This window comes from Ranitomeya variabilis, chromosome 3 (assembly GCF_051348905.1).
Source record: "Ranitomeya variabilis isolate aRanVar5 chromosome 3, aRanVar5.hap1, whole genome shotgun sequence".
Lineage (NCBI taxonomy): Eukaryota > Metazoa > Chordata > Amphibia > Anura > Dendrobatidae > Ranitomeya > Ranitomeya variabilis.
In genome coordinates this window covers 733986102-734130280 of record NC_135234.1, presented here as the reverse complement: position 1 = coordinate 734130280, position 144179 = coordinate 733986102, and the positions used below count along the sequence as shown (strand labels likewise).

General features: G+C 44.5%; 1 protein-coding gene across 2 annotated transcripts; it reads left to right on the top strand.

The window, feature by feature from the left end:
* The first annotated feature begins 67760 nt into the window (after nt 1-67760).
* Nucleotides 67761-134226, top strand: SESN3 (sestrin 3). Of its 2 annotated transcripts, XM_077298453.1 has the most exons (10): nt 67761-67988; nt 108356-108418; nt 112021-112218; nt 113848-114030; nt 114549-114785; nt 115915-116062; nt 123304-123422; nt 123903-124093; nt 128187-128331; nt 131651-134226. In XM_077298453.1, the coding sequence occupies exons 1-10, from the start codon at nt 67926-67928 to the stop codon at nt 131735-131737; spliced, it is 1434 nt and encodes a 477-aa protein (XP_077154568.1). In that variant the 5' UTR covers nt 67761-67925; the 3' UTR covers nt 131738-134226. The 2 variants fall into 2 exon arrangements, with proteins under 2 accessions (XP_077154568.1, XP_077154569.1); XM_077298454.1 differs by lacking the exon at nt 108356-108418 and having other exon boundaries at nt 67819-67988; nt 131651-132512.
* The last annotated feature ends 9953 nt before the right edge of the window (nt 134227-144179 follow it).

The window sequence follows — 144179 nt, the reverse complement described above, 5'->3', positions numbered from 1 at the left end:
AAACCAGCCAATAATTATATAAATCACACTGCAACTATACTGATGTAGATGTCAGAAGATAAAATCGGACAGGTGGGGTACTGTACAGGAGCAAAGGGGGCATAGTAGCATAGAGTGTATGGTAAACATGAAATTCCCTCTTTGTTAGAAATGGAGGCAGAGCAGAGCCATGCTGGCAAGAAGCTCTGTGCGTGATCGACCAGAAGCAGCAGAACCACAGCAGGATGAATTCAATGGCAACTGGAGCGTAAATACAGCCTAATGGGGCATCATTTTAGAGATGATGTGCAAAACGTGGATTTTAGGAATAACCATTTATGGCATGTGATAGAGTGGCAGGCGACCATAGACAGGCTCTGTATGTGCGCACTTTCGGGCTCTGCTCTCCGTTCTTCTCTTACAATGTGCACTGACAGTGCACTCTCTTGCCACCTTGTCACATCTAATTAGAGCCAGCGAGGGAGTGCACTGTCACTGTGCACTGAAGAATATTGCTCAGTGTCAAGTTCCTACTAAGCATATGCCTGAATTGACACCCAACACATGCTCAGTACAGCAGGGACAAGCCCGGCCCCTGAAAGAGACATCACTGATGACTCTTCCTTTCAGGATGTAAATACAGGCCGTGACAGTGACCGCAGCCTCTGCCCCCTGGTAATGTCCTGATTGAGTATCCCAGCATGCACTGGGGATTCTCAAACAAAGCGTCATTAAAATGGAAATAGGTTAAAAAACAAATAGCAAAAAGCAGATAGATTAGAGAAGGGACAGTAGGGAATTTTTAATTAAAGCATGTTAGAACAACTATTATATTATTCAAACAGACATTTAGGATGGAAATCAATATTGGTTTCGGACCACTTCTTTAAGATATGGTGGGAACCAGAACACAAATTGTTCCTTGCAATCCCTTTGATTATCAGATGTTTGAATAACAAAATGAAAGTATTGTGTTGAGCTCTTATAATTATGGCCCAGTGACCAAGAGATAATAAGCGACCATTGCAGCTCTCCGAGGCTGACCCTTTCTCCAGATATGAATATTGTTACCAGCCGTTTCTATGAGGCTCAGCGGCATATTTCCACATCTCTTCCGGTCTGCTGACCCTGGGGCCCAGTGTGATATGTAAATGGACCATTACATGGGGATAAAGGATTGCAGACCTCTGTGAAAACTGCTATCAATGTTTCAGCAACGTCGATGCTTCAGAGAAGTGCTCTATCAGCAGGATGTGTGCCGGGCTGCCATCCATGTTTTCCTTATTATTGAAAAAGTAATTGACCTTACAATCAATAGAAGCAAAATAGGATGAGCGAAAAACCCCGAGCGGACGATGCACAATTTTACTGAAACGTCTTTCTGTGTGCGGAGAAATGACGCGTTGCTAAACCCGGCTGGTCACTGTCTACCTTTCCATATTGCTTTAATACTAAAAAAATGGTTTCTAGGACCGAAAACTGTAGAGATGCCACTACCGAAATTGGTACAACCCCCAGAACCCGGATCTCCTTCTGTGGTTGGTGCAGGACAATGGACAATGGCGTACTCCCTCCTTACAGAAAATAACCCAAATGGTCATCTATGATGGCATCCAGTAGGAGATTGCCAAATCCCACGCGTTTCGGTTTATCCCCCTCCTTTGTACTGCTGACACTCCGGGGGGCTTCAAGTCATTTCACTACACGGCACCATGTTACATCCACTGAATTTTCACGACTTCTTAGAATCCTCTCCCCAGTGTTTAAAATAATGATGAGCAACCAAACGTTGTTTTTTATTTTTATTTTTATTTTTTTCATTGACCATAGATCCTATATGTTCCGCTACCAAAATATTGGGCAGCGGAATAGTGGAGTGTTTCTAGGAATGAGCCAATGGGACTCCAATATCACATTATTAATACCGCTCGAACGACAGGAAGGAGACGATGGCCTCATTCATTTCTTACACCAAAGGCAGTTTTACTGTGACAGTATGTGCACACGTTGCGTTTTTGTCACATTTCTTCTGCTCAGTTTTTTCGCAAAACCTGAAAGATTTCCTAGTCACGAGAGGTGGTAAGTTCTCCTTCAATGTAAGTCTTCAAACAGAGGCTGGGCAGACATCTGTCTGGGATGGTTTAGTGAGCAGGGGTTGGACACGATGACCCAGGAAGTCCCTTCCAACTCTAACATTCTATGATTCTAGTACCAGCAAAGGGAAAGAGACTCTTGAGGTCTCATGCACACGGTGCTTATTTTTCCCTTACAGATTTGCAGAACATTTGTGGGGGAAAATCTGCAAAAATAAACAAAATGTTAAAATCGCAACAAAAATGCAGCAAAAATGGGTGCATTTTACACAGTCAAAAGATGCAGAAATTTCTGCTGTAAATACCCTAAGACAGGTCCGATAACTGAAGTCTGATAAACATCTTGTAAAATCCGCAGATGACAAAAAGGGTCTGTGTTCGTGATCAGTCCTGTACACCATTCAGTGCCACTACTGAAGGGTCATTGATCCAGGCTGGCCATGCGAATAGCACAAGTTGGGTCAAGTAACGAACACCCTTGGAGCTAAGTGTACATCTCCTGGTGGGCTGGAGGAATAAAGCCCCTCCTTTCGCAGTTAACCATTATCATTCCATCTTTTCCTTCCTTTCCGGAATTGGGAAATAATTGATTCTAAAGTGAAAAATGGCGGAGTGAAAACGACGTGTATAAAGTAGGACTAGAGATAGGACGGGGTGAGCGCGAGGCATGGTGTCACTGATACTTTTCCCTTCTCTCGCTGTTATAAACAAGGGATTTTGCATTAATTGTTGCTTCCAGTCTTGCCGCCTGGTCTGTTTACACAAGATGCAGATGAACTGTCTCGTTCTGAGCTTGCAGACCCTACATGTTCAGTGTCACCCAGGATTCTTTTCCTACATTCCGACACATTAGTGTCATGTCGAAATATCGGTGCAGTCGATTCTATAGTGTTCATTTTCATTAAAATTGTTGTTGTAAGTATTAGGTGTGAAATCTACACATTTATCTGATGTTTTATATAATCCTACTGCCCTTTATCACAATGGTCAATGCCCTATCCTAGGATGAATGGTGATTTATTACATCCATAAGTACAGGAGAGCAAAAGACAATTTGCATACAAAGTGCCACAAAGCACCCAGATTATACAGCCAAAAAGGATCCCCTTGGTAGTAAAAGGTGCAGAGTGTACTATACTTTGGCCACATAGAGCCAAACAGCGCCCAGACAATGTCATATAGTAATAAAGAGGATCTCTCACCAGATCACAAGTGGCCAGTTTTTGTTCTTATTTTATTCCCGCTGCTCCCTTGAATATTCTTATTTTTTTTAAATCAAATTCACCCAATAGTTACAGAGATAAGGGCCTTTTTATTTACTCACGGGATCCTCTGGGGCGTGTCTTCAGGCTGCCCTGCATAATTACCCTGTTAGCCACGCCCCCTTGTGAAGATTCTAAAAACTAGCAGTAAATAAAAAGAACAATATCTTTTGAACTGTGAGGGGGATTTAAGAAAAAAATAGCAGAATACTCAGGGGATCAGAGAGAGCAAAATAAGAGTAAGGACTGGACACTTTTATACTCTTTAAGCAGCGACATGCTTAGTCTACCCAAAGTAATATCGCCCACACATAGTGCCTTACTGTGCCCACGTACAATCAAATAGTACAAAATGTGAGCCACGCTGATTAGAACAGGGGTGAAAAGATTAAAAAAGCGTGCTCTTTTGATAAATGCGGCACATGCTGCACAAGGGAGACGTGCTGCATCATTTGTACAGTGTGGCAGTAATAAACTATTTGTCCACTAGTTTTTTATTTTTTTTCTATTTTTTTTATATTCTCAAAATAATAAATAAATTAGATCACCTCCTACAGGGCCCTTTTGCTTTTCTCTGCTGCTTCCCACGTAACCTGTCGATCTCTGCGCTTCCTCTTCCGATGAGGGACGTAATATAAGCGCTGCAGCCAGTTAGTGGCCACTGATTGTATGCAGCGGTGCTATTCTATCTGAGCCGGGAAAGACAGTCTCCTAACTCTATTCATAATATAAGTCAGCATTATCATAAGGCCGGACCCACTGTTTTGACAAAATTCACAAACACGGGATGAATAGTCATTTGCTATGATTTTGTACCTTTCTATATACAGAAGGGCAGATTTCCCAAAACTAATTTTTAGACCGTTTTAAAAGTGGCAAATTTTCCGCCCTAGAGGCCATCATTAACTTATATTTATTGCAGGGGCTCGTGTTGATTAATACGTTTCGTACATTTTTTTTTTACACATTTTTAGCCAAAAAATGGCTTCTAGCGCACCGTGTCACATTTTAAGCCACACCCCTTCTTCATAAACTCGCCCCTTACCGCTAGGACCTGCCCCCTGCCTGGTGGAGATGGAAAAAAAGTGATCAAAACAAATAAGAAATACGGTGCTTGACATCACAAACATTTATTTTAGTGCGATTTCGATGCCGATACAAAATCTCCCCCCAGAGTTTACACACTTTTTCATGAGTTATAGGGAGAGTTATAGGGCGAGGGCTGCGGAGAGTGATCCACACCAGACGTTCAATGGTCCTCGTCAAAGTCATGTATTTGGGTTATGCAGACACAAGGTATACACGCAGAGACACATCTGTGTATACAGTCACACCGAGCGCTTCTTGCCTCTCTCGGTCACGTACACTCCATGGCACATTGTTGTGAGAGCCGTGATGGAAGTCTTATACACCAGCAGGTATGGAGGAGCTGCCGCCATTCCTCTTACTTACTTCTTACATACAGAGCTGTAGTGTTTGCTGAGGCTTCCACCGCTAACAAATACACAATACAACGAGCGAGAACACACTTGTCATCGCACTCGCAATATGGCTCCAGCATTAAAGGCACATCCCAGAATTGTGTCTTTTTACGTTTTTTTTTTAAACAAGATAGCAATATATCGCAGGTAAAAAAAAACTAAAAAAAAAAGAAAGTAATAAATACATGTTTTTAAAAAATAAAAAAATGTGAAAATTTGAATGTTTATTTCTTATTTTATATACTGTAGAACTAGAGTTGAAAAACTGTCATATTTTGAAAACCGCCTTAAAATTATTATTCTATATATAAAATCTGATAAATAAATATTCAAACTTTCAAATTTTTTATATTTTTTCACCATAGTTTTTGTTCCCTCAAGCAACATATATATACTGTATAAATATAATATTGTATTGCTATGTGCACATGTTGCGGAAAGTCTTGCAGATTTTTATGGACTGATTGATGTAAATCTGCAGGTAACCCGCACTGCGGATTACCTGCGGAATTACCGCGTTTTTTTTGCGGATTTTGTGCAGATTCCACCTGCGGATTCCTATTGAGGAGCAGGTGTAAATCGCTGCGGAATCCGCACAAAGAATTGACATGAATAAACAACGCTACGTTTCCGCACGTTTTTTTCCGCAGCGTGTGCACTGCCAATTTTGTTTTCCATATTTTTACATTGTACTGTAAACTCAGGGAAAACTGCTGCAGATCCACAGCATGTGCACATAGCCTTAATGATTTTGAAGACGGCTATCCTGCCCAAGTAATCAGCAGTCACGAGTACATAGGAATATGTAGTCTAGAAATAACTTATTTACTTTTATGAGAGAATGTTGTGGGTATGCTCTGTAATCTGTTAAGGGGACGTTGTGTAGGGAGGAGGAGGTGAGCTGTGACATCACTTATTGTGAATGGTGGATCCTGTGTTATCTACTGTATATAGAGGTGTTATCAGTCATTGTACAGGAGGAGGTGAGCTGTGACATCACCTATTGTGAATGGTGGATCCTGTGATATCTACTGTATATAGAGGTGTTATCGGTCATTGTACAGGAGGAGGAGGTGAGCTGTGACATCACCTATTGTGAATGGTGGATCCTGTGTTATCTACTGTATATAGAGGTGTTATCGGTCATTGTACAGGAGGAGGAGGTGAGCTGTGACATCACCTATTGTGAATGGTGAATCCTGTGTTATCTACTGTATATAGAGGTGCTATCGGTCATTCTACAGGAGGAGGAGGTGAGCTGTGATATCACCTATTGTGAATGGTGGATCCTGTGTTATCTACTGTATATAGAGGTGTTATCAGTTATTGTACAGGAGGAGGAGATGAGCTGTGACATCACCTATTGTGTATGGTGGATCCTGTGTTATCTACTGTATATAGAGGTGATATCAGTCATTGTACAGGGGGAGGAGGTGAGCTGTGACATCACCTATTGTGTATGGTGGATCCTGTATTATATACTGTATATAGAGGTGATATCAGTCATTGTACAGGAGGAGAAGGTGACCTGTGATATCACCTATTGTGAGTGGTGGATCCTGTGTTATCTACTGTATATAGAGGTGTTATCAGTCATTGTACAGGAGGAGGAGGTGAGCTGTGATATCACCTATTGTGTATGGTGGATCCTGTGTTATCTACTGTATATAGAGGTGATATCAGTCATTGTACAGGGGGAGGAGGTGAGCTGTGACATCACCTATTGTGTATGGTGGATCCTGTATTATATACTGTATATAGAGGTGATATCAGTCATTGTACAGGAGGAGAAGGTGACCTGTGATATCACCTATTGTGAGTGGTGGATCCTGTGTTATCTACTGTATATAGAGGTGTTATCAGTCATTGTACAGGAGGAGGAGGTGAGCTGTGATATCACCTATTGTGAGTGGTGGATCCTGTGTTATCTACTGTATATAGAGGTGTTATCAGTCATTGTACGGGAGGAGGAGGTGAGCTGTGACATCACCTATTGGGAATGGTGGATCCTGTGTTATCTACTGTATATAGAGGTGTTATCAGTCATTGCACAGGGGGAGGAGGTGAGCTGTGACATCACCTATTGTGTATGGTGGATCCTGTGTTATCTACTGTATATAGAGGTGATATCAGTCATTGTACAGGAGGAGGAGGTGAGCTGTGACATCACCTATTGTGTATGGTGGATCCTGTGTTATCTACTGTATATAGAGGTGATATCAGTCATTGTACAGGAGGAGGAGGTGAGCTGTGACATCACCTATTGGGAATGGTGGATCCTGTTATCTACTGTATATAGAGGTGTTATCGGTCATTGTACAGAAGGAGGAGGTGAGCTGTGACATCACCTATTGGGAATGGTGGATCCTGTGTTATCTACTGTATATAGAGGTGTTATCAGTCATTGTACAGGAGGAGGAGGTGAGCTGTGACATCACCTATTGTGAATGGTGGATCCTGTGTTATCTACTGTATATAGAGGTGATATCAGTCATTGTACAGGGGGAGGAGGTGAGCTGTGACATCACCTATTGTGTATGGTGGATCCTGTGTTATCTACTGTATATAGAGGTGATATCAGTCATTGTACAGGAGGAGGAGGTGAGCTGTGACATCACCTATTGGGAATGGTGGATCCTGTGTTATCTACTGTATATAGAGGTGATATCAGTCATTGTACAGGGGGAGGAGGTGAGCTGTGACATCACCTATTGTGTATGGTGGATCCTGTGTTATCTACTGTATATAGAGGTGATATCAGTCATTGTACAGGAGGAGGAGGTGAGCTGTGACATCACCTATTGTGTATGGTGGATCCTGTGTTATCTACTGTATATAGAGGTGATATCAGTCATTGTACAGGAGGAGGTGAGCTGTGACATCACCTATTGGGAATGGTGGATCCTGTTATCTACTGTATATAGAGGTGTTATCGGTCATTGTACAGAAGGAGGAGGTGAGCTGTGACATCACCTATTGGGAATGGTGGATCCTGTGTTATCTACTGTATATAGAGGTGTTATCAGTCATTGTACAGGAGGAGGAGGTGAGCTGTGACATCACCTATTGTGAATGGTGGATCCTGTGTTATCTACTGTATATAGAGGTGATATCAGTCATTGTACAGGGGGAGGAGGTGAGCTGTGACATCACCTATTGTGTATGGTGGATCCTGTGTTATCTACTGTATATAGAGGTGATATCAGTCATTGTACAGGAGGAGGAGGTGAGCTGTGACATCACCTATTGTGTATGGTGGATCCTGTGTTATCTACTGTATATAGAGGTGATATCAGTCATTGTACAGGAGGAGGAGGTGAGCTGTGACATCACCTATTGTGTATGGTGGATCCTGTGTTATCTACTGTATATAGAGGTGATATCAGTCATTGTACAGGAGGAGGAGGTGAGCTGTGACATCACCTATTGTGTATGGTGGATCCTGTGTTATCTACTGTATATAGAGGTGATATCAGTCATTGTACAGGAGGAGGAGGTTAGCTGTGACATCACCTATTGTGTATGGTGGATCCTGTGTTATCTACTGTATATAGAGGTGATATCAGTCATTGTACAGGAGGAGGAGGTGAGCTGTGACATCACCTATTGGGAATGGTGGATCCTGTTATCTACTGTATATAGAGGTGTTATCGGTCATTGTACAGAAGGAGGAGGTGAGCTGTGACATCACCTATTGTGTATGGTGGATCCTGTGTTATCTACTGTATATAGAGGTGATATCAGTCATTGTACAGGAGGAGGAGGTGAGCTGTGACATCACCTATTGGGAATGGTGGATCCTGTTATCTACTGTATATAGAGGTGATATCAGTCATTGTACAGGAGGAGGAGGTGAGCTGTGACATCACCTATTGGGAATGGTGGATCCTGTGTTATCTACTGTATATAGAGGTGATATCAGTCATTGTACAGGAGGAGGAGGTGAGCTGTGACATCACCTATTGTGTATGGTGGATCCTGTTATCTACTGTATATAGAGGTGTTATCGGTCATTGTACAGGAGGAGGAGGTGAGCTGTGACATCACCTATTGTGAATGGTGGATCCTGTGTTATCTATTGTATATAGAGGTGTTATCAGTCATTGTACAGGAGGTGGAGGTGAGCTGTGACATCACCTATTGTGAATGGTGGATCCTGTGTTATCTACTGTATATAGAGGTGTTATTAGTCATTGTACTGGAGGAGGTGAGCTGTGACATCACCTATTGTGAATGGTGGATCCTGTGTTATCTACTGTATATAGAGGTGTCATCAGTCATTGTACAGGAGGAGGAGGTGAGCTGTGACATCACCTATTGTGAATGGTGGATCCTGTGTTATCTACTGTATATAGAGGTGTTATCAGTCATTGTACAGGAGGAGGAGGTGAGCTGTGACATCACCTATTGTGAATGGTGGATCCTGTGTTATCTACTGTATATAGAGGAGTTATCAGTCATTGTACAGGAGGAGGAGGTGAGCTGTGACATCACCTATTGTGAATGGTGGATTCTGTGTTATCTACTGTATATAGAGGTGTTATCAGTCATTATACAGGAGGAGGAGGTGAGCTGTGACATCACCTATTGTGAATGGTGGATCCTGTGTTATCTACTGTATATAGAGGTGTTATCAGTCATTGTACATGAGGAGGAGGTGAGCTGTGACATCACCTATTGTGAATGGTGGATCCTGTGTTATCTACTGTATATAGAGGTGTTATCAGTCATTGTACAGGAGGAGGAGGAGGTGAGCTGTGACATCACCTATTGTGAATGGTGGATCCTGTGTTATCTATTGTATATAGAGGTGTTATCGGTCATTGTACAGAAGGAGGAGGTGAGCTGTGACATCACCTATTGTGAATGGTGGATCCTGCGTTATCTACTGTATATAGAGGTGTTATCAGTCATTGTACAGGAGGAGGAGGTGAGCTGTGACATCACCTATTGTGAATGGTGGATCCTGTGTTATCTACTGTATATAGAGGTGTTATCAGTCATTGTAAGGGAGGAGGAGGTGAGCTGTGACATCACCTATAAAAATATTAAACTTGATGTGAATGATACTTCATTTTCTTATGAACCATTTCCTTTAAGAAGCAAAAAAGTGACTTGTGCAGGTGGCGAGGGAGGAGTGTTTTTTAGCATCCACTAGATATGTTATTGCCACATAATAACTACACATGAGCACATCTCCCACAATTCCTTTCCAGCAAATTCGCTTGGTCCGGCCGACAGATTCAATTTGGTCTGAATAAAATTATAAAATTGTTCAAAATTGAAAATATACCCTAAAATACATTTGTTATGCTCTGTCATCTTTTCAGACCCTAAAATATACTATGCAGAGGGAAGAGAGAGGGTTAAAGGATAAAAAAGTAATAAATATTATATATTCACCTAGAGGTTTTCTGCCATTATGCTGAATTTGTGTAAATTGAATGCCAAATCTTCAAATTTTGGCAAATTAAAATTTTTACGGAAAGTTGTAATTAATTCAACTTGTTATTAATTAGTCTTTTCATCTCTAGTTTTGACTGAACCTGTCTACAAGGCCCCATTGTAGCATCTTATCATCAGGAGTCTGCACTTAAACGCACTTTAGCGAGCTTAGCCAATTATTTGAGTAATTGACATGTAATACTGCTTTTCTCCTCTAGTGGACCACAGAAATAAAATGTCATCTTTTTCACCATACTCACCTCGTATGCCAGATGTGATCTTGGAATCGATATCCTATCCGGTCCCCTACATTTACCAAGAAGGCCGTATTTTTGTCTTATTACTACACTACAATGTCTGGATTTGCTTTTATTCTAAGTCATGTGACAAGGATCGGTAGAGGGTGGATATTGACTTGTAGGATCGCTACCTCCACTAGGTGGCGCTAGAGTTCTAATCCTTTTCCTGTCTGAAGAGGCAATTTTCATAATTGAGATTTAGTTATGCCAAAAAAACTGGTGAAAATGCAACGATGAATCAAGCCCTATAGAAAAATAAAAATGTTATGAATTTTAGAGGGAAGAGGTGGTGGTGATGGAGAAATGCAAAAATTGAAAAAATGGCTGCCAATCCAAGAGGTTAAACCTGTTGATCAGGAAAGCTGTCTTTGTTGCCCATAGCAAAGAGCCAGAAGAAAGCTGCAGTCAGATTGGTTGTTGCGGTTTTGATATGTACCTTTGTATTATTATACCATTACTATGGCTAGGCCACATCATCCATTGCACATTCTGGGCGCAGAGAGGACACGCTCTTCGTGCTCCTCGGATTCTGCGAATACAATCACCAGTGGTGATAACGCTATCTCCCGGATTCAGAAGAGAAATTGATTGCTCATTTTCAAGCTGAGAGTAAATATCACTTAACAGAGATGTGTTCCCAGGTATTATCTCCACGGTGTCTGTTTTTCCATTGCACCCGCGTGTCAGGCACCAACATATCCATATTTTATCTAGAAGAATGGTCGATTTCCAGGTAAGAAAAAGAAGAGAAAAAAATCACCCTCGATTGTAAAAGTCATAAACCAGTCAAACGAAGAAAAAGTTCCTACCGCCTGTAGATAACAGTTGTGTCAGTACAGCAGATATAGCTTAACTCTGTTGATGCCAGACATGGAAATCTATTCAATATCTCAGACGACCCCAACATTTTGGTAAAATATAATATAGAGGGGGAAGCTTGTGGGGGACAGTATAGATAGGGGTAGGTTGTGAGGAAGCTATGGAGAGGGGGCACCATGTGGTGGATAGTATGGAGAGGGGGCACCATGTGGTGGAGAGTATGAGAGTATGGAGAGGGGGCACCATGTGGTGGACAGTATGGAGAGGGGGCACCATGTGGTGGAGAGTATGGAGAGGGGGCACCATGTGGTGGAGAGTATGGAGAGGGGGCACCATGTGGTGGAGAGTATGGAGAGGGGGCACCATGTGGTGGACAGTATGGAGAGGGGGCACCATGTGGTGGAGAGTATGGAGAGGGGGCACCATGTGGTGGACAGTATGGAGACGGGGCACCATGTGGTGGACAGTATGGTGAGGGGGCACCATGTGGTGGAGAGTATGGAGAGGGGGCACCATGTGGTGGAGAGTATGGAGAGGGGGCACCATGTGGTGGACAGTATTGAGAGGGGGCACCATGTGGTGGAGAGTATGGAGAGGGGGCACCATGTGGTGGACAGTATGGAGAGGGGGCACCATGTGGTGGACAGTATGGAGAGGGGGCACCATGTGGTGGACAGTATGGAGAGGGGGCACCATGTGGTGGAGAGTATGGAGAGGGGGCACCATGTGGTGGAGAGTATGGAGAGGGGGCACCATGTGGTGGAGAGTATGGAGAGGGGGCACCATGTGGTGGACAGTATGGAGAGGGGGCACCATGTGGTGGAGAGTATGGAGAGGGGGCACCATGTGGTGGACAGTATGGAGACGGGGCACCATGTGGTGGACAGTATGGTGAGGGGGCACCATGTGGTGGAGAGTATGGAGAGGGGGCACCATGTGGTGGAGAGTATGGAGAGGGGGCACCATGTGGTGGACAGTATTGAGAGGGGGCACCATGTGGTGGAGAGTATGGAGAGGGGGCACCATGTGGTGGACAGTATGGAGAGGGGGCACCATGTGGTGGAGAGTATGGAGAGGGGGCACCATGTGGTGGAGAGTATGGAGAGGGGGCACCATGTGGTGGAGAGTATGGAGAGGGGGCACCATGTGGTGGACAGTATGGAGAGGGGGCACCATGTGGTGGAGAGTATGGAGAGGGGGCACCATGTGGTGGACAGTATGGAGACGGGGCACCATGTGGTGGACAGTATGGTGAGGGGGCACCATGTGGTGGAGAGTATGGAGAGGGGGCACCATGTGGTGGAGAGTATGGAGAGGGGGCACCATGTGGTGGACAGTATTGAGAGGGGGCACCATGTGGTGGAGAGTATGGAGAGGGGGCACCATGTGGTGGACAGTATGGAGAGGGGGCACCATGTGGTGGAGAGTATGGAGAGGGGGCACCATGTGGTGGAGAGTATGGAGAGGGGGCACCATGTGGTGGAGAGTATGGAGAGGGGGCACCATGTGGTGGAGAGTATGGAGAGGTGGCACCATGTGGTGGACAGTATTGAGAGGGGGCACCATGTGGTGGAGAGTATGGAGAGGTGGCACCATGTGGTGGAGACTATGGAGAGGGGGCACCATGTGGTAGACAGTATGGAGAGGGGGCACCATGTGGTGGAGAGTATGGAGAGGGGGCACCATGTGGTGGACAGTATGGAGAGGGGCACCATGTGGTGGAGACTATGGAGAGGGGGCACCATGTGGTGGACAGTATGGAGATGGAGCAGATTGAAGTAGGGACAGTATGGAGAGGGAAAAGCGTATGAGGGACAGTATAGAGAGGGACAGCATCTGGGGCAGAGATTACCATAGTTAAAGACATAATGGGAGTTGAGGTTGATGCAATACCAATGTATATGGCTGGGGCTGATTTGACATTGCAAATGACACTGTACTAAAGGGGCTGTCTCCTTTCAGAAAATTCCAGTCCCCAAGCGCAGTTTGTTATAAAAACACAAACCACCCTTTACTCACTATCCACAGGTGTAGCACTGAGTCTCCAGCACAGGTGTTTGGGATTGGCTGCAGCACTGATGTCATGTTGACAGCATGGCAGCCATCCAGTAAGCTGAACAGCTATGAGTAGGGTGTTCCATCTGACAGAGCCACTTAGCTCAACATTGGTTATCGCGCTGCCGACATAAAAGGCAATGTATCCAGGTAGTGTTGCTAGTTTTGGTGATGTATCCATGTAGCGATGGTGGTTTTGATGATTTATCCATGTAGTGATGGTGGTTTTGATGATTTATCCATGTAGTGATGGTGGTTTTGATGATGTATCCATGTAGTGTTGCTAGTGTTGGTGATGTATCCATGTAGTGTTGCTAGTTTTGGTGATTTATCCATGTAGTGATGGTGGTTTTGATGATGAATCCTTGTAGTGATGGTGATTTTGATGATTTATCCATGTAGTGATGGTGGTTTTGATGATGTATCCATGTAGTGTTGCTAGTGTTGGTGATGTATCCATGTAGTGTTGCTAGTGTTGGTGATGTATCCATGTAGTGTTGCTCGTTTTGGTGATTTATCCATGTAGTGATGGTGGTTTTGATGATGAATCCTTGTAGTGATGGTGATTTTGATGATTTATCCATGTAGTGATGGTGGTGGTTTTGATGATGTATCCATGTAGTGATGGTGGTTTTGATGATGTATCCTTGTAGTGATGGTGGTTTTGATGATGTATCCATGTACTGATGGTGGTTTTGATGATGCATCCATGTAGTGATGGTGGTTTTGATGATATATCTATGTAGCGATGGTGGCTTTGATGATATATCTGGGTAGTGATGGTGGTTTTGGAAATTTATCCCCTCATTAAATACAAATAAATTAAAAATTATAAAATATTTGATACTGCCACATCCATTCCATCTATCAAAATATATAACTAATTAATAGTGATGAGCGAGTATGCTCATTACTCGGGTGGTCTCTGAGTATTTTGGCGTGCTCGGAGATTTTGTTTATGTTGAAGCAGCTGCATGATTTGCGGCAGCTAGATAGCTTGAATTCATGTGGGGATTGTCTGTTTGTTAAGTCTCCTCTCAGTCTTCTTTTTGCAAGATAAGCATTCCCAAATCCTGTAACCGTTCCTCATAGGACATGGTTTGCAGACCGGTCACCATTCTGGTTGCTCTTGTCTGAACTTGCTCCAGTTTGTTGATGACTTTTTTAAAATGTGGTGCCCAAAACTGGACACAGTATTCCAGATGAGGTCTGACCAAAGAGGAGTAAAGGGCAATAATGACTTCATGTGATCTAGACTGTATGCTTCTGTTAATACATCCCAGAATTGTATTTGCCCTTTTTGCTGCTGCATCACACTTTTGACTCATGTTCAGTCTGTGATCTATTACTATACTATATTATATCAGATCACCATGCAATAAAAAAACAAGCCACTTAAATTTTCATTTCAGGCAGCAAAAAAGCAAGAATTGACCATGTCTCCAGGGTATTTCACCACTGAAATTAGTGACTGGCTGCAGTGGTAATATGCCTGTGCAGCACATCATCATTGTTTAAATTAAAGCAAAGGACCAAGGAAAAATGCGTGCTGGAGCACTGAGGAATTTAAACAGTGGAATATAAGTTCTGATAGTCTGAATATTAGTGTAATTATTGGCCTTGGGGAGCATAAATCATATATGAAGCCTTCATAAATCTACACATTAATTTACAAATAATAGTGTCAATGAAGGATAAAACCATCAGCAAATTGAGTAATGATTAATCCTCATTTATGTGCCTACAGATACAGTATATCTTCTGTGGTAGATCGGCTCACTCGACTGCACACGGAGGTAGACAATGGAACACTGTCTCTTTAAGACTCTCACTGGTTTATTAGGAATGTTGCATAAGCCAGTGCAGAGTTATCAACATAAAACCAGGACTTCCTGGCTTAAGGAAAAAACAAAGCAAAACATACAGCACAGTCCATGAGGTTGCGGGGATCCGCCCGCTCAGGGAAAAAAAAACAACATTCATGTGTTCAGCTTCCTTGGCAGGACACCTAGCACTGGAGTTGCATTGTCCAGGCCTACCGAACACTGAATGCCTCTGAAGGCCAATTATTGAAACCCCAGACCACACCCTGGGGTGGAGATAAGGTGGACAACTTCCCACCCGCTCTAGGTTGTCCACAAAAACCCAGCCCTTAAAATGGCTGATTAACCCCTCTCAACACATAATGTGCTGTAGGAAACTTCTAGGTTTCAAATCCCTGAAGCTAATAGCCTCAGTGAAATGTATCTCCCCACCAGTACTTTGCCAGTGACTTTGTGACACTACATTATAAATGACACCAATTCCACAGTAGCATCATTCGAAAGTTAGACAGTTAAAGGAAATTTACAGTACTAGAAATCAATACATCACTTAATTCATCCCTAATTTATAGTCATTACTAATTTTGATTAGTTATAAAATGCACCCAAGGGCATGTTAGTGGATCGCCCCCACGTAAGGGCAATGGGGCACCGGATCCTTCGGTTCGGGGGATGTCACGGTGGCCTGACCCGGTCCGTGGCCCTTTGAGGGAAGTCCAATTAAAGGTGAAGTTTGTATAAGGTTCGTGACGCCACCGGTGGTATCCGGTCAGGGTGACCGACGCTGCTTAGGGGTCCGCTGGGGTGATGTAATGGCAGCTAGATGGTATACCTTCCCACAGGTGAAGTGTATCCCCAGGGCTTCCCAGAGTGTAGGTGGTGATAGTGGACGATGTAAAGCGCAGAGAATAACGAGGACACAAGGTTGCAGTCTCTTTACCTTTACTGGAAGCTTCAGCATCCACAGTCCAGGGTACAGACCACAGGGCAGGCAGAGTCCGTCCGGTCCGAAGGCAAATCCAGAGTTCCCTTATCCAGGTGGAAATCAGTAGCCTTCCTCTAGCGCCTGGGTGTTGTAGTACCTCCCTGCAGAGCAACTCGGTAAGGTCCTCACAACTTTCGTGGATGTTCTAGATGTTATGTCTTCCTCTCTGTCCCCCAGATGGTATGGATAGGACAAACCCGTATGACTGATGGCCTGAGGCTTGTTTATAGGGACCCTAGAGACGCCCCGACCCCCACAATTTGCCACCGTGTCTTCTTAGGTATTAAGGTCGGGCAGCCAACTTGGAATTGACTGTCCTGCCGGTCTCTGAAGTAATGCGTAGAGTCAATTACTCCCTCGGTGTTCCGGCCACCGGCTACGCACCTCAGAAGGAGGCAGCCTTTACAGGGCAGAACTCCTCCCGGTGTTTTCTCCTTGTGCTGTGACTTCGTTTCTCACTCTCTACAACACAGTTCTCTTAGTGTCCTTTCTTAGGATGCTGCCGCCCGTGGGGCAGGCGCAGCTCCGTAGCTTTCTGTCCCGCTAGGCCTCTGCCAGGATCCCACCCCTGACAGGGACCCTCTGTCTGCAGCTCGGATGTTCCTCCTTTCCCCCTGTCTGCCTGACAGGTGTTGTCTGGGCAAAGACCAGCCAGCGTCTCTCTCGCTTTCTATCCAAACCACCAGTTTTACCCTTCTGTGAGGAGTGCCCTACTAGATAGGAGCGTAGCTCCCCCTGGTGGATTGGAGTGTGAAGTGTGGTGTATGTTTGGTGATACCTGGAAGGATGAACTCCTTTATTACCTTCAGACGTAATATCACTCCCCCTGGTGGAAGAATTACATTACTGCAGCAACTAGGACTCTGGGGCGCTGCACTTAGCACTCCCGAAATCACTAGTATCAGATCAGACAAGGTGGACCGCAGTGTGAGTAGCTTCTTCTTATTTCAGCACCTGCGGTATCTCCCATTTTAGATCAGATAGACTTGGTGGGCAGCAGTGTGAGCAGCCTTTTCTCGGGTGGTCTCCGAGTATTTGTAAGTGCTCGGAGACTTAGTTTTCGTTGCCTCAGCAGCATGATTTACAGCTACTAGCCAGCTTGATTACATGTGGGGATCCCGTAGCAACCAGGCAACCCCCACATGTGCTCAGGCTGGCTAACAGCTGTAAATCATGCAGCTGCGTCAACAAAAACTAAATCTACGAGCAGTCACAAATGCTCGGGAAAACCCGACAACGAGTACACTCGCTCATCACTATTCAGTACCTATGGTATCTCCAGTATTGGATCAGATAGACAGGATGGACAGCAGTGTGAGCAGCTTTTACTTACTTCAACACCTCTGGTATCTCCAATATTAGATCAGACAGACAGGGTGGACAGAGGTGTGAGCAGTCTCTTCTTACTTCAGCACCTATGGTATCTCCAGTATTGGATCAGATAGACATGGTGGGCAGCAGTGTGAGCAGTCTCTTCTTACTTCAGCACCTATGGTATCTCCAGTATTAGATCAGATAGACATGGTGGGCAGCAGTGTGAGCAGTGTTGTGAATTAGACTTCTTGGCTCCCTCTGGTGGTTATTAGTGATATGACTCTGGGATTTTCTTTCCTCAGTTTGCACCCACCTGGGTCGTTAGTCCAGGGGTGTTGCTATATAAACCTCCTCTATCCTTAGTCCAGTGCCTGGCATCGTTGTAATCAGATCCTTTTTGTTTGCTCCTATCTGCTGGTCCTGGTTCGTGCAAAATTAAGCTAAGTCCTGCTTCTTTGTTTTTTGGGTTATTTGCTTGCTCTCATTTTTGTCCAGCTTGTACTAAATGTGATTCCTGACCTTGCTGGAAGCTCTAGGGGGCTGGTGTTCTCCCCCCGGGCCGTTAGACGGTTCGGGGGTTCTTGAATATCCAGCGTGGATATTTTTGATAGGGTTTTTGCTGACCATATAAGTTATCTTACTATATTCTCCTATTAGCTAGTGGGCCTCTCTTTGCTAAATACCTACTCATCCTTACGTTTGTCTTTTCCTCTTACCTCACCGTTATTATTTGTTGGGGGCTTGTATCCAACTTTTGGGTTTTTTTTTCTGGAGGCAAGAAAGGTCTTTCTTTTCCCTTCTAGGGTTAGTTAGTTCTCCGGCTGGCACGAGACGTCTGGAATCAACGTGGGCACGTTCCCCGGCTGCTGGTATTTGTGGTGCTAGGATTAGATATATGGTCAGATCAGTTACCACTGCCCTATGAGCTGGTTTTTGTGTTTGCAGACTTAGAAACTATTTCTGAGACCCTCTGCCATTGGGGTCATAACAGAGCAGCCTTTTCTTACTCAGCACCTCTGGTATATCCAGTATTGGATCAGATAGAGAGGGTGGACAGCAGTGTGAGCAGCCTCTTCTTGCTTCTTACTTCAGCACCTCTGGTATCTCCAATATTTGATCAGATACACAGGGTGGACAGCAGATTGAGTAGACTCTTCTTACCTCAGCACTCCTTGTATCTCCAGTATTATATGTGAATATCCACTGGGAGGACATTTTCCTAGACAACAAGGGAGGGTGTAGGGCTTCCTATTGCACATGCTCTCAGTCATTGGTTCTATTACCATTCTAGGATAAGTTTCATTCAGTGTAACAAGACTGCAACCATTTTAAACACACAAAACAAGAAAACGGAGTATAAAAATCCCAAGACTCATAATAGCTAAAAGTGATGTATATTTTATTATAACCAATAAGCAACAATAATTTGAAACATCAAATGCTATAATAACACATATTAGACAGGAGAAATGTGGAGGAAACCTGTAGGCATGCTAAGTGGTGTGGGAGAACCTAATCATCCCAAACTAGGTATATAGAGGTACCAGTACTGGGAATATAAGAGGGGAAACCCATAGTCAAAGCAGGGCTGTAAAGCCCTCCATATTAAATCCCAGTCACGTTGTAAAATACCAGAGCTTACCCATGTAATAGGCAAATGATTCTCCCTGTTCCACCAGCGGCCCCTAAAGTTCTGTAGTGATTACCTTCCTAGACAAAACAAGCATGATTTTAGGTTTAAAGGTATGAAGGAATTCATTTATAATGAACAATTTTCTTTCTTTCTTCCTTTTTTTTATTCTCTCAAAACTCCTTGAAGGAGTACCTATCAGTCAGGTCCAAACTTGTGGGTTGGGGAACCCAACACATTCAGCGGTTTTCAGCAATCACCCATATCCACACTTGCATTTGTGAACATGAGATCTCTCTGGTTATCATTAGATCTCAGTGATTTAGCAAAAAGCTAAAACATCAGTTACCAATTAGTATCAGTATTACCCCGCTAAGCAAGCTGGCATCCCGGGTTTACCGTGACAGAGAGGAGACAGAAGACCGCAGCGTCTGATTTCTCCTACTCCTGCACTGATTAGAAGCACTTGACCTTCATACTAAGTGGTGCAGGATTCTTTTAGCAGTGCAGAGGTTAATCTGATCAGTTGAGAGATCTTGGAAGCTTTCCTGCATTAAGGCGCTCAGCTGTGCACTGTTAGCCACTTCCCTCTCTCATATAATCTGGGCCCTAGCTAGCACTCATTGCCAGAGTAGCTTCATTCTGCATGGTTAGGAGATGGTGGTTTGTTGTTGTTTGAGAAGGCGTTTGATGGATTTATCTGAGACTGTTGCTAGGTTTTGGTTGTGTGCTAATTCCTTTCCTTCTTCTATTTTAGTTTTACCCCATCCTCCACTCCCCATTGAATACCTCTGTTGTTTATGTGAGTATATTTGTATTATTAGTATTTTCCTTTATCCCTGTTCGTATTACCTTGTTAGTCTGGTTGATGTATTACAGTACACTACTACTCCCCTCTTCCCTGGGTGGGGGAGGGGTACAGACTGAGGGCGGATTCAGGAGTAAAGGCAAGGTGCATGGTCTGGCATCTTCACCATCAGAAGTAGTCCAGGGAACAGGGCAAACTAGGGCGCCCCTAGCATTAGGTACAGGGAAGGAGCCCCTGGTCCCGGGACACCCGACAACAAAGTCATGACAGCTGGGTTCCCATACTTGAAGTTCAGCATCAAATTCTGCTGGAGAGTTGGATCCTTTACAGGGTAGTAACTCAGTAACTCAGACTTAGAAATACATTTATTTTTGGACTGTCTCTTATTTACTGGTTCTCAGTGATATTTTCTTAAGTCATTTGTAATTTTCTTATTGCTATTATATAGGTCACTTTTGTGGATTTTTCTGCCACGCTGTTTATAGGATGTGGTTAAGGACATTTAATGGTTTAGTCGCAAAGTGTAATCCAGCTCTGCAGGGAACAGTAAATAGTCCATGTGGGCTGGTGAGCGAGTGCAGCTGTCCTAAATCTAGTACATAGCACTGACCCTGATGTGCTTCCTCCAGAAGTCACAGGAAATGTTGTGGTGTGGAGATCAAGTGTACAGGATGCACCATGTACTACGCTTCCACCGCTACATGGTTAGCATATGGCCAAGGTGGCACCGATACGTCCTACCTCCTGCACTCATTGCTGTGAACATTCTTTCATACATACCATAGAGGCGGACTTTGAAACGAGTTTGGGGGTCAAGTCCTGGTTGACTGTGTCTCCTTTGTTATTGGGTGGCAAGAATCTGTGCCGAATTTTCCTCTTCAGAGAAATGCCATTATGAGAAAAAAGGAGGAAAGCAAACTGGCCTAAGAGTAATGGAAAAAGTATGGAGGGGCCAAAACTGACCCCATAATAGGTAGGAGGTACTGAATAAACTGGTAAGCAAGTATACTGGAAGGAAACTGGAACGGGTGGAACAGAAAGGGGTCAACTATTATTGTCCAATTCTTGTACTGTAAGGTCGATGAGAGTTTGGGTTAGACATATAAGTTAGGGTTGGGGTTAGGAAGGGACATGGTTCTAGGGTGAAGGTAGGGTAAATATAGCCTAAATCAAGATTATAGTAAATGTAGAGATGAGCTAGAAGATGCAGAGGTAGAAACCGTTCCCAGGACTCGAAAGGGAAAGGGTCTAAGATGACTCTCTACAATATAGCAAGACATATCAGAATCATAAGGGGCACCTGAAAGGTGGAGTCTCAGGAGCTTAAAAGGGAATTGGTCAGAAACTTAAACCCTCTCCTCCTTAAAAATTACCAGTATATATCTGTGTAGCACTTTAAAAGAGAAGAAGTCAATCCCTTTAGGACCACAACACACTGATTCAGTCATGAGAAATCAGGTTTTGAAGTTGTGTCTGTAAGTGCATTGAGGTGTGAGGATGCACTTACAGCTTCTCAGGCTCACGCTGTATTCCTTACCTATCAGCACCTCCCACTGACTGATTGACAGGCCAGTGTCCATGTACCACAGCAAACAGATGTCAATCAGCTAGGGAAGGATGCTACTAGGTAGGGAATACAGAGTGAGGCTGAGAAGCTGTAAGTGCATTGTCACGGCCCAATGCACTTCCAGACACAACTTCAGAATGTGATTTCTCGCTGTCGGAGCAGTGTTTTGGGTAATAAAGGCACTGACTAGCTTATCTTTTACAGGGCTACACAATCATATTAATCCTTGTGGGGAGATTTTGGGCAAGATTCGATTTAAGTTACACGTTTGAGGAAATATATCTGACTAATACAAAAACGAAAATTGGGAGACCAGATGGTAAAGTTCCATGCAGATCCTCAACACGAAGGACTAAAAGTGACAACTGCGCCAAGTGCCTTATTGTCGAGCCTAAAAAGTTGCCTTTTCCACTCTCCCACTAAAGTAGTAAAAATTACATGCAACTAGACCAAGCTAGGTTATAAATTGTCATTGTGGATTTTTTACTTGAATGCTGTGTAAATGTGGCATACTGCAACCATCTGTAAACCAGGGGGCACCACAATGGGCTCATGAGATTTTGACTCCCTTTTCTGATTCCAGTGCAAAAATACTTATACTTAGGTGCCACTTATAATTCAACTTTCTGCAGCTCCTCTAGCAAGACGGGCGCTCTGATATACATGACTCAGCTCCTCCTCTCTCCTCCGCCTCCCTGCGCACTGATCTCTGCACAGGTCACAGAGCATGCCCACTACATTCTCCAATCACTTGCTTTCTAACTTATCCTTGATCTTAGTTATCTCTGCAGGTACTAAGTTACGAGGACTGCACCCGAGTAAAGAAAGCAGAATATGACAATATACAATCAGGACATTTATTATAAAAAGAATATGTCTCAGTACAGATTGTTATTCAAAAAGATAAGACAACACATTCTCTACATTCCCTTTAAGAAATAAACCAGACGTTCACCACCGCTGTGTCTTCTATTTCTGAATTCTGACATCATACTGAGACTAATGAAGCTGAAGTAAAGAAAGGAGATGGCCGCCCCTGAGATGAGGCAGACATCTTCATTGAGGATCTGTATAACATATGGCCATGCCAGGCTGGCAGGAAGATTACATCGCAAGTCCTGTCCCTACTTATATTAATACTCATGGTACTATTGGTGACCAAGTATAGCGAAATGGATAATGTTACATTCAATTGTATTATTATTTAGTATATTTATAATAATAATAATAATTATTAGCTATTATACATTGTATTTTTAATAAAAAATATTATTATTACTAGTATGATTCATATAACCTTTTTGGTTATATTACATTATATTTTTAATAATAATTATATTATTTTAATAATAATTTATATTATTACTGTTAGCTATTATATATTATATTTTTTATTTAAAAAATATTATTACTCATATAATTATTTTGGTTACTGTGCATTATATTTTTTAATAATAATTATTATTATTACATTATTATTATATTAAATAGTATTGTATTTAATAATAGTTATTATTATTATTAATAATAATAACTATTGTTATACAATGCATTTTTATAATAATAATACAAATATTATTAGGGTTATTATTATTATTTATTCATGAATTTATTAATTTATTTATTAACTCACTCCCATCATAACCCAGAGATTTTATCTTACTATTACCCTTACTCCTGTATAAATGGATATTGTTTCATACAATTGTATAGTTATTATTTATTGATATATTTTATTATAATAATTAGTATATTTTATTATTATTATTATTATTATTATTATCATTATTATTATATTTTATAGTAAGAATTTTTATTATTACTGTTATTATTCACACAATTATTTTGGGTATTACGCATTGTATTTTATAGTAAGAATTTATACTATTATTCATATTATTACTATTTGTAACTATTATTTTACATTATATTATTATCATCATTATTAATATTATTTTTAATTATGCTATGTATTTTATAAAAAAAATACATTCATAATTTATTATTACTATTCACATTATTATTTTAAATTCGCTGCTGTCATGACCCAGAGATTTTCTCTTAGTTTAACCCTTTCCCTGTGCTCATTGTGTAATGTACTTGATATGAGCGGCTTACCACCACTCTGAGCACATTTCTGTATTAGTGTCTCAGTAATAGCAGACACACTCGGAGACTACATTGAATGTTATGTATTTTTTATGTTGTTGAATCACTATATACTGTATAGCTGCAGTATATAATGACCTATAGAAAAACCCGTATAAGTATAGCGAATACATGATGCCACAGTAGAGGTAAAATGCAAAACGTGGCTCCCCCTTCCATGGTCCATAATTATAACTTATAACTAACTCTCATTTGATAAATAATGGCATAAATAGACGATCTGCAAACCACCTTATTTATATATTATGTTATCTTACAAAAAAAAACAACTTTTAGAGTGTCGGTCACATAATGCCTTTCTTCAGCCTAAATTGCTGTCCACTGCCTGTTGTTAAGTGTCATCCATTTCCATCAGGAGAGACAGATTGGATTACAGGGGCTGATTTCTATCTCTTTATGCTGCATAACAGACAGGAAGGCTCTCATTTTGGGGCAGGAAAGCTATTGGATAAGCATGGTGGAAAGTGAGAAAAAAGAAGCTCCAGTACCTAACGTGCTGGTAGAACGCTGATGAAGAGGAACTGCCCCAAAAAGCGGTTACATAGCATTAGAATAGTGACAGCTCCTAGACATATTAGACTGGTATGTGCATGAGTTCAAGAACTAGAGGTTTTATTTTTTAGATATTTTTTATAGACAGATCTGGTAGGCTTTCAAGTCCTCATTATCACACAATAGGATTCTCAGAAAAGAAGTAATGTTTTATAATTCAGCCAAAGCCTGAAGAATTGCGAAAACTGATGGGACTTGAGTCATTTCCGCCACCCACTGCATTATTTGAAGTCCTGGCCTTTTGCTGGAGACTGCAGGGTTATATGCGAGACACTGCTGTATTAAAGGATAGTCAGCACAGAGGCATTCACATGGATGGACCATCATCATCTTCCAGCTGCCCTTCAGCTGTCATGGTCATATAAGAAACCCACGGAAATCAGTGCCCACCCTCGGGAGTCTGTTCATACCAGACAGTCCAGTGCTAGTAAACTGCTTCAATTACATGTGGCAGCGCTAATCATGGAGAGCCGCCTATGGAGAAGCTGTCTCCCCTGCCTTTAATGAGGACCTGTCACTTCCCACAAATGTGTAATTTCTCCACCTGATGTAAATGAGTCACCCGCCAGGGCCGTGGGGTACTCGGTACCGGGTCCGGTACTTAAAGGGGATGTCATGGTGGCTGCGACCCGGTCTGTGGCCCTGGGCGCCCAATTAAAGGGGAAGGTCTTTGAAGGGTTTAATAAAGTTTGTGTTCGTGATGCCACCTGTGGTATTCGACAGTGGGGACCAACGCTGCTTAAAGGGGTCCTCTGGGGTGATGGTATGGCAGCTAGATGGTATAACTTCCCACAGGTGAAGAAGGTCCCCAGGGCTCCCGCTGTATAGATAGAGGATGGTGAATGGCGCAGTAAAGAACGAGGATACAGGTTTGCAGTCTCTTTACCTGATTTACTGAAGCTTCAGGCAACCGCAGTCCAGGGCACCAGATCACAGGTACAAACAGGGTCTGGCCAGCTTGGAGGCAAGTTCAGATTCCTCTCTACCAGGTGGAGATGAAAGCCTTCTTCATAGCACGGTGTTGTAGTCCCTTACAGCCTATGGCTTCTGGCAAGGTCCTCACAGTTCTCTCTGTCCTTCATACAGGTTAGGACACAAACCCGTATGACAGGTGACTCGAGCCTTTTTATAGAGTCTCTATCACGACCTGGGCTCTATGTGCCACTGTGTCTCCTGGGTGTTAGGGCAGACAGGTGATGTGTAATCCAGCTGTCCTGCCGATTTCTGCTGTGCCTCCTAGAGTCCGACACAACCTCAGTCTTCCGGCTACCGGTAATCTGCGCTCTGCCAGAGAGGTAGCCCAGTCACTGCTATCCTCCCCAGATATCACTCTCCTGTGCTTTGCTCTCCTGCACACTTTCTACAAACTGTCCTTTCCTTCTCAGTTCTCTTTTTCCAGCAGCTGCAGCAACTCTAGCTACACGGCCCCTTCGGTCTTTCCGACACTCACTGTCTGACTGCTCCCTTCCTGTCCTCCTGACAGACTGCTCACTGACTTCCCCTCCAGCCAGAATATATATCAAGAGCAGCTCCCCGGAAAGTCCGGTTCATAGCTCCCCCTTCTGGCCTGGAGTGCGAACATGTTACATGTATGTGTTTACCTGGTAGAAGCGATCTTCCCCTGCTTCCAAGCGTGACATCGCTCTCCCCATGAGGAAAGCAAGGCCACCGTGACAACCAGGACCCTGGGTTGTCACATAAATGCCGTCATTCTCCTGAATCCGGCGTTGAGGACCACGCCCACTTGTCTAAAGAAAAGACCACATTTATATACACGGAAGAGGCAGCCATATCTCAGCAATGGAGAGGCCCAGAAAAAAAAAGAAAATCAACGCCGGATTCAGGAGAAAAGCGGCATTTACACCAGGATAAAGAAATAGATATTTGTGGCAAGTGACAGATCCCCTTTAAGGCAGCATCAGAAATCAAGATGAATAAAATAAAAGCAGGAATTGTATAATACTATATATTAGTATACTGGATAACTGTAGTTACCCCCTGCTGACTTGGTGGTGGCTCAAGCCTTATCTGTGGAATAGGGCATACTTTCACAATCATGGATGGTCCAACCACTGGTATCCTGACTGATCCCAAGAACTGGGGCCCTACACATCGCTGCCAGGATAAAAATACCTTTTAAATATGGTAGATAGCTGATGACCTTTAATGCTGGAATAAAAACCCTTTAACGGATTTAAAGAGCATTTGCAGCAATTTTTAAAGGGGTTCTCTAAAACTTTTACATTGATGGTCTATCCAGTGCTTAGACGCTGACTGATCTGCAAAATGTCACCTAGATGATCAATTTAAGTGTTGGGAATAAGCCTTCAGCTTTCTGCAAACCTCCAGCGTTGAGTCAGCGGACATATCATCCACAATTATGTTTTAGGACGCCATTGTAAAACCAGCAGCTGCGTAAACATCGTGCAGCAAAGATGGACAGACTCCGACAGAGAAGGCAGAGGTGGTTTATTATCAAGTCTGCCTCCCTGATCGCTGTAAACATGCGTTGTGTATATAAAATAAGCACTAACAGCGCTTCCTCCTCCCGTTCTAGTGATCATATGATCGCAGGGTGATGGGAGGGAGTATAAATTGCTGGGTCTTTACAGACTCAGGTCATCTGTGCAAGCAGGAGGCCGAACTTGCCCTGTACTGGAGTCTAATATGCCAGCCCAAGTTACAGGGGAAATCATGAATAATAAAAAAAAATTATTTTAATGATGAAATGCCCCCAAAAGGTCTTTTATCAGCTTATGGGGTCAAAATGTATAAACTAAGCAAAAATATACATAAATAAGGTATATAAAAAAAAAATGTGTGTGTGTGTGTGTGTGTGTGTGTGTGTGTGTGTGTGTGTGTGTGTGTGTGTGTGTGTGTGTGTGTGTGTGTGTGTGTGTGTATATATTTCACATGTAAAGCGCCATGGAATAAATGGCGTCATAATAATAAATAACGGGTGGCGCTATAGAGTTAAGTCCTCTTTTTCTCTGAAGAGGCAATTTGCGTATAATAATAAATAATAAATAATAATAATTTTATTTATATATATGCATATATAGATATATCTAATATATAAAGCTGAATGTGTGTGTGTGTGTATGTATGTATGTATGTATGTATGTCCGGGATTGGCATCTGAACCGTAGCAGCTACAGCCACAAAATTTTGCACAGTCACACGTCTGGACCCCGAGAGCGTCATAGGCTATGTTGTGAGGTGAAATTTTAACCCCGCGCTTTCCAATTCACCAAACAATTTTGCCCCTATCTACATAATGGGGAAAAAGTGAAAGGAAAAGTGTTGGAGGCGTCGCAGCTACAGGCACAAAATTTTGCACAGTCACACGTCTGGACCCTGAGAGCGTCAAAGCTATATTGTGAGGTGAAATTTTAACCCCGCGCTTTCCAAGTCACCAAACAATTTTGCCCCTATCTACATAATGGGGAAAAAATGAAAGGAAAAGTGTTGGAGGCAAATTAACAGCTGCCAGATGTGAACAAGGGGGACTTAAAGAATGACAGCGATGGCACCAAAGAGTATATACTGTACAGTTGCTAAGGTGGGGCCCCAACATGGGATAATCACACCACCACGGGGATATGAACACACACACAAAATGCGCCACACACTACCACGTGCTCGAACACATATACCACCCTCAGTGCACATTTCACCACACATACACCAACCTCGCCACATAAAAGTAGAAACACAAAAGTCGCCGCTCAAAACTCGCCACGCGCAAAACTCTCCACATGCAAAACTCGCCACACGTGCAAAACTCGCCACACGCAAAACTTGCACACGCAGAAAAATTGCCACACGCAGAAAAATTGCCACATGCACAAAAGTTGCAACACATGCAAAAGTTGCCTCACACAAAACTTGCACATACTCAAAAGGCACCACACATAAAACTCGCCACGCGCAAAACTCGCCATGCGCAAAACTTGCTGCACACAACTTGCTACACTAACCTGTCACATGCAACTCGACACACAAAAAGTTGCTACACGCATGTCGCCACACAAAACTCATCTCACAAAAGTCCCTACATGCATGTCGCCACACGCAACTCAACACACACAACTTGACACACGAAACTCGCCCTAAAACACACACAAGTCTGGTATCCTTCAAAAATAAAAATCTGATTAATAAGCAGACAAACTACAAGAGCAACAAATGTACCATATAGGAATCCGGCAGCTGTCAGTCACATGACCAGTCTATTATGTGTATGTGTGAGCTAATATATACTGCCAGGGGGTGGGCTTACTGTTGGCTGGGGATTTATCAGGCTGCCATTTTAGCTTACAAATACTGAGGTAAAAATACTGACCAAATAACGTGTGAACGAGGGCTAATACAGGAGGAGATGGCATACAGCTATATACTATATACAGGAGATGACACACAGGTATATACTATTTACAGGGGAGATGACACACAGGTATATACTATATACAGGAGGAGATGACACACAGATATATACTATATACAGGAGAGATGACACACAGGTATATACTATATAGAGGAGGAGATGACATACAGGTACATACTACATACAGGAGGAGATGACATACAGGTATATACTATATACAGGAGGAGATGACACACAGGTATATACTATATACAGGAGCAGATTACCTACAGGTATATAGTATATACAGGAGGAGATGACACAGGTATATGCTATGTATAGGAGGAGATGACATACAGGTATATACTATATACAGGAGATGACACACAGATATATACTATATATAGGTGAGATGACACACAGGTATATACTATATACAGGAGATTACATACAGGTATATCTAATATATAAAGCTGAATGTGTGTATGTATGTATGTGTGTATGTCCGGGATTGGCATCTGTACCGTCGCAGCTACAGCCACAAAATTTTGCACAGTCACACGTCTGGACCCCGAGAGCGTCATAGGCTATGTTGTGAGGTGAAATTTTAACCCCGCGCGTTCCAATTCACCAAACAATTTTGCTCCTATCTACATAATGGGGAAAAAGTGAAGGGAAAAGTGTTGGAGGAAAATTGACAGCTGCCAGATGTGAACAATGAGGACTTAAAGAATGAGAGCGATGGCGACAAAGAGTATATACCGTACAGTTGCTAAGGTGGGGCCCCGACATGGGATACTCACCACACACGGGGATATGAACACAAACACAAAATGCGCCACACACTACCACGTGCTTGAACACATATACCACCCTCAGCACACATTTCACCACACACACACACCAACCTCGCCACATAAAAGTCGAAACACAAAAGTCACCACTCAAAACTCGCTACATGCAAAACTCGCCATATGCAAAACTAGGCTCACGCAAAACTCGCCACACGTGCAAAACTCACCTCATGGAAAACTCACCTCATGCAAAACTTGCACACACAGAAAAATTGCCACATGTACAAAAGTTGCACCACATGCAAAAGTTGCCTCACACAAAACTTGCACATACTCAAAATGCACCACACATAAAACTCGCCACGCGCAAAACTCGCCATGCACAAATCTTGCTGCACACAACTTGCTACACTAACCTGTCACATGCAACTCAACACACAAAATGTTGCTACACGCATGTCGCCACACAAAACTCATCTCACAAAAGTCGCTACATGCATGTCGCCACACGCAACTCAACACACACAACTTGACACATAAAACTCGCCCTAAAACACACACAAGTCTGGTATTGTCCTTCAAAAATAAAAATCTGATTAATAAGCAAACTACAAGAGCAACAAATGTACCATATAGGAAATACGGCAGCTGTCAGTCACATGACCTGTCTATTATGTGTATGTGTGAGCTAATATATACTGCCAGGGGGGAGGGCTTCCTGTTGGCTGGGGATTTATCAGGCTGCCAATAGCAACCAATCACAGCTCAGCTTCTATTTTGCTACAGTTAATTAACCTGAGCTCTGATTGGTTAATATAGGCAACAAAGACATTCTCAGTATAACAAAGCTAATATATGTTGTGAAATGCTTCTATTTGCTTAGTTTTTGCCTTTTAATAATTACATTTCTATCTATTTGTTTTGTGGTTTTTGTGTGCAGAATAAATTTTTGTTAACACATTCTATTTTGCTAACAGCAGTCATTAACCCGGGCGAAGCCGGGTAGTACAGCTAGTACTGTATATAAAGAAGAAAGCCACTGTCCATCCAAATCACTGTTTCTAATTCCGTGTCTCATTAAAAAAAATATATATATGTATATGTCCTACTTCTAAATATAATTGTAATGGAAAAGGGAACACAATTTGAGATGTATTCTAATAGTCCTTAATGACCCATTATAAAAAAAGGAAGAAATTTTGAAAAGCGGACGCAATGTATTTCCTTTTTTTTCCTTTATATTTTCCCCTGATATCAGCAAAAGAGATAAAAAAAATGTAGAAATAACATAAAAATTAGACTCTTACACATTGCGTAAAAAAAGAGGTAATAATTATTAGACTATCCAAGAGAGTAAAAAAAGTAAAGTTCTTAAAACTACAAATATCTAAAAATATAAGTACAGTATATATGTATATATATTAGCTTGGTTTTGGATTAGTTATTTTCTATTAGTTTTCAGCCAATTTCTGAGCTTTTCTTTTGGAATCAGCGTCGGTGACAAGACGTTCGTGTGCGAATAGACATTTCACAACATATTGTTTAGCAGATTTCGCATCGGGTGAAACCCACGGGAAGCAAAGCGTCGCATCCTCTTCGGCTGAGATGTTTGAGGCTTTTTTGTTGTTGCTTTTTTGCTTTTTTTTGCAGCACAGACTCGATGTCCTTTTCTTTGAAATAGTGGAGACTTGCTGCCTGCTATAGGGCGAGTGCAGAGGAAATGCAAATAACTGTCAGGCTTCAGCGTAGTTGTTTTGCTAGGATACAAGCGCAGCTCGTACCACCGCCTGCCTGCAGTCATTGGCTGCGCTCCTCGGCCTGCTGACGACACCCTGTTGCTGGGAGGACTTCAGAGCCGAGCAGTTTATTGCTAAAACTTGCAGGGAAAAAAAAAAAAAAAAGAACAAGTGACACAAAGTTGTCACATCAAGCAGCAGTCTGCAGCATGTGGCTCTCTGCGGGTCTGTGGGACTAAAAGTCCCAGTTCTGTAACCAAGCCAAAAGTGCAAACACCCTAATTCTCTCAATGTTCAGTGAAAAAGAGAGAAGCAGGAAGAAAAGTTCATTGTCATGTGACCATAAGCGTGAAAATTGCATAGCTGAATCCTGACAGTGAGGATATTACACGTTGTTACACAGATTGTCAGGATTCTCTCATGTTGGCGATTTGCATACATGCGGTCACATGCCGACTAGACATGCATGGCATCACTCAATGAAAATGAATTGAGCGAAGTAGGACACGTCTAGTCGGAATGTGGCCAGAAGTATACAGATCGCATGCTTGTGAAAGGGAGAATCCTAAAAGTGTGTAGTGCATGCGCTGTGGGAATTCAGAAGCTGCAGTCATAGGATGACTGAAGACTTTCATCTCAAACCAAGATGAGCCCTTTAATTATAAAATGAAGTCCTGTAGCCAATCCTAACAGCGTGTAACATACTCACTGTCAGGATTCAGATCTGGACCATGATGACTTTTCACATCCAAAGCTCGACTTACATCTTCTCCGGTCTTCTGCCGCACATCCCCACACCATACCCATAGGTTTTTGGACACCAATGAATGCTATAGAAATAGCTAATAGATATAGCTAGACTGTATTGCTATGCTCCGCTCCTGCGTAGGTATGAACATGCGAGACTCAGCGGTATTTCTCGCATGTGTGATCCCGGCGATAGACAGACAGAGCGACACACATGTAGACATATAATTGCACAACCCCCTGACATATAAAATTGCACCCTGTGGCGCTTATTGAACAACGTTTTATGATCTCCCCCATTTTTTCTCTTTAACCAGCCAAGGTAAAGCAGACAGCTGTAAGCTGATATTATCAGGCTGGGAAGGTCCATGGTCATTGGGCCCTGCCCAGCCTACAAATACCAGCCCGCAGCCGCCCCAGAAGTGGCACATCACATTAGAGGCGTCCATTCTGGAGCTTCACCTTGGCTCTACCAGATTGCCCTGGTGCGTTGGCAATCGGGGTAATGGTGCTTATCGTTGGCGTCAGCTGTGAATTGTCCAAAATATGTCTATATGTTTGTCTATATGTCTGTGTCTGTCTGTCTATATCTTTCTATCTACAGTATACTTGCAGTAGATAAATGCAAGTCGAAACCAAGTAGTATAGATAATGGAGAATACTAAACAAGAAACACTAGAGTCTCAATCCCAAGACACAGTATTAGGGAGATGATGTCATTGATCCACATCAGGCAACCTGCAAAACCCAATGTGGAGCACAGCAGAGGGCAGCGGACCCAGGAGAAGGCAGCGGAACCCAGGATACCCGGGACATGTGTGTAACAGAGACCTCCTCTGGAATAAAGAAAAAGCTCTCTGATGAGTGATGTGCCCATCTGACATGATTGCTGAGCCCAGTCATTGACTGCAGCGGTCATGTGCTATAGTTATGATGTCACCGCTGCTGTCAAGACCGGTGAGGTAGCTCTGGACGGGCAGGGGATAAGTGACGTTGATTTTGTTACTTGTACATAAAATACTACTGTGTACTATAGTAACAGTCATCGGAAAATGAACTATTATTCTAATAGGGTTTTTAAGTGTAAACATTTTTTGGGCAAGTTTTTATATCATTATGTGTATAAAAGACAAACCAAAAATCTTGAAAGTTTCTCACAACCACCAGGTCTAATATTAGGCTCCAACTTCTTGTTCTGTACAGCAACCACATAGGAAGCAATAGACTGACTCTGACACAATTGGACTTTCTAGGCATGCTCTGATCAGGACAAAGAGCATTGTTTAGAAAGGAGGAGGAGGTGAGCTGTGACATCACCTATTGTGAATGGTGGATCCTGTGTTATCTACTGTATATAGAGGTGTTATCAATCATTGTACAGGAGGAGGAGGTGAGCTGTGACATCACCTTTAGTGAATGGTGGATCCTGTACTATCTACTGTATATAGAGGTGTTATCAATCATTGTACAGGAGGAGGAGGTGAGCTGTGACATCACCTAATGTGAATGGTGTATCCTGTGTTATCTACTGTATATAGAGGTGTTATCAGTCATTGTACAGGAGGAGGAGGTGAGCTGTGACATCACCTATTGTGAATGGTGGATCCTGTGTTATCTACTGTATATAAAGGTGTTATAAGTCATTGTACAGGAGGAGGAGGTGAGCTGTGACATCACCTAATGTGAATGGTGTATCCTGTGTTATCTACTGTATATAGAGGTGTTATCAGTCATTGTACAGGAGGAGGAGGTGAGCTGTGACATCACCTATTGTGAATGGTGGATCCTGTGTTATCTACTGTATATAGAGGTGTTATCAGTCATTGTACAGGAGGAGGAGGTGAGCTGTGATATCACCTAATGTGAATAGTGAGCTTTGTGTTATCTTATATACAGTATGTAAGTTTTATTGTCATTGTAATCTTATCCGTGATGAGTGTCAAAAATGTCTTCTGTACAAAACAGGAAGTATGAGTCTAGCACTGACTGTGTAGCCAATGTGAAAATTGCAAAATTTCAGATTTTCTTTATATAGATATGGATTATTTAAAAAAACATAAATATATATATATATATATATATATATATATATATATATATATATATATATACATTTAACATAAAAGTCTGATTTAAACAACAGATAATTTTCTGATGACACATCCCCAAACACAATTATCCTTTTTACTCATAAACTGTTGAGACCAGGAAATTGTAGCATAAGAAAGCTAGCTCCTTATATTAGTCATGGGCTTGAAATATCAATAGGAAAATTATAATGGGAAGAGTAAATTATCTCCTTGGCTTTGTCGGCTAATAATGATAATTACAGTGCTGTTTCCAAAACAAGTATTGTTCCAGAATAAAGTTTCTTCAACCAGTGGTGATGTTCAGGAAGAAGCGATTCGTGAGGACAATTTCACTTCTATTTGTTTTTCCTTTTGTTTTTCTTTGTTCTGGAGAATACTGAGAACATCCTGAGATCATTCATGTGTCGGGGGATTTTCATCCATGGAGGGGGCTCGCTCACAATTTTGCTCTTCTACTGCCATGAGTAAAGAATGGGATCTAATCATCCTACAAAAGCAAAATGGTTCTCCCGACCGTCCAAGAGCAAGGTGGTGACGATGCTTTTCCAGCATGAAGGAGATCAAGACGCAAGGCAAAAGTGATAACTAAGTGGCTCAGTGAATAAAACATTGACATTTTGGTCCTTGGCCAGGAAACTCCTCAGATTTCAATTCCAATGAGAACCTTTGGTCAATCCATAAAAAGAAGGTAGTCAAACAAAAATACAGAAATTGTGATAAGCATCAATCACTGATGAGACATGGATTGGTGGTCATCAGTCAGGATCTCTCTATCAAAATGGATGGTACGTATTTCACAATTGTTGGGCGTCTGGGTCTGGAGATCCCAAAGATTGGTCAGAACCTTGATCTGCACTAGCCTGATGACTTCCGATTGAGTCCGTACTCCGATCTGTGTGCCCACCTCGTGTATCAGCCACCCTCTGCTGTACGAGGTTTTATCTTATTGGTGGGAGTCTCAAGACCTGGGCCCTCGCCAATGGGCAGCACTGATCAGCGCCTTTTATACATACTTAAAAAATGAAAAGTAAATGGGACACATCTGTGCTCCCAGATATGGGGTACATATATTGTTACCCAGAAAAATCCGCTGCATTATTAGAACTGCATCAAGTCTGTTCTCGGTCTTGGGAAGAAGAGAGACGTAAATCGGGTAAAACTGGTGGCACCTTGGAGCTTTGTCCAACGACGAAGAGGGCACACATTGATGACATATCTCAAATATATAATATAATTGAAAAAAATGCAGTTATCTGTGGAGATATAGGCAACTGAGAGGGAAAAAACCCTCTGCTGCCTCTGTCCGATAACAGAGACACACATCGGTGCGGTACGGAACCATAAGTTACTCTGAAGTCTTCTCCGGAATATGGTTTATGCCCAATACCTAATTTTTACGAATTTCCAGATCTATTGCTCAGTGTTCAGCTCAATATGATCATGTTTTGCCCTCTTTTTCCCCACGTGCTATTCCACCTCGCAGTGTGCTGTCACATTTTTACTACCTCGTGGTTGTGTTATTCTGAGCCCAATGCTCACTCACATCTGGATGTTACTTTACTCAGGGAGGAGGTGACTGACGCACGAACTTAGACTAATGGAGGAGTCAGCAAATGTGTAACATCCTATATACAAGTCCTGTTGTTAGAGGTGATCAACACCACTTACCCTGAATTTTTTTAAGTGAAAGGTCCCTCTTTCTAGTGCTTTTACTATTATCGCCTATCCAGCAGATTGCGATTTCTAGAATTAAAGAGTTTTCCCCATCTCGTAAAAATCTCTATGGTATGATAAGCACTGAGTACTGTGGCTCAGTGGTTAGCACTGTAGCTTTGCAGCGCTGGGGTCTTGGGTTCAAATCTCACCAACGTCTGTAAGGAGTTGGTATGTTCTCCCCATGTTTGTGCGGGTTTCCTAAGAGTTCTCCGGTTATCTCCCACACTCCAAAGACATACTAATAGGGAATCTAGATTGTGATCCCCAATGGGACAGTGATGATAATGTCTGTACAGCGCTGTGGAATTAATGGTGCTATATAATTAAAATAAATACATTTGAGCCGTGTGCCCCCTTCACAGCCTTTCAACCAGGCAGCAGCCCCCAACCACTCTGCAGTTCCCTCCACAACTAACAGGTATGAGGCATTGGACCAGGAGAACATAGGGATGCAGCAATCCTCCTGGGCTGTGGACTCTTCGTTCTCGCGATCGGTGGACCCTCATCAATCATAAAGTGAGAAGAGAAAAGATCCTTCTACAGGAATTAAAGGGTTATTTCCTTTATGCCATATCCACATATCCTGTGACCATAAATGAAAAAAAAAAATGTTCAAACATGGCCACCTTACCCTTTATAGAGAGATTTCAATTAGTAAAAGGGAGTCACATAAATCTTGTTTTCCTGAAAGTCAAGGGTCTGAGAGGAGAGATCTGCATCTATCCATCACTAAAGGTTTATATAATGGCTATGCAATAAATGCAGGAGATATGAATTCCCCTTTAAGGATCTGTCACCAGGACTAAAGTGTCCAGTTTTTGTTCTGCCTCCGTTCTTTCTTTATTTTAAATCCACCATACTATTCCCCAGATATGGGCCTTTCTTTTTAGTGATAATATCTCTGGTATTTACAAGAAGGATCCTCTGGGGCGTGTCTTTAGCCTGCTCTGCATAATTATCCTGTGAGCAACGCCCCCTTAGAAAGAATATAAAATTAGCAGTAAATTAAAAAAGCCCATATCTTGGGAACCGTTTGGCGGATTTAAGAAAAACAAAAACCGTAATACTCAGGGAAGCAGCAGGAATGAAATAAAAGTAAAAGCTGGTCATTTTTGAGGTCATCTTTATCTTAGGAGAGGGGGTGTTTCATCTTTTGAACACTCTCCTACTCCAGTCCCAAGATCTGCAGTGCAAACGAAACCATGGCCTTACTTAACCTCAAAGGCGCTCTGATAGCAACGTGTTGGTATATTCGTACTAATACCCTACGTACTAATGTATTACTGACACAGCCTGATGTGACCCCCGACTATGTGAATAACCTTTTTACGTGAGGAAAACAAAAGTGTCTCCGCTTTCATCCAATTATCATTGTTCATTTTGTAAACGATATCGGTACATCTAATTCTTGTTTACTGAGCTTTATACATAATGACTCAAGGTTGACTCACAGAGCCATATAATAGTGCAAGAATGCTTCACAACAACTACGGGAAGAGCCTCTATGGGGTGAATGATGATTTCTGAAATATCTACTGCACACAGTTAAAGGGGTTACCGTAATCACCTTTTGGAACAATTTTTTTTTTTTTTTTTACTTAAGATGCTTGTATTTGGGGCCAAAAATCATTTTTGCAATTGGGTTTCTTTAAAAATTTTGCACCGTTTGTCTTTTATATCCTCTGTGATATTGCTGGCTGCAGAATAAGTTAACTAAGGATCCATCAGTGAGCTCATTCCTATTAAATGATGGGAGAGTTTGTGCAGAGTTTTACCTGTCTTGTCTTAGCTGATTTATCACCACAAACCACATCGAAGATGAATGTGGTGGGAAACAAAGAGCCCGTGAAAGGAAAACAGTGCAAAATTTTTAGTGAAATGGAAAAAAAATAATTTTTAGTCCCAAGTACAAGCATTTAAGGAAGAAGAAAATAATATGGGTAGAGTGAATATGGTATAAATGATGATTGTGTGGGCTCAATCACTGCCATCCTGGACTAGCACCATGGGGGTCTAGTGATGTCACCTGCCCATGTCTACAATGTCTTCTCCAATTCCTTAACAAGTGACTGCGTTCAACAAAAAGTAGATTTATTACCGTAAACCCTTAAGAGTGCAGCCATTTTTTTTTTGGTGTGTGGGGGGGGGGGTGTTACGCTTTCATTTTGACCTCCCATTTTACTAAATATCCATATTTTTTGCCATCGACACAACCATATGAGGATTTGTTTTTGGCGGGACAAGTTGCAGTTTTAAACGACACCATTAATTGTATCATTAAATTTACTGAAAAATTGGATTACATTTCCCAGTTTGGTGAAATGGTGAAAAAATTAAATTCCAATATTGTCTTTTTTTTTTTTTATGGTGTTCACAGTGTAATAATCAACCTGAATTTTTTTTTACATTTTTTGGAAACAGGCTCATTCTTATTTTGATGATGGTGTTCACAGTATGTGGTTCCTTCAGATGTGGGCAAAGTGTGGACTGCGGCCATATTCAGCCCTTTGGCTGTTCCTGTACGACCTGCAGACCAGGACAGCCAAAGGGCCGGACACAGCGTCAGCTGAGACTCAGGGCAGAAGGTGCAATGATGTCACTAAATCCTGCCTGCAGCACAGACCGGCGCAGCACCTCAGCTGAATGACGCAAGGTGAGTTGTAGTTATTTTTTTTATTTTTTTTAATAGTCGGTGAGTATCAAACTGGGTGTAGGAGGATGTGGTGTCCATCATGCTGTGAGTGGGAGACATCAAAATGTGTGTGGGAAGCTGTGGGAAGATCACACTTTGTGGGTGCAATGTGGGGCATCATATTTTGTGGGGGACATCATACTGTGTCTAGGGGAATGTAATGTGGGGGCAGCATACTGTGTGTAGGGGGATGTGGTGTCCATCATACTGTGAGTGGGAGACATCAAAATGTGTGTGGGAAGCTGTAAGAAGATCACACTTTGTGGGTGCAATGTGGGGCATCATATTTTGTGGGGGACATCATACTGTGTCTAGGGGAATGTAATGTGGGGGCAGCATACTGTGTGTAGGGGGATGTGGTGTCCATCATACTGTGAGTGGGAGACATCAAAATGTGTGTGGGAAGCTGTGGGAAGATCACACTTTGTGGGTGCAATGTGGGGCATCATATTTTGTGGGGGACATCATACTGTGTCTAGGGGAATGTAATGTGGGGGCAGCATACTGTGTGTAGGGGGATGTGGTGTCCATCATACTGTGAGTGGGAGACATCAAAATGTGTGTGGGAAGATGTGGAAACATCAAACTTTGTCAATCCCAAGTTCACAAGCCGAAGAGGTACACTATGTGGTTGCATCATATTTTGTGGGGGACATCATACTGTGTCTAGGGGAATGTATTGAATGTTTTGTGGGGGGCAACATGCTGTGTGTAGGGGGATGTGGTGTCCATCTTACTGTGAGTGGGAGACATCAAAATGTGTGTGGGGGACCTGTGGGAACATCAAACTTTGTCAATCCCAAGTTCACAAGCCGAAGAGGTAATGGGACGAATCAGAGCTGGGAAGGCGAGAAGATGAGAGTGCCCCGAGTGATAGTTCCAAGGCGTCGGCAACTAGAGAAGCTAAGTGACAGCCATAGTGGCATAAGTAGCTCCCTTAAGGGGAAAAGGAGGTGCAACCCCTGGTTGAGAAATAATTGAGGTAAAACCGAGTGAGTTTAGAAGGGAAAGAAAGAATGTGTATGAAGATGTACCTCACCCACGGCTATTGCCCCGGCCACGTTACACTTGTTCATCAGGTGATCTATCTCATGTTTACACAGGTGGATTAGGAAGGAACCTTCCCATGAACATTCGTCGCCCTTTTTTTGTGCTGTTCAGTGAGCGCCGCTCATTCTACGTCTGTTTCTGAAATCACTTGGCTAAACGGTCAAGGTCAGAGTCATCTCCTATCTGGGGCTGGATGTCAATCACAGCTTCCCTACTGTGGGTGATGACAGAGGCCCAAAAGCTGCCATCACTAGTCTGTACGATAATTCTGATCCTTAACTGCAGGTTGCCAGCGCTGTAAATTTACGACGTGGTGCCAAGGTCTCCCATTGCCGTAAATTTACTACATGGTGCCAAGGTCTCCCATTGCCATAAATTTACGATGTGGTGCCAAGGTCTCCAATTGCAGTAAATTTATGACGTGCCAAGGTCTCCCATTTGTTGTGATTTTGCTTTTTGCTCCCTCTAGTGGTCATTAGTGATTTGACTCTGGAGCTTCTGTCTTTTCCTATATCCTCACCTGGGCCGTTAGTTCAGGGGCGTTGCTATATAAGCTCCCTGGACCTTCAGTTCAATGCCTGGCATCGTTGAAATCAGAGCTAATCTGTTGTGCTCTTGTCCTATGATCCTGGTTCCTGTCTTTCAAGCTAAGTCTGCTTCCGTGCTTTTTGCTTTTGTTTTGTTTGGTATTTTTGTCCAGCTTGTTCCAATCTGTATCCTGACCTTTGCTGGAAGCTCTAGGGGGCTGGTGTTCTCCCCCCGGACCGTTAGACGGTTCGGGGGTTCTTGAATCTCCAGCGTGGATTTTTATAGGGTTTTTGTTGACCAGATAAGTTATCTTGCTATATTCTGCTATTAGTAAGCTGGCCTCTCTTTGCTGAACCTGGTTCATTTCTGTGTTTGTCATTTCCTCTTACCTCACCGTTATTATTTGTGGGGGGCTTGTATCTTGCTTTGGGGTCCCTTTCTCTGGAGGCAAGAGAGGTCTTTGTTTTCTTCTCCTAGGGGTAGTTAGATTCTCCGGCTGGCGCGAGTCATCTAGCGATCCGTAGGCATGATCCCCGGCTACTTCTAGTGTTGGCGTTAGGAGTAGCTATTTGGTCAACCCAGTTACCACAGCCCTATGAGCTGGATTTTTGAATCTCGCAGACTTACACGTTCCTCTGAGACCCTGTCCACTGGGGTCATAACAGTATGCCAGGCCTTGATTAAATGTTTAATGCATTGCAGAAGTGGGATTATAAGAAAGAAAATTTTGAGGTTTTTTTTCCCTCTCTCATTTTTTTTTTTTTCTTTTCCCCTTTACCTCAGAGTGGCTTAAGCTTGCTGCAGACATGAATGTCCAGACCTTGATTACAAGTGTGGACCAGCTTGCCGCTCGTGTGCAGGGTATACAAGATTATGTTACCAGAAATCCTAGGTCTGAACCCAAGATTCCGATTCCTGAACTGTTTTCAGGAGACCGATTTAAGTTTAGGAATTTCAGGAATAATTGTAAATTGTTTTTGTCCCTGAAACCTTGTTCGTCTGGAGACTCTGCTCAACAAGTAAAAATTGTTATTTCATTCTTACGGGGTGACCCTCAAGATTGGGCTTTTTCGTTGGCGCCAGGAGATCCGGCATTGGCTGATATTGATGCGTTTTTTCTGGCGCTCGGTTTACTTTATGAGGAACCCAATCTTGAGATTCAGGCAGAGAAAGCCTTGCTGGCTATGTCTCAGGGCCAGGACGAGGCTGAGGTGTATTGCCAAAAATTTCGGAAATGGTCCGTGCTGACACATTGGAACGAGTGTGCACTGGCCGCTAATTTTAGAAATGGCCTTTCTGAGGCCATTAAGAATGTTATGGTGGGTTTTCCCATTCCCACAGGTCTGAATGATACCATGTCCCTGGCTATTCAAATTGACCGGCGGTTGCGGGAGCGCAAAACCGCAAATTCCCTCATGTTGTTGTCTGAACAGACACCTGATGTGATGCAATGTGATAGAAAAACCGCAAATTCCCTCATGGTGTTGTCTGAACGGACACCTGATTTGATGCAATGTGATAGAATCCTGACTAGAAATGAGAGGAAAATTCATAGACCCCGGAATAGCTTGTGCTACTACTGTGGTGATTCTACACATGTTATCTCAGCATGCTCTAAACGTATATCTAAGGTTGTTAGTCCTGTCACCGTTGGTAATTTGCATCCTAAGTTTATTCTGTCTGTAACTTTGATTTGCTCACTGTCATCTTATCCTGTCATGGCGTTTGTAGATTCAGGTGCTGCCCTGAGTCTTATGGATCTCTCATTTGCTAAGCGCTGTGGTTTTATTCTTGAACCATTAGAAAATCCTATCCCTCTTAGGGGTATTGATGCTACGCCATTAGCAGAAAATAAACCGCAGTATTGGACACAGGTTACCATGTGCATGACTCCTGAACACCGCGAGGTGATACGTTTTCTCGTTCTACATAAAATGCATGATTTGGTTGTTTTGGGGCTGCCATGGTTACAGACCCATAATCCAGTCCTTGACTGGAAGGCTATGTCAGTGTCTAGTTGGGGCTGTCGTGGTATTCATGAGGATTCCCTGCCTGTGTCTATTGCTTCTTCTACGCCTTCGGAAGTTCCGGAGTATTTGTCTGATTATCAGGATGTCTTTAGCGAGTCCAGGTCCAGTGCATTGCCTCCTCATAGGGAATGTGACTGTGCAATAGATTTGATTCCAGGCAGTAAATTTCCTAAGGGAAGACTGTTTAATCTGTCGATACCTGAACATACCGCTATGCGTTCATATATCAAGGAGTCTCTGGAGAAAGGACACATCCGTCCGTCTTCTTCCCCTCTTGGTGCGGGATTCTTTTTTGTGGCTAAAAAGGACGGATCTTTGAGGCCTTGTATTGACTATCGGCTTTTAAATAAGATCACTGTCAAATTTCAGTATCCTTTGCCGCTGTTGTCTGACTTGTTTGCCCGGATTAAAGGTGCCAAGTGGTTTACCAAGATAGACCTTCGTGGTGCGTACAACCTTGTGCGCATTAAGCAAGGGGATGAATGGAAAACCGCATTCAATACGCCCGAAGGTCATTTTGAGTACTTGGTGATGCCTTTTGGGCTCTCTAATGCCCCTTCAGTTTTTCAGTCCTTTATGCATGACATTTTACGGAACTATCTGGATAAATTTTTGATCGTTTATCTGGATGATATTCTGGTTTTTTCTGATAATTGGGACTCGCATGTGGAGCAGGTCAGGATGGTCTTTAAAATTTTGCGTGAAAATTCTTTGTTTGTCAAGGGCTCAAAGTGTCTTTTTGGTGTACAGAAGGTTCCCTTTTTGGGGTTCATTTTTTCCCCTTCTGCTGTGGAGATGGACCCAGTCAAGGTCCGAGCTATTCTTGATTGGACTCAGCCCTCATCAGTTAAGAGTCTTCAGAAGTTCTTGGGTTTCGCTAACTTCTACCGTCGTTTTATCGCTAACTTTTCTAGCATTGTGAAACCTTTGACGGATATGACCAAGAAGGGCTCCGATGTGGTTAATTGGGCTCCTGCTGCCGTGGAGGCTTTCCAGGAGTTGAAACGTCGGTTTACTTCGGCGCCTGTTTTGTGCCAGCCTGATGTCTCGCTTCCCTTTCAGGTTGAGGTGGATGCTTCAGAGATTGGAGCAGGGGCCGTTTTGTCGCAGAGAGGCCCTGATTGCTCTGTTATGAGACCTTGCGCCTTTTTCTCTAGGAAGTTTTCGCCTGCGGAGCGAAATTATGATGTGGGCAATCGGGAGTTGTTGGCCATGAAATGGGCATTTGAGGAGTGGCGTCATTGGCTCGAGGGTGCTAAGCATCGTGTGGTGGTCTTGACTGATCACAAAAATCTGACCCCTCACTAAGGGGGGGGTACTGTTGTGATTTTGCTTTTTGCTCCCTCTAGTGGTCATTAGTGATTTGACTCTGGAGCTTCTGTCTTTTCCTATATCCTCACCTGGGCCGTTAGTTCAGGGGCGTTGCTATATAAGCTCCCTGGACCTTCAGTTCAATGCCTGGCATCGTTGAAATCAGAGCTAATCTGTTGTGCTCTTGTCCTATGATCCTGGTTCCTGTCTTTCAAGCTAAGTCTGCTTCCGTGCTTTTTGCTTTTGTTTTGTTTGGTATTTTTGTCCAGCTTGTTCCAATCTGTATCCTGACCTTTGCTGGAAGCTCTAGGGGGCTGGTGTTCTCCCCCCGGACCGTTAGACGGTTCGGGGGTTCTTGAATCTCCAGCGTGGATTTTTATAGGGTTTTTGTTGACCAGATAAGTTATCTTGCTATATTCTGCTATTAGTAAGCTGGCCTCTCTTTGCTGAACCTGGTTCATTTCTGTGTTTGTCATTTCCTCTTACCTCACCGTTATTATTTGTGGGGGGCTTGTATCTTGCTTTGGGGTCCCTTTCTCTGGAGGCAAGAGAGGTCTTTGTTTTCTTCTCCTAGGGGTAGTTAGATTCTCCGGCTGGCGCGAGTCATCTAGCGATCCGTAGGCATGATCCCCGGCTACTTCTAGTGTTGGCGTTAGGAGTAGCTATTTGGTCAACCCAGTTACCACAGCCCTATGAGCTGGATTTTTGAATCTCGCAGACTTACACGTTCCTCTGAGACCCTGTCCACTGGGGTCATAACACCCATTGCCGTAAATTTACGACGTGGTGCCAAGGTCTCCCATCACAGCAAATTTACGACGTGGTGCCAAGGTCTCCCATTGCCATAAATTTACGACGTGGTGCCAAGATCTCCAATTGCAGTAAATTTATGACGTGTCAAGGTCTCCCATTGCCATAAATTCACGATGTGGTGCCAAGGTCTCCCATCACAAATTTACAACGTGGTGCCAAGGTCTCCCATTGCCATAAATTTACGATGTGGTGCCAAGGTCTCCTATTGCCGTAAATTTACGATGTGGTGCCAAGGTCTCCTATCGCCGTAAATTTACGACGTGGTGCCAAGGTCTCCCATTGCCGTAAATTTATGACGTGCCAAGGTCTCCCATTGCCATAAATTTATGATGTGGTGCCAAGGTCTCCCATCACCGTAAATTTACGACATGGTGCCAAGGTCTCCCATCACCACAAATTTACAACGTGGTGCCAAGGTCTCCCATTGCCATAAATTTACGATGTGGTGCCAAGGTCTCCTATCACCTTAAATTTACGATGTGGTGCCAAGGTCTCCTATCGCCGTAAATTTACGACGTGGTGCCAAAGTCTCCCATTGCCGTAAATTTATGACGTGCCAAGGTCTCCCATCACCGTAAATTTATGACATGGTACCAAGGTCTCCCATTGCCATAAATTTATGATGTGGTGCCAAGGTCTCCCATCACCGTAAATTTACGACATGGTGCCAAGGTCTCCCATTGCCATAAATTTACGACGTGGTGCCAAGGTCTCCTATTGCTGTAAATTTACGACATGGTGCCAAGGTCTCCCATTGCCGTAAATTGATGACGTCGTGCCAAGGTCTCCATCATAAAACTTGCTCTATGCAGAGGAGGCCCAAAAGGCTTAAGCAGATCTTCATATCTCCAGTTAGAAAAGACCTACGTTGTGTCTTGACCCAGAGCCATCCATTGACTTCAAGAGGAGCCATGTAGGTGACATCTTGGAAGTATTTTTCTTTGCATGCTTTGCTCCGGGTGTCTTCCTCAGGACATCAGTATTCCAGTAAGGCTCTTCATGGTGGGTAATTTATGCTGCGGGAGACATTTACATTTTTAGATTTTTTTTTTCTTTCTTCCACAGAAGAGAAATGTGTTCTTGTTGTGCCTGCTGAGGATCTAGTAAAGCTAGAAAGCGGCAGAACAGAGGCGGGAGATTTATGTTATTTGCTCTGTGAATTTGTGGTTGTGACACAAACTAAACAGGCTCTAACTTATTCTGTCCTCCGGTCTGTCATGTGGATTTCCCAGGCACGGCCAAAGCCATTATCTTTCAGAAAAGTAGAGCAGCCGAAGAAAAAAATGTTTAAATAAAACCATCATTATTATGCATGGTACCTATATATTGCGTTACATTAGATTCGTAGAGTTCTGCAAAAATGGGGCCAATGCAGTCAGAGCCACGGACCACAGAACTTTGCTTCCCCTGTTCTTTATTGTTGGTGTAAATAATAAATCTAACTCCCTTCCATTGTGGAACAAAACACAAATTTGTCCCTCCTCAGCTGAGCACTAAGTATACAGGTGGCATACTCTCTATCAGCCCCCCCCAAAAAAAGTCGAACAGACAACCACAGAATGGAGCCACTATGTTGACTTATGTTTGCATCTGAGTGCGGAAAATTCAATAGCATGTTTTAAATTTGCAGCATGTCATTTGTTGTTTATCTGCAGATTTTACTTACTGACTTTACTTGAAGAGTAAAAATCTGCAAAATATATTTCTTACAGATTTTGCTGTGAAAACTGATTGACAGGTTGGTCACACTCGTCAAATATAGTGTTTGACAAGTGTGACCAACTTTTTACTATTGATGCTGCCTATGTGTTTAGTAAAAAGATCAATGTTAAAAATAATAAAAAAAATAAAAATTTGTGATATTCTCACCTTCCGGCGTCCCCGGCAGTCGTCCCGCTCCTCGCGATGCTCCCGTTCCCAGTAATGCCTAGCAAAAATGTCCCTAGATGATGTAGCGGTCTCGCGAGACAGCACGTCATCACAGGTCATTGCCGCAAAGTATCCCTGGGAACGGGAGCATCGCGAGGAGCGGGAAGGCTGCGGCGGACGCCGGAAGGTGAGAATATCACAAATTTTTATTTTAATTCTTTTTTTTTAAAACAATTATATGGTTCCCAGGGCCTGGAGGAGAGTCTCCTCTCCTCCACCCTGGGTACCAACCGCACATGATCCGCTTACTTCCCGCATGGTGGGCATAGGCCCATGCGTAAAGTAAGCAGATCAATGCATTCCTATTTGTTCGGAATCCCCGCGTATGTGTTTTTTTTCGCAGTTTTATCGTGTTTTTATAGCGAAAAAACGCAAAAATTCCTGAACGTGTGCCTAAGACTTTTGTTAATCCGGTCCCAATGTTTTTGAGATATGACGCTGCCGGCAATTTCTAAATTACCGTAGTTTATCTCTTCAAATAAAATGTGAAAAAAAAGTCCAACGGTTCAGTTCTGATCCACGTTCTATTGGGAATAAAATACGGCTATAAGAAATTTGCAAATCATTGCATCCTTGTTTTTTTCTTTATTTTTTACACAAATCCCAACTTTTTGGGGATGGGGGATGTAGAATGGAAGGTCATAAAAGCTCTTGTAGGTGGAATACACAGCCAGATACTGACTGGGCCCTGGCCTTGGAAATCACACAGGCCCATGTTGTCCCCGTCCCCAACAACCAGATGGGATATATTACTAATATTACCCTGGATGGAGGAAAGGAAGCTTTACTACAGGACCAATATTTCTAACCATACACGTAACCAGCTGGGGTAAGTGACGGAGTCAGTGACTTTGTGGTCTATCACAACTCTTACAGTATGGGTGTCTTGAGAACATCGATTCTGTTAACAACGTAGCAGACAAGGCTTCCCACAACCAGACGGGTCCTTCTGGCATTTACCAGAAGTGCCAGATGGCCAGTCCAGGAACCTGTGTACAGGTGTCCCAATGATTCTTGTTTTTTGGAATATAGTGTATAAGTAGATTCATTTTACCTGGGTCATTTGCTTAGTGAAATTGACTTCACTAAAGTGGAAAACATTGTAAAACCCAAAAGCAACGAGCAGATAATAAAACACTTTAAAAAACAGCCACTCTAAAATAAATCAGTGTCAGGATGGGCCTAATCCTCCGCGATGTGTGATCCTGAACGATGACAAGTATTTCACAACGTGTTGTTTATGAACGTGTGTCACGTCAGTCCCTCCGGGCAGAACGTGTTATTACACACACAGGCTTATAATGCTCTTCAGCTCAGTGCACGGTATTAGCAGCATCAAAGAGACGGGAACGCGTTAATTTTTAATGTCGGAATTTAGGCGGCTTTAATGTAGTCATAACATCTCTTAATTACTTCTTCTAACCCTCCCCAAACCACTAAAAGTATTCACGTTAATAGCCGTTAGGTTGTTGGAAGCCGTGAACCTGATTGTTCTGTATCATTAATGGCTATGATGTCAAAAGTATTTAATGGATCACTCCTTGTAAAATGCACTTGTACTCGAAGAATAATCATGGGATGCCCGGATTCAAGCTGTTCCAAGTTTTCTTCCAACATGATCCCGTCTCTTACCAGTCATCCCAGTCTGCCAATCAACGACACATTTTGTTTCCAATATTGTGACCACTAGTGATAAGTGAACGTGCTAAGATAAGGTGTTATCCGCCATGCTGGGGTGCTAACAGAGTGTTTTCGGTGTGCTCGAAAAATATGTTCAAGTCCCTGCGGCTGTTCGACAGCGCAACACATGCAGGCATTGCTTGTTTGTTAGGCAATCTCTGCATGTGTTGTCGCTGTCGAACAGCCGCGAGACATGCAACCGCGGGGACTCGATCATACTTTTCGAGACACTCGGTTAGCACCTGAGCATGGCGGATAACACCTTATCCCAGCACATCCGCTCATCACAACTGACCACACAGATCCAACACGTAATCAGCAACTTGTTCTCTTCCTTCTGGCTACTTCATCTCTAAAGGACCACCATTCACATCACATATGGCCATTTTTGAGACCTTATTTTTTTTTTGCCCTTCAGTTTTTTTTCCCTTCCAACAGCCTAGCCATCGCATACAGGTGACAATCCAGCAGCTGTCGGCTGTCCACTATAGCTGACAACTTGCTGCATCAGCCACGATCAGTGTTGGCACCAATGAATGCTGCTGTCAATAGTGATTACATCATATAAAAGGATAACAGTGTGGGGGCTTCCTATTTAACCCCATCGGTACCCAGCGAGCGTGATTGTGTGGTCCTGATGTTTGCCGTGGCAATTCTAAGGCCAAATAGCGGTCTTTGAGTCTGCCGGCTATAGCGACCTGTTCAGAAGTTAGCGACATTTAGGTGGTAAAAATACACTTTTTCATTCCTATTATGTCACTTTGCATTAATTCCTGAAAATCTCTTGAAGGGTTAATTAACTACCCGACAGCAGTTTTCAATATGTCAAGGGTGCGGTTTTTAAAATGGTATAACTTTTGGGAAGTTTCTAATACATAAGACCCCGAAAGTCACTTCAAACCTGGATAGGTCCCTAAAAAAAATAATTTTGTAAGTTTACTTGGAAAAAGGAAAAATTGCTACTACATTTTAAAAGCTCCTAAAATGCTGACAAAATAGAACATTTCACAAATGATGCTGACATAAAGCAGACAATAGGGAAACGTTGTTTATTAATATTTTTGTGTGGCATGACTATATGGATTAGCGGGATAATCATTCAAGGTTTTAAAACTGCTTTTTTTTTTACATTACTGTCAAATTTCTGATATTTTTTAAAAATAAACAAAAAACATTTCAACATAAATTTACCATTATAATAAAGTATAATGTGCCATGAAATAAAACAGTCTCAAAATCATTGGGATTTGTTGAAGCGTTCCAGAGTTATTACCACATAAAGTGACACTGGTCAGATTTAAAAAATTTGGCTCCGTCACTAAGAGGATAAACCAGGAGCAAGTCAATTCTTTCAGCGTTTTTGCAGCATTTCGATTATTTCAGCAGTCAGTGCCAGGAACAAGAACTAAAAGAGCCACCTTCTCAGAATGCAGCATTAGTGCTGCACAAGGTGGCCCTTTTAGTTACAAACGCCTGGGGGGGGGGGGAGGGGTTGTGACAGGTTCCCTTTAATTATTGATACAGAGTAGCTTTTATTGATACCAATTTGGGGTCTGTACAACTTTTTTGATCTCTTTTCATTCTATTTTTGGTGGAGATGATGTGACCAAAAAAGGATGAATCTTCCATTTCCATTGCATTGGTGCTTTAACACACTAATTTATTTCCTTTTGTTCTTCTAAAAGTCATAACTTTATGTTTTTCTGTTGACATAGGCGTATGCAGACTCGTTATTTGCAAGACAAGCTGTAGTTTTGTATGACTCCAATTATTTTTTCATACAGTTGTGCTCAAAAAGTTTACATACCCCGGCAGAATTTTTGTTTTCTTGGCCTTTTTTCAGAAAATATGAATGATTACACCAAAACTTTTTCTCTACTCATGGATAGTGGTTGGGTGAAGCCATTTATTGTCAAACTACTGTTTTCTCTTTTCAAATCATAATGACTACCCAAAACATCCAAATGACCCTGATCAAAAGTTCATATACCCCATTTCATAATACCGTGTATTGCCCCCTCTAACATCAATGACAGCTTGACGTCTTTTGTGGTAGTTGTGGATGAGGTTCCTTATTTTCTCAGGTGGTAAAGCTGCCCACTCTTCTTGGCAAAAAAACTCCAGTTCCTGTAAATTCCCGGGCTGTCTAGCATGAACTGCGCGTTTGAGATCTCCCCAGAGTGGCTCAATGATATTGAGGTCAGGAGACTGAGATGGCCACTCCAGAACCTTCACTTTGTTCTGCTGTAGCCAATGACAGGTCGACTTGGCCTTGTGTTTTGGATCGTTGTCACGTTGGAACATCCAAGTACGTCCCATGCGCAGCTTCTGGGCTGATGAGTGTAAATTTACCTCCAGTATTTGCTGATTACGTGCTGCATTTATCTTTCCTTCAACTTTGGCCAAGTTTCCTGTGCCTTTATAGCTCACACAACCCCTCCATGCTTTACAGTAGGAATGGCATTCCTTTCCTCATAGGCATTATTGACCTCTCTCTAAATGTATATCTCCAAAAAGTTCAACTTTGGTCTCATCACTCCAAATTACCTTGTTCCAGAAGTTTTAAGGCTTGTCTCTGAGCTGTTTTGCATATTGTAGGTGAGATACTTTGTGGTATTTACGCAGTAATGGCTTTGTTCTGGCGAATCGACCATGCAGCCCATTTTTCTTCAAGTGCCTCCTTATTGTGCATCTTTAAACAGCCACACTGCTAGTTTTCAGAGTCCTGTATTTCAGCTGATGTTATTTGAGTTTTTTTCTTTGCAACCCGAACAATTTTCTTGGCATTTTTGTTGGTCTACCTGACCGTGGTTTTGTTTTTACAGAGCCCCTGAGTTTCCATTTGCTAATCACAGTTTGAACGCTGCTGACTGGCATTATGAATTCCTTAGATATCTTTTTGTATCCCTTTCCTGTTTTATACAGTTGAACTACCTTTTCCCATAGATCTGTTGACAATTCATTTGCTTTCCCCATGACTCACAATCCAGAGACGTCAGTGGCTGGATGAAAGATTCAAGAGTCTGTCTGGATCCCAGAAACTCACTCACCTTTTATGCACACACACTGGTTACAAGCAAACAGGTCACAGGTGAGGATGTTACCTTTAGTTGCCAGTCAAACCCATTTGTGTCAACTTCTGTGCGTGTTATCAGGCCAAAATCATCAGGGCTACCATCCAAGAACAATTCAAAATCAAATTACAAAAGCCACCAGAATATCAAGGCATCACCTGCTACATTACAAAGCTAAAGAAGAAAATAACCGGGTGCCTCTAGTAGTCACCTACAATCCAAATCTGGAGGTGCTAAGGGGAGCTGCACCGAAGTTACAACCCCCAAATCTAAGAAGCATCATTGTCAGAAGCTCCCTGTCCTCTCCAACAGCTGCAGGAATCTTTCCTTTCAACCAGAAAAAAATGTAAAACCTGTCCATTTATAATGACCACGGACAAGATAAAGATCCCCAATTCACATCAGGACTACAAGATGCCAGGCACCTTCAGCTGCGTCACTTCTAATGTGGTGTACTTAATTATTTGTACTAAATGTCCAACTGGGGGTCTGTATGTGGGGGAGACAGGGCAGAAACTGAGAACAAGGATGAACTCTCATCGCCATACAATAAGAGAAAAAAGAATGGATCTACCTGTGGCCAAACATTTTTGTCTCCCTGATCATAGCACCATGGACATAAAATTACTTGTATTAAAGGGTAGCTTCAAATCTCAGAGAGACCCGTATTAGGACCCGTAGAAGCGCCAGTGGGCACGAAACGGCCGTCGTCCGTCATCCTCCACATCCCTCCCTGCTAAGTTTGTCCATGTTTGAATAAAGGATCAGAATTTCCAGACTAGTGAGTGCGTTCCATTTTTTCTCCTTTTGGCTGTGGACTTATGTCGTCTTGAACTTGTTTGGATACTGCACCACAACGTCTGTCATACAGGGTCCATTTCAACATTGCAGCATTGTTTGGCAAGTAAACATGGCGGTCTGAAGCAACGCAGCTGTGCGGAGGTGCTTTTCTTACACATTACTTGTATTAAAGGGTAGCTTCAAATCTCAGAGACAGAAGAGTCTGGGAATATAAGCTGATGATGACATTTGACACTCTCAGTGCAGGAATGAATGTGTCCCATGGATTTATGTCTTTTTACATCAATTAAAGAATTTGCTCCTCAGACCTTGTGGGGGCATCAAAACACAGAACCAAACCCCAGTCAGAGGACAATAAAACGTTCACACTCCTTATCTATGAACTGTTCCAATATTTATGTTCATCCCTCTCCCCTAATGATAGATCTGCTTCACGTCACTTGTCTTATCTATTGCAGTATTTCTCTGCTGTGTTGTGTATAAATATGTGATTCTTCAGAATTTGTATTAGTCTATGCCTGATGAAGAGACCTGAGTAGTCTCGAAAGCTTGCAATTTGTTACCATCTTTTCAGTTAGCCATTAAAAGGTATCAACCACTGAGGACTCTCAATTCTAAATATTTATCTATATCATGGCTAATAAGGTACAAAGATATATATCTTTCCTATATCAAAATAGGAATTCAATACAAGTGCCAAGATCAATGGTAACATTGAGGTTTAGAAATTTCAACCAAGGCCAACTGGAACACCATATACTAAGGCTTCCATACACTCTACACAAAAGTCGGCCGAATCCACCATGTTTGTTCGAATAGGTTGACTATCTGATATGTATAGGATCCTCCCGACACTTCCCTGGCAGATGATGTCGGGAATCTGCACAGAGAAGACATTCGTGCTGGTCAAAGAACCTAAAGTGCCAGCCATTATGTAGTGCCCCCTACAGTAGGGACGAGCACTCTATGACCTCACTGCTAGCACATTCCTAATGCTGACCCTGGTTTAATGTCTTGTTATTGGATGGAGTCCTGATACACATAGACTAAACCGCAGCTAAAATCGTGAGAAGTAGTTGGATTTTCTGTGACTTGTGGTTGAGGTCACAGCACCCTGAGGTCGCAATGTGACTCCATCCTCTTACACAATGCTGCAATGTAGCACATTGCCATCACTGTAAAAGTCACCGCATAGCCAAAGCCTAAGGTATAGCCAAAGCCTAAAAGGTATATTCTGATAGAGTAAGGAAGGGGGGTAACGTCTTCAGGCCTGCCACATATTAAGCAGCTGTGACTTGTGCCATTATGTATGAACCGCCTACATTTACGTATGGAACACCTATATTCAAAAAGGGTAAAAAATATACGAAGACTCCGATAACCCTATGGAGATTTTTGGAAATCACAAGCCTGCGTATTTCATCTGTTCTCATAGGCCAAAAACCTCTAAGTTGGAGTGATGTCCTCTCTACCAACTCCAAGGATATTGATGAGGGCCTGATCTTTCCATCACCAGAACAATGTTTTTGTAATTAGTCCCGATACTGTCTCTTTTGTACTGAGGTTCCAAAACGTTTAACACAGGATGCCGGCAACCATAACATATCCAGGATGTTTTTTTCTAAAGGGGATAAAAAAATGTTTGTATTCACTGATACCAGGCAGAGTAAAGAAGTAAAACACTGCATTTGGCTTATTGCTATGTCATTATTATTAGGCAGAAGGTCAGAGAACCAAGCTGATCACTATAGGGGCAGCAGAGGAAGCAATCACGGCCGAGACCCTGATGTGTGAGGCGGCTCAATGGCCTCTTGTTAGGCTCACCTTGTGAAGAGAACTGATAAGTTCCAGGACAAGGTGGGTACATGTATATACAAAAAGGGTCGCACTCTATCATGCTAAAGCACGTCAATTTGGAATATGTGAAATTTGAATAGCAAAACGGCTTTGGAGGATTAGGAAAAAATATGAGACGCTTAGCATAAAATTTGGCCAAATATTATGTGCCCATCAACCAACGTCAAGGTGGTCTCAGTCTGATGGGTCCCTGACCTGTGTGAATACCTCTCTGGGAAGGGACCCAGCAAGCTGAGACCACCTTGACGTTGGTTGATGGGCACATAATATTTGGCCAAATTTTATGCTAAGCGTCTCATATTTTTTCCTAATCCCCCAGTACAGCCCTCCTCCATCCCTCCAGACCCATTTCTCCTCCAGTACTGCCGTACTCCATCCCTCCAGCACTGCAGACCACTTCCTCACCCTTTGGCCGGCGTCACACTGGCGAGTTTTACGGACGTAAGAGCGCAGAAACTACGTCCGTAAAACTCGCATAACATACGGCACAATTATTCTCAATGGGGCTGCTCCTATTAGCCGTATATTACGGTTCAGTATTATACGGCTTTCTACGGCCGTACAAAATCGCAGCATGCTGCGTTTGTCAGCGTACTGCGCAAAAAAATCGCCAAAGTCTATGGGGGCGAGAAAAATACGGATTCCACACGGACCAGCAGTGTGACTTGCGAGAAATACGCAGCGGTGTTAGTGAAAAGTCGGTAATTCAATTGCCGGCTTTTCATTTCTCCTGCACAAACCCGACAGGATATGAGACATGGTTTACATACAGTAAACCATCTCATATCCCCCTTTTTTTTGCATATTCCACACTACTAATGTTAGTAGTGTGTATGTGCAAAATTTCAGCGCTGTAGCTGCTAAAATAAAGGGTTAAATGGCGGAAAAAATTGGCGTGGGCTCCCGCGCAATTTTCTCCGCCAGAGCGGTAAAGCCAGTGACTGAGGGCAGATATTAATAGCCAGGAGAGGGTCCATGGTTATTGGCCCCCCCCTGGCTACAAACATCTGCCCCCAGCCACCCCAGAAAAGGCACATCTGGAAGATGCGCCTATTCTGGCACTTGGCCACTCTCTTCCCACTCCCTGTAGCGGTGGGATATGGGGTAATGAAGGGTTAATGCCACCTTGCTATTGGAAGGTGACATTAAGCCAGATTAATGATGGAGAGGCGTCAATTATGACACCTATTCATTATTAATCCAATTGTAGGAAAGGGTTAAAAAACACACACACACGATTGAAAAGTATTTTAATGAAATAAACACACAGGTTGTTGTAATAATTTATTGTTCTCTCAAATCCATTTGCAGTCCCTCGCTTGGCAACATAATAAACGCACAAGATACATACCTTCTGATGTACTGTCAGGTCCAACGATGTAATCCATCTGAAGGGGTTAACTAATATTACAGGCAGGAGCCCTGCTAAATGCAGCTGTGCTCCGTGCTTGTAATTCCCCGGCGAATGAATGAAATCTAGGTCATTGACCTACATTTCATTCATTCGCGGTGAGGCGCCCTCTGGTGGATGTTCTCATGAACTGCAGCCTGGGAACTTTTTCCCACGCTCCAGGTCATATGAGGACATCCACCAGGGGGCGCATCACCGCGAATGAATGAAATGTAGGTCAATGACCTAGATTTCATTCATTCGCCGGGGAATTACAAGCACGGAGCACAGCTGCATTTAGCAGGGCTCCTGCCTGTAATATTAGTTAACCCCTTCAGATGGATTACATCGTTGGACCTGACAGTACATCAGAAGGTATGTATCTTGTGCGTTTATTATGTTGCCAAGCGAGGGACTGCAAATGGATTTGAGAGAACAATAAATTATTACAACAACCTGTGTGTTTATTTCATTAAAATACTTTTCAATCATGTGTGTGTGTGTTTTTTAACCCTTTCCTACAATTGGATTAATAATGGATAGGTGTCAGAATTGACGCCTCTCCATCATTAATCTGGCTTAATGTCACCTTCCAATAGCAAGGTGGCATTAACCCTTCATTACCCCATATCCCACCACTACAGGGAGTGGGAAGAGAGTGGCCAAGTGCCAGAATAGGCGCATCTTCCAGATGTGCCTTTTCTGGGGTGGCTGGGGGCAGATGTTTTTAGCCACGGGGGGGGCCAATATCCATGGACCCTCTCCTGGCTATTAATATCTGCCCTCAGTCACTGGCTTTACCACTCTGGCGGAGAAAATTGCGCGGGAGCCCACGCCAATTTTTTCCGCCATTTAACCCTTCATTTTAGCAGCTACAGCGCTGAAATTTTGCACATACACACTACTAACATTAGTAGTGTGGAATATGCAAAAAAAAGGGGGATATGAGATGGTTTACTGTATGTAAACCATGTCTCATATCCTGTCGGGTTTGTGCAGGAGAAATGAAAAGCCGGCAATTGAATTACCGGCTGTTCACAGATATCGCGCTGAATGAAATCTAAATACAGAATATATATATATGTGTCACAATGACATATATATATATATATATACTGTATATATGTTTTCCCGAACATTTGAGCACATAAATCCATTAGATGTCGGTTTTGCAAGCCTGCGCGAAAATCTCGCAGTACGGATGCCATACGGATTACATACGGAGGATGCCATGCGCAAAATACGCTGAAACACCCTGACTACGGATCACTATTTTGGGAAAATTTCTCCGTATTACGGCCGTAGTACGGACGTATAATACGTGGCGTATTGTCTTACGCCAAGTGTGACGCCGGCCTTTCTCCTCCAGTGCATCCCTCCTCCATCCCTCCAGCACTGCAGACCCCTTCCATTACTGCCCTACTCCATCTCTCCAGCACTGCAGACCACTTCCTCACACTTTCTCCTCCAGTACTGCCCTACTCCATCTCTCCAGCACTGCAGACCACTTCCTTACCCTTTCTCCTCTAGTACTGCCCTACTCCATCTCTCCAGCACTGCAGACCACTTTCTCCTCCAGTACTGCCCTACTCCATCTCTCCAGCACTGAAGATCCCTTCCTCACCCTTTCTCTTCCAGTACTGCCCCACTCCATTCTTCCAGCACTGCAGACCCCTTCCAGTACTGCCCTACTCCATCTCTCCAGCACTGCAGACCCCTTCCTCACCCTTTCTCCTCCAGTACAGCCCTCCTCCATCCTTCCAGCACTGCAGACCCCTTCCAGTACTGCCCTACTACATCTCTCCAGCACTGAAGACCCCTTCCAGTACTGCCCTACTCCATCTCTCCAGCACTACAGACCCCTTCCTCACCCTTTCTCCTCCAGTACAGCCCTCCTCCATCCTTCCAGCACTGCAGACCCCTTCCAGTACTGCCCTACTCCATCTCTCCAGCACTGCAGACCATTTCCTCACCCTTTCTCCTCCAGTACTGCCCTACTCGATCCTTCCAGCACTGCAGACCCCTTCCTCAGCCTTTCTCCTCCAGTACTGCCCTACTCGATCCTTCCAGCACTGCAGACCCCTTCCTCGCCCTTTCTCTTCCAGTACTGCCCTACTCGATCCTTCCAGCACTGCAACCCCTTCCTCACCCTTTCTCTTCCAGTACTGCCCTGCTCCATCCCTCCAGTACTGCAGACCCCTTCCTCACCCTTTCTCCTCCAGTACTGCCCTACTCCATCCCTCCAGCACTGCAGACCCCTTCATCACCCTTTCTCCTCCAGTACTGCCCTACTCAATACTTCCAGCACTGCAGACCCCTTTCTCACCCTTTCTCTTCTAGTACTGCCCTACTCGATCCTTCCAGCACTGCAGACCCCTTCCTCACCCTTTCTCATCCAGTACTGCCCTACTCCATCCCTCCAGCACTGCATACCCCTTCCTCTCCCTTTCTTGTCCAGTACTGCCCTACTCCATCCCTCCAGCACTGCATACCCCTTCCTCACCGTTTCTCCTCCAGTACTGCCCTACTTGATCCTTCCAGCACTGCAGGCCCCTTCCTCAGCCTTCCTCCTCCAGTACTGCCCTACTCGATCCTTTCAGCACTGCAGACCCCTTCCTCACCTTTTCTCTTCCAGTACTGCCCTACTCGATCCTTCCAGCACTGCAACCCCTTCCTTACCCTTTCTCTTCCAGTACTGCCCTACTTGATCCTTCCAGCACTGCAGACCCCTTCCTCACCCTTTCTCCTCCAGTACTGCCCTAGTCGATCCTTCCAGCACTGCAGACCCCTTCCTCACCGTTTCTCCTCCAGTACTGCCCTACTCGATCCTTCCAGCACTGCAGGCCCCTTCCTCAGCCTTCCTCCTCCAGTACTGCCCTACTCGATCCTTTCAGCACTGCAGACCCCTTCCTCACCCTTTCTCTTCCAGTACTGCCCTACTCGATCCTTCCAGCACTGCAACCCCTTCCTCACCCTTTCTCTTCCAGTACTGCCCTGCTCCATCCCTCCAGTACTGCAGACTCCTTCCTCACCCTTTCTCCTCCAGTACTGCCCTACTCCATCCCTCCAGCACTGCAGACCCCTTCATCACCCTTTCCCCTCCAGTACTGCCCTACTCAATACTTCCAGCACTGCAGACCCCTTTCTCACCCTTTATCTTCCAGTACTGCCCTACTTGATCCTTCCAGCACTGCAACCCCTTCCTCACCCTTTCTCTTCCAGTACTGCCCTGCTCCATCCCTCCAGTACTGCAGACCCCTTCCTCACCCTTTCTCCTCCAGTACTGCCCTACTCCATCCCTCCAGCACTGCAGACCCCTTCATCACCCTTTCTCCTCCAGTACTGCCCTACTCAATACTTCCAGCACTGCAACCCCTTCCTCACCCTTTCTCTTCCAGTACTGCCCTGCTCCATCCCTCCAGCACTGCAGACCCCTTCCTCACCCTTTCTCCTCCAGTACTGCCCTATTCCATCCCTCCAGCACTGCAGACCCCTTCATCACCCTTTCTCCTCCAGTACTGGCCTACTCAATATTTTGCAGCACTGCAGACCCCTTCCTCACCCATTCTCATCCAGTACTGCCCTACTCCATCCCTCCAGCACTGCATACCCCTTCCTCTCCCTTTCTCGTCCAGTACTGCCCTACTCCATCTCTCCAGCACTGCAGACCCCTTCCTCACCCTTTCTCCTCCAGTACAGCCCTCCTCCATCCTTCCAGCACTGCAGACCCCTTCCAGTACTGCCCTACTACATCTCTCCAGCACTGAAGACCCCTTCCAGTACTGCCCTACTCCATCTCTCCAGCACTACAGACCCCTTCCTCACCTTTTCTCCTCCAGTACAGCCCTCCTCCATCCTTCCAGCACTGCAGACCCCTTCCAGTACTGCCCTACTCCATCTCTCCAGCACTGCAGACCATTTCCTCACCCTTTCTCCTCCAGTACTGCCCTACTCGATCCCTCCAGTACTGCAGACCCCTTCCTCACCCTTTCTCCTCCAGTACTGCCCTACTCCATCCCTCCAGCACTGCAGACCCCTTCATCACCCTTTCCCCTCCAGTACTGCCCTACTCAATACTTCCAGCACTGCAGACCCCTTTCTCACCCTTTATCTTCCAGTACTGCCCTACTCGATCCTTCCAGCACTGCCACCCCTTCCTCAACCTTACTCTTCCAGTACTGCCCTGCTCCATCCCTCCAGTACTGCAGACCCTTTCCTCACCCTTTCTCCTCCAGTACTGCCCTACTCCATCCCTCCAGCACTGCAGACCCCTTCATCACCCTTTCTCCTCCAGTACTGCCCTACTCAATACTTCCAGCACTGCAGACCCCTTTCTCTTCTAGTACTGCCCTACTCGATCCTTCCAGCACTGCAGACCCCTTCCTCACCCTTTCTCATCCAGTACTGCCCTACTCCATCCCTCCAGCACTGCATACCCCTTCCTCTCCCTTTCTTGTCCAGTACTGCCCTACTCCATCCCTCCAGCACTGCATACCCCTTCCTCACCGTTTCTCCTCCAGTACTGCCCTACTCGATCCGTCCAGCACTGCAGGCCCCTTCCTCAGCCTTCCTCCTCCAGTACTGCCCTACTCGATCCTTTCAGCACTGCAGACCCCTTCCTCACCTTTTCTCTTCCAGTACTGCCCTACTCGATCCTTCCAGCACTGCAACCCCTTCCTTACCCTTTCTCTTCCAGTACTGCCCTACTTGATCCTTCCAGCACTGCAGACCCCTTCCTCACCCTTTCTCCTCCAGTACTGCCCTAGTCGATCCTTCCAGCACTGCAGACCCCTTCCTCACCGTTTCTCCTCCAGTACTGCCCTACTCGATCCTTCCAGCACTGCAGGCCCCTTCCTCAGCCTTCCTCCTCCAGTACTGCCCTACTCGATCCTTTCAGCACTGCAGACCCCTTCCTCACCCTTTCTCTTCCAGTACTGCCCTACTCGATCCTTCCAGCACTGCAACCCCTTCCTCACCCTTTCTCTTCCAGTACTGCCCTGCTCCATCCCTCCAGCACTGCAGACCCCTTCATCACCCTTTCCCCTCCAGTACTGCCCTACTCAATACTTCCAGCACTGCAGACCCCTTTCTCACCCTTTATCTTCCAGTACTGCCCTACTTGATCCTTCCAGCACTGCAACCCCTTCCTCACCCTTTCTCTTCCAGTACTGCCCTGCTCCATCCCTCCAGTACTGCAGACCCCTTCCTCACCCTTTCTCCTCCAGTACTGCCCTACTCCATCCCTCCAGCACTGCAGACACCTTCATCACCCTTTCTCCTCCAGTACTGCCCTACTCAATACTTCCAGCACTGCAACCCCTTCCTCACCCTTGCTCTTCCAGTACTGCCCTGCTCCATCCCTCCAGCACTGCAGACCCCTTCCTCACCCTTTCTCCTCCAGTACTGCCCTATTCCATCCCTCCAGCACTGCAGACCCCTTCATCACCCTTTCTCCTCCAGTACTGGCCTACTCAATATTTTGCAGCACTGCAGACCCCTTCCTCACCCATTCTCATCCAGTACTGCCCTACTCCATCCCTCCAGCACTGCATACCCCTTCCTCTCCCTTTCTCGTCCAGTACTGCCCTACTCCATCTCTCCAGCACTGCAGACCCCTTCCTCACCCTTTCTCCTCCAGTACTGCCCTAGTCGATCCTTCCAGCACTGCAGACCCTTTCCACACCCTTTCTCTTCCAGTACTGCCCTACTCCATCCCTCCAGCACTGCATACCCCTTCCTCACCCTTTCTCCTCCAGTACTGCCCTAGTCGATCCTTCCAGCACTGCAGACCCCTTCCTCAGCCTTCCTCCTCCAGTACTGCCCTACTCGATCCTTCCAGCACTGCAGACCCCTTCTTCACCCTTTCTCTTCCAGTACTGCTCTACTCCATCCCTCCAGCACTGCATACCCCTTCCTCACTTTCTCCTCCAGTACTGCCCTACTCGATCCTTCCAGCACTGCAGACACCTTCCTCACCCTTTCTCCTCCAGTACTGCCCTACTCCAACCCTCCAGCACTGCAGACCTCTTACTCACCCTTGCCCCTTCAGCACAGCAACTCCCTTCTTCCTTTCAGCACTGAATAATCTTTACAGAACACTTGCATGAACACTATCTCTGTATCAAAATCGCAAACAGAAAGGATGTGTCTAAAATAATTGGAGACGCTCCATGGAATGTATCAGTAGTGTAGGGGTTTACAAGTCACTCCTCCATTTCTCCTAAGCACTGCACACCCCTTTCTTACTTTGCATGGCTCTGCACCTCCACCTCTCTGTACTGCGCCCTCTCTCCTCCCCTCTCAGTACTGTGCCCCCCCTCCTCCACCTCTCAGTACTGTGCCCCCTCTCCTCCCAAGTCAGTACTGCGCCCCCTCTCCTCCCCTCTCAGCACTGCGCCCTCTCCTCCACCTCTCAGTACTGCGCCCCCTCTCCTCTCAGTACTGCGCCCCCTCTCCTCCCCTCTCAGTACTGTGCCCCCTCTCCTCCCAAGTCAGTACTGCGCCCCCTCTCCTCCCCTCTCAGCACTGCACCCCCTCTCCTCCACCTCTCAGTACTGCGCCCCCTCTCCTCTCAGTACTGCGCCCCCTCTCCTCCCCTCTCAGTACTGCACTGCTCTCCTCTCGCCTCCGAGTGGCGCCCCCTCTCTTCTACCTCTCAGTACTGCGCTCCCCTTCTCCACCTCAGTACTGCGCCCCCTCTCCTCCACCTCTCAGTACTGCGCCTCTCCTCCGCCTCTCAGTACTTCGCCCCCTCTCCTCCACCTCTCAGTACTGCGCCCCCTCCTCCATCTCTCAGTACTGCGCCCCCTCTCCTCCACCTCAGTTCTGTGCTAATCTCCTCCCTTCTCAGTACTGCGCCCCTCTCCTCCCGTCTCAGTGTGGTGCCCCCTCTCCTCCACCTCTCAGTACTGCGCCTCTCCTCCACCTCTCAGTACTTCGCCCCCTCTCCTCCACCTCTCAGTACTTCGCCCCCTCTCCTCCACCTCTCAGTACTGCGCCCCCTCTCCTCCACCTCTCAGTACTGGGCCCCCTCTCCTCCACCTCTCAGTACTTCGGCCCCTTTCAGTACTGCCCCCCTCTCCTCCACCTCTCAGTACTGCGCCCCTCTCCTCCACCTCTCAGTACTGCGCCCCTATCCTCCGCCTCAGTACTTCGCCCACTGTCAGTACTGTGGCCCCTCTCCTCTACCTCTCAGTACTGCGCCCCCTTCCTCCACCTCAGTACTGCGCCCCCTCTCCTCCACCTCAGTACAGCGCCCCCTCTCAGTACTGTGCCCCCTCTCCTCTCAGTACTGCGCCCCCTCTCCTCCACCTCTCAGTACTGTGCCCCCTCTCAGTACTGCGCCCCCTCCTCCACCTCTCAGTACTGCGTCCCCTCTTCTCCCCTCTCAGTACTGCGCCCCCTCTCAGCACTGCGCCCCCTCTCCTCCACCTCAGTACTGCGCCCCCTCTCCTCCGCCTCAGTACTGCGCCCCCTCCCCTCCACCTCAGTACTGCGCCCTCTCCTCCACCTCAGTACTACGCCCGCTCTCCTCCACCTCTCAGTACTGCGCCCCCTCTCCTCCTCTCAGTACTGCGCCCCCTCTCCTCCTCTCAGTACTGCGCCCTCTCTCCTCCATCTCTCAGTACTGCCTTCCTCTCCTCCATCTCTCAGTACTGCGCCCCTCTCCTTCACCTCTCAGTACTGCGCCCCCTCTCATCCACTTATCAGTACTGCGCCCCCTCTTCTCCACCTCTCAGTACTGCCTTCCTGTCCTTCACCTCTCAGCACTGCGCCCCCTCTCCTCCACCTCAGTTCTGCGCCACTCTCAGTGTTGCGCTCCTCTCCTCCCTTCTCAGTACTGCGCCCCTCTCCTCCTGTCTCAGTGCGGCGCCCCCTCTCCTCCACCTCTCAGTACTGCGCCCCTCCTCCACCTCTCAGTACTGCGCCCTGTCCTCCACCTCAGTACTGCGCCCCCTCCTGCACCTCTCAGTACTGCGCCCCCTCTCCTCCCCTCTCAGTACTGCGCCCCCTCTCAGTACTGCGCCCCTCTCCTCCAACTCAGTATTGCGCCCCCTCCTGCACCTCTCAGTACTGTGCCCCCCTCCTCCACCTCTCAGTACTGCGCCCCTCTCCTCCACCTCAGTACTGCGCCCCTCTCCTCCACCTCAGTACTGCGCCCCCTCCTGCACCTCTCAGTACTGCGCCCTCTCCTCCACTCAGTACTGCGCCCCCTCTCCTCCCCTCTCAGTACTGCGCCCCCTCTCCTCCCCTCTCAGTACTGAGCCCTCTCTCAGTACTGCGCCCCCTCTCCTCCACCTCTCAGTACTGCGCCCCCTCTCCTCCCCTCTCAGTACTGCGCCCCCTCTCCTCCCCTCTCAGTACTGCGCCCCCTCTCCTCCCCTCTCAGTACTGCGCCCCCTCTCCTCACCTCTCAGTACTGCGCCCTCTCCTCCACCTCTCAGTACTGTGCCCCCTCTCCTCCCCTCTCAGTACTGCGCCCCCTCTCCTCCCCTCTCAGTACTGCGCCCCCTCTCCTCCCCTCTCAGTACTGCACCCCCTCTCCTCCCCTCTCAGTACTGCGCCCCCTCTCCTCCCGTCTCAGTACTGCGCCCCCTCTCCTCCACCTCTCAGTACTGCGCCCCCTGTCCTTCCCTCTCAGTACTGCGCCCCCTGTCCTCCCCTCTCAGTACTGCGCCCCCTCTCCTCCCCTCTCAGTACTGCGCCCCCTCTCCTCCCCTCTCAGTACTGCGCCCCCTCTCCTCCCGTCTCAGTACTGCGCCCCCTGTCCTCCCCTCTCAGTACTGAGCCCCCTCTACTCCACCTCTCAGTATTGCGCCCCCTCTCCTCCCGTCTCAGTATTGCGCCCCCTCTCCTCCCCTCTCAGTACTGCGCCCCCTCTCCTCCACCTCTCAGTACTGCGCCCCCTCTCCTCCCCTCTCAGTACTGCGCCCCCTCTCCTCCCGTCTCAGTACTGCGCCCCCTCTCCTCCCCTCTCAGTACTGCGCCCCCTCTCCTCCACCTCTCAGTACTGCGCCCCCTCTCCTCCCCTCTCAGTACTGCACCCCCTCTCCTCCACCTCTCAGTACTGCGCCCCCTCTCCTCCCCTCTCAGTACTGCGCCCCCTCTCCTCCCCTCTCAGTACTGTGCCCCCTCTCCTCCCCTCTCAGTACTGCGGCCCCTCTCCTCACCTCTCAGTACTGCGCCCCCTCTCCTCCACCTCTCAGTACTGTGCCCCCTCTCCTCCCCTCTCAGTACTGCGCCTCCTCTAATCCCCTCAGTACTGCGCCCCCTCTCAGTACTGCGCCCCCTCTCCTCCCCTCTCAGTACTGCACCCTCTCTCCTCCACCTCTCAGTACTGCGCCCCCTCTCAGTACTGCGCCCCCTCTCCTCCACCTCTCAGTACTGCGCCCCCTCTCAGTACTGCGCCCCCTCTCCTCCACCTCTCAGTACTGCGCCCCCTCTCCTCCCCTCTCAGTACTGTGCCCCTCTCCTCCCCTCTCAGTACTGCGCCCCCTCTAATCCCCTCAGTACTGAGCCCCCTCTCAGTACTGCGCCCCCTCTCCTCCCCTCAGTACTGCGCCCCCTCTCCTCCCCTCAGTACTGCGCCCCCTCTCCTCCCCTCAGTACTGCGCCCCCTCTCCTCCCCTCTCAGTACTGCGCCCCCTCTCCTCCCCTCTCAGTACTGCGCCCCCTCTAATCCCCTCAGTACTGCGCCCCCTCTCAGTACTACGCCCCCTCTCAGTACTGCGCCCCCTCTCCTCCCCTCTCAGTACTGCACCCCCTCTCCTCCCCTCTCGGTACTGCGCCCCCTCTCCTCCCCTCTCGGTACTGCGCCCCCTCTCCTCCCCTCTCAGTACTGCGCCCCCTCTCCTCCACCTCTCAGTACTGTGCCCCCTCTCCTCCCCTCAGTACTGCGCCCCCTCTAATCCCCTCAGTACTGCGCCCCCTCTCAGTACTGCGCCCCCTCTCCTCCCCTCTCAGTACTGCACCCTCTCCTCCACCTCTCAGTACTGCGCCCCCTCTCAGTACTGCGCCGCCTCTCCTCCACCTCTCAGTACTGCGCCCCCTCTCCTCCCCTCTCAGTACTGCGCCCCCTCTCCTCCCCTCTCAGTACTGCGCCCCCTCTAATCCCCTCTCAGTACTGCGCCCCCTCTCCTCCCCTCAGTACTGCGCCCTCTCCTCCCCTCAGTACTGCGCCCCCTCTCCTCCCCTCTCAGTACTGCGCCCCCTCTAATCCCCTCAGTACTGCGCCCCCTCTCAGTACTGCGCCCCCTCTCAGTACTACGCCCCCTCTCAGTACTGCGCCCCCTCTCCTCCCCTCTCAGTACTGCGCCCTCTCTCCTCCCCTCTCGGTACTGCGCCCCCTCTCCTCCCCTCTCGGTACTGCGCCCCCTCTCCTCCCCTCTCGGTACTGCGCCCCCTCTCCTCCCCTCTCGGTACTGCGCCCCCTCTCCTCCCCTCTCAGTACTGCGCCCCCTCTCCTCCCCTCTCAGTACTGCGCCCCCTCTCCTCCCCTCAGTACTGCGCCCCCTCTCCTCCCCTCTCAGTACTGCGCCCCCTCTCAGTACTACGCCCCCTCTCAGTACTGCGCCCCCTTTCCTCCCCTCTCGGTACTGCGCCCCCTCTCCTCCCCTCTCGGTACTGCGCCCCCTCTCCTCCCCTCTCGGTACTGCGCCCCCTCTCCTCCCCTCTCGGTACTGCGCCCCCTCTCCTCCCCTCTCGGTACTGCGCCCCCTCTCCTCCCCTCTCGGTACTGCGCCCCCTCTCCTCCCCTCTCGGTACTGCGCCCCCTCTCCTCCCCTCAGTACTGCGCCCCCTCTCCTCCCCTCTCAGTACTGCGCCCCCTGTCCTCCACCTCTCAGTACTGCGCCCCCTGTCCTCCACCTCTCAGTACTGCGCCCCCTCTCCTCCCCTCTCAGTACTGCGCCCCCTCTGCTCCCCTCTCAGTACTGCGCCCCCTCTCCTCCCCTCTCAGTACTGCGCCCCCTCTCCTCCCGTCTCAGTACTGCGCCCCCTCTCCTCCCCTTTCAGTACTGCGCCCCCTCTCCTCCCCTCTCAGTACTGCGCCCCCTCTCCTCCACCTCTCAGTACTGCGCCCCCTCTCAGTACTGCGCCCCCTCTCCTCCCCTCTCAGTACTGCGCCCCCTCTCCTCCCCACTCAGTACTGCGCCCCCTCTGCTCCCCTCTCAGTACTGCGCCCCCTCTCAGTACTGCGCCCCCTCTCCTCCCCTCTCAGTACTGCGCCCCCTCTCCTCCCCTCTCAGTACTGCGCCCCCTCTGCTCCCCTCTCAGTACTGCGCCCCCTCTCCTCCCCTCTCAGTACTGCGCCCCCTCTCCTCCCGTCTCAGTACTGCGCACCCTCTCCTCCCCTCTCAGTACTGCGCCCCCTCTCCTCCCCTCTCAGTACTGCGCCCCCTCTCCTCCACCTCTCAGTACTGCGCCCCCTCTCCTCCCCTCTCAGTACTGCGCCCCCTCTCCTCCCCTCTCAGTACTGCGCCCCCTCTCCTCCCCTCTCGGTACTGCGCCCCCTCTCCTCCCCTCTCAGTACTGCGCCCCCTCTCCTCCACCTCTCAGTACTGTGCCCCCTCTCCTCCCCTCAGTACTGCGCCCCCTCTAATCCCCTCAGTACTGCGCCCCCTCTCCTCCCCTCTCAGTACTGCACCCCCTCTCCTCCACCTCTCAGTACTGCGCCCCCTCTCCTCCACCTCTCAGTACTGCGCCCCCTCTCCTCCCCTCTCAGTACTGCGCCCCCTCTCCTCCCCTCTCAGTACTGCGCCCCCTCTAATCCCCTCTCAGTACTGCGCCCCCTCTCAGTACTGCGCCCCCTCTCCTCCCCTCAGTACTGCGCCCCCTCTCCTCCCCTCAGTACTGCGCCCCCTCTCCTCCCCTCTCAGTACTGCGCCCCCTCTAATCCCCTCAGTACTGCGCCCCCTCTCAGTACTGCGCCCCCTCTCAGTACTACGCCCCCTCTCAGTACTGCGCCCCCTCTCCTCCCCTCTCAGTACTGCGCCCTCTCTCCTCCCCTCTCGGTACTGCGCCCCCTCTCCTCCCCTCTCGGTACTGCGCCCCCTCTCCTCCCCTCTCGGTACTGCGCCCCCTCTCCTCCCCTCTCGGTACTGCGCCCCCTCTCCTCCCCTCTCAGTACTGCGCCCCCTCTCCTCCCCTCTCAGTACTGCGCCCCCTCTCCTCCCCTCTCAGTACTGCGCCCCCTCTCCTCCCCTCAGTACTGCGCCCCCTCTCCTCCCCTCTCAGTACTGCGCCCCCTCTCCTCCCCTCTCAGTACTGCGCCCCCTCTCCTCCCCTCTCAGTACTGCGCCCCCTCTCCTCCCCTCTCAGTACTGCGCCCCCTCTCCTCCCCTCTCAGTACTGCGCCCCCTCTCCTCCCCTCAGTACTGCGCCCCCTCTCCTCCCCTCTCAGTACTGCGCCCCCTCTGCTCCCCTCTCAGTACTGCGCCCCCTCTCCTCCCCTCTCAGTACTGCGCCCCCTCTCCTCCCCTCTCAGTACTGCGCCCCTTTTAATCACTATTCTCTTTGTCCTGCAAGTTAAGCTGAAAAGCTTCGGGGGGCGTGGCCATGCCTGTTTTCGAGTTTTTCCTATTGGTCAAAACACTGTTCTCTCTTCTCGGCTTCGGATTGGCCACCTGGAGTAGTCACCAAGGGGCGTGACGCAAATAGCGGCTCACCTATGATTGGCTGAACAGAACGAGAAGGCGAGTGGGAGGATCCCTGTCAGGATGGCAGACCCTGAGCTTGGAACATGCACGCCGGGCGTGGCTAGACCCTCCGTGATGAATTCTTCCGCTGTGTAGGCGTGTTTATACCCATAAATGGCCACAAAGGGGCGTGTTGTAGGAGTGGTTATAGCATATGTTATAAGTACTGCCACCTCTCTGGGGCGGGGTCAGTGAGTCTGTTCCCGCCCTCTCGTCCTTGTCGCCCAGTCCTCCCCTCCCCCTGTGCCCGGTCTGTGCTCTCGGGTCGGCCCGCAGTGCACAGCTCGCCGGCTTCTCTCTCACTCCCCGAGCACAGCGGGAGCACCGGGCGGGGGAGGCGACACCATGAACGGCCCGGGGAGCGGCGACTATGTCATCTGCAGCAACTGCCACAAAGTGCTGAGGAAGGTGAGAGCCCGACCCCCTGCCAGTGCCCGCAACTGCACAAGTCCTGGCATATCCCCTCCTGCAGGGAGTCCTGCTGGCACTTGTAGTTCTGCATTGTCTGCACTGCTGGATCCACAGGTCCCTCTGCATTGTTTCTATGTGTTACTGATTAGGTGACCATTCCCTCTTGGGGGGTTTATGCAACTTCTTGGGGGAGTGAAGACTTTTGCAAAAATCCATTATTTTATTTTATTTTTACATTTTTGTAAATCTCTTTGCAACAAATGCATCGCCCCCTCCTACAGAATTCTTACAGGATTATTTATAATAAATAAAATAAATCCCTAAAAACAACCCGTATAGTGTCGGATCTGGGCGCCATATATCTGTCCGGCCGCGGTCTATATCCCACGGGCGCTCCGGCATCGCCGTCCTGTTGCTATGTGAAAACATCTCCCCCCTTCGTCCAAACTATCGCCCCCTCCTCCTCATCCTCCTCCTCCGATAAACCAATCCGTATTGGCCCCCCAGGTCTGGTTTGTAAAGGGTTAATTTTTATTGTCTTATTACTGTAAATATTGACGTTATTTTCTTCTGGTTTTTTTTTTTTTTTAATCCATATTTTCTCCTTTTTAATAGCGGAGGGGCATATTTTTTGGGCCAGCGGATTGTCCACACACCCTGTGCCGGGCTGCGGAGCTTGCGCTCTAACTCCAGGTCCCACGTCCTATTGATACACAGCGGTTTTGTTACGGTAACGGGGATCTAGCAGAGCCGAGCGAGTAACCGCGCGCATTACACGGCACATTGGGCTCTGCTACATCGCGCCAGCGCTTATCTCGGCCGCCGGCTGTCACAGAGATTGCGGTGGGAGCTGTTGTTCCTGTGATCCGTGGCTTGTTGTTCTGGTCGGTAGCGGACCCATCGCCCTTGTCACTTTTTTTGTTTTTTTTTCATCCCCATTGTTGTCGCCTAATAGGATTAAACCGTTTTTGACGTAGTGTCAGCATTTAATCAAAATAATAAAAAAATCCATCAATAAGTCCTCTATGTTCATCCTACTAGTCAGCTGTTTTTTTGGGGTGCAGCGTACCTTACCTTGACCCCCAATCACCCGAGAGGGGCATCGGAGCGCTATTCGTCAGGTTCGACAGGTTGTCATATACGCCAAGGTCCTAACCCATCGGCAACCTGTGGCCCCCTATGGGGTTTCCTATTTGTGCTGCTGAGCGAGGGGTAGGGGGTGTATGTGGCTGCAGAAATATAGAATTTGTTGTGCAGAAGCGGTGACATGTCCAAAGTGGAACCCCCTTTAAATGATTAAAAGGATTGACCGAGGGCAAGGGGGGGTATGCGGCTGCAGAAAAGTACCATATATCCAATTTGTTGTGCAGGACTCAGTTCTGGGAGTTGTCAAAACAGGTTGAACTCCCCTTTTAAGTAAGTTAAAGGGATCGTCCAGGTATTGATTATTGTTAACTTTCTAGTATGTTGTGTCTTTCCATTCCTCAGCGGTCTTATTCTCTTCTCCGCTTGCTGTCGGTGAATAGAAGCTTTCTGCTTTACATCCAGAGCTGAAATCCACCCATACCCCACCCCCCACCGACCTGATATACTGCATGTAGTGATGATGAGCCATTGCTACAAGCTACCTGCACCCTCTGGCCCTACTCTAGTCCTACTATCGGAGTATTTGATCCATATGTTTGGTTTTTTTGGAAGTAAATAATTACGTTGACAGCAAGCACAGATCTTGAAAATGTTGCATTTATTTTTTTAAATGTTCTTTTTACAGGAAGAATTAAAAAAATTAAAAAAAAAGCCCTGTAATTTGGTTATAAAGTGTAAATATTTGCCAGAGAATCCCCCGTCGTCCTCGTTTTTGGGGGTCCGGGGAGCCTCCTGCTTCAGCTGCAGAGCATTCCTGCACACACACAGTGGTTAGATCTTGTTTATCGCTGTGCTACCTGCACAGACACCTCCTAATTACCTTCGTTAATTTCTGATGACTTTATTTATTTCATTAGTCGCCATGGAGATTGGGACGCCTTGATAAAACCGTAATGAAAAATTGTCTTTTTTGCCGATAGCCAATCACAGCGCAGCATTTATATTCCAATGGCAGAATAAGAAATCCGGCTCAGTTTTTACTAAAATAAACAAAAAAAAATATTCAAAGAGTTTTTAAAATAAAAACATTGGCTTCCTCTGACGCCGCTATAGCAACGTCTCAACAGATCAGACTGCACCCGCGATCACGTGTGATGAGACGTAGTCATTGGGGGCCGGGTCAGCGCTACCTTGGGAGCCGCAGAAGGTGAATTTGCTAATATATTTTTTTAGGATCAGTAGTTTGTCTACAGTAAAAAAAAATAAAAAGCAAAAAACAAAATCAGCGCTGAATTTTGGTGCTGATTTTCTTATGGGTTTCTCTGCAGATTTAAAATGGGCGGACCCAAATCCTTTTGCACGAGTAGAATCAGTCAAGCTAGTATTGGTAAGCGTGTCCAAACATGTCAGTGATCGGCCGTCGAAGCAGCCTGTTGTGGCGCATCGCCCCTTATAAATAAAGGATGTGCCACTGACAATATCCAAAGGGTATGAAGACTAATCAGTCATAGTACAGTCTTTGTAAAAGACTCAGTCCTGTATGGTAAAGACTACAATGTCCAGAAGTAGAAATAACAAATGTTTGTCCCAAAACAGCGCCACTCTTACTTATGGGTAGTGTCTGGTACTGCAGCTTCATCCTCATAGAAGTGAATGTAGCTGGGGTGCAATACCAGGCACAGCCTATGGACTAGAGTGGCGCTGTTTGGCTATGCGCATGTGGGGTTTTTGGAGGCATTACAAAAAAATTAAATCAGTTTTTCAAGCTGAAACAGTTTCAGGAAACTTTTTTTCTTTTTTTAAGCATTCCTTGCTGTCTTTTGATTGTGCCTAGTTTGGATAGATTTTCTTCAGAATCCACTTTAAAAAACACAAACAACCATATATATTTACTTATAGTCAATATATTTATTATTATATATAAGTATATGTAATATATACGTGTGTGTGTGTGTGTGTGTGTGTGTATATATATATATATATATATATATATATATATATATATATATATATATATATATATATATATATATATATATATATATATTTTGTAATAATTTTTTTTTCTTTTTTTTCTTCCGTAAGTGTTATTTAAAACCTCCTGGGAGGGGAGCAAAACGGGAAAAAAAGTTAAAAAAAAACCTTGTATGAGCAGCGGTGGGTTTCCTGTAGAAATTAATAGAAGGCGATTTCCAAGAGTTTTAGCGGAGGATTTTGGACATAATCCACTAAAAAAAAAAAAAAAAATTGTGTTCTCAAAAAAGCGGACCATCTTTCTAATCCTCGACAACCACAAGGTTCACAGCAGAATCCTCATTTTTGTGCCCTCCAGATGGTCAGAGGAGTCAGACCCCCGGGTCTGCAGCGGAGGTCGGGGAGGTTACTCTTTGTTTACCCCGGGTCTGACTTTCCCCTGCAGATGTTCCTTGTACTGTGCGCCGGTTGTTGATGGGTCGCAGGGTGGCGCGTTACTCCCTCCATAATTACTGTATAATCATCTGCTTTATTACACCTCGCGCCCGCTGACACCTGGGAATGATAGATTTCAGCTATTCCGAACATTCCGAATGTTGATCGTCCACAGATGGACATGATCGTTACCAATTAATGGATGGAAAATGAGAACGAAATCTCCCCAAACCTAATAGATGTCAATCAATAACTCGAGAAGATGTTTATATGTGGTCAATTCCCTCTCTTCATTCTGGAGGAGAGATCTTTCTCTTTTTTGTCACATTGCCTTTAAGGCTTCATATGATCATCGATACCACCGCGCATTTCCAGACTCGTGTGGAGTAAATTTTGCTTTGTATAATGTCCCTCCAGGACGTCCAGGCTGGCTTTGATCAGGCTATGTTCACACGTTGCAGTTTTGCAGCAATTTTTTTCACCAGGTAAATTTTCTTCTTCTTGCCCTGTTATTCAGCGTTATTTTTTTTGCTACGGATTACTTATGATTTGTCTAGAGGACATATTTAATAAAGTTACTTTTATTCATTAAAAATGCTGCAAAACGCTTAGTTGCTTCTTTTCAGCATTTTTGCACTTTCTCACTGCTTCCTATGGGTAAAAAATTGAAATGCTGCAGATTTTATAAGTGCTGGAGTTTTCCAATTCTGTCAGGAAAAAACAAGCATGCATAAGATTTGTGAAATCTGATAGATTTTGGTAGTACTGTAAAAAAATTGCAAAAAACGCGACATGTGAACATAGCCTAGTGAGGGCAGTTAGACACAGACATTTGGACACAGGTGGAAGCTGGGAGTAGGTTTTGCTCACTGATCCCTCATCCTTTCTATGGCCTTGTGGTTCAGGATGTTTGTTGGGTGTCTGCTTCCTTAGGGTATGTGCACACGCTGCGGATTTTGCTGCGGATCCGCAGCGGATTTGACGCTACGGATCCGCAGCAGTTTTCCCTAAGTTTACAGTACCATGTAAACCTATGGAAAACAAAAACCGCAGTGCACATGCTGCGGAAAATTCTGCGCGGAAACGCTGCGGAAAAAAAGAAGTAGCATGTCACTTCTTTCTGCGGATTCCGCAGCGGTTTTCAACATGCACCAATAGGAAAGTGCAGTTGAAAACCCGCAGAGGAATCCGCAGAAGAAACCGCGTGAAAATCCGCAGTGGTTTTGCACTGCGGATTTTACAAATCCGCTGCGGAAAAATCCGCAGCAGAATCCGCAACGTGGGCACATACCCTAAGAGTTCATCCTTTAATTCGATCTCCTTAAAGGGAATCTGTCAGTAGAATGACCCCTACTAAGCAGTCTATATGGGCATGTAGGTCATAGGAAGCTGAATAATGTGATACCTTCATATCTGTGATCCGATGTCTTATTCCAGAGAAATCCATTTTTTTTAATATGTAAATGAGCTGTTAAGATCTATGGACCGGACATGGATCTCCCGGAGAATCTGCCTCCAGAGCTGAATTGAAATAAAAGGAGAGTTACCAGTGTGAGCCATGAAATGACTTTAGACAGACATTTTGTTCTCATCATACACTGTGATATCAGAACTGAACAGCACAGCAAAAGTGAACTTTCTCATTGCAAACAAATTTGCAGCAGTAGTTGTCATAGTGCAGTGCTTCATCTTCCATCTCACAGGCAGCCAGTGTGTTACAAATGTGTTTGCAATGAGACAAGGTCCAACTCTTCTGTGTTGCTTGTAATCGGACACCGCTCTGCAGCAGAGCTGACAGCAGTACGACAGGGCAACTGTAGATGAAAATGTGTTTGTACTGAGACAAAGTTCAGCTCTGGCGCGCTGTGTTCAGCTCTGGCGCGCTGTGTTCAGCTCTGGCGCGCTGTGTTCAGCTCTGGCGCGCTGTGTTCAGCTCTGGCGCGCTGTGTTCAGCTCTGGCGCGCTGTGTTCAGCTCTGGCGCGCTGTGTTCAGCTCTGGCGCGCTGTGTTCAGCTCTGGCGCGCTGTGTTCAGCTCTGGCGCGCTGTGTTCAGTTCCTCTCAGGGAGATCTATGCCCAGCCCATAGATCTTAACAGCTCATTTACATGTTAAGAAAAATGTGAATTTCTCTGGGTTGAGACATCGGATCGCAGATATCAAGATATCATTTTATTTAGCTTCCTATGGCCTACATGCCCGTATAGACTGCTAAGGAGGGTTGATCCTACTGACAAATTCCCTTTAATGAGAACCAGTCTACCCTAGAGATGGTGGTTACCATTAAGCCTTCCCAGACACTGGAAAAGTAATTTTTGGATTGTAAAATGTCCCTGCTGGAGGTCTAGGTGGGTTTTGGGTTGCCATCGAGATCCTCTGTTCCCTGAAGCCCCAGTTATCCCCTCGTGGATATTATTATTATTATTATTATTATTTATTTATATAGCACCATTGATTCCATGGTGCTGTACATGAGAAGGGGGTTACATACAGATTACAGATATCACTTACAGTAGACAGACTAACAATGACAGACTGATACAGAGGGGTGAGGACCCTGCCCTTGTGGGTTTACATTCTACAGGATTATGGGGAAGGAGACAGTAGGTCGGGGGTTGCAGGAGCTCCAGTGTTGGTGAGGCGGTAGCTTCGGTAGTGATGAGGAGGCAGCGAGGTCAGTGCAGGCTGTAGGCTTTCCTGAAGAGATGAGTTTTCAGGTTCCGTCTGAAGGATCCGACTGTGGTTGATAGTCGGACGTGTTGGGGCACAGAATTCCAGAGGATGGGGGATATTCGGGAGAAGTCTTGGAGGCGATTGGATGAGGAGTAAGTGTGGAGGAGAGAAGGAGGTCTTGGGAGGACCGGAGATTACGTGAGGGAAGATATCGGGAGATTAGTTCAGAGATATATGGAGGAGACAGGTTATGGATGGCTTTGTAGGTCAGTATTAGTAATTTGAACTGGATACGCTGAGGGAATGGGAGCCAGTGAAGAGATTTGCAGAGGGGGGAAGCGGAGGAGTAGCGAGGAGAGAGATGGATTAGTCGGGCAGCAGAGTTAAGGATGGACTGGAGAGGTGCAAGGGTGTTAGCAGGGAGGCCACAGAAAAGGATGTTGCAGTAGTCAAGGCGGGAGATGATGAGGGCATGCACAAGCATTTTAGTAGATTGAGGGTTCAGGAAAGGACGGATTCTGGAGATATTTTTGAGCTGGAGGCGACAGGAGGTGGAGAGAGCTTGGATGTGCGGTTTGAAGGACAGGGCAGAGTCGAAGGTTACTCGGAGGCAGCGGACTTCGGGTACGGGGGAAAGCATGATGTCGTTGATTGCGATAGATAGGTCAAGTAAGGAAGATTTGTGGGATGGAGGAAAGATGATGAGTTCAGATTTGTCCACATTGAGTCTGAGGAAGCGAGAAAAGAGGAAGGATATGGCTGATAGGCACTCTGGGATTCTGGACAGCAGAGCGGTGGCGTCTGGGCCAGAGAGGTAGATCTGAGTGTCATCAGCATAGAGGTGGTACTGGAATCCATGGGACTTTATGAGTTGTCCCAAGCCAAGTGTATAGATTAAGAGTAGGGGTCCTAGAACAGAGCCTTGGGGGACTCCAACAGAGAGAGGGTGGGATGAGGAGGTAGTGTGGGAGTGGGAGACGCTGAATGTGCGGTTGGAAAGGTATGAGGAGATCCAGGATAGGGCGAGGTCTTTGATGCCAAAGGAGGAGAGGATCTTTAGTAGGAGGCAGTGGTCAACTGTGTCAAAAGCAGAGGACAGGTCTAGAAGGAGGAGTACAGAGTATTGTCCAGTAGCTTTGGCGGTAAGTAGGTCGTTAGTGATTTTGGTCAGGGCAGTCTCAGTTGAGTGATGGGGGCGGAAACCAGATTGTAGATTGTCGAACAACAAGTTAGATGAGAGGTGGGAGGAGAGTTCAGCATGGACGTGCTGCTCCAGGAGTTTGGAAGCGAATGGATATGTCCTACAAGATTTGGCTCCTGGTGCATAGTCGGTTTTAAGCCAGGAGACTGATGGGCTTTCCGTTTGCCAAAGGGCAGCCGCCACTTCCTTAGGGCTCATTCACACCTCAGTTTTTTTTCCCGGACCAGGGCTGTTCGGTCTTTTCACAGATGCCACAAGTGCCTGTGATGGGCTACGGGGCTGTTCACATATCTGTGATTTTTTTTTTTGCAGAGTGGTCCTTGCAAATGGCAACGACTTGTCCGATATTGAGCCTAATGTTGGAACAAACTCTCCAATGGAACTACGGGTCCATAAATAATCAGCCAGAACTTGGGTGAGGCCTCTTTCTGTGGTCTACTGAAGAGGTGTGAAGATTTCAGAAGGTGTCTCCTTTTGGGAAGGACATGAGACGCCACATCCTTGTGCCTTTTTATGTGTTTGTCACAGGTTTTTGGACTTGGGTGTGAAAAGTCACATTTCCAGAAATTCTAGGCCATGTTCATGCAGAGTTTTGGTTTTTGAATGGCATAAAAAAAAGTAGTTTTTTTTTTAAAGAGGAAACCGCTTTAGGAGACTCTCCTTTTGGAGGAGTGTTTATTTTCCTGAAGCTGTTTTGAAGACTTTTTGGAAGAGGGTTTTTTTTTCTGCCACTTGATTTGACAGTGCCAAGTTTGGAGAGGTTTCCTTCAGGTTCTGCTTCAAAGGATTGACATGCAATTTCTTTTTTTTTTTCCGCTAGGCAATTTTTCAAAACCACTTCCTATGAGGAGTTTTCTTAAGTTATTTCTCCTGAGCAGCAAAATGAGTTTCCCATAGAAATAAATTGAAAGAATTTTTAAATCCTATTTTTTTAAGCTGATTTTGAAGAGTATCTGCTCCTAAACATCTACATAAAACTCCGTGTGTTCATAGCCCTACATCTAAGCTATCAACAGTTTTGGTCACAAATAAGCCTCTTGACGGCTCCCGTGGAACTAGGCTATCCAATCGATAAAAAATTACCCAAAAGCCCAGACTGCTTTTCCGCAAACTTGCTGCCGTCTTCTCTTCTCAGTTTTGGACACATGGGCAATACCACCAGCTAGTCTCCATTATTTTGAGTGACCCCGTTCCATCTGACCATGGCTTTCGAGACTCCTGGGTTTTGCCTTTTTGGTGAGATCACTCCCTGACCGTGGCTTTTGGGAAACCTAGGTTTTGCATTTTTGGTGAGATCACTCCCTGACCGTGGCTTTCAGGACACTTGGGTCTTGCCTTTTTGGTGACATCACTCCCTGACCGTGGCTTTTGGGACACCTGGGTTTTGCCTTTTTGGTGACATCACTCCCAGACCGTAGCTTTCGGGACGCCTGGGTTTTGCCTTTCTTGTGAGATCACTCCCTGACCGTGGCTTTCGGGATGCCTGGGTTATGCCTTTTTGGTGACATCGCTCCCTGTCTGTTGCTTTCGGGATGCCTAGGTTATGCCTTTCTGGTGACATCACTCCCTGACCGTGGCTTTCGGGACACCTGGGTTTTGCCTTTCTGGTGACATCACTCCCTGACCGTGGCTTTCGGGAGGCCTGGGTTTGGCTTTTTGGTGACATCACTCCCTGACCATGACCTTACAGATCAGGTATATTTTTGTCTCAGGTGGGGTTTTTCCATTTGCTCTTTCTAGGGTGGCTGTGCAGAAATATTTACTGCATTGTGTTAAACATTAGTATCTCAAAGTCCAGAACGAGCCAACGTTGCTGGGAAGCTGAGCCTCACGTGTACAACATCGGACGGAGGTTTAGTTGCGCAATGTGGTGTTTAGCTTCTTGGGGGTTGTCCATTGGGGTCCTTTCGGAATGGCGTAGACTGATGTTTTGGCACCCTGTTGTTGTGTGGATACTCATGAAATCCCAGTTACTGTACCGTTCTGCTTCCATTCTAGCCCTGACGAGGCAGTAGATCGTATCGGGAGCTCTTTACTGTGTTTTGTATACAGATGATGATACATAATGAACCTTCTGGGTAATTTCTCAGAAAGTCTTGCTTTTGTGTATCTATGGAGTAAAGTCACATCTTTCCTAGGACGTTATAAAACCTAGATCGTCATGTGCGCATTGTAAAGAAAAGATAAGCGACGCCGGGATGTAGGAGCGCCACTTATCTCCTTTTTGATTTACACGTTTTAGAGATTTTGTCTTGCTTTGCTGTTAAAATTCAGATTGTTCTAAAAAAATCCTACCACTTAGAACAACTTATTGAGTGGTCACTGATAAAAATCACATACCGTATGTTTTTCTTTTTTTCCAAGAATAGTAAATAGTTGCGTAAGTGTGAAACCATGGAATGGTACAGGTTATCAGAGAAAAAGGAAAGTTTGCAACCCTGTTATCTAAGCTATATATGAAAAATGAGGTTGACATTCAGCTTTACTGTAGGCTGTAAAGCGAGATGCCATAGCTCTTTCTGCTGACATCTAGTGGTCGCTATAAGAAGTGTAAATTTTTTTAAAGATATTAAAAATAGGCAAGCCATAACACCTACAAAATTAGTGAAAAAGGTAAAGCTGTTTTGTTTGCCCATTTATTTTCTTTTGTATGATGCAGATAGAGGGTTTTGATCATCTTCTTGTGTCCGAGGAGTACAGGTGGTTCAAACTTTTGGCAGAGGTCTCCCTAAACATCAAGGTTGTGAAGACAAAGTCCACTCTGTGGCTGCCCTTAGTTCACTTCTTGAATGAATTCCTCCACTTGTTTCAGGCTCAGTGTAACGGGGCAGATGTGTGGCAGGAACAGGAGTTTGTGTGTCACGTACTGACACCAGATCAGATGGTATTCTGGGGGGCGAGGGACAGGTGGGGCACAGCCGAATCTACTGCCGCACTTGTTCTAACTACAACCTTGCAAGGAATTTGGTGACTTCTAAAGGTCTAGAAAAGGTTAATTCACCCATAGTCTCCACATTCCAGTGCCCTTCATAATCTTATTGGAAAAGAAAAAGATTATCCCTTCTATTTAGTGCTGGAAGGGACTGGCGGTGTAATCTGTTTAGTGCGGCGTCATAGGACCAAAACGTCTCCCTCTTCAAATCTGCAGCCGCTCTTAAAGGGCATTCACCTATGAGCACCACATATCTAAGTAGTTACCATGTAAATGCAGTACGTTATTTATCCTGTACTTCTCCATCCTGTATTCTACTCCAGAGCTGCACTCACTATTCTGCTGGTGCAGTCACTGTGTACATACATTACATTACTGATCCTGATTTGCATCCTGTATTATACTCCAGAGCTGCACTCACTATTCTGCTGGTGCAGTCACTGTGTACATACATTACATTACTGATCCTGATTTGCATCCTGTATTATACTCCAGAGCTGCACTCACTATTCTGCTGGTGTAATCACTGTGTACATACATTACATTACTGATCCTGAGTTACATCCTGTATTATACTCCAGAGCTGCACTCACTATTCTGCTGGTGCAGTCACTGTGTACATACATTACATTACTGATCCTGAGTTACATCCTGTATTATACCCCAGAGCTGCACTTACTATTCTGCTGGTGCAGTCACTGTGTACATACATTACATTACTGATCCTGAGTTACCTCCTGTATTATACTCCAGAGCTGCACTCACTATTCTGCTGGTGCAGTCACTGTGTACATACATTACATTACTGATACTCAGTTACATCCTGTATTATACCCCAGAGCTGCACTCACTATTCTGCTGGTGCAGTCACTGTGTACATACATTACATTACTGATCCTGAGTTACATCCTGTATTATACCCCAGAGCTGCACTCACTATTCTGCTGGTGCAGTCACTGTGTACATACATTACATTACTGATACTCAGTTACATCCTGTATTATACCCCAGAGCTGCACTCACTATTCTACTGGTGCAGTCACTGTGTACATACATTACATTACTGATCCTGAGTTACATCCTGTATTATACCCCAGAGCTGCACTCACTATTCTGTTGGTGGTGTCAGTTTGTACATACGTACTGATTATATTATCTATTATAATCTATACATATTTTCACAATTCTTCAGAGCTGAAATCCCCTAGCTTTCCTTTTTGGCTTAATGATGAATTTAGCCTTTGTACTGTAATGTTAGTTTTTATGACTTATCTGCCTCCTTACATTATTGACGCTGTTGTTGTCAATCTTCAGAGCCATCAAGCAGAGTTGTGATTACAGCTCCTGAGCATATTACAGAATCTAACTCTGGATTGGTAGGAAATTAGTACAGACATGTATGTCCATGTAAATAAGCGATATCCTTGGGAACGTTCCTGCATAGTGATAACAGGACAAGCCTCATAGTTTTGGGGGCAGCACTTCGCCCCTTTGCATGGTCGTCTTACTGTATTTTTCTGCTTTTCCTCATCTTGCGGAGTCCGTACAGTAGTGTAGATGCAGATAGGGACTATCTGGCTTTTCAGGTCTTTGTGGAAGAGTTGAGGGGGGGAATGTTTTTCTTGTGGAGCTCTGGCCGGCAGCCAGCAGCAGTTGTTTGTCAAGCCTTGCTCTGCCTTTGGCAGCTGGATTCTATGTAAAAGGATCTTGTTGTTGAAGCGAACAGTTGCAGATAGAAGGATTCTGCAAATTGCTGGCTGAAAGTTTATTTTTATTTTCTTCTTTACTGAAGCTGAAGACCTGGGACCCTCACCCCCCCCCCCCCCCCATTCCCCTTTCAAAGAAAAAAAAAACAGCAAACACCTAAAAAAAAATAAAAAAAACATGTTTTTTAGCCTCCTGGAAAGTAGAGTGAATGGAGGGATTTCTTCCTTGGCCCTTGGGATCAGATTACATATAATGCTTTCAAGGACCCCATATTGGACTGAGCAGTCCAGAGAGGAGGAGGAGGGCGGTGGACTGTTTCTCCATTTTAACCCCTGCCTCTCCGGGCCTCATACTGCATATTTTTACGACTTGTTTTTCTCTTCAGGAATGCTTTCTATTCATACTGTAAGGAGGCGTAAAGGCAGGAGGGCCGGCGCTGCCGAAGTGTGTCAAGGAAAAAAAAAATAAAAATGACTCGTGCCAGGGATATTGCTCAATGGCAGGCAATCTTCAGGTCAATATATATAGAAAAAATGATCAAGGAGATAAACAACGTACACGTCACGCACGTCCTAGATGGAGTCGTGAGCAAAGAAGCACAAAGTCAGCGGGTGCAGGCGAAATAATAGATGCCAAACACCATAGAAAGTAACAGGACCGCACACGGATGCCAAATAAAGGGGGACAAGGAGGAGTACGGACGCTCCCCCCTGGCTTACTTGTACGGCGCCATTGACTTTCCGTTGTTTCACTTGTTTAGTATTTAGATCGTCTGCCTTTTTTGTGTTTTCTTTGCTCCTTTCTACGGTTCCATGATGAACCTTCCAGGATCAATCCTCTGTATCAGTCTGTCATTGTAAGTTTACTGTAAGTGATATCTGTAACTTGTATGTAACCCCTTCTCATGTACAGCACCATGGAATCAATGGTGCTTTATAAATAATAATAATAATTTATACGCTGCTATGTGCACCCTGGGAAATATCAATGTATTTCTTGTTTTGTCTGAGGAATCTAGGGATCCATGAGGTTTCACCCCATTTTTTTTTTTTTTTTTTTTAAGTGTCGATTCACTTTTTAATCCTTACTGTTCCTTTTGGATTTTAATCTGCTATTTAATAGGCATTTTATATATTTTTTTTTTAAACGAATAGATACTTTTCTGAGTGACTTGTGCTGTGTTCCTACGCAATGTTAATGCAGGTTACAGGGGGCAATGCTTTACACTGCCCCTCTGTTTGGTGATAGGCCTCTGCCTCCTTAGTCCCTGCACGAGACAGTATGCACTGTGTTGGTTTCGCCTGGATTTTTCTTTGAAGAAGTAATATCTACATAAAAAGTGAAGTAACTTTGTAAATACATTCATCTCGATTTACATTGTGTATTATACTCCAGAGCTGCACTCACTATTCTGCTGGTGCAGTCACTGTGTACATACATTACTGATCCTGAGTTACATCCTGTATTATACTCCAGAGCTGCACTCACTATTCTGCTGGTGCAGTCACTGTGTACATACATTACATTACTGATCCTGTACTGATCCTGAGTTACATCCTGTATTATACTCCAGAGCTGCACTCACTATTCTGCCAATGCAGTCACTGTGTACATACATTACATTACTGATCCTGTACTGATCCTGAGTTACATCCTGTATTATACTCCAGAGCTGCACTCACTATTCTGCTGGTGCAGTCACTGTGTACATACATTACATTACTGATCCTGTGTTACATCCTGTATTATACTCCAGAGCTGCTCTCACTATTCTTCTGGTGCAGTCACTGTGTACATACATTACATTACTTATCCTGTATTATACTTCAGAGCAGCACTCACTGTTGGTTATTAGAAACAATAATTGCTGGCAGATGCTACATGCTGTGTTCGAGCATAGAGACAGCGAGGGCTGCTGAGAGAATTCAGCTCTGAAGTCTGTGTAACTAAGAGGGCAGCTCTGTGTTGTATAGTCCGGATCAGTATTGCAGTACAGGCAGTCAGGAGATGCTGGGAGTTGTAGTTCTGAAGCAGTGGAGCACTCTCTTGCACAGTCAGCGAGCAGTACAGATGTATTTGCGGCCCCTTCTGCCGCCTCCTGTAGTTTTCTGTTCTGCTGACTCGGCTGATTGTGCAGAGATGATAGGAGCTGTGTACAATATAGGACTGGGAAAAGGTTACTAGGGGCACGTACCAGTACCGCCACAAGACCACCGCTGGTCCACCAGTGACCTGGGACCAGTAAGCACAATTCCTATCAGAAGAGGCTTTTATAACTGACCTCTGACCCCATTGCCTCTCAGAATACCCTTATAAATAAACAGTTGGAGCCCCCCCAGAGTAACGTGTAGTAAGTAGCTGTCGTCTCTGGTTTCTTCCATTTCTTAGGCCGTGTTCACACGCTATTTGGTCAGTATTTTACCTCAGTATTTGTAACCCAAAACCAGGAGTGGAACAATCAGAGGAAAAGTATAATAGAAACACGTCACCACTTCTGTATTTATCTCCCACTCCTGGTTTTGGCTTACAGATACTGAGGTAAAATACTGACCAAATGCTGAATGTGTGAACGTGGCCTTACAGTCCAACTGTGGGGACCTCTTATGCTTGTGAGATGAGGGGGTCATGTTTAGCCCGTGCAAAAGATTTAGTAGTGTATATAGGTGGCCATGGGTTTATGCGCCATGTATAAGGTTGGTGGTCCCGCAGGGGCGCAGTGACTCCCATAGGATTGAGTTAAGCTTTGGCTGCACAGAAGCACATTTGCCCCCCATAAAATTGAATTGAGTGGTGATGATCATGTATTGATGATCATGCACGCACTCTACTGCTCCATGTACACAAGGGACGATGAGGAAAATGGGGTTTTGTACGCTGCTGGAAATACCCATACTGTGACCAAGGGTCGCTGGTGGATGGAGCCAGGAGACCAAGATAAAATCCTTGGCAAATTTAGGGTCTTATCATTGGTGAGGCCAAAAATTAGTTTTTGCCCCCCACCCCCTGCATACATTTTGTACCTTTTTTTTTATTTTATTTGTTTGTTTTTACATTGCTGTTTCTGCACCAATTGGTGCTGTCCACTGTATAGGGGTATTTCTATGGAGTCATTCAATATGTCACCTGCTAATGGTACCTGGGACCCCTTTTGACCCTGAGAAAGCGCACCAGCACTGCTTTCACTTTTTTTTATCAGCACCATTTTTAGGTAGATATTATTTTTTAATTAATTATCTTTGTTTTGTTTGTTACTCTAATTTTAAACATATATAAAAGTTTACGCAGTAAAATTATAATAGCTATTTATATAGATATCCAAATTTTATTGCATGCACTGTTATTTATGTTTAATGACACTTTAGAGTACTTTTCTGCATATATACACTAATATATGTGTGTAAAATGTATAATGCTCTAATTAATATATATATGCAAAAAAGTACTCTTAAGTGTGATAGAGATAAAAAAAAAAGAATTCTAAAGTTTCAGAAAAAATAAAATAAAGTTTATGCAATAAAACTATTAAATATATATATTTTATATCATTTTATTGCATAAAGTTTTTTGTTTTTTTTCTTTTTCTGAAACTTTAGAATACTTTTTTGTTCCCCTAGGGGTCTTGAGCCAGTGATCAAGCAGAAATGCCTGGCATTTGACACCTTTCTGTCTGTCATTAAGGCCTGATAATGTTATTACTGCAGGTAAAAAATGGATTTCTGTTACTGATTGTAATTGCAGGAAAGGGGACAGGCGTGAAGCTGGGAATGATGGCAGTCTGTGCCTCCCTTTGTTACAGTCTCGGAGAGGCTGGCATCATACGGGGGGCATAGGAAGCCCCGGAGGGGGAAATCCTCTGTTCTATTCTGTGTCGGTTCCTCTTGGATAAATAATCAGACAAGCAGGAAATGCAGCCGACTGAAACAAACTGCTGCGTTGTTCCTTCAGGATAATGTTTAACGTCTGAGTTTTAGTTAACTTTCCGCTTTTTTTGTTCTGCTTACATCATGCTTTTTTTTTATATATATATATATCACATGGATGAGTAAAATTAAACTGCGATACCAGGCACAGCCTGTAAAGAAGGGTGGCGCTGTTGGAGTAAAAAAGACTCTTATCTCTTGCTATTACCGGTAGAATAGTGAAACACTATACCACTTTTAATCAGGACTGTGGAGTCGGTAAGCCAAACCTCCGACTCCTCAATTTCCATGACTCCAACCACCAACATGGGCTCCGACTCCACGACTCTGACTCCATAGCCGTGCTTTTAATACACTCTCGGAGGAATTTATCAAACATTAAAAAAAAAGCCCCCTGTAGTAAGATGCCCCAAATGTATTATTGATTTTTGTCCATGCCCCTTTATGCTAATTTTCAGGTTGACCACAAATTTGGTTTTGTGGGTAATGCTTCCCCCCCGTCGCCCAAACCTGCGCGTCTTCGCGTAGCACTCGTGACGTGTCAAGAGTCACCGACTTAGCAGCTTGGAGACCCCACAAATGATGATAAAATATTGGTATATTCTGAAACATCAGGCTTTATTTTCTTAGTAACCTCCAATTTTGGCCGTACAAATGTTTCCTTAGCAGAGGTCATCGCTTCCCATACATAACTTTCATATTTTTGGTTGCCCTCTGGAAAAGAAAAAGTTGTAATAGAATAGTCCCTGCTGCACTTCGGGCTTAATATTATTTGCCGCAAGTGTCAGGTTGCTCATACTCGGCACTAATTCCTATGAAGACCCCCGCCAACACCCATCCCATGATCATTGCACAGTAGCCCCCTCATCTATTTCTGGATTTCCTGTTTTATACAGCTAAATCCATCACCCTTTTTTAAGGGGGAGCACCCTCTATTCCCTACATATTTTTTCCAGGATAGTACCATAGACTTTAGGGGTCAAGCTGCCATAAGTCCCAATTTGTAGCAAAAATCTGCAAATGCGGGGATCTAACACCATTAGATTGAGCTGATAGGAAGCAATACCCCAAAGCTGGCAATAATTCTTCAACCCTACTATTTATCTACAGAGAGCAGAGGATTAGGCATAATGAAATCCAACATGCCCTACCTTTCTTCTGACATGTGCTGTAGAGTGATTGGTCAAACGCACACACCTAGATGGTTGTCTGTCTCGGCTGACATTAACGAGTTTGGTCACCGTAAATTTGAGAAATTAGGGATGCCAACTCCTTGAGTTTTTTTATCAGTCTGTAGACCCTCTGCCGTAACGCTGAAAAGCGAATGCACATTTCTCACGTGTAGTCACCCTCCTTTAAACATTTATTAGCTAAAGAAAATGGCCAGGGTCAAGAGTGTTTATCAACCTGGAGGACCCAACACAATTGATTTCAAAGGGCAGTGTGTAATACTTTTTTTGTCCTGCGGGAGTGCTGCAGGAAAACTGAAAAATTGCTGATGCCTTCCCACAGTGACTACAATCGACCACTAGGGATCACAGGACTTTTTGTGATCAGTCTATGATCAGCAGGATGGAGGGCTATTCACAAAAAGGAGTTCGATAGAAAGTAAAGACTGCGTTCTGGACAGCAAAGTTCATAAAGTTCTCAGAAGTGATTAATGAACTGTAAGGTGTGTCATAATCCTGCAATATAATCATCTCGTGTCTATCCGTCAGTTTTGCTTGTACAGCAAAAAAGAAAAAAAAAAAAACAGGCAGGAGAGATTGTAAAATTGGAGCTGAGCGGTTATCTGCTTCATACACATTGTACAGTATATGAAAAAAGAGCCAGCCGCACGTATACCCGGTGACACAGTCTACTGTACGTGCACAGAGACACACTCCGCGTGCCAGAGATCATCTGCCGCTTGCTCACAGCACAGGACTTTCAACCCACATGACCTGGGGCACTTTCTGATCCTTAAGTTCTATGTCACTAAAGGGTATGAAACTCTTATAAAAAATCCTGTCCCTAAACCAAAAACTTTTTTAACCCTGTGTAGGTCCCAGTTGATTTTGGGCTTCAGGAGGACCACACAAAATTATTTTTTTTTCCATCTTCATATTTCTGGTCATGTTTCATTTGTTTTCTAATGGAAAAGTTTTTCTTTCTGCTTAAATTATATGTGCCAAATGTCCAGCTGGGGGTCTGTATGTTTAGGAGGCAGGGCATAAACTAAGGACAAGGATAAATTCTCACCGCTACACAATAAGAAAAAAAGGAATGGATACCTGTGGCCAGACATTTTTGCATGCCTGATCATAGCACCATGGACCTGAAATTACTTGTATTGAAAGGTAACTTCAAATCTCAGAGAGACAGGAGAATCTGGGACTATAAACTTATGACGACCTTTGACACACTTAGTGCAGGCATGAATGTGTTGCATGGATTTATGTCTTTTTACATCAATGAAGGAATTTGCTCCTCAGACCTTATGGGGCATCACATCACAGAACCAGACCCCAATCAGAGGATAATAAAACATTCACTCCTTATCTACGAACTGTTCCGATATTTATGGACACAACTGTTTATCACTCTTCCATAATGACAGTTCTGTGCTGTGTTGTGTATAAATGTGATTCTTCATCCCCCATTCTGCTGTAGCACTGCTGCCCCCCATTCTGCTGTAGCACTGCTGCCCCCCATTCTGCTGTAGCACTGCTGCCCCCCATTCTGCTGTAGCACTGCTGCCCCCCATTCTGCTGTAGCACTGCTGCCCCCCATTCTGCTGTAGCACTGCTGCCCCCCATTCTGCTGTAGCACTGCTGCCCCCCATTCTGCTGTAGCACTGCTGCCCCCCATTCTGCTGTAGCACTGCTGCCCCCCATTCTGCTGTAGCACTGCTGCCCCCCATTCTGCTGTAGCACTGCTGCCCTCCATTCTGCTGTAGCACTGCTGCCCCCATTCTGCTGTAGCACAGCAAGCTGTAAATACGTACCATAACAACGCCGCTCCGTACACTTTCTAATGGCCGTTTCCAGGTACTGCAGTTTAGCGCTTGTTTTTCCTTTTGCACTCTTTAGCTCTGAACTTTAGTTGTGTGTGAACTAATGGGGGAAGACAAGCTGCTATGATGTCTCCCAGTCAAAGAACAGACATGAGACATTCTCGCTCTCCTGTCTTGTAAGTAACGGCATGGAGAACATTATCTAGCAGTACTGAATAGTGTAGCTGTAAATACAGACCTAAGTGAGGTGAAACACTTACTAGAAAGCCTAGAAAGCAGCACCAGGGATCTGTGGGTTTCTTTGACTTTTTCTCACTGCTTCTAAATCTACTCCTCCCTCATTCGTCCTTCCCTTGATAGATTTCAATATGTAGTTGTGACTGGACACCTCAGTGAGTGGTCATTGTCTTATTGTGACCACCAAGTTATAGAACTGTTTTAGCTGACCGGTGTGCCTTCCTGTGATGTGGTGGGAACATTGTCATTAGTGGTTATTTTAATGCTATATGATGGCTTAGCTAGAATGAGGAGCCCTTCAAATAACTCCGTCTATGAGTTTTGAGTAATTTTTTTTCATTTGCAGTGTCCTGTTAGAAATTAAATATTTCCTTGTTAGTGTGTGATTATATTTTTATATAAAATTATTTTATTCCAATATCCACCTAACACTGCAATATTATGTGGAAGTTCAGAAGATTTGAAGAAACAATTCAAATGTTTGATAACCAGACACTTCAAGTCCCATTTGTTGGATTAACAATTTTGCAAGGGCACTGTAGTTTTTATTATTTGAAAAATGGACAGTTCGAGAAATGCATTCTCCAGTGCAAAGTAATGTGAACAGAATTCTTTGTGGAGTGGCGATGGGGGACCCGATTAGCCCTAAATAAGCAAGAAACAACTACCGGCAGTCAATTTTAGATTTCTGTTCAGAGTCACTTGGTTCTTGCTGTCTTTAATATATCCTTATGCACTGGCACATTATTTGTACCTGGGATTTCTTGATACTCGCATATTATTACTCTTTCCTGGCATGTGGATGGTTTGCATTCTCTTGGCTTGAGCCCAAGTACCTTTGCAGGTGGCATATTATGAAATGCTCAAGTACTTTTTGTAGAGGAGAAATTCCTAGACAAACCTGAAGTAGCACTTGTCACAATTCCTGTGGTTTATATTTATTTGGCAATCGACAGATTTTACACTGCAAATTGTATTTCTGCCTTGGAGATTGTAATCTTTTCTTCAGTCAGCATTTACAAGATATTGAAACATCACCAGGTTACATAGAACTGTATAGTTAGTGGCTTTGGGAATAACCACATATTCTCCAACCCAGAATCTTCTTCCTTGTATCTTACTCATTTTATAGAAGTAGTTAGTTATAAACTTATCTAGAGACAAAGGTGAATCAATTTTTCCCTTTTTTTTATTTTTGGGAAATGCTTTTTGATATTTTTCTAATTTAAAAGTTTAGGAAATACAATTGATAAAACTCCGATAATCCTACGGGGTGCAGCCAAGTCACCCAGTTATTCTCCACTTTCCAGTAGGCACTTTCAGATGGCCTCCTCCCAAGGGTTGTTGCAGCGCCCATAGAGGTAACCCTTGTGAGAACCTTTGCTTATGCTTTCTTACAAGTGGATATACTTTGTATAGTATAATGGACATAGTGGGTGTTTTTTGTACATGTCATAAGCGAAGAGGAGCTATGATTAAATGTAGCTGGCATATACAGTACAGACCAAACGTTTGGACACACTTTCTCATTGAAAGATTTTTCTGTATTTTCATGACTATGTACATTCACACTGAAGGCATCAAAACTATGAATTAACACATGTGGAATTATATACTTAACAAAAAAGTGTGAAACAACTAAAATTATGTCTTATATTCTAGGTTCTTCAAAGTAAGCCACCTTTTGCTTTGATGACTGCTTTGCACACTCTTGGCATTCTCTTTATGAGCTTCAAGAGGTAGTCCCCGGGAATGGTCTTCCAACAATCTTGAAAGAGTTCCCAGAGATGCTTAGCACTTGTTGGCCCTTTTGCCTTCACTCTGCAGTTCACCTCACCCCAAACTATCTCGATTGGGTTCAGGTCTGGTGACTGGAGGCCAGGTCATCTGGCGTAGCACCCCATCACTCTCCTTCTTGGTCAAATAGCCCTTACACAGCCTGTAGGTGTGTTTGGGGTCAGTGTCCTGTTGAAAAATAAATGATGGTCCAACTAAACGCAAACCGGATGGAACAGCATGCCGCTGCAAGATTCTGTGGTAGCCATGCTGGTTCAGTATGCCTTCAGTTTTGAATAAATCCCCAACAGTGTCACCAGCAAAGCACCCCCACACCTCCTCCTCCATGCTTCACGGTGGGAACCAGGCATGTGGAGTCCATCCGTTCACCTTTTCTGCGTCGCACAAAGACACGGTGGTTGGAACCAAAGATCTCACATTTGGACTCATCAGACCAAAGCACAGATTTCCACTGGTCTAATGTCCATTCCTTGTGTTCTTTAGCCCAAACAAGTCTCTTCTGCTTGTTGCCTGTCCTTAGCAGTGGTTTCCTAGCAGTTTACCATGAAGGCCTGCTGCACAAAGTCTCCTCTTAACAGTTGTTGTAGATATGTGTCTGCTGCTAGAACTCTGTGTGACATTGACCTGGTCTCTAATCTGAGCTGCTGTTAACCTGCGATTTCTGAGGCTGGTGACTTGGATAAACTTCTCAGAAGCAGAGGTGACTCTTGGTCTTCCTTTCCTGGGGTGGTCCTCAAGTGAGCCAGTTTCTTTGTAGTACTTGATGGTTTTTGCCACTGCACATGGGGACACTTTCAAAGTTTTCCCATTTTCATTTCATTTCTTAAAGTAATGATGGCCACTCGTTTTTCTTTACTTAGCTGCTTTTTTCTTTCCATAACACAAATTCTAGCAGTCTATTCAGTAGGACTATCAGCTGTGTATCCACCAGACTTATGCACAACACAACTGATGGTCCCAACCCCATTTATAAGGCAAGAAATCCCACTTATTAAACCTGACAGGGCACACCTGTGAAGTGATAACCATTCTCGGTGACTACCTCTTGAAGCTCATCAAAAGAATGCCAAGAGTGTGCAAAGCAGTCATCAAAGCAAAAGGTGGCTACTTTGAAGAACCTAGAATATAAGACATAATTTCAGTTGTTTCACACTTTTTTGTGAAGTACCGTATTTTCCGGCGTATAAGACGACTGGGCGTATAAGACGACCCCCCAACTTTTCCAGTTAAAATGTAAAATCTTCTTAAAAGTCGGGGGTCTTCTTATAAACCGTGTCGTCTTATAGGGCCGGTGACTTTTGTGCCTTTTGGGGGGGGGGGAGTGGGCCTGATGACGACGAGGGGGCGTCTCACAGGAAAGTGAGTATCCCCCATTACCTCATTGTATCACTGCAGCGTGGGGTCTCTGCTGGGAGCGGCGGCGGCGGCTGTGCTGTGGGGCGGCGGCTCCTCTTCTTCAGTGTGGGGCCTCTGTGCTGCTGGGCGGCGGCGTGGGCGGCTTATCTTCAGGCAGTCGGGGCTCCTCCGGTATCTCCTTAAAGCCCGGAGGCCCTGCCGGCAACTCCATCGGTGCAATGCAGTGGCCTCCGGGAACATGGCCGCTGCTCAGATTCAGATCTCGTCCCTAGATCTCGGGAGACGAGATCTAAATCTGAGCAGCGGCCATTTTCCCGGAGGTCACCGCATAGCAGCAATGGAGCTGTCTCCGGGAAAATGGCCGCTGCTCAGATTTAGATCTCGTCTCCCGAGATCTAGGGACGAGATCTGAATCTGAGCAGCGGCCATGTTCCCGGAGGCCACTGCATTGCACCGATGGAGTTGCCGGCAGGGCCTCCGGGCTTTAAGGAGATACCGGAGGAGCCCCGACTGCCTGAAGATAAGCCGCCCACGCTGCCCAGCAGCACAGAGGCCCCACACTGAAGAAGAGGAGCCGCCGCCCCACAGCACAGCCGCCGCCGCCGCCGCTCCCAGCAGAGACCCCACGCTGCAGTGATACAATGAGGTAATGGGGGATACTCACTTTCCTGTGAGACGCCCCCTCGTCGTCATCAGGCCCACTCCCCCCCCCCCCCCACCCACCATATACACCCGGCAAGGCGATACCCGGCGTATAAGACGACCCCCGACTTTTAAGAAGATTTTCAGGGGTTAAAAAGTCGTCTTATACGCCGGAAAATACGGTATATAATTCCACATGTGTTAATTCATAGTTTTGATGCCTTCAGCATGAATGTACAATTTTCCTAGTCCTCAAAATACAGAAAAATCTTTAAATGAGAAGGTGTGTCCAAACTTTTGGTCTGTACTGTATATCATAAAACTAGTAACTTAAAGGGGTTGTCTTTAAAACCTGCTAATAGACATTTTAAGTTAAGGAAATTTGGAAAATATTTTAAAATCTGTCAATCAGCTGGACTCAAGATCCGCTAAAAAACATGATATGTATTAAATGAAAGTTTGCTGAACTGACCAGCCATCTAATATGTATTAGACCTCCTGACATTTGATGATCCTTTTGTTTTTAAGGGAGATAATCTGCTAACAGAATTGTCTGACAATGGCTTTCTCCCCTCAGCCCTTTGAAAACAAATAAATGCTTGGTCAGGATTTCGTGTATGTATATAGGGAGTCAAGAGTAAGAGCTGTCAGCCGAATGATTAGCTAGCATTAGAATGTCCCTTATTCTATGTGGAGAACGTGGCATGTCTGTCTGTACACTACATAGTCATTAAATAATATACCATTTAACTGAAAAGTTGTTGCTGGGCTGCTCCATACGCTATTGCTGATCACTGTGCATCTATGTTGCATGAATTTTTGAATAACCATGAATTAAATGCGTGATCATGGGAGAAAGGTGTTTTCATTTGGGCATGAAAAGGAGGCCGAATACGGTGGGCTTTGATTTGATATATACCACCAGATTTCAACACGGTTTTGCAGATTTATTTTGCACTAGAACCCTCATCGTACAAGTTTCTTAAAGCACAAAGAGATACAAATGGTCTCAACAGGTCTCTAATAGACTTAAGGACAATTTCTTACTAATGTACTATATAATATATGGAAAAAAGGAGTACAATGCTTTACCCTATTATTTTTTTATGTTGGGTATCGATTTTGTTATTAAACCCTTCATAAGGCCTATTCTAGACAGCGAGGTCTGATGTCGCACCCATTGCGGTACCCTTTTATTCAAAATATAAGTAGCTTTTTGCAGTTCATGGAAACCTAATAATGCATTATCCCTACAGACCTAGAGTTGTGTATATTTTATAAAATTATTATAATGGGTGTTCTGTTTGGCGTGGGTAGCCTTTTTTTGATCAGATGAGTCCAACGCTAAACTGGCTACAGCACAGCGGTTTATCTTCATAACCAATAACATGTCTAAACCGGCGATAAATGCTTTTTACTAAGTCATAAAAGCATGTTAAAAGACACTTAATATGCGTTATTCATATGGTCTGAACCTGTGTGCTGAGACATGTATAGCGTCTGTGCGTTCTCTCTTATAGGGAGATCATTGTAAATGTCTGTGGAAACATGCCCCATTAGGATAAGTGCAGTATCAAACAATTACTTTAGTTTTAAGTTAAGTTTCCAAGGGAACGACACAGCAGAACTGTGCAATGGGGATACACTGACGTCAGCACCCTGAGCTCAGGCATTGTGCCGAAATTGCTTGGACATGCCAGATTATACTTCTTGGCTCATTTTAATTATTTATTTACTATAAAAATCCCAAAAGGGGACTGTGCGTCAGTACATTCAAGAAATACCTTTTCAGTAACATTGGGTTTAATGGATTTACATATAGATTGCTCAAAATTTCCCAATAAGGTGGAAATTCCCTTATATTTTTCCAGTTTGCAGCTCCGTGGTAAAAGTTGTATATTGCTTAAAAATACTTTTAGTTTTGCTTTCTAGGTCAGTGGAGATCGTTGCTTATTTCATTTTGCATTATGTAAAGGTATAGCTTCAAAGAAGGTAACAATATGATGAGATTTAGTATCTGAGGATCTAGGGATCTGATTAATATGTGTGATCCCAAACCATCACATTGTGTTAAAACATTTGGTCTAGTTCAGTTTTTGTCGAGAGGGACCACCTTGTACGATTGGCATACCTAAGAAAGACCCGCAGTTGACAAAGGGGCTAACTAAATGAAGCAAGTCATATTTTGGTACAACTGTGCCTATAATTCTTAAAAGCTGCAATTAAGTCCACTATGAGCATGCTCAAAAGTTTAGTTAAAGGGAAACTTTTAACAGGCTTTTGCTATGTAATCTGAGCGCAGCATGATGTAGGGGCTGAGACTGTGATTCCAACGATGTCACATATTCGAGTGTAGTTTAATTACAATCAATGGTTTTTTTTTGTTTTTTTTTAAGCAGTATATTATCAGTGCAGGACTAGGTGTCTAGTGCCAAGCAGTCCAGCTAATCAGTGTAACCCCGCCCCTATCACCGATTGGGCAGCGTCCTGTGCACACTGTCAGCAAGCAGTCAATCAGTGGTGTGGGCAGGGTTATACAGAGCTCAGCATTCAGAAGAGTACTGCTACATCTACTGTAGAGAAAACAGGGATTTTATCAAAACGGCACCAATCAGTCCAATAAGTGATGTGTAGCTGGAATCGGGCTCTCTGCCACTACATGCAGCTCTAAAATTCCATAGCAAAAATCTTCTGACAAATTCCCTTTAAATGGTGGAGATCCGAGGGTAGGCACCTCACCTATAACATGTATACACAAAGAGAGATGACGTAAATGTAATTGGTTGGGATCCCAGGCTTTATTCATTTCACAACCACGTGTTGGAGGATAGTTGTTAGCGGATAGCCAATGGACCTGGTTTATCAAAGCTTTCATGCCAGAATTCTGGTGTAAAAGCTTTGAGATGTCTCAAAATTTAGGCGCTGTATGGTGTTGCACCAAAATGTTAGACTTCTGCTGTTTTCACACCAGTTTCTCTCAGTTCTGACAAAATGGGTGGAGCAGAGGGCACAACGCCACAGCTTGTCTAATTTATGGCGAGTTGTGGGGTTCCCTACTCAAGAAATTTCCCTCTAATACCTGACTGGAGTAAGGCTTCTGGCATAGCACATGGAGGCACATGCTACTCGTCAGACGCTCCTGATTCATGAAAAGACGTGTAACCACAGACACCCATCAGACCAGTTTGCGCTGTAAGAGGGGGGATTTAATGGGTATTTTTGGGGATGGCATACCGCTTATTAGAATACTGCAAAAGAAGCACCAAAGGTGGTGGCTTTAGTTGATTTTAGAAAAATTTGGGAGACAGGTTCCCTTTAATGAGACCTAGATGATTACAGTCGAGCAATGGATACACTGATAAAGCAAAGTTGTTTGTAGATCGCTCATTTATGGACCTTTAGGAGAAAAAAAATCCTCCTTCTTTAGACAGGTGGATTTCCCCGTTGCCCTGTTGGGTGATTTCCATTATCCTTACCGTATAAATAGTGAGTAATGTGCTCAACACAAGTTGTGATCTTGACACAGAATTGATTGGTGATCATGGCAAGCAAAGAGACACCTTCCCAAGCTCAAGAGGTCAGTTGTTTTTGTTCATAATCCAACTGACAGAAATACCGGCGCTGCATCGATGATTACCCGGACACTTGTCTATTCATCTTGGTTTCCATCTGAGTTGGATCTTCAGAGCTTCTGTAGATTTGAATGATTTTAGTACTTCTCTCCCAACCATCGGTTTGCTGTGTTTTCCTTTTGGATGACCTTCGTTCCATATGCTATATACACTCTGAACTTTGCTCTTACTATATTACATGTATTCTAAAGAAAACCTACACAAGTGTTCCATTCTGCTTTGGCAAGTCTGTTTTTTTTACTGTCTTTGCAAATCACAAATTCCCTTTCCTTTTAATTGCTGATGAGTGTTTTTTGCTTATTACAAACACAAGTTTAGTGATGCCCGTACAGGTGATACTTTATCGGAATGAGCTATTAGGTGACTCATAGGGGGTTTTCTTAAATTAGTTGAAGGTGTAAACTCGTTCTTTGCCAAAAATCCAAACCTACCAATACTTTGTTCTTTTATGCTAAATCAAACCAGGTACATAAGTAGGTTATGGTTTTGAAATGTTAAAATTACTTGTCCCTTCCACATTATGAGGTGTGAGGCACTGCTGATGTGATATACATCATCCGCACCCAGTATTTATACATCTTTTCGATTAATTAGTGAAGGTGGCATATACGTTATCTATTGAGCATGCATGATACTTGCCACACATGATAGTTGCTGGACAGCCGCTTTAGGGTATGTGCACACGTTCAGTTTTTTTCACAGTTTTTTTTGCGTTTTTTCGCAATAAAAACGCTATAAAAACTCATTAGAAATGCATACATTATGCATCCTATCATTTAGAATGCATTCTGGATGTTATGTGCACATGGTGCGTTTTTTTTCTGCGAAAAAAAACGCATCGCGGTAAAAAAAAGCACCATGTTCATTAATTTTGCTGATTTTCTGCGTTTTTCCCGCAATTCTATGCATTTGGAAAAAACGCACAAACGCACCAAAAACGCATGAAAAAAACGCGAAAAAAACGCATGCGGATTTCTGGCAGAAATGTCTGGTTTTTGTCAGGAAAATTTCTGCTAGAAATCCTGACGTGTGCACATACCCTAACTTGTAGTTAATTTGTAGGGCACGAATACCGATGCTCTATAGGAAATATAAATTAACGATCCTTCAAAGAAACAAATTGACTTTTTAGTACCATTTGGATTTCTGGGTGACCAATATTCCTTGTCCTGTTGTAAATCTCATTAGGTCAGACATTGACTTAAGCCGTTTAGGAGGGGTTTTTGGTCTAAGAAAACCCTATTGGGTAATTCTGGCTTAATAGAGGTCTGTGTAAGTTTTTCATCTTTTGGCTACAGTTGCAAGCAGTTTCCGAAGATGTCTCTCGCACTGGTGGACATGTCCTGTCCTTCAAGATACAGACAACTCATTGGTTTGAATCTGAGCAGTGTAATGCTTAATTCCCCCTAGGGTGGTGCTGGAGAGCAGAGGAACATTTACTGCCAGATTTCCCCACAGATTACAGTTGATCGCTTGGGGGTCCCAGCAGAAGGACACATAGTGATCAGCTAATTGCCAATGGTCTCGTCTAACAATGAACCCCTTTGCTTTGACTAGTACTATTAGTTTCTTGGTTGTTTTTTTTTTTTAAAAGGCAGTCTTGGCCAAAGTGATAAATAAAAATGACGATTTCCTGCCGGGTCATTACATGACGCTTCTCCACTTTGTTTCTGTCCTTTTAAAAATTCCTTTCTGCTAGATTTTATATTCTTCTGCTTAGTAGACAAATAGGTTAAGAGCCGAAATGCCAAGAGTTCAAACAGCAGAATGAGAAAGTGATATTAAAAGTTCTCATGCTGTGATAGCCTAGATAATCCTGAAAAGCAAAATCCCCGTGGCGCTGAGCCGTCCCGTGTCTGCAGATCGTCATGTGGTTCCATTTTGTACGCTGGATGCATCCTGCATTAGATACGCTTAGTTGTTTTTCTCATGTTTGTGCTCTTGGACGCGTTCTCCTTTTTAGAGAATGCTTGCAGAAGACCAACAAACCTATTCCCAAACAAGTCAAAGGGGTTATCCGGGACAGTTTCTTAGTTTCTAGGCACGTTGAAAACAGACAGGTAGTTGCAAACTGCCTGCCTGTTCTGCCCGGTTCTCATCTACGCCAGCACAGAACGGTCACTAATCACTCATGCCGGGGACTCGGCAGCTTCTGCTAACATCACATCGACAGAGCAACGGCTTGTCCTCCACCCTGCTCTGTTGATGGAGGATGACTGCCGACGTCATGCTGATTGACAGCCAGTTCCCCGTTACCCAACTGCGGGAAGCCTTCTGTCAATCAACATGACGTTGGCAGTCATGCCCTGTCGACAGAGCAGCCCAGAAGAACTGCCGTGCTGACAGGAGTGGTCAATGACCGCTTTGTGCTGGCACCCAGGTTCAACAGTGAGATAGTTAGGGACTACCTGCCTGTTGTTCTTTTTTGTTTTTGTTTGTTCTTTACTGTGGGCCTAATGAAGTTCTTGATAAAATCTTTTTAAATTAGTACCATATTCTGCGAATAAGTGATAACTTATTGATCGCTGGAGGTCTATCCGATGGGACCTCCACTGATCCAGAGGACGGTGATCTGCTTGAATGGAGTGGAGGTTGAGCCTGTGTACCACCTCTCTATTTGTTGACTATGGGACTGCCGTGGATAAAAAAGTGATCTACTCCAGGGGGTCAGCTCTAAGACCCCTAGTCATCAAGAAGTTGTCAACTATCTTATTGGTAGTTCATGCATAACTTGGTACAAGCTCCTTTAACGGGATATTCTAGCTACAAGAAGTGATCTATCCACACAGCTTCTAGATCTGTGGGGAGCCAACTGCTTAGAACCCCCTCTTGATCTCCAGAACAGGGCTCTTTTGACATCTGTCTGATGGAACGGAGGTGCACACGTTCGACCACCTTATCTGTTCATTACTTTTTGGACTACTGGAGAAAGCTGAGTGATAAGAATAAATGGAGTTGAACATAGTCTCTCTCTATTTAGACAGGGGACATTCTGGTGATCATTAGGGGGGCATCTTCATCCTCTATTTTGTAATATGTCGTTGTTGTCCTCCCCTGTCCTTACTGAAGTCACCTTCCAGGTCATCTGCTGACTCTATTCTTCAGCTTCAAAGAAAGCACTGAGTCACGGAAATCAGACGATTTCTTGAAGATTTTTGAGAGTGCACAAAGTTCTACATATATTCACTTTACTCTGAAAGGAGGAGAAAGAGGACCCGGGGGAGGAAGGACTATGACAACAAATGTCGAGAAGCTTCAGAGCTTTAACCATTTTACAAGGTAGAGAGGACTGACTCATTTCTGCTTTATGGCACACCGCAGCAAAAAGTGAACTGCATCATCTGCTAAATGAAAACAACCTTTTTATTTGCAGGCATTGTCTTTCTAATCTAGAAATACATCTTCATGAATTTGGAGGTTATTACAAGGTTATTACAAGTATTGTTAAGGGTCCTAAGTTCTAAAAAAAAAAAAAAAATTAGCAAATTTTCTTCTCGGAAATTTGACTTTTCCTGAAGCCAAAAGTTTCTAAAACCAATGGAATGGATGAAGTGAAAGGGCAGAATAGTGATGGCTAAGGAATGCCTTGTCCCATAAGGTCAGGCCCTCTCAAATGGACCTCCTACATGGTCCATTCCCTGCTCTGGAATCATATGAGCCACCAAGTAAAGGTGGCATCATTTGTATGGCGTTTCTCGGTTTCCTGGTCAGCTGTATCCTAGTGTACAAAGTTGTATTCCCGAGATGGCTCATTTAGTTTACCACAAGCCTTTAGATATTTACCAGATTCTGATCCGTTCCATGGGATCTGTAGATGTATTAAGACCACTTGACTTATCCCCCTGTCATTTGGTGGCAGGTAAAACTAATTTTTGGGAGTTTATTGATTGGAGAAAATTATATGACTGCTAAACTCTTCGAAGTTCTTCTTCTAAAAAGAACTAGTTGATGCATGTAGCCAACTTCTGAAGCTATGGAGATACTTTTGTCGCTACTTGTTTTCAACTAGAACCGGAATAAAAAGTCCCTGGAAGAACCTGAAAGAAGACAGCAAATGTAGCAAGAAAACAAAGAAGTTCTTTCACTCTCCTGACAGCATGATTGGGTTGGAGGCAAATGCCAACATCTTCTAGGGATTCTGCACACCAGTGCCTTGGCTGTTGTCTTCTCCAAGATGCATTGTAGATCCTTTTTCTTTGACCACAGATGTAAACTGGTAGCAGCTGTTGATGAACCAGAGATTGAGGGACTGTTTGTTGACTGGTCTTACTTTGAAGAAGTTGAAAGAAACTTGGGGGTTTTTGTGGCATCTCTGAAAATAATGACTTTTTTTTTTTTTTTTGTTACGACAAACTCTTCTTGAAATAAACACCAGGCCCAGTGATCAACTGATTGCCGCCGATTTGGCCACTGAAGCCACTGGGGAAGTTCTGGCCAGTTACCCACTGTAGAGACCTCTGCAGGAGAAATGTAACACACAGCGGCCATTCCCCAAATATATATAGAGGGGCTAGGTCCTCCGTATGTCACATTGTTCCACTCTGGCTCATAGAAGGGCAGAACAAAGGCGTCGTCGTAATGCGATGTCTCGCTTGTTTTCATGCTTTTTATTTTCCTTTAGTTATATCTGTGCTGAGCTTTAGGCATTGTATTACAGGTGCTTCTCACAAAATTGGAATATGCACCTTTTTCTACCACACTTTTTCCTTCCACTCAACTTTGCATTAATACGCTTGGATACAGCACTCTGTGACCAGCCAGCTTCTTTAGCAATGACCTTTTGTGGCTTACCCTCCATGTGGAGTGTGTCAATGACTGCCTTCTGGACATCTGTAAACTCAGCAGTCTTCCCCATGATTGTGGAGCTACTGAAACAGACTAAGGGACCTTTATAAACACTTCGGAAGCCTTTGCAGGTGTTTTTTGTTAATTATTCTAATTTACTGAGATAATGACTCTTGGGTTTTCATTGGCTGTAAGCCATAATCATCAACATTAACAGAAATAAACACTAGAAATAGATCGCCCTGTTTGTAATGACTCTATATAATATAGGAATTTCACTTTTTGTATTGAAGAACTGAAATAAATTACCTTTTTGACGATATTCTAATTTAGTGAGAAGCACCTGTATATCTCTGCGCAGCTTTAGGCTGCTGTTTGTTCCTCCTCGGTTATGTACGTGTGATTTATGCACAAGTAACATATTTCAAGATAAGCCACATGATGCTAAAAACAGCAGCAGCGTGCTGTTAAAAGGAGATGTGGTCATCAAAAAAGGGAAGTTAGGCATCAAGATGGGATTTAAAGAACCTACACTTAAAGTACCAATATTTACTCAGCACATCGAAGAAACTGTCTCTGCTTTGCACAGTGTATAGAGACAGCAGAATGAAAGGGATTATTCAGTACTTAATATTATCTGTCCTTTGGGATAGGTCGTGAATATGAGATCGTTTGCTGTCTGACAGCCCCTCATGATCAGCTTTGTGCAGATCCCACTTTCTCCGAGGTACATGCATGGCTTAGAAGTCTCCTTACTCACTCACTGTCACTCTCCACAAGCAGGTCCCACTGCAGCCAGAACTGCACAGCTCCATTCCTGGTGTAGTGGCTATTCTTGGGTACTGCAGTTCAGGTTTTATAGAAGTGGACATAAGTAGAGCCGCAGAGACCACAACTACAACCCCCACCTTCTGATATGTGACCTAAGCCCTTCACAGGACACTACACCCCCCAATATGACACGGCACGTGTGCGGGGGAGGGTTCTGCGTCTTACTGCTTATGATGATGTTTACAGAAAATTGTGTTCAACTGATAAACAGGAAACGTGTTACCATCTGAAACAACCACTTTAGGTCTTCTCCGAGGTTTCGCTGACTTCATTGGTTCCATGGTGTATGGCGTCACACATCGTTGGCCCACATCTAGTCTCCAAGGCCCCCATGTTCCCACTGACCTCCATAGCCGCAGACCAGGACCAATGGGAGCCGTCATATATTCTTCTCATTTGTATCAATGCTGCTTATTACAATGTATTTATCACCCAGGAAAAAAGCTGATACAGAATAATCTGCCTCCTGATATGTGGCATCGGTGATACAACAAAACTCAGCAGATCTACGCTCAGCAACTATATGTTTGACTTAAAGTGCCCCTGTCAGCAGGATTGTGCACAGTAACCTACAGACAGTGTCGGGTCGGCGCCGTTATACTGATTACACTGATTCCTGGTGATGAAATCCGTCTTGTGGTTGTTGTGTAATCTTTATTTTCAGTTAGATTCCCGTGCTGCGGGGCGGCCTGTGGGCACCTGCACAATTTATATTGTGGTCTTTACAGCAACAAAAATTAACTCCAGCAAAATGGCGCAGGCGGCAGATCAAGAGCATCGCTGGCTTGCCGATACATGCTACAAAGCACAAGACTCTCATGATAACAGAAAATAATAAAGATTAAACAACAACCACAAGAGGATTTCATCTCCAGGTATCATTGTAATCAGTATAACGGCGCCGACCTGACACTGTCTGTAGGTTACTGTGCACAATCCTGCTGACAGGGTCACTTTAATATTGTAGAGTTCAAAGACCATGACACATCACTGTGTGCATTACATCTTTACTGTGACATCACTGTGTGCATTATCCCTGTACTGTGACATCACTGTGTATTATCCCTGTACTGTGACATCACTGTGTATTATCCCTGTACTGTGACATCACTGTGTATTATCCCTGTACTGTGACATCACTGTGTATTATCCCTGTACTGTGACATCACCGTGTGTATTATCCCTGTACTGTGACATCACTGTGTGTATTATCCCTGTACTGTGACATCACTGTATTTATTATCCCTGTCCTGTGACATCACTGTGTGTATTATCCTTGTACTGTGACATCACTGTGTGTATTATCCCTGTACTGTAACATCACTGTGTATTATCCCTGTACTGTGACATCACTGTGTTCATTATCCCTGTACTGTGACATCACTGTGTGTATTATCCCTGTACTGTGACATCACTGTGTGCATTATCCCTGTACTGTGACATCACTGTGTGTATTATCCCTGTACTGTGACATCGCTGTGTGCATTGCCCCTGTACTGTGACATCACTGTGTATTATCCCTGCACTGTGACATCACTATGTGTATTATCCCTGCACTGTGACATCACTATGTGTATTATCCCTGTACTGTGACATCACTGTGTGTATTATCCCTGTACTGTGACATCACTGTGTGCATTATCCCTGTACTGTGACATCACTGTGTGTATTATCCCTGTACTGTGATATCACTGTGTGTATTATCCCTGTCCTGTGACATCACTGTGTGTATTATCCCTGTACTGTGACATCGCTGTGTGCATTGCCCCTGTACTGTGACATCTGTGTATTATCCCTGTACTGTGACGTCACTGTGTGTATTATCCCTGTACTGTGACATCGCTGTGTGTATTATCCCTGTACTGTGACATCGCTGTGTGTATTATCCCTGTACTGTGATATCACTGTGTGTATTATCCCTGTCCTGTGACATCACTGTGTGTATTATCCCTGTACTGTGACATCGCTGTGTGCATTGCCCCTGTACTGTGACATCTGTGTATTATCCCTGTACTGTGACGTCACTGTGTATATTATCCCTGTACTGTGACATCGCTGTGTGTATTATCCCTGTACTGTGACATCACTGTGTGTATTATCCCTGTACTGACACATCACTGAAGTCCAGAGTAAAGGGTGATTTACACCACAGGATACTAGTGCTATACCTCTTTTACTTCTGATCTTCCTGTGAAAACAGATATCTGACTACTGTGAGCCGCTAAGTTGATAGTTCTGCCGTCGCATCGAGCCCTTGGTCGGCCAATATAAATGGACCCTAAGTGTAGCCCAGGGTATAGTCCGGCCTAACAATCCCTCCGGGTAATAAAACCTGGCGCGTTCTGAGTCCCATCTTAAAACCAATATCCATGGTAATAATTAACCCTTTCTATGTGTGTATATATGAGGACACGTTGGGGTTAATGATCACAGCGCTGGTACACGGGAACGCCGTGGGTTGTGCAGGTCTCGTGGAGCTAGAGCCGGGATTTTCTGTGGATCGCAGCTATATTTTGTTTTTGGAAAGAGAAGAAAACTAATGAGCTCTTTAGGGGAATAGGGGGGAAAAAAAACCCACAATCTGCCGACCTGGCCGCTCCCACGGATTTCTTGTATGCTGAGAATAGAGACACTGGTTTTAGACTTCACAAGCCACAAAGGAAAATAATTTGCCCTTTTATTCTAGGGGTTTGTACCTGCAGGGGCTCTATGTGCTGCACTGTCCGCCATGCTTTATACTGCTGCTCAGCTCTTTCACATTGTCTGCTGTGTTGATACTTTGCTCAGGCACAATCCATTCCTTTCTGGTTTGATCAGGTTCTTATCTCTGTAGACACTTTCTAGAGCCACTCGCACTTAAAGGGGTGCGGTACATTTTCCTGCGGCTTCTTTAAGAATAGTAACTTTAGTACAGACCTTCTCTCAGCACTGGAAATGCAGGTGCATCCTGTGTAGCTGCCTCTCAGACTAGTCAGTATATACCGTATCCAGCTTTACACTCTGGCTGTATAGGCAACCAATGCAAACTCTAATATATAGGACCTTCACGACCTACAACCTTTGTTTGTTTTTTTGTCATGGTTACTAGCCGTTTTTTTTTTTTTTTTATTTTGTTTGTTTTTTGTGCAGTTTGCAAATCTTATCTTTAAAGGAAACGGTCAGCAAGTAGGATATGGGCAGTATATATATAATATATACCGTACATTTTTTTTTTTAAGTAATCTTTGTACAATACTCACAAAAAAAAGTTTAAAAGGTGAACAACTATTAAACTTTACGCCTGAAAATTTAGCAAATTATGGTGCAAATCAGGACGTTCCGTTTAATAAATGTGGCGTGTTTAAAGGGGTTGTCCCATCTCCAAGATCCTATCCCAATATATAGTAGTAGGTGTAATAATAATATTAGCAAATACCTCCAATTAGAAATGCAGTATAGTTTTTCAGATTCCTTACCTCATGTGCAGGGCATTGCAGTAGCTTAGGTATCCATGGATACGACCACTAAGAGCTGTCTGACAACATCTGAGTGGCTGTATCCGTGGATACCTAAGCTACTGCAATGCCCTACACATGGGGTAAGTGACATAGCCAATCAGAAGAACTAGACTACATTTCTAAATGTAGCTATTTGATAATAATATTATTATTATTATTATTACACCTACTATATATTGGGATAGGGTCTTGATGATGGGAATACCCCTTTAACTCCAGCAATCATTTATTTTCTTTTTTGGGGGGCATATGAAATGCCAATTGTAATAACTCTGCCCATACAAAATGGCACAAAATGATTTATAGCCGACATGGAACAGATCTCCTAAAACATGCGTGTTGACTGTCTCCAGATCACAGCGAGATATTAAAATCTCTACCGATCGAGGTGGAAAATGGTGGATGAGTCGAGTCATGCATCACATGAAGATCGGTTGATGGTCGTGTAATAGATATTGTCCAGTCTTCCGTTCTTGCTGTGCTCCACTGTAAGGGTTAAACTATTCCGGAAGATCTATTACTCCCAGAAGCCACTGAATTTTATCAGTTAATTCTGACAAGACCAAGGCCAAGGTCGTGGAAGAGATGCGGCTCGGGCCTCCTGTTTCTGCGCTGATCTCATACAGAAGAGCTCTGAGGCCGGATCACAGATCCTATCTGAATTGTCAAAGCTTCGCTCTCACCACAACCCACTCAGATCGGAACAGAATATCCTGACTTGTCGATCCTGTAAACTACTGACAGAATCCTCCATGATAAAAGGCAGGCAGACATTCCTTCACACGCAGCACTTCGCCTTCCTGATTTGTGATAACCCTGGATCAAATTGAAGGCTTTAGGAGCACCTTACTGGTATTTAGTAGTGACCATGGTGAGGGGTATGTAGATAAAATCAGCCATAGCATGAAAACTACTGACAGGGGATGAAAAATTACTGTAGTTATCTTGTGAGATTGGTAGCTGTCAGCAGTGGGATATATTAGGAAGCCCGTCAGCTTCTGAAGTTATATGTTGGAATCAGGAAAAATCTGAGCGACAAGGGCCCAGATGACGGTGTCAGAGCATCTTGAAAACACGGGGCGTTCCCAGTTTGATTGGTCGTATTGGATGTTTCGAGCGTGCAACTGGTTGTTTTGGGTGTTCCTGGTACGCTGCGGGTTTCTTCTTGGGTGTTTCTTGTATACCATGGGTTTCTTCTTGGGTGTTCCTATACTGATTTCTTCTTGGGCGTTCTCGTTACTGGTTTCTTCTTGTGCGTTCCTTCATGGGTCTGTCCTTGGGTCTTCCCGGTATATTGCTGGTCTGTTCTTGGGTTTTCTCGGTATATCGCGGGTCTGGTCTTGGGTCTTCACGGTATATCGCAGGTCTGTTCTTGGGTCTTCCCAGTATATTGCGGGTATGTCATTGGGTCTTCCCGGTATATTGTGGGTCTGGTCTTGGGTCTTCTTGGTATATCGCGGGTTTGGTCTTGGGTCTTCTTGGTATATCGCGGGTCTGTTCTTGGGTCTTCCCGGTATATTGCGGGTATGCCCTTGGGTCTTCCCAGTATATCGTGGGTCTGATCTTAGATCTTCACGGTATATCGTGGGTGTGGTCTTGGGTCCTCTCTGTATATCGTGATTCTGTTCTTGCGTCCTCTCTATATATCGCGATTCTGTTCTTGGGTCTTCTTGGTATATCATGGGTCTGGTCTTGGGTCTTCTCTGTATATTGAGGGTCTGTTTTTGGGTCTTCCTGGTATATCGCGAGTCTGCTCTTGGGTCTTGGTATATCGCGAGTCTGCTCTTGGGTCTTCTTGGTATATCATGCGTCTGGTCTTGGGTCTTCTCGGTATATTGTCTTGGGTCTTCTCGGTATATTGCGGGTCTGGTCTTGGGTCTTCTCGGTATATCGCGGGTCTGTTCTTGGGTCTTCCTGGTATATCTTAATTCTATTCTCGAATCCTTATGGTATACTGCGAGTCTCTTCTTGTGGGGTCTTCCCAGTATTTGATGGTTCTTATTTACCAAAAGTAGTTGCACAAAGGACAACCGGTGAACCGATTGTGATGAGCACCTAAAGCTCTCTACTGTGCGTGACTGGGAGCAAAGGTTATCCCATCTGGTCCGGTCTCGCAGAAGATCTACTGAGACATAAAGTTCTGAAACCGTTACTACTGGCTATCGCAGCTCGCGGTGTAGCCACCGACTGGTTGAAGTGTCCTTGTTGACAACGCAGAAAGCTTCAACAATTGCGTTTCATGTCCATTTCTTGGAGGCCTCTCCACCCATAGAATTAGGTGTAGTCCAATAATCCAAATATTTCATAACTGTTCCAGGTCCTGCCAGGTCCAACGTGTTTATTCATACTTGTGTATGTGTCCCTGCCGTGCTATTGGCCTATGTCACCATGAATCCTGCAAGTCACTGTGGCGGGGGCCTTTATCTGTGACGCTCCCTTATGACAGGTGCTCATATGCCGCACTGTGTTACCACATTATTATCTCAGCCCAAGCAACCAGAGGAGCAGATTGTGATTCTGTTCTGGGCCAGAGGTCATTCCAGGTCGTTGAACTTTTCTCCCGTATATAAACAGGAAGGTGTGCCCTTGTCAACCAATAGTTGACTGTTGCATGCGTCAGCCAACAATATGAACGGGTCATGGGAAATGGGGCCAGAGGGCGGCATTTGGTAACCTTCAAGTTGTTGTGCTTTTTTTTCACATACTTGCATAGGTACATACAGCGGGTGAAATAAGTATCAACCACGTTACCAATTTTTTAAAGTAAAAATATTTCTAAAGGTGCTATCAACATGAAATTCTCGCCAGATGTCAGTAACAACATAACATATATCCATCCCATGCAGTGCCTTTTAGCCACCAAACATGTTATGGCATCCATAATGTGCAATTTTGGTCTCCACTGACCAGATTAAATTCTGACTTGTTTCTGCAGCAAAACCTGATCTCTTGACAGGAAATAAGCTGCAGAAAAAAACATGTTTTCCTTGTTTTTTCTTGCCTTTTTTTATGTTTTTTTTTTTTTTTTTTGTTTGTTTTTTTATTGCGGTTTGCTGTGGTTCCCAGGTCTTGGTGGTTATTTCTTGGCTCTTGGACAACTCTTCTGATAATTCTTTTCACTCCTCTGTCTGACAGCTTGCAGGGACCACCTGATTGTGGCTGGTTTATGATGAAATAATGTTTTTTCCACTGCAGGATTATTGCCCCAACAGTGCTCACTGGAACCTTCTGTAGTTTAGAAATTCTTCTGTATCGAATGCCATCAGTTTGATTTGCAACAATAAGGTTGCAAAGGTCTTGAGACAGCTCTCTGGTTTTACCCATCATGAGATGTTTCTTGTGTGGCACCTTGGTAATGAGACATTTCTTTATAGGCCATCAGTTGAACCAGCTGATATTAGTTTTCACTAAGTGGCAGGATAGCTTTCTAATTACTGATAGATTTCAGCTGGTGTCAGGACTTTACATGGCTTTTTGCACCTCTGTCATCATGTATTCAATACTTTTCCCTCATTATTACACATAACTTAATGTATGGACATCTGTGGTTTGATTTATTTGCCTGTGTGGATTAGACGGTTTATTACTGACGTCTGGTGACAATTTCATGCCAATAGCACCTTTAGAAACACATTTTATTATTTTTAATTTATCATCTGGTTTGGTTTGCCATACATTTGGGTCCAAAGGTGATCTTGTTGGGTGTTCTACAGCATTTCTACTACTCTATAAAGTTGGGACCACTATTGGTTGGTGCCTTAACTTGCCTTTTACTTAAAACTCTGGCCGAGACCTTCCTTAAAGGGGTTGTCCACGTTAGAAAACTTTGAATGGATACTGAATTTTACCTGTGGAAGGCGATACAGGGAAATGAACACTTTCTGCCAGGCTTCCTGGCAGATCACATCAGATCACTGATGGGCAGGTAGCCACCAGTGTTAGTAGATGGTGATTTCTCCGTCGTGTGGACATGTAGCTCCAGGTCTGTTTGTGTTACCTGAGCCTCCAAGTTGGGTCACCCATGCCAAATCAAGTTCACCAAAGGCCATGTAAATCGTATGGTTCGTGTTTACTCACTGGGGCTGATCGGCATGTAATATGCCAGGGTCAATAAATAATCCGGACGAATTAAAGAACTAAAGTTGGTAAATAAAGTGGTTTATCTAATCACTAGATTGTTACAACCTTCCATGCCAAGATGAAACAAACAGGATGCGGGAACTTGTCAGCGCTACTGTCCCGGAGGGCATAGGTAATGCCCAGTCATTAGTGTATCCATACATTTACCAGGAGGAATCAGAGGGACGACGACACAATGCAGATTTATAGTTACTTATCACATCACTTTTGTACTTACAACAATTTAAAAAACACATTTTAGATATATAAATAAATGACAAAAAAAAAAAATATATACATACATATATATATATATATATATATATATATATATATATATATATATATATATATATATATATATATATATATATATATATATATATATATATATATATATTTATTTTGAACTGGTAAGTGCAAAAATAGTGAATAGTGTGTATAATTTATATATACTAATCCGGAGAGGGGCATACATTTAGAGAGGTCAGATTAGACATTTTACGGTTATCGGTATTATATAAGCCCTTTTGTCCATTTTATTTTAGGATAAGAAAATCATAATATCCCAACCATCAAGAGGACCAAGTGCCTATATACCCGAAAAGGAGGTAAAGGCCTTCATTGGCTTCATATACAGTAATGAGACCATCGTGTGTATCGAGGCCCTCACCTCTATAGATGTGATTACAAACCTAATTTGTATGGTAAAATCTGATGATAAAGAATCACTTCTACCATAATAACCAATGATAAGACGTGTACCACGCCGCTGTCTATGTAAGCTGCTGTCTGTCAGTCACTGTAGTCTTGTGTGGCTCTGCATTTTCATACAGTGGGGGAAATAAGTATTTGATACACTGCCAATTTTGCCAGTTTTCCCACCTACAAAGAATGGAGAGGGCTGTAGTTTTTATTGTAGGTACACTTCACCTGTGAGCGACAGAATCTAACAATACAATACAGAAAATCACATTATTTAAATTATATAAATTTAATGCATTTTGCAGTGAGAAATATGTACCGTATTTTTTTTTTTTAATAAGATGCATGCACTTTTTTTTTTCCCCCCAAATTTGAGGGGAACATGGGGGAGTGTCTTATAATGCGGATATACCTTACCGGCCGCGGTGGAGCAGGGTCCCAGGATCGCGGCTGGTGGAGGAAAGAGTGGAGCATTGCTGCCGGCCGCAGGGGGTGTTTGGGTGTACGGCGCGCCGCTGGGGGTGTCTGGTGCTGCTGGTGGCGTCTGCTGCTGCGGGGGGGCACTGCCTACATTGTGTGAAAGGTCAGAGCCCCCGCAGTTCCATGGTTTCTTATGTGGTGGACTCCAGGAAAATGGCTGCCTTAATGATTTAGAGATGATCTGCAAAGAGGAGTGGACCAAAATTCCTCCTGACATGTGCAAACCTCATCATCAACTACAAAAAACATCTGACTGCTGTGCTTGCCAACAAGGGTTTTGCCACCAAGTATTAGGTCTTGTTTGCTAGAGGGATCAAATACTTATTTCTCACTGGAAAATGGAAATAAATTATATAATTTATACAATGTGATTTTCTGGATTTTATTTTTGATATTCTATCTCTCAATGTTAAGAATTCACAATACAAGTTGAGAAAGGACAGCGCCACATCAGGAAGTGATAGACAGCAATATACTTTATTCTGCCTCCTGCGGCAACGTTTCGGTCCGAGGACCTTTTTCAAGCTTGAAAAAGGTCCTCGGACCGAAACGTTGCCGCAGGAGGCAGAATAAAGTATATTGCTGTCTATCACTTCCTGATGTGGCGCTGTCCTTTCTCAACTTGTATTGTGGATCTCTTCTACTGGGACGGACCCCCTGGTGTGGACGTGCGCCCTGATGTCCGTGGAGACAACGTCAGTATTGGGTGCGGCTTGACTAAACTTTATTGAATACTTTCAATGTTAAGAATTAACCTGCCCTTAAAATTGTAGACTGTTCATGTCTTTGTCAGTGGGCAAACGTAGAAAATCAGCAAGGGATCCAATACTTATTCCCCCCGCTGTAGATGATGGATCTGTAGAGGACACCTAACAGATACATGATGGATATTGTTGATTATCCCCCTATGTGTATGCGGCTTCCATCGTTTAGCTGTGCTGTTCCTTTTGTACATATCCCGTGTTCTTTCCCAGCGTCGTTCCGATGATGAGGCATTATATATACCCTGGTGTGAGTATAAGGAAGGAAATTGGAAAAGGAAACCGGAAAGGGACGAGCATCAATGAAAACCAAATGCAATTGTGCTAGAACGACCTACAGGACATCACGTCGGTCCAGCCCGCTCTCCTGGCCGGGGAGATCACCTGTACTGCAGCACAGGGGATATATTTGGTTGGGGGGTGGGGGGGCAGTTCAAGGCTTTTTGAAGGTTTTTTTGGTCCTGGTTGAATCCGGTCTTAGATTTGGGCTGTGAGCTAATTTTTATTAACCCTTTAATAGGAAATATCTAGGTACTTCCCTGCCAGGGCCGCCGCCTTCAATGACAAGGCAATTCGTTCATATAAAGGGGGCTGGCTTGGCCATTGAAGTGAATGATACTGCACTGATTGTGACTGGCTGGAGAGGAGGAGAAGGAGAAGGTAATCTCTATGATCACACTAATGGATCCACACGGACTTGTAAGATGTGAAGGAGATTGCTACAACCCTGTAACACCCAGGTGTACTTTCGGGATCCTGAAGTCCTGTGTAATGTTTGGCTTTGGGCAGTGACGTCTTCTGTAATCTATGGCCCCCATCACTTTTTTAGAAGGGGCCCGCTCTCCTTTTTAAGGTGCAGTCCTATAGATGTCAATAGGGGGTATTGCAGTGACAGACTCAGATGATGTTGCGGGGGGCACAATCCGTGCTCCATAAAATGGGTGGTGCTGTGAGAAGATGGGGGGCAGTGCCAGCCGTCATGTCGCTGGTCTTCTCCTCCATCTTTCGTGTTCTCTGCGGTCGGGGTCATTGGATGGGCATCTCGTGCCGGGCGGGCGGATCATATAGGATCTGTATCTGCATTCTTACCCCCTCTGGATAGAGAGGGGGCAGCAAGTTTAATAGACTCCAAAAATAAAATAAGTGCCCCCTCCCCCACCACTAACTTTTATCCCACCAGGTACATAAGAGTGGATATATCCGAGTTGTGGTGGCCTCCTGACCTTCCTAGTGTGATCCCACTGAGGAGAGGAACCAGAGATATGGCTGATAACGGGGAACATTAAAGTACATCATCCAGAGAATATAGTTTGGTCGTAACGCCCCTTTAAGACTCGTTTCGGATTAATCTCACTGAAGAAAACTAATTTATTTGTGACCAGTCCTTGCTCGTCTTTTCTGATTTAATTAGATAATATATACTGTGAGGCCAAATAATCACCGCCGGCCTTTTCTGCTACAAATGAATGAATAAGCATTTTTATGTCTTGTACCTGATGAGGCCAGTGTACTTACTATGAATATACATACTAGATTGGCTGTATAATCCTGATAGCATTTTACAAGCCCAGCTAGTTATTATTCAGCAGGGGAACTTTCAGAAAGGATTATGCAACCATTTTGGTATGGATTTTCACAGCAAGTGCACCAGTCTCATCAGGGTTATTTAATAAATTGTACACTTTGCATTGAGATATCTGGTGACCGATCTAATTTAAAGGGAATCTGTCACCAGATTTTTGCTACTTAATCGTTTATAGCAGCGTAAAATAGGGGCAGAGACACTGATTCCAGCAATGTATCACTTACTGGGCTGCTTGCTGAAGTTTTTAGAAAATCATTGTTTTATCAGCGAGAGATTATAACTAGTGGATAACCTGGCCACTCCCCCCCACCACTGATTGGCAGTTTTCTGCCTATGCAAAGTGTACACAGAAAGCTGCCAATCAGGGGTGTGGGCGGGGTTATACAGAGCTCAGCATTCAGAGAACTGCTAGATCTGCAGCAGATAAAACAGGGATTTTATCAAAACTACATCAAGCAGCCCAGTAAGTGACACATTGCTGGAATCAGGGTCTCTGCCCCTACAACTTATTAGATGGATTGATAGTGGTAATTCATTTTTTTTATTTCTGTACACCGTTTTTTTCTGTAGTCTAATATATAAATCTGTTTTTCTCCTGAATGTAAATGTTGATGTTATAGAGCAGTTTATCCAGGAAGGTTTCTGTTTTCGCGGACCTTGAGTTTTGTTCTCTCTCGCCTAGTTTGGCCAAACCAATGATGTGGTCACCCTCGTGAACCGCCTGATGGCAGAGTACAGCACATCCGGCCGCCTGGACAACATCACCCGAGTCATGAGCCTCCACCCGCAATACCTGGAGTCCTTCCTCCGCACACAGTTCTATATGCTCCGTATGGACGGACCCCTGCCGTTCCATTACAGGCACTACATCGCCATCATGGCAAGTACTCATGGCCTCTCTTACGTTCTTATTTCTCTCTATCACAGTATTAGGCACCGTTCACACATGTGCTGTTGTCGTCCATTTTGCAAGGGATGCAGTATTAACCCCTTAACGACCGGGGGTATTTCAGTTTTTGCATTTTCGCTTTTTGCTCCCCTCCTTCCCAGAGCCATAACTTTTTACCTTTCCGTCAAAATGGCCATGTGAGGGCTTGTTTTTTGCGGGACAAGTTGTACTTTTGAATGACATCATTGCTTTTAGCATATCCTGTACTGGAAAACGGGAAATAAATTAAAGAGCGGTGAAATTACAAAAAAAAAAAGTGCAATTCTACAATTGTTTTTTTCTTTTCCTACTATATTCACTAAATGCTAACAATGACCTTCCATTATGATTCTCCAGGTCATTTCGAGTTCATAGACACCAAACATGTCTAGGTTCTTTTTTATCTAAGTGGTGAAAATAAATTCCAAAGTTTGTTAAAAAGTACAACACCATTTGCCGATACCCGTGGCGTCTCCATTTTTCATGATCTGGGGTCGGTTGAGGGCTTTTTTTTTTGCGCTCCGATCTGACGTTTTTAATGATACCATGTGGTGCAGATACGTTCTTTTGATCTCCCGTTATTGCATTTTAATGCAATGTTGCGACGACCAAAAAATAACGTAATTCTGGCATTTTGAATTTTTTTCTCATTACGCCGTTTACCGATTGAATTATTCCTTTTTTTTATTGATCGGGCGATTCTGAATGCGGCGATACCAAATATGTGTATGTTTGATTTTTTTTTTTTTTTTTTTTATTATTTTATTTTGAATATGGGGCAAAATGTTGAATTTTTTTATGTTTTTTTTTTGTTTTTTAAATATTTTTAAAAACTTTTTTTTACTTTTTGGATGCTTCAATTATGTCCATGGGAGACTAGAAGCTGCAGTACTTTGATCGCCTCTGCTACATACAGGTGATGATCAGATCGCCTGTATGTAGCAGAAATGTTCACATAGAGTTCCGACCACCAAGCGACCCATGGTGACCCGCGATGGGCGGGATAATGGACGCGCTTCCGGTAAGCGTGAGTTAAATACCGCTCTGAGATTGACAGCGACATTTAACTAGTTAACAACAGCGGCTGTTGTATATATCAGCTGACATGTGTCCGGAAAGGTGCGGGCTGTGCACCAGAGCCCACACCAAACAGGGGGAGTCGGAAAGGGGTTAAAAAAAAAAAATAATAATAATTATCTGGATCTGTTGTAAAACTGATGCTAATGGATGCTTGTTTTAAAGGGAATCTGTCAGTAGGATGAACCCTCCTGAATAAAATACCTTGATATTTGCAATCTGATGTCTTATTCCAGAGAAAACAAGGTTTTTCTTAATATGTAAATGAGCTGTTACGATCTATGGGTGGGGCATAGAGCTCTCAGAAACTCCACCCCCAGAGCTTATGTTACATCAAAGGAGGCGTTAGCAGTGTGAGACATGTAGATCAGCAGAGCAGACTGTCGGTCACTACATGTCTCACTCTGGTAACTCTCCCTCTCATTTACTGCTTTTGGAGCACAGTACAGTTTGTGAAATGTGTAGGATGCGTGATGGTCAATGACTCTTTTCTCGGCTCCACAGGCGGCAGCGCGGCACCAGTGCTGGTACCTGATAAACATGCATGTGGACGAGTTTCTGAGCACAGGAGGATCCTCCGAATGGCTGAACGGGTTGGACTATGTGCCACAGAGGCTAAAAAATCTCAACGAAATCAACAAGCTCCTCGCACACAGACCATGGTTAATAACCAAAGAGCACATACAGGTAGAGTACATTGGGCACCTACACCCTTGCCATTCACACCACACACACCCGAACGATGCCAACACAACACATCCTGAAAAACATGGCTGTCATCTAAAAACAGCGCCACCTGTGTCTAATGGCTGGGTATGGTATTGCAGCTCAATTCACTTTAATGGAACGGAGCGTAGATACTGCATAGAATAATAAAGCATCTCTAAAAAAGAAAAAAAATGCATTTTAATGAAAAAAAATATATAGATACATATAAAGATATATATATACAAGCGATCAGAGGATTGCTGGATCAAGTCCACTAAAAGGACTAAACAATTAAACTGAAAAAAGGAGGGGAAAAAAACATTAGAATATAAAAAAAAAAAAAAAAAAAAATCAAATACAATATTAACGGAAAAAATATATATTTTACCCCTCCTGGAAAAATTTTTTCCTGATTTTTTTTTTTTTTTTTTTAATGTACAGGCTGATAGTTGAATTCTTCATTTCCTAAACTTGTGATCGTCTTTTTTTCCTTCCAGAAATTGGTGATAACCGGAGAGAACAACTGGTCGCTGGCGGAGCTGGTGCACGCCGTGGTTCTGCTGGCTCATTACCACGCGCTGGCGAGTTTTGTGTTCGGCAGCGGCATAAATCCCGACCAAGACCCCGAACATTCGAATGGGCACCATCTAGTGGTGAAAAACAAGTTTTGCATTTGTGATCTCACCAACGACAATAGTATAGAGAACTGGGGCCTGATGAGCAACAGCACTGAGGTCAGTGAAGAAAGACGAAATGTGTCCCTATAGTCAGATATTATCTCATTTATTAGGGGCTGTCTGGATTTGTTGGGGTCTCTTCTAATCAGGATTGCTCCCTATAGGGGGCCATAGAAGGATTTCCCTACTACAGAATACTACTGCACTTATAAGGTTTCCTAAAAGTGGCCCTAATCAGCAGCTGTACCCGTATCTCGTACAGAAAAGTTTATAAAAGTTTTGAGAAGTTGAAGTTGGGAACAGAAGTTTATAAAAGTTTTCAAAAGTTTTGAGACATTGGAGATAAAATGCAGATGATAGAAGCAGGAGTTTCTCTGCACGTCCTGTCCTTGATCCCACTGAATAACCGCACAGTCTACCACCTGCCAACATGGCTGATAACAGGGAACAATAGATTTTACTCCACATATCTGAAATTAGGCTTAATGTCCAGTGTTTTTTCTTTTTAAGACCTTAGATGGTCCTGGTATACTCTACACTTACATGGCCAAAACTGGAATTAATGGGGGAACAGGGACCGTAGCTAGTCCCAGGAGAAAACGTCATGTGTTTTGTAAGGAAGATAAATCTTAGGGGTCACTGGACCTTCCAAGAAGATCCCAGGCATTCCTCAAAGTCTATAACTGCTTATTATTAGTAGAAGTCTTGGACATCTTCGCTGTGGCCATCACGGTCACCAGGCTTTAATTTTATAGAACATCTTTGGTGGAATAAAAAGGTGGCTGTTTGAGCACTCAAGCCCAAGTATATTAGTGACCAGGAGGAATGGGCGAAGACTCCTTGCTAGAAGCTGGTGTCTAGCTATGTATCACGTTTGTAGCAGGTTATAACAGCTAGAGGGGCTCAACTAAGTACTAAAGACACTTGTCAAGAAGAAGGTGACTAATGCTGAAACTGCAGTAGTGAAAGTGATGTTTTATTCTGAATTTAGAGAAACCACTTGTTGCTATTTACATTGCTTTTCTTTTAAAAAAAAAAATCAGTTTATTAGAAAAATGTGCAAATGCTCTGAAACCAAATTTACAAGGTGGGGAGGAGAGGGGGTCCAATGATTGCAACTGTAGGTCAGAAATAGACATTTTGGTGCTTTAAGTACTTGGAGTTGATGATGTTGGATCATTCACAGAATACAGACTATGAAAGTGAGATTGAACTTCTGATGGAAAAAATGAAGAAACTTCAAGAAGAACGGGAGGAGGAGGAAGCGTCACAGGAGGAAATGGCCACTCGCTTTGAGAAAGAGAAGAAGGAAAGTCTTCTAGTTATGTCCGGAGGTAAGCACTTGTTTCCCCATAGATACAGGACCTCCACTTAGGCATTAAAGGGGGTTTCTTGGGAGTGTTATGTATATAATTAGTGATGAGCGAGCGTGCTGGGATAAGGTGTTGTCTGAGCATGCTCGTGTTCTAATCGAGCATTTTCTGTGTGCTCGAAAAAATGCTTGAGTCGCTGCGGCTGCAATCCCTGAATGTGTTGCAGCTGTCGAACATGGAGCTGTAGCGACTCGAGCATTTTTTTCCTGAGCACGCTGAAAATGCTTAATTAGGACACGCGCATGCTCGGATAACGCCTTATGCCAGCACTATTTATAATCTGTCTTTAGTCTAGGGATCGGACTGAGTTATAATACCAGGCACAGCGATCTCAAAATGTGCTGCCGCCCCTTTAACAGATTGGCATGCCAACAGTCTAGTCTTGATCTGTTTTTCCAGTAAACCCCTTTAAATGTGTAAGGTGGGAATACCCCTTCATCGCTTTTCACACTATGGCTGAATATGGTGGCAGACGGAGATCTGCGGGGCGGAGCGTGCGGCCGGTGGGGACTGACCTTGCCGCGGTTATACATTACGTTATGTAAGAAGAACGTACTATGACTCCCAGGGATGGAGTCTCATGGCTTGGAGCAGACCCACTCGGCGGATATTGGTTTGGGTAACCTTTGCGACATAAAAGATTTGCACTCCTGTCACCCGACCCCATAGTGACTGTTTCTGGGAGGGAGGGGGGATACGTATTTAATAAAGGGTTACATATTAATACAACCTAAAGGGTAATCCAAATGAAGAACTGCAAGTCGGACACTTCTCATTTCGAAATGACTGATGACAGGGAACAATAGACTTCATTCATCTGCAAAGCAAACGGGTAACATTTAGATGGCGTTCTCCTTTGTTGCAAAATTGCACCAAACCCGCGGGCAGCAAGAATCCGAGCCGGGACACGATTTCTGCCGGGTGTAAACGCTCTACTTTAAACCTCCCATAGAGACTAAGGACTAGGCCGGCTACTCCCAGCGCTGTTCTAGGTGATTGACATTGATCAATCACCAAGATCGCCACTGGGGAAAAGCCAGGCGGAGGCGATGGCACCACACTTGTCTGGTCTCCAGCTATGGTTCCCGGATGGATCTTTGGAGCCTATTTTGTCTGAAATGCTGGAGCCTGCCAACAGCTATTCCATGCATATGGCCTGCTCAACTCTGCGGCTGATTGGTCCTAGCAGCGTTGTAGCATGGGGCGGGTGACACAGTGGCTTCAAAATCTGAGGGTTTAACATTTCTCACCTTTGCTGTCAAATGAGCTGCGCCTGCATGCGTCACTTCTCAGAGTGGCGCAGTGAATCTGTGAGAGCCTATGCAGAGAGCAGCAGTCAAGAGGAATTTATCGGCTGCTTCACTCTGCACACACAATGTGAGAGAAGAGAGTCGATTTGCTCACACACAGTGACCGAGATGACAAAGTTCTCAGTATAATGAAGCGAGCTTTGTCATCTCAGTTGCTGCCTATGCAGAGCACAGCGGCCAATGACAAACTCATCTCGACACTTCCACTCTACATGTTCTGTGATCAAGACGACAGTCTGAAGAGATAACGAATGAAGACTGTATTGAATCATGTACACAATTCAGTACGAGCTTAGTTAATTACTAAGAGCTGCTTTTATGTTTTTTACTTTTTTTTTTCTAACACTAGGGCTAATGTAAAAAAAAAAAAAATAGCAAAAAAATTTGTTAATTTTTAAATTAAAATTTGATTAAAAAAAATTACACCAGCACTTTCTGAAGAATGCAATAAGTGTGCTTGTGGAGTAATGGGCTCAATAGCAAACTGCTGGAAGGCAAAGTGAAACCAACACCTAACATGCAGTAAAAGAAAAGGAAATCCCAGGCTAAGATAAGCATATATCAATCTTTATTTATATATATATTTATATATTTATTTATTTATTTATATATATGTATGTATAGCAATAGAGCAAATTACAAACCAATAATTAAAAACAGAGAAAAATGTGCACACCGGGATATATAGTAGTAATATAAAAATTAGACAAATAAATCCATAAATATACCCTCAATATAATATTTGGAAATCCTGTTACTTGAATAGAAAATAAGTGACCGTGAAAAAGTGAAAATATTTATCAATATAATCACGAAAATTTTAAAAAATTATATATATGTGTATCAACCATAAGAAATAGTAAAATGGTGCCCAAATAGGTAAAGTGCACAAGTGCTGCAGCAAACAGAGATCAACACTGGTCATACATAGGGGCAAATACTGATTAAAAAAAATAGTGGGTAAAAAAATAATCAATCCAAATATACAGGATACCTTGAGGGGTGAATATCCGTGAGCACACACGCCCCGACGCGCGTTTCGGTAAATTTTCCTTCATCAGGGGAAGGCAAAGTGTTTAGGGTTAGGCTATGTTCAGTAATCATCAGTTAGAACTGATCCATTGACAGTCCGGTGACAACGTTGTGCAAACACGACTTTATTGTCCTCCTGAAACAGAAAACTTATTTCAACTGGATCCATAGAAGTCTATGGAAAATGGGTTGGATAGATAGCCATCTGTATTCCTCCTATTTGAAAAGGATTCTTTTTTTTTTTTGTTTTGTTTGTTTACTAGAGGCGGAAAAAATAAATATTTAACCTATATTAAGTAGTCCTCTATTTAAAAATGATCCAGTAAGCCAAAAAATGGATCTGTGTCAAATGGGAGGAAAATGCATGGCTATTTGACGGATGCGTTTTCCATAGACTTCAATGTTAAAAACAGAAAACGGATCCGGTTGAAAACTGTTTTGTTTTCCTTTTTTTTTTTTTTTTTTTTTTTTTTCATGTGGACAAAAAAGTTGTCGTCTGGCTCTGTTTTAGCGGATGATTACTGGATATGTGTACATGGCCGTAGGGGACATAAAATGCTACTACCTCCCCTACTCTGCTGGGTTGAGGACTGCTGTGACTTGCTGCTGGGGTAGAGGCAGGAATTGCTGCTCCTTCAGCTGTGGTATCTCTAGAGAACTACTCTCTCCCTAGAAGCCCCCCTTGGTTAAAGATACCAGAGCTGCCCCTTTATGTAGGTGATAAGTAATATTTACACCTGACTAATCGATCTTTGCAGGACTTTACCCCTTTTTATGTCATGAATATAATTTTTAGCCTTTTATTTACCAAAGAAAAACTGGTATTTCTGGATTTTCTCTATGTATATATGGAGGTGAGCGGCAGTTCATGTTCAGGTATGGCAGCCGAAACCTTGTAAACCATTCTTTAGTGGGGGCCAAATAATAGCCGTCATCCCAGCTCTAAATGTCTGCGTTCGGGAAGTTGCGGGGCTTGCAGATTTGCCATAGATGCCTGTTTTAGCTGTTTGGATTCAGCTACCAAAAGAAGAAGAGATCAGAACTAGTGATGAGCGAATGTGCTTTGATAAGGTGTTAACCGAGTGCTTTCGGCGTGCTCGAAAAATATGTTCGAATCCTCGCGCCTGCATGTTTTGTGCCTGTCGAACAGCCACGAGATAAGGATGTACGGGTACTCGAACATCCTTTTTTTTTCTTTTTGCAATTAGTCACATGCCAACAAGACGTGCACAGCCTCACTCACTATAAGTGGATACGTCTAGTTGGAATGTGGCTGGAAGTATGCAAATAGCATACCTGCGCGGTCACATGACTGCCCACTCCCGGCATCGGAAAATCCTGACAGCACACACTGTACACACTGTGAGGATTCACAAGTCTGTAGTCACCTAGTGCATATATATACACTGCTCAAAAAAATAAAGGGAGCACTTAAACAACAGAATAGAACTCCAATTAAAACAAACTTCTGTGAAATCAAACTGTCCACTCAGGAAGCAACACTGTCTGACAATCAATTTCACATGCTGTTGTGCAAATGGAATAGACAACAGATGGAGATTATTGGCAATTATCTAGATACACTCATGTGCGTAAAAAAAGGCAAAAAACAATATAAAAAATAAATATATTTTTCTTTTTTATATTGTTTTTATTTTAACAAGCATGCATTAATTTTTAGCTTAAAAATCCTTTTACCAGGAAATATATTCTATTTTTATTTTTCCAATAACCAATGACATGCTTATTATCTTTTGTTTGGTTGATGTGGGCTCCGGCACAACAGACCCATCAAGATGACAAAGTGACAACATTTTGATTATTGGAGGAGAAAATCTGTTGAAGCTTTTTTTTTTTTCGGGCCCAGAGGTTCCAGCTGGTAACATTGTACCTTCGTATTATCTGGAGTCAGGGATCACGGCTGAGAGCTCCGTCTTGTCGAGATGGAACTGGTTCTTGCCAACACCCGAACTCCGAGCTCTGTTTACTGATCACATCGCTGATACCCAGCTCATGCACATGAAACGTCAACATTTCGCAGAACACACTGTGGCTTTCCAAGGACAGCAATACATAATGTACCCCTGTAATTACTCTTAAAGGGGTAGCCCTATCTTACGAGAGTGATGATACCCGCTTGATCACTGAGACAGACACTTCCTTTTCATTACATGTTTTGAGTACGGTCATTTTTGGAAGCTCCCTCGTCCCCCTCTGCTGTATCTAAAGTGATGTGATGAGCAGTAATTTGGGCCAGAAGAGCAGATCTGTAGGAGCGTCCCAGTTATAACATGTCATTACCTATACCTTCTAGATAGCAGAACGTTCTCCCATCGCCCTATACACTTGAGCAGTCAGAATGCTGAGCATCCATGTGTTTTCAATGGGAAGAGAAGAAATCTGTTGTCAGACTCCTATTGGAATCAGATTATCTACCTTGAAAACAAAAGAATCCACTCCTCCATCATCATCATCTGTCAGGGTGGCGCTCATACAAGTCGGATGGTTGTCTGGTCCTGACGAAATTTGCTTGTAATGCCAAATTTTATCTAATGTATAGATTGGTAGAGGGCAGACCACTGGGATCCGTTCTGCTTCGGTCTCTGCTTCGGTCTCTGCTTCGGTCTCTGCTTCGGTCTGCTTCCGTCTCTGCTTCCGTCTCGTCTCTGGTCCCGTCTCGTCTCTGGTCCCGTCTCGTCTCTGGTCCCGTCTCGTCTCTGGTCCCGTCTCGTCTCTGGTCCCGTCTCGTCTCTGGTCCCGTCTCGTCTCTGGTCCCGTCTCGTCTCTGGTCCCGTCTCGTCTCTGGTCCCGTCTCGTCTCTGGTCGCGTCTCGCCTCTGGTTCCGTCTCGTCTCTGGTTCCGTCTCGTCTCTGGTTCCGTCTCGTCTCTGGTTCCGTCTCGTCTCTGGTTCCGTCTCGTCTCTGGTTCCGTCTCGTCTCTGGTTCCGTCTCGTCTCTGGTCCCGTCTCGTCTCTGGTCCCGTCTCGTCTCTGGTCCCGTCTCGTCTCTGGTCCCGTCTCGTCTCTGGTCGCGTCTCGCCTCTGGTTCCGTCTCGTCTCTGGTTCCGTCTCGTCTCTGGTTCCGTCTCGCCTCTGGTCCCGTCTCGCCTCTGGTTCCGTCTCGTCTCTGGTTCCGTCTCGTCTCTGGTTCCGTCTCGTCTCTGGTTCCGTCTCGTCTCTGGTTCCGTCTCGTCTCTGGTCCCGTCTCGTCTCTGGTCCCGTCTCGTCTCTGGTCCCGTCTCGCCTCTGGTTCCGTCTCGTCTCTGGTTCCGTCTTGTCTCTGGTCCCGTCTCGTCTCTGGTCCCGTCTCGTCTCTGGTCCCGTCTCGTCTCTGGTCCCGTCTCGCCTCTGGTTCCGTCTCGTCTCTGGTTCCGTCTTGTCTCTGGTCCCGTCTCGTCTCTGGTCCCGTCTTGTCTCTGGTCCCGTCTCGTCTCTGGTCTCAAAATATCTATGAATTACTTCACCAGCCCATTGATATTAGTGGACACTTTGCAATACCTTTTTTCTCCTTCGGAGGCACTGCACGGAATTTGAACAGTTATTGCCATGTTTTGACTACAGCTGACTGACAACTTACAAACCTGTGGATATATTGTTGTTATAGTTTGACGACATGTATTTAGTAGCGACTTCGGGAGAAGAATCATTTTTCATGGCAATCATTTCTATTCTCCATGCTAGTTAGCCACTGCAGAATGGTGTTTTAATTGGTTAATGAAGCAGAGGGCACGATGCGTCCCTCGTGATTGTATTAGCGAGTGATTGTTAGCAGCTAGTGAAGGCCATATGGCCACTATGTTCTGCACGGCTCGGAGGAGCTGTCTGAGCATCGCCACCAAGGTCAGATGCAGTCAGCCAGGAGGTAATTAACTCCAGGGAAGTTAGTTACACAATGTAGCCACCTGCCTCTTCAGGAATAAAGGAATAAAGGACGCTCTTTATACATAAAGGAACGTTATTTGCTTAATAACACATTGTTAGACCTCTAGAGAATTGCCTGGTTACTGCAAACACCACATTCACATTAGCTTTACCTACCTAGACACCAGTCCGTATGCCTGACATTTCAGTGACATCTGCAAAGAATTAGATAAATCCATGCATCTGACCCTGTGAGGGGCATTAAATGGTATATTCATCTATAAACAACATCATGAATATAAATATCTGCTTATTGACCTATCCTGTACTGATCCGGAGTTGCATCCTATATATACTCCAGAGCTGCATTCACTATTCTGCTGGTGCAGTCACTGTGTACATCCATTACATTACTGATCCTGAGTTACATCCTGTATTATACCCCAGAGCTGCACTCACTATTCTGCTGGTGCAGTCACTGTGTACATACATTACATTACTGATCCTGAGTTACATCCTATATATGCTCCAGAGCTGCACTCACTATTCTGCTGGTGCAGTCACTGTGTATATATATTACTGATCCTGAGTTACATCCTGTATTATACTCCAGAGCTGCACTCACTATTCTGCTGGTGCAGTCACTGTGTACATACATTATATTACTGATCCTGAGTTACATCCTGTATTATACTCCAGAGCTGCACTCACTATTCTGCTGGTGCAGTCACTGTGTACATACATTACATTACTGATCCTGAGTTACATCCTCTATATACTCCAGAGCTGTGTTCTCTGTAAAATTGTAGCAGTCAGGTATATACAGGGGTGGGGGGTGTACATTTATTAAATCTTGGCCACAGTGATTGCTCATGTATAGTGGTCAGTGATAACGTGCCGTGACGTTTTCTGTAGCACACTTTCTCCCATCTACATTGCCCTGTGAGCATATTCCCTATGAATTCTAAATTCTGATTTTTCCTGTAATTTCCTCTTCTCAGCTTTTGATGACGATGTGGTTTCAATGTCAAATGCCTCCCGTTATATCGAAGACCCTGGATTTGGATATAAAGACTTTGCGAGGCGAGGAGAAGAACATCTGCCCACGTTCCGAGCACACGTACGTATGCGCCATCTGTACAAGCATTAACCCCTGTGTATAATAATAATTGGGTAATTTAATTTTTTTTGTTGTTGGGGATTTTGAAATTTTTTTTTCCCCGTATAGGTTTTTAAACAATTTTTCACATTTTTTGATCCGTAATTACTTGTGTTTTATATCACCAACATGGCAGTAAGCAACAGGGACCATTAACACCCAGCAATCTGGAAAAGGTGGGGGGCTCCATTGGTAATATATGGACCCCTATTTGGAGGTTGCGAACTTTTCTACCTGCCTGATTAAATATATTGTATAGTTTTGTGGCGCTCCTATGCAGAGCTGCATGTCTCCATGGTAACAGACCACAAATAAACCCTGTGTAGTCTGATCCTAATGTGTCACAAAAAATTTTTCTGCCCCCGTAATCTACAAGGAGGGGCAGATGAAACTTCGGGAACAAGTTGTGCGTCTTCTCATGTCATGGTTTCCGCTCTGCAGGACTACTCCTGGGAGGATCACGGCTTCTCGCTGGTGAACAGACTTTACTCCGACATTGGCCACCTGCTAGATGACAAGTTTCGAATGGTCTATAATCTCACCTACAACACCATGGCCACCCATGAGGACGTGGACACCACCATGCTGAGAAGAGCCTTGTTTAATTATGTTCACTGTATGTTTGGAATCAGGTACGTGCTTTATCTGCATTTTATACTTTTTTTTTGTTCTTAATCCATATCAAGTGTAAGCATCTTCTTTAATCCCTTAACGACAAATAACGGATTTATCCGTCATTGGACACCTCACCCTGTTTGGTGCGGGCTCCAACAATGAGCCTGCACCTTTTTCGGCACATGTCAGCTGTTTTGAACAGCTGACATGTGCCGCTAACAGCCGCGGGAGGAATCGCGATCCTCCCGCAGCTGTTAACCCATTAAATGCCGATCTCACATGCTGACAGCAGCATTTAACATGCATTTTCGGCAATCGTGTCGGAAATCCGCCCATCGGTGACCCCCGTAATGTGATTGCGGGTCACCAATGGGTTGGCATGACAAGCAGAGGTCTCCTGGAGACCTCTATGGTTGTTACTGCCGGATTGCTAGGAGTGCCACCCGAAAGCCTCAAAAAAGGTTGCAAACAAAGATAAGTGTATTTTTTTTGTTTTTTTAGTTGGCACAAAATGCCATGAACTACATGCGCCATTGTGAAGAATTTGACTTGCAAAGCGCTGACGAATATTACAAGAACAAAAAAAAGTGGCTTAAAAAAATAAAAATAAACACAAATGATGAATTGAGTTCTAAGTTTTAAAGGGCTGGCAGGAAATTTATTTATTTTTTCTTGCCAGATGGCTTTTTCAGGGATCACATTGAAATCCTCAGGCTGGCTGTCGGCTATCCTGACCTGAGCGTGACAGCTGCAGAGAAATACAGGCTGCCCCACTCAGGTCAGAAGAGCTGAAAGCCAGTCCGATGATTGCAATGCGATCCTCGCGCGAGTTGTACGGAGCATTGTCTCATCAGAGACAGCCCCTTTAAGAATGTGGCCATCAGGGTAATACGCTGTTTGCTCTGGATTCTGCTTGGAAAGCAGCGTGCACTGCTGCAGTGAACCTAATATTACAAGGCGGCCATTTAGATGAGGCAGTACTTCGTTCTGGCTCATAGCAAAGATCATCTTAGAACCCCCTACATATGACGTCCATATGTCCCCCAAAAAACACAGGTGCTGTTCACCTCTGGCAACAATTTATTTATTTTTTTTTGTTAAATGCCTGTTTTTGGGGCTGAAAATAATTTTTGCTATTCGGTTTCGTTAAACATTTTGCCCCAATTGACTCCCACAGGCACGTTCAAGTTGGTCTGTGAACGGGTTATCATAAATCTGCTGAGATAAGCTTGAAAAAAAATAATGGTCTCACTGGACCATTGGAAAGAGCTCACTGACAGGCTCAAAGTTAGCTCACTGTGCAGCAAACAATAGACAGTGCATATAGAAGGCCAAAGGTGCAAGGATTTTAGTAAACACTAAAATACAAAAAAATATATTTAGACTGAAATATATGCAGAAAAGTCACCAAAAGTGGACAATTAGAGTAATAGGGTTGGACTGAACGTTAGGTGTTAGGCAACATGGACCCAACTATAAAAGGGGGGTACATTGGGAGTCACGGGTGAGGGGCAGATGGTGATGGCTGGGGATAATTGGAAGAAAACAGCGAGAGCGTAAATGCCAATTACTAGGAAATTATAGAAAAGAGACAGTAAAGTCTAAAATAACCCAAAGGGTTTGAATGTAATAGCACCAGGTTTTGCTATGGGATGCCACAATTAAAGAGGTTATCCAGGACTATTTTTTTTTTCTTTACTAAGAGCCTAAGAACCCACAGGCAGATAGTTACTAACTTCCTGCGCCGATCTGTTGACGCAGAGCAGTCACAGACTGCTTCTGAAAGCGATTCATTGGCTTCTGGTGACGTAATGTTGGCAGGGCAGCGGCTTCTCTTCCGCTCTGCTGATGTCATGCTGATTGACAGTCGGCTCCCCGCTGCCTAAGACTGCTGTCAATAAGCATGATGTTAGCAGTCATGTCCCCCGTCGACAGAGCAGCCCAGAAGCTGCTGCTCTGTTGACGTGAAGCTGATTGACAGTCAGCTCCCCACTGCCTAAGACTTCTGTCAATCAGCATGACGAACAGCAGTCACGTCCCCGTCGACAGAGCAGCCCAGAAGAAGAAGCTGCTGCTCTGTTGACGTTAAACTGTTGAATCACAGCCAGGATCGGTCAGTGACCGCTCTGTGCCAGCGCGGGGTTAAACAGGCTGGTAGTTGCTTCTGTTGGCAACTATCTGCCTGTTATATTTTAGGCCCATAGTAAGAAAATAATATAATGGTCCTGGACAACCCCTTTAAATGTCATCATTCCTGGTTTTCAGTTCCACCATAGGCACCGATAACCAAAAGTGCTCGATTCGTGACGACAGACCCGATCGGTGCCCACCAGGCCCAATCGACATGGCGTTCTTCCAGGAAAAACAATATTGAGCCATTTTTATTTATTTTCTTTATGACCGATATAACAAGATCTGTGATGGTGGCTCCGATTCAGGTGTGAACAGAGTTTTATATAGCGAAGGCTGACCCCAATTCTGTCCCATTGGATGTATAGAAGGGGACTCATTTAGCAAAACTGTGACAGGAAGACTAGCTTTGTTGCCCCTAGCAACCAGTCCCAGCTCAGCTTTCATTTTACCACAGCAATGTAAGAACTAAAAACTGAGCCCTAGTTTTGCTCTAGTCAGTTTTTTCATTAGTGAGGCCCATGAATTAAAAAAAAAAAAAAGACAGAAAATAAGGATTTCTGAAAAAATGTTCATAGCAACCAATCACTGTGCAGCTTTCATTTTGTATTCTGTTCTTAAACAATGAAAGCATTACTGTGATTGGTTACTACAGGCAACAAACCGATTTTTGGCTTAGGCCCAATATTTTTATCTTTTCTTGCAAAAAACATTACCACAAATACTCATGTATTGCGTTTACTGCGATTAGAACAGTAAAATTAAAGGGTCTCGCCATCTTTTGGGGACTTTTTTCTTTGTAATCTGGTTTCATTAAAAACTTGCACCGTTAGATTCTGTACAACACAACGGCTACAGAATGCAGTCAGTGAGCTCGTTCTGATGGTACAATGGGACGGTACATGCAAGGTCGACTCCCACCCTCTCCGGTGCTGAGCCTGTATATTTCCCGCCACATGACAGCTGAACTGATCAACTGACGTGACTCTAACAGCCGCGGGTGGAATCTCAATCCACCCGCGGCTGTTAAAATGTTAAACATTGGTAAACAGCGTAACGAGAAAAAATCAAAACTTCAGAATTACGGAGTTTATTTGTCTCCGTGACATTGTAATAACAGGAAATCAAAACATCGTGCCTAACCCAAAATGGTATAAATAAAAATGTCAGATCCGCGCACAAAAAATAATCCCTCAGATCACGAAAAATAGAGACACTACGAATCTCGAGAAATGGCGCTATTTTTTTTTCTTACAAATTTTTGATTTTTTTTTTCACCTCTTAAGTAAAAAATAACCTACGGTATATATGTTTGGTATCTGCAAACTCATAATGACCTGGAGAATCCTAACGGTAGGTCAGTTTTGGCATTTGGTGAACATGGTAAATAAAAAATCCAAAAAAAACAATTGCGGAATTGCACTTTTTTTTTTTTTTTTGCAACTTCACAGCATTTGTAATTTTATTCCCGTTTTCCAGTACACTATATTGTAAAATCAATGATGTCATTGAAAAGTACATCTCATACCTCAAAAAAGAAGCCCTCACATGGCCAAAAAAATAAAAAAAAGTTATGGCTCTGGGAAGAAGGGGAGTAAAAAATGAAAATTAAAAAGCGGAAAATCGCAGGGCGGTGAAGGAGGTAATGAAACCCAATTGCAGAAATATTCTTTAGTCCCCAAGTACATACATATAAGTTAAAAAAAAAAAAAAAAAAAAAGTCATCACCGTTTTGATGGTAAATTTTCATTATGCCTTCCATATTGAAAATCCACAAAAAAACAAATCTCCTGTTGGATGTAGTCAGTGGAAACTGTGCAGATGAATGATTTTCCTCGATAGTTGCGGTTTCCCAGGCGCCATGTTAGGGGTTGCAGGTAGATGATTAATACGCTGTCTACATCTGCTATGTACTGTACTCGTGCTCTCAAGAAATTGGCTGAGTCTTTAATTTTCTGCGTCTGACCTGATTTTCCCTAGGTACGACGACTACGATTATGGGGAAGTTAATCAGTTACTTGAGAGAAGCCTCAAGGTTTACATTAAAACTGTGACCTGTTACCCTGAGCGAGCCACCATGCGTATGTATGACGGGTACTGGCGCCAGTTCAAGCACTCGGAGAAGGTGAGGACCTTCACAATGGAAACCTTGACAACTTTTTGATGTTTTACATTATATTTTTTAAAATTTTATTTTGGGATCTGTTCCATCAAATCTGCCAAAAATGTTAATTCTGATCAAATCGAATCCTCACGAATTAAGAGCCATGAAAGAACATTATTTTATACACTGAGAGTTCTCCCGCCCCCACAGCATAATAGACGGAGGGGAGGGAAGGGGCTCCTTGCCCATCCATGTGGTCATCACTTTTAGGGGCTCCTTGCCCATCCATGTGGTCATCACTTTTAGGGGTTCCTTGCCCATCCATCTGGTCATCACTTTTAGGGGCTCATTGCCCATCCATCTGGTCATCACTTTTAGGGGCTCCTTGCCCATCCATGTGGTCATCACTTTTAGGGGCTCCTTGCCCATCCATCTGGTCATCACTTTTAGGGGCTCCTTGCCCATCCATCTGGTCATCACTTTTAGGGGCTCCTTGCCCATCCATCTGGTCATCACTTTTAGGGGCTCCTTGCCCATCCATCTGGTCATCACTTTTAGGGGCTCCTTGCCCATCCATCTGGTCATCACTTTTAGGGGCTCCTTGCCCATCCATCTGGTCATCACTTTTAGGAGCTCCTTGCCCATCCATGTGGTCATCACTTTTAGGGGTTCCTTGCCCATCCATCTGGTCATCACTTTTAGGGGCTCATTGCCCATCCATCTGGTCATCACTTTTAGGGGCTCCTTGCCCATCCATGTGGTCATCACTTTTAGGGGCTCCTTGCCCATCCATCTGGTCATCACTTTTAGGGGCTCCTTGCCCATCCATCTGGTCATCACTTTTAGGGGCTCCTTGCCCATCCATGTGGTCATCACTTTTAGGGGTTCCTTGCCCATCCATCTGGTCATCACTTTTAGGGGCTCCTTGCCCATCCATCTGGTCATCACTAGGGTTGAGCGACTTTTCCTTTTTTGAGGTCGAGTCAGGTTTCACGAAACCCGACTTTCTCAAAAGTCGAGTCGAGTGAAATCGTCCGATCTTCTTGAAAAGTCGGGGTCGGGGATCGGCCGAAACACGAAACCCAATGCAAGGTAATGGAAAATCTATATATTTTTATATTTACTTCAGCGCGATATATGTGAAAAGCCGGTAATTCAATTGCCGGCTTTTCATTTCTCCTGCCTAAACCCGACATGATATGAGATATGATTACATACAGTAAACCATCTCATATCCCCCTTTTTTTTGCATATTCCACACTACTAATGTTAGTAGTGTGTATGTGCAAAATTTGGGCGCTGTAGCTATTAAATTTAAGGGTTAAATCGCGGAAAAAATTGGCGTGGGCTCCCGCGCAATTTTCTCCGCCAGAGTGGTAAAGCCAGTGACTGAGGGCAGATATTAATAGCCAGGAGAGGGTCCATGGTTATTGACCCCCCGTGGCTACAAACATCTGCCCCCAGCCACCACAGAAAAGGCACATCTGGAAGATGCGCCTATTCTGGCAGTTGGCCTCTCTCTTCCCACTCCCGTGTAGCGGTGGGATATGGGGTAATGAAGGGTTAATGCCACCTTGCTATTGTAAGGTGACATTAAGCCAGATTAATAATGGAGAGGCGTCAATTATGTCACTTATCCATTATTAATCCAATTGTATTGTATCTTCCAGATGTGCCTTTTCTGGGGTGGCTGGGGGCAGATGTTTGTAGCCAGGGGGGGCAATAACCATGGACCCTCTCTAGGCTATTAATATCTGCCCTCAGTCACTGGCTTTACCACTCTGGCGGAGAAAATTGCATGGGAGCCCACGCCAATTTTTTCCGCGATTTAACCCTTAAATTTAATAGCTACAGCGCCGAAATTTTGCACATACACACTACTAACATTAGTAGTTTGGAATATGCAAAAAAAAAGGGGGATATGAGATGGTTTACTGTATGTAATCATGTCTCATATCATGTCGGGTTTAGGCAGGAGAAATGAAAAGCCGGCAATTGAATTACCGGCTTTTCACATATAACGCGCTGAAGTTATATATATATATATATACACACACACACACACACACACACACACACACACACACACACACACACACACACACACACACACACACACACACACACACTAAATATATATATATATATATATATATACGAAACCTGACTTTGGAGCGAAGATCGCCGACCCGATCCCACAGTGAGATCGGGTCGGGTTTCATGGAACCCGACTTTCCCAAAGGTCGGCGACTTTTGAAATTGGCCAATCTGTTTCGCTCAACCCTAGTCCCCTAGTCATCACTTTTAGGAGCTCCTTGCCCATCCATCTGGTCGTCCCTTTTAGGAGCTCCTTGCCCATCCATCTGGTCGTCACTTTTAGGGGCTCCTTGCCCATCCATCTGGTCATCACTTTTAGGAGCTCTTTGCCCATCCGTCTGGTCATCCCTTTTAGGAGCTCTTTGCCCATCCGTCTGGTCATCCCTTTTAGGGGCTCCTTGCCCATCCATCTGGTCGTCACTTTTAGGAGCTCCTTGTCCATCCATCTGGTCATCACTTTTAGGAGCTCTTTGCCCATCCGTCTGGTCATCCCTTTTAGGAGCTCCTTGCCCATCCGTCTGGTCATCCCTTTTAGGAGCTCCTTGCCCATCCGTCTGGTCATCCCTTTTAGGAGCTCTTTGCCCATCCGTCTGGTCATCCCTTTTAGGAGCTCCTTGCCCATCCGTCTGGTCATCCCTTTTAGGGGCTCCTTGCCCATCCATCTGGTCATCACTTTGGATTTCAGGAGCTAATTAGGCATCACATAGTCAACGTGGGCGCAATGCACATTATTGACCTGCATCTCTTCTCTTCTGGAACCACGTGAGGCCTAATAGGCGCCAGAAGATATCAGAAGACGACCAGACAGCTGGGCAGTGAGCTGCGGCAGCAGCACACACACGTATACTCTTATTTTTCATCTCCTTCTGGTTCTCAAAAGAATTAACCAAATTGATTTGTAAAGGAAAATTAGTTTCTGGCTCATCCAAATTTTGGGTGCTGTTTGTCCAAATGTGTATATATATATTTTTTTCTTTCTTCTGATTCTGGTTTGACTGATTTGAGAGAATTTTCTTTTTTTCTGCAGGAGGGCTGCTTAGCCAGAATTTACAATTTTATTTTTTATGCTTGCCTGCTGTTACCACTAGAGGGAGCGATCTGTATACAAATTTGTTAGTTGTAAACTTCTAAGCTCCCTCTAGTGGAGGCTGCAGGTCTCACATGTCTATATAGCTGTGTTACGTCAACCTTACAACTGTTACTTAATGTCCTCTTCTCTGTTTTTTTTTTTTTCTTTTTTAAGGTCCACGTCAACCTGCTCCTCATGGAAGCCCGTATGCAGGCGGAACTTCTTTACGCCCTACGTGCTATAACCCGTCACCTGACCTGAGGTCTTGCATGTAATCGCTAACATGCAACGCAACTTCACCCATCAGTTCACTAAGAGCGCCCGCCTGTCATGTAGCAACAAACGTATATATGCATTTCTAGTGTCCATGCCGGCCAAAAACGTGGCAGTTATGTGCAATGAATGGCCGGCCTGTGTTTTTTTTTTTTCCTTGTTTTTTTTTTCTACAATGCTCTATCTAATGTTAGCAAGATGGCACTACTATGAAGTTTTTTTTCCCATTTTTTTTTATATACGGTATATATACTTTACAGCAGTAACTAATTTGCACTGCTTTCTCTGAGTATTTTCTTTAGACACAGGATTCAGGTTTTTTTGGATTTTTATTTTTTGTACAGACATACATTGTATATGTATAACCAATCCTGGTTTGCCTGGTTCCAGTTACGTGTAGTTCTTGGTTATAAGAGACAAAAAAAGAAATGAAAAACCTAAAAAAACAAAAAAAAAACCCACAGGAAAATAAGCTGTACTGTCTAATTCATAGAATATATAAGCTTTTTAAACATTATGTTGAAAGGACAAAGTTAAAAAGCAGAATGTGTGCCATAAAGATGTAGTTCTGTACATACCGGTGTTGCTTCATAGCTCCGCAGCTTCCACATCCATGTACTCTCAGTTCAGACTTGGCCGTTAAGTGACAAAAAGACTTTTTACTGAATGTGGATAGTTGCTGACGGCTCAAAAAAAAATGTGAAAAATATCCTTTTCCCTTACGGAAGATCCCGCAGCATCCTACTGAAGTGCAGAGCTCCTCTATGTAGATTTCTGGATATTGCAGAGAGTACTTTTTATCACTTTGCGTAGCCGCAAGACTCTCTTACCAGATTATGGTATTTTTTTTAATTTTTTTTTTTGTGTGACTTGGCAGTATACACAGAATACATGCATAAGCTAATTACAGGGGCGTGAGTCAGTGGTGGGCAATGGGTGGGTGGTCTTGACTCTCATACAGTACCCCCTGACCATGATAATTTAGTCGTGATAACCAAAGTAGTCCATTTATATAGTGCCTTTGTCTTTGACCGAAAAGCAATTCCTCATCAGTGGAGGTAAATTCCACTTTGGCTGTGGGATAATCATGGGCTACGTGAACTTCATTTTGTGCCATGGTGGGCAAAATCCTTCTGATGGTCCCAAGTTTGACCAACGGATGATCTACTGAGTTGCAGACATTAGTTCTTTGGTCTGACTCGTGTACGATCCGTGGCTAATTCTCATTCTAGACCTATATGACTGAGCTCCGCAGTTGTGTTTGACATGAACACTAATGGTCTCTTCCCTGACCCAGAAACTGGTTTTGACCAGTGGTCGTTTTTTGTGTGGGAGGGGTTTAGGACAGATCTGCAATTAATGCTCTTTCTTGACCAAGGCATGACCGGCAGGTATTATGTTGGACCAATACATGACTGTCACGGCTTTGCCTCACCGAGTCATGACCATCCATGGTCCCTTTATGAAACTAGATTATACCAGATGTCTTCTGACAGACCCATATTTCACCTTACTAATGAATGAGTGGGACCACTGACTTATCAGATATGACCTTAAGTGGTCCTAATTTTGCCAAACTAGGAATCACTGGTGGTCTCTTGCCTACGCCAAGCAAAACTAGCTAAATTATGTCTAAACGTCCCTGGTCTGACCCATACATGATGTCTACCTCCTTGCCTAACCCATTTATGACTCCAGTGTCAACGTTCTAACGATCTAAGCAGGCCCAGAAGTTTCTTGCCTGACCATAGTTTCTGATCATTACAGTCAGGTTTGGTTTAGATAAGACATGCAAAGGGTTTCTTCTTGACATGGCATGACTATCGGTGGTCTTTTTTCTGACACAGCCATAACTAATGGTCCTTTGTTTGACTTATAGACAACTAATGCTCTTTCTTGACCAAGGTATGACTGACCATCTCATGTCGTACTCATACATGGCTTTCACCATTTTGTCCAGGCATGGCCATCAGTGGTCCCAGATAAGACCAGAGGTCTCCTAACTGACCCATTGATGACTAATTCTCCTTCTGAAGAAGGCATGACTGACATTCTGACTCATACCATGTCTCATTTCTACGTACAAAGTAGATATGGCTGAAAGCCCCTGGACTGAGCCATCCATGGTGGTTACCTCCTTGCCTCACTGAAGTATGCCTTGGTCTACTCTCTAACTGCCTAGGCATGGCCAGAGGTTTTTCCAAACCGATACACAATATTAGTGACTGACCATTGCGTGTCTTTTTCAGCCCAGACTTGACCTTTTCCCCTTTTCATTACTGTCAATTGCTTCTTGACCATTACTGGTCTTTTTTGGATATGACATGACCATCATTGGTCTCTTGTTTGACCCAAGCACAATTGTAGCTCATTCATGGCTCAGGCATGATTGTTTTTCTTTTCTGACCCTGTTTTTAAACCTAGTCATGCCCTTCAGTGGTCACTTTCTGACCAGGACATATTGGTATTGTCCCTTTTAGAAAATTGGTTTTGCCCATCACTGACGGCTCATCCAGGTTTTACATGGCCTACCCTTATAGTGCATTTTCCTGCGCAGCCAGTGATCCGCTTTCTTAGACTGTGGGTGAAGTGCGTGCCACGTATTGTGCCATATAAGTTGACCCCGAGTTGCCAGCGCAGGTTTATTATAAAGAGTCGTGTAAACTGAATTTAATGCAACTTTAAAAACTATATACAAAAGTGCTACTGTACCATTTACAGATATATTTGTTAAAAAATAAGCTATTTTATGTATATGATATAACTCTGATATAGGAAATAGCAGGGGAAGGCATTTTCCAGCACACGCCAGACTTTCTGCCCCGCGAGCGAGACGCTGTGTTGTCAGGAAATGCAGGAAATGACTTTGCACTCCAGTCACAGTCATGGCAAGTGTGATGATATTTTGTAGTAAAAAAAAAAATTTTTATATAGCTTTTTTTATGGGGTTGTTAGAGTTGACATTCGGTATTCGTGTGTAGCTGTATCAATTCGTGTGCACATATATTAGGCTTTTATGCTTTAAAGTGCAGATACACACGGTGTAAGCCTCCATTACGTGTGCCAAACCAATCAATATTCATCCGATCCTATCACAATCATAACGTTGGCATTCTGCCAATCATCTAGCTGGGGGGTGGGGGGCATCAGTGTGCCAACAGTGCTGCTTTATAGGTTGCATCCCTTCGAATTGGTCAGGCTCACACGATATATTAATACACTGTGATGGGTTTCCTCTAAATTATTGTTTTCCGGGATGTAGTTTTGCCATCGGTGGAGAGCCACAGATTCAGGAACAAGCACTAAGCAGTACCTGAAGTACCTAGATCCCAATATTACGCAAATTTGCAGTAATAAAAATTTGCGTAACAGTATTGTAAGTGGTCTGTAGTTTGCATTTTGGGGTGCAAGCTGTTAATTTTTTTTTTTTAAGGGTATCTCATTTAGAAAACAACCTATTTTCTGATACCCTATTAGAAGGTCCTGACCTAGTAGTCTATAGAGTCTTGCTAGAGGACCCAGATTGTTTATACTTTACACAGACAATCTTTTTTGGTGCCATGCAATACTTCATTTGCCCTGCGGAAGTGCTGCAGGGAAATTGAACACTTTCTGCTGTGTTTCTTCGTAATCAGGACAACCTCTGATCAACTTTCTAACAAAATGGCACACCAGTGTTCAAAAGAGCAAAATGGTTGCCAGCGCAGAGGATACTGCTGATAATATATACCCCCAGCTGTTCCTGAGAAGGCACGGACTTCTCTCTCTGCTCATGTTATACCATCGGGAACCCATAGACTTGCCAACAAGCAATAAAAAAATAACAAAACTGCTGTTCTTGTGAACCATTGCCCTTGCAATAGTGCCCACCATGGTGCCGAATGCACTTTTTCATAGTTAAAGTATTATATCATTTCCCCACCTCTGTGAAAAATGTATTTTATTTTTATTTTATTTTTTTATGAATACATTTTGTAACTATTTGCTGCCTCATATAATAAAAGGGTGTTGGGTAAGGAAAAGCTGACCAAAAAAAAAAGAAAAAAAGTTTTGCACATACTTACAGCGCCCCCCTTCCTCTTCCTATACAAGAGCGGCGGGCGCCAGTCGTACTTGATTGATATATTTGTATGGTTTTTTTTTTTTCTTTTCAATGTATGAGATGTTTACTCCAGATTCTATAACCTTCATTCATCAGTGTGCTAATGATGGCTCCAAGCTGTGATATCTCCTATACAATGTTGATAGTGAACAAAGGTCGAGTGCAATATTTCCAAAAGGGTATCACCGGGCCCCCTCGTATCACCGGGCCCCCTCGTATCACCGGGCCCCCTCGTATCACCGGGCCCCCTCGTATTACCGGGCCCCCTCGTATCACCAGGCCCCCTCCAATGAAGCTGAAGTGTCTTTCCGGGAAAATTGACGGATGGCGATATAGAAAAGTATTGTATGGTTTCATTCAGCCCAAAAATTAAAATAAATGTAAAAAAAAAGGATTAAAAAATAAAAATGCAAACGTTAATGTCCTAAATTATGATCCTTGCCACAATCTATCCTTAGCAGGAATTATCTGAATCGAGACACAGAGAGGTAGGAAACCAAACCCTGAGATCTTCGGTTACTGGGTCAGGCTTGCCCCTATTATCATGGCTTCCTGCACTTTTACAAGACACTCCCATATCCCAGTGGTCCTAAAGAGATCGCAGTCGTTGGGGGTCTTGATTGAAACAGGGGCGTAACTTGAAGCTTTTATGGGCCCTAATGTAAAATCTCCATCAGGGCACCTACCTATAATGAGTCTTTATTAGTCTTCTCCTATGGGCTAAAGAGACCATTAGGGGGTCCTAGGGCCCCGGCTGCACCCACTATAATTACACCTCTGGATAGGACCAAGCCCTCATTCATTAGACTAGCATGGGCTAATGGGGCATTGCTCACCTATTTAAAGGGGTGTCCTACTATTACCAGTGATTGCATATTGTTAAAATTTTCTTCCTAAAACAGCGCCACGTGTGTACTGGTGTTAATGCGATATTACAGCTCATCAATGAGCTGAATTGCAATACCAGATGCAACCCAGGGACAGTAGTGGCGCTGTTTCTGTAAGAAAGATACCTGTTTTTTTTTTTTTTATCTTATCATATGCAATCCCTTAAAGATATGACCTGTTCATCCTAAAAATGTGGTGGGATCATGACAAAGATGCATGTGCCATCAAAGAATTCAATATATTTGAGAAAGTTGATGTTAAAACTTAAAGGGGCTCTTCCTTTAAATGTAGGCGAGTTGAGGACTACTTGTGTGGCCCCATTAACACAACCGCACAGATGTGAAATAGTAGGGATGACACCCCATTTGCTACTATGTCACTTCTATAGTCAGTGCCACAAGAACTCTGTGTGTGTGGCCCAGGAGTCCTTTTGGTTCTAGAATGTTTCAGTATTGTATAGTCCCACATTGTGACAGCGAGGGGGGGGCAAAAACAGGTGGGGTTTGTTCACCTTGTTCACCCAAATGGCCATAATCCGGTAAATATTAGATGCAGTAGGAACAGTGGTTGCTTGAGATTAGAAAAAACAAAGGTCTCGGTTTTTTATCCATAAAAAGCGCCACCCTTGTTCACGGGCTGCAACTGGTATTACAACGGAGTTCAGATTTTTTTTTTTTTTTTTAAGGCTCTTGTTTTTACATTTTCACCCCCCTATATAGAGTGACTTAGTGAGCAGAGACCCCTTACTGCGCACCAAGGCTTGTTTATGTGGCGTGCAGGTTATGGGCTGTAGTCCTTACCAGCTAATCATGCGTCCTACATCCAATAATTTGCTATACATTGCAGCATATCATCGCCATGTTGGTAAATGAGCCCCAGTGGCTGAAGTTTCATCATTTTGCTTTTAAAACTTTATATTGTTACGGTGTCATTTGACTGATTTTTAGCAGTAATACGATTACTGTATTTCATTATATCCAACAGAGCGAGAGTCTGTATTTTATGTAAATAAAGAGAATTTTGCAGAACTGGACGAGTTTCTCTGTAATCATTTCTGTTTGCTTGTGCTAAATATTGTGAACCTGATAAGACAATGTGTGCTATAAAAGTATCTGTCAGATGTACAACTTTTGAGATTTGATTCAGTATATTTTTGTTAAAAATAAGGCAAAAGCCTGTGAGTCCTCATTGTCCCACCCACTTAGAGGAAGCCTGTGAATCCTCAATGTCCCACCCTCTTAGAGGAATCCTGTGAGTCCTCATTGTCCCGCCCACTTAGAGGAAGCCTGTGAGTCCTCATTGTCCTGCCCACTTAAAGGAAGCCTGAGAGTCCTCATTGTCCCGCCCACTTAGAGGAAGCCTGAGAGTCCTCATTGTCCCGCCCACTTAGAGGAAGCCTGTGAGTCCTCATTGTCCCGCCCACTTAGAGGAAGCCTGAGTCCTCATTGTCCCGCCCACTTAGAGGAAGCCTGTGAGTCCTCATTGTCCCACCCACTTAGAGGAAGCCTGTGAGTCCTCATTGTCCCGCCCACTTAAAGGAAGCCTGAGAGTCCTCATTGTCCCGCCCACTTAGAGGAAGCCTGTGAGTCCTCATTGTCCCGCCCACTTAGAGGAAGCCTGAGTCCTCATTGTCCCGCCCACTTAGAGGAAGCCTGTGAGTCCTCATTGTCCCGCCCACTTAGAGGAAGCCTGAGTCCTCATTGTCCCGCCCACTTAGAGGAAGCCTGTGAGTCCTCATTGTCCCGCCCACTTAGAGGAAGCCTGTGAGTCCTCATTGTCCCGCCCACTTAGAGGAAGCCTGTGAGTCCTCATTGTCCCAAAAAATTACAGTAGGCTGTTTCTATGGCAGTAATGCAGTTCTAATATTCGAGTTATCTTTCTTAACAATTCAGAGTGCAACTTTATTTTCTACAATTAGAGAGCCTGTGAGTCCTGCTTTACCTGCCCACTTAGAGAAAGCCTGTGAGACCTGCCTCCCCCAATACAAAAACTATATAGGAAAAGCTAAGGCGATGTACCCACATACACTGCATTCCAAATTATTACGCAAATGCTATTTTTCTGATTTTCCTAGTCTGTATAAATGAGTCAGTGCATAATGTTCAAATCATCAACCGTTAGATGATAAATAGCATTTTATTGGGCAAATCTCCCAATGAGAAGTTGTTTTTTTTTCCAAAACTAAAACAAACTCCTGGACTCCCAAATATTCAGAAACAAGGTGCAATACTTAATAAAGTGACAAGCCTTCTGCCCTGAAGATAACTCTTGGGAACCTGTAGAAAATATCAATGCACCTTGACTGCTTAAAGACTTTCACCGAAAATACCCACATAAACCAAATCAAGCATAGTACGGAGGCTGCTTTGAAAGTGGGAGTAATGTCAGGATTCCTGTTGTCCTTGTACAGTTTGACCACTAGTGGCTGCTATTATTCACCTTGATAATTGCGCTGCAATTCCACGCCTTACCACTTGAGGCTGCTGTTCTGCAATTGCCCTTCACTAAGATGGCAGATTCTGAACTTGTGGATTCCATCCTGTTTCCTGTTTGGGCCTACTTACAGCCACATGGACCCCTCACTCATTTCTTGAGTATTAGGTCTAGCTGTTAGTCTAGTTTCAGTCTCAGCTCCTGAACTTTAATATACAGGCTGTTCTCATGTATCTATGGATTGTTTCCTACAACTCCTTTGCTATCTCCAAGGACTTCTATTACCGCTCCTTGCTCCTGCTCCTCCTGCCACTGGATTCCAGCAGTGCTACACCAGTATGTAACAGGTCTCCTGCTGAAAGCAAGGAAGGCTAGGGTGAGGAGTCGATGGAAAATGATGTGGTCACACTGCCTTCTCTGCATAAGAAAAGAGGGATCAGGGTGTAAAGGCACAGCAGCCGGCCTCTAATCAGTATGTCAGCTACTACTGCCCACCGCGCCGACAACCTGATCACACCAAAGCCAGCTCATTTCTTCATGCAATGTGCTTATGACAAGACAGGTGGTTTGCACACTCTGCTGTCAGAGTCTGAATTGAGGGATAAATGTTCTTAACCTGAGCACCACCTGCATGACGAGGCATCTGAATTCAAAGCACAAGCTGCAGTGGAGTACACACCTGAAAAAAACAGGAAAGATCTGAGACTCCTCCTGCTCCCTCTTCTGCTGCGTTCTTGGTCGTTTTCTCCCACTCACGATCAACAGGGCCACTCGGCTCCCTGCAAAGAGAGGATGTGAGAGCATCTCCACACCATCCCATGGAAACGTTCAGCTATCCATCCCTCAAACACTGGAGAGAAAAAGCAATTACTCCCCTACCAACCCACGAGCTCTTTTCCTGAATGGCCGCATTAAAAATTCCTAGCCTTTGAAATGCTGCCATTCAAGCTGGCAGAGATGGACAGTTGTACAAAACTGATGGCGGTGGCTGTCCCACAGTACGTGTTTCACAGCCACCACTACTTTTCCAAGCGAACCATCCCTGCCTGCACAAACATGTTGCAGACAAAATCGGTTGTGCAGGGCTCAACGCCATCAGGTAAGGTCCACATAACCACTAATACGTGGACCAGTAAGCACGGTCAGGGACATTTCATCTCCCTTACTGCCCACTGGGTAAATGTAGTGGCGGCTGAGGCCAGACATTTTGGTGCATGTCCTACCACCACTGAGGATAGCTTGATTTTTCTCTGCCCATGTTGCCTCCTCATCTGGTCATTGGAACACCTGCACCACCATCTTCAGCACAGCCAGGGGGAAATGACAGCAGACTGTTCTGAAGCTCATCTGTTTGGGGGAAAAATCCCACACTGTGCAAGAACTGTGGACTAGAATCAAACAGACCCAGGGTCGGCGTTAGGGGCAGGCAGACCAGGCAGTCACCTAGGGCCCTGGCTCATCCAGGGGCCCCCCCAGCCAGTGGCATGCCGCTGATAACGGCACACCACGAGGCTGCTAATTGGCCCCCCTCCCTCACATTGCGCATTCAACTTACCGGTATCATAGATGCTGATACAGTTGAAAGCAGTGATAGAGGAGAGAGCATCATGTGATGCTCCCTCTCCCATCATTCCCCGTCTCGGCGTCTGTCAGCACAGCAGGGGAGCTGCTGAGATGCTCTACAGAAACCAGAGAGCAGCGAGGGAACGAGGAGGAGAGGTAAGTATTGTATGTGTGTGTGTCTGCTGCACTATACTGTGTGTGTGGGGCTGCATTATACTCTGATGGGTACTGCAGTATACTCTATCAAGGACCATGGGGAGTGCATTATATTATATGTACTATATGGGACCTGCATTATAGTGTATCGAGGACTATCTGTACCAAATATTCTTCCTCAGCTGGAGTAAGGGTAGATGCACACGGTCAGTAAATGCTGCGAGTTGGACACTGCGTACATCTGCAGCGTCCAGATGTTACAGCATAGTGGATGGGATTTCAAGAAATCCCATGCCCACTATGCGTGCAGACGCCTGCAGCTCACCAGCGGAGATGGACATGCGGCGCATCTTGCCAGACCGCCTATCTTGGGGAAATGGTAGTCTCCGCAAGATAAATCTCACCCATACAATGTATTGGACGCGGTGAATCTACTCAGTTCAATGAACACATGTGGAATCACCTGCGTTCAATAGCCGGCAGGGCTTTGGACGCAGCGGACATGTGCTGCGTCCAAAGCTCTGTCAATTACTGAACGTGTGCACATACCCTATAGAGGCCTGGAAACAAGCTTCAAACGACTTCAATATTGTCGATTGCATTAGTTTACCGGCCTAAACTTAACGCTTATAAATACAACAGAAATGTTTGTGTGACATGTTAGCATTTGGAAGTTACAAAAAAAGCAGTAAAGCCGCACCCTATAATTATATAGTCTCTATGGACATCAGGGCGCACGTCCTCACCAGGGGGTCCATCCCAGATAGAACATCCAAATCCAAACTGAAGAAAAGGACAGCGCCACACCAGATAGTGAAAAGCAGCTCACATATTTATTCTGCCTTCTGCGGCAACGTTGCGGTCCGACAAAGGTCTTCGGACCGAAACGTTGCCGCAGAAGGCAGAATAAATATGTGAGCTGATGTTAGCATTTGGGGCCCCACTTTAAACTTTTGCCCAGGACCCCACTTTGTCTAAAACCGGCACTGAACAGACCAATGAGTGGTTGATGCTGCGGAACTTCAGGCCCAGGCTGGTGGTAGGAGAAATCTGGATAGGGAAATGTCTAAATAACAGAATAAAAAATAGTGGAGGAGTGGACCATAACCTTGCATGTGTAGTTTACTGTATTTGTTAATAAAAAAAAAAAAAAAAAAAAAAAAAGAAAAAAAAAAAATGTGGGGTCCCCCTATTTTTAACTTCCCGACCCATGACGCCTATGTGGCGTCATGGAATGATCGCATCCCTGCAGATCGGGTGAAAGGGTTAACTCCTATTTTACCCGATCTGCAGGGAGAGGGGGAGTTGTACTTCAGCCTAGGGGGGGTGGCTTTGCCCCCACGTGGCTACGATCGCTCTGATTGGCTGTTGAAAGTGCAACAGCCAATCAGAGCAATTTGCAATATTTCACCTATGAAAATGGTGAAATATTGCAATCCAGCCATGGCCGATGCTGCAATAGCATCTGCCATGGCTGGAAATCATGTTCTGGCCCCCCCCACCGCCCCCGATCTCCTCCCCAGTCCTCCGTTCTGTCCGGTACCCCCCTCCGTCCCCCTGTTCGCTCCCCCGTGCTCCTGTCCGCTCCCCCGTGCTCCTGTCCGCTCCCCCCGTCCTCCGATCCCCCCCCTGTGCTCCGATCCACCCCCCCACCACCCCCTCATACTTACCGAGCCTCCCGAAGTCGGTCCGTCTTCTCCCTGGGCGCCGCCATCTTCCAAGATGGCGGGCGCATACTCAGTGCGCCCGCCGAATCTGCCGTATGGCAGATTCGTTACAAGTACATTTTGATCGCTGTGGTAGGTTCTATCACAGCGATCAAAATAAAAAAAATAATAAACCCCCCCCTTTATCACCCCCATAGGTAGGGACAATAATAAAATAAAGAAAATATTTTTTTTTCTTTTTCCACTAGGGTTAGAACTAGGGTTAGAACTAGGGGTAGGGTTAGGGGTAGGGTTAGGGGTAGGGTTAGGGTTATGGCATGTGCACACAGTGCAGATTTGGCCGCGGATCCGCAGCGGATTGGCCGCGGATCCGCAGCGGATTGGCCGCTGCGAATTCGTAGCAGTTTTACATCAGGTTTACAGTACCGTGTACACCTATGGAAAACCAAATCCGCTGTGCCCATGGTGCGGAAAATTCCTTGCAGAAACGCTGCGTTGTATTTTCCGCAGCATGTCAATTCTTTGTGCAGATTCCGCAGCGTTTTACACCTGTTCCTCAATAGGAATCCGCAGGTGAAATCCGCACAAAAAAAACACTGGAAATCTGCTGTAAATCCGCAGGTAAAACGCAGTGCCTTTTACCTGCAGATTTTTCAAAAATCGTGTGGAAAAATCTCACACGAATCCGCAACGTGGGCACATAGCCTTAGAGTTAGGGTTGGAATTAGAGTTAGGGTTGGAATTAGGGCTAGGGTTAGAAATAGGGTTAAGATTAGGCTTGTGGTTAGGGTTACGGATAGGGTTAGGGGTGTGTTGGGGTTACAGTTGTGGTTAGGATTGGGATTAGGGTTAGGATTAGGATTGGAATTAGGGTTACGGGTGTGTTGGGGTTAGGGTTGTGGTTAGGGGTGTGTTGGGGTTAGGGTTGTGATTAGGGTTATGGCTACAGTTGGGATTAGGATTAGGGGTGTGTTGGGGTTAGTGTTGAAGTTAGAATTGAGGGGTTTCCACTGTTTAGGCACATCAGGGGTCTCCAAACGCAACATGGCGCCACCATTGATTCCAGCCAATCTTGCGTTCAAAAAGTCAAATAGTGCTCCCTCCCTTCCAAGCCCCGATGTGCGCCCAAACAGTGGTTTACCCCCACATTTGGGGTACCAGCGTACTCAGGACAAACTGGGCAACAACTGTTGGGGTCCAATTTCTCCTGTTACCCTTGTGAAAATAAAAAATTGCTTGCTAAAACATCTTTTCTGAGGAAAGAAAAATTATTTTTTATTTTCACGGCTCTGCATTGTAAACGTCTGTGAAGCACTTGGGGGTTGAACGTGCTCACCACACATCTAGATAAGTTCCTTGGGGGGTCTAGTTTCCAAAATGGGGTCACTTGTGGGGGGTTTCTACTGTTTAGGCATATCAGGGGCTCTGCAAACGTAACATGATGCCCGCAGACCATTCCATCAAAGTCTGCATTTCAAAACGTCACTACTTCCCTTCCGAGCCCCGGCATGTGCCCAAACAGTGGTTTACCCCCACATATGGGGTATCAGCGTACTCAGGAGAAACTGGAAAACAACTTTTGGGGTCAAATTTCTCCTGTTACCCTTGCAAAAATAAAAAA

Bases quoted from the DNA above. Each gene is read 5' to 3' on its own strand.
- SESN3 (XM_077298453.1), top strand. From the start codon at position 67,926: ATGAACGGCCCGGGGAGCGGCGACTATGTCATCTGCAGCAACTGCCAC. The intron at 108,419-112,020 runs GTAAAGGCCTTC...TCTCTCGCCTAG, and splicing joins CCTATATACCCGAAAAGGAG to TTTGGCCAAACCAATGATGT. The intron at 114,786-115,914 runs GTCAGTGAAGAA...GATCATTCACAG, and splicing joins TGATGAGCAACAGCACTGAG to AATACAGACTATGAAAGTGA.